The 144,179-nt window shown below is 39.2% G+C and overlaps 3 protein-coding genes and 2 non-coding genes across 8 annotated transcripts in view; 3 read left to right on the plus strand and 2 right to left on the minus strand.

Moving 5' to 3' along the window:
* Nucleotides 1–3,133: 3,133 nt before the first annotated feature.
* On the plus strand, nucleotides 3,134–25,783 carry limd1a (LIM domains containing 1a). The gene is made up of 8 exons (XM_023278394.3): nucleotides 3,134–5,019; nucleotides 11,177–11,278; nucleotides 16,428–16,495; nucleotides 20,154–20,216; nucleotides 20,568–20,698; nucleotides 21,714–21,765; nucleotides 24,258–24,326; nucleotides 24,904–25,783. Exons 1-8 carry the CDS (start codon nucleotides 3,816–3,818, stop codon nucleotides 25,042–25,044), a joined length of 1,830 nt encoding a protein of 609 aa, XP_023134162.2. The 5' UTR covers nucleotides 3,134–3,815; the 3' UTR covers nucleotides 25,045–25,783.
* A 2,315-nt stretch (nucleotides 25,784–28,098) lies between these two features.
* trnar-acg (transfer RNA arginine (anticodon ACG)) lies at nucleotides 28,099–28,171 on the minus strand. Its single transcript has one exon. It is a non-coding gene; the product is annotated as a tRNA-Arg (tRNA).
* Nucleotides 28,172–28,519: 348 nt separating this feature from the next.
* trnar-acg (transfer RNA arginine (anticodon ACG)) lies at nucleotides 28,520–28,592 on the minus strand. The gene has a single exon. It is a non-coding gene; the product is annotated as a tRNA-Arg (tRNA).
* Nucleotides 28,593–31,804: 3,212 nt separating this feature from the next.
* Nucleotides 31,805–101,836, plus strand: LOC111574009 (DEP domain-containing mTOR-interacting protein). Of its 3 annotated transcripts, none has more exons than XR_008602723.1 (13): nucleotides 31,805–32,181; nucleotides 32,387–32,476; nucleotides 40,707–40,885; nucleotides 42,408–42,531; nucleotides 55,936–56,114; nucleotides 65,835–66,017; nucleotides 67,243–67,380; nucleotides 70,564–70,634; nucleotides 70,940–71,044; nucleotides 78,529–78,645; nucleotides 94,643–94,801; nucleotides 95,767–96,018; nucleotides 100,574–101,836. XR_008602723.1 is itself a non-coding variant. In XM_023278385.3 (11 exons), exons 1-11 carry the CDS (start codon nucleotides 32,168–32,170, stop codon nucleotides 100,667–100,669), a joined length of 1,299 nt encoding a protein of 432 aa, XP_023134153.2. In that variant the 5' UTR covers nucleotides 31,806–32,167; the 3' UTR covers nucleotides 100,670–101,831. The 3 variants fall into 3 exon arrangements, 1 of the variants encoding a protein (XP_023134153.2); XR_008602722.1 differs by having other exon boundaries at nucleotides 32,384–32,476; nucleotides 100,574–101,835; XM_023278385.3 differs by lacking the exons at nucleotides 94,643–94,801; nucleotides 95,767–96,018 and having other exon boundaries at nucleotides 31,806–32,181; nucleotides 32,384–32,476; nucleotides 100,574–101,831.
* A 7,226-nt stretch (nucleotides 101,837–109,062) lies between these two features.
* The window catches only part of LOC111565709 (collagen alpha-1(XIV) chain-like), a 196,114-nt gene continuing 160,997 nt past the window's right edge, over nucleotides 109,063–144,179 (plus strand). Inside the window, exons 1-5 of one of the 2 annotated variants that reach the window (XM_055013738.1) lie at nucleotides 109,063–109,306; nucleotides 110,798–110,910; nucleotides 125,003–125,119; nucleotides 131,892–132,035; nucleotides 133,750–133,845. In XM_055013738.1, the coding sequence (XP_054869713.1) occupies nucleotides 110,820–110,910; nucleotides 125,003–125,119; nucleotides 131,892–132,035; nucleotides 133,750–133,845 (448 nt within the window). In that variant the 5' untranslated portion in view covers nucleotides 109,063–109,306; nucleotides 110,798–110,819. Of the gene's footprint in view, nucleotides 109,307–110,022; nucleotides 110,333–110,797; nucleotides 110,911–125,002; nucleotides 125,120–131,891; nucleotides 132,036–133,749; nucleotides 133,846–144,179 lie in introns of those variants that run through there. The other variant, XM_055013739.1, reaches the window with a different exon arrangement.

Consider the following 144,179-nt stretch of genomic DNA (forward strand, 5'->3'; position numbering starts at 1 on the left):
AATGTCTGAGTAATTTGAGAATCATGAGAGAAAGAAAAATGTCTAATTAGTATTCTACTTTTTCCTCATTTAACGAGGTACTAATGACACAATTAACATAACTGGTGAAGCCAAATGAGCTCAGGCTTTCCAGAGTTGTTGTTGCCACATGTTTGAATTATCCTCACTTTAGGAGATATTTCACAAAATACAAGCAAATTACACAAATGGTAACGCTGACGATGACACTAAACAATTTCTCAGATGTGTATGTCAGGAACACTGTCCCTATTTTGTCACTCTTGTGGGTATTTGCATCTTGCCACATGCATCATGAATGGCTTGTATGCTTCAGTAAATGTTGGTATATCACAACACTGTAGCTCCTCCACCGTTCACTCAAACACCGACTTGCGTATTTGATAACCTTCTGTGTGAATAGCATCTGTTTACATGTCATCAACTTCTCTGAGGCTTTAGCTCCAAAATAACGCCAGCTTCTTATAGTGAATGTGTTTCAGAAAAGCCTGCTAATCCTACAGCTTAAAGGGAACGCTTGCGTTATAGTGACTGTTTCCTCAGACATGCAAATGGTCGAGCCCTATAAACCGTCTGTTTTAATTACACCATCACCACCAGCAGCAGGAGCCCAGAGGCCCCCCTCAACATCCTGGCTGACTCCATATTTTTTCACAACAACCAGGGCTGTCAGACAATATCTGCACACTCGGGCTCCACTGGACAAATGTGTTCCTATACGTCTGCTGGGAGACTCAATGCACATTATAACTTTGTCCTACTGTACTCTAACTCTGACTGGAATATTCCAGCTGGGGTCAGGATGCAGTGCAGATGGGTCACACTGTGTGTACATGCATGTATGTGAGTGTGTTTTTCATGGGAAGGAATGTGTGATGTCATTCAACCAAAAGCAGAGGGGCCAAGTCACTGCAAACACCCCCCCAAACCACATGGAAACACACCCATAGGGTAGTTACAGAACAGTTTCATGGATTTATTCACTGCATAGCCAGTTTATGGCATATAGGGCAACTTTAAACTGTTGTGTCACCGTGCAACCATTACATTTTATTCAAAAAGCTTCTCTCATCATAAAACTAAATGATTTCAGGCTTTTACCCTCCAATCCAATCTAAAATAATTACCTATCCTGCATTTACTTAATTATCCCTCCTCATTTGTGTAACTAAGCTGTGATAGAAGAATTATTTAGAGCCTGCACCCTGCTTGAGTGAAGGTAGCAACAGTGAAATAGACATTAAAAGACAAGTTATGTGTAAGCTGGTCTATTGTTGGAGAAGTAGTAAACAATGTGAGCATAGGTGTGGTTTTCAGTATAGAAAAAAGTGATATGTCCCATACAAAATTTAAAACACATGCAATTTCATTACATCATGAAAGAAGTAGAAACTAAACAATGCCACCGATAGGGAGCAAGTGTTTTGTCTGACATTTTTTGACTGTGCAGAAAGTTTAGAACATGAAAGTCTTGCTGAAACCCACAGAGCTCACTCAGTTTTGGGCCTGTATGTATCTACATGTATACATCATGGCTCCACATATAAAAGAGTTGCCACGGGACATGAAAAATCCAACTGTGGGTCTTTGAAAAGATGGAAAAGGGCACAGGCAGATCAGCAACCAATTAAAAATCAGTGGAAACACATTCGCAGCAGTAATTAGGAGGTACAGAGTGATCCATGGTGTCACTAATCAGAGCTGCAGTGGTCATCCTCCTAAAATAACCCCACAGAGAGTGTATGACTTGTACAGTCCAGCTTTAAAAAACAGACAGAGAAGTGCCTCAGACTTGGCACAGTGGTTATCAGAGGAAATCAAAGTTTTTGAGACAGCTCAGACAGCGAGACGGACATTGCATAACATCATCCTCTATGGATGGTTTCCAAAAAAGAAAAAACAGAAAACTTTGCTTGGTCTTGGCACAAAAAATGCAAATTTAAAGTTTGGACATGGACAGAAGCCTTATGAATATTGGGAGCACATTCTTCGACCAGATAAGATAAAGTTATTCAGCTCAGATGGGGTCCTGCATGTTAGACCACCACAGTGAACGCACATTCCTGACAGTAAAACACAGAGGTGGCATTGTGATGATATGGAGCTACATGACTGCATATGTGGATGACATTTATAGACGGCACTATGATTGCCGGCGGATTTACTAAAATACTTGCTGAGAAGATGACTCCAAGTTTGCAGAATCTCTGCAGAAGAAAGAAATTCCACTATACCTATCCAAAACATGCTGCCAAAACCACACAGGAGTTTCTGAAGTAGGAAAAAATGAAACGATGACCTGGCTTAGTATTTCACCTGACTTTAATCCAATAGAACAACTTAGAAACGTATTTTAATCAGAAAGGTAGAGCAAAATAACCTCTTAAGCAAGGGACAGCTGGAAAAATAGTCTAGAAAAGTGTGCAAACCTGGTATCCTGATTGCCAAAGAGGATTGAATCTGTCATCAAAGATAAAGTTGGACAGATAAAGTATTAAGAAGTAAAAGATTTTAATCTCAGCAATGAAAGACGTACTGATGTTTGTTACACTGAGAGCCTTGTATTTTCATATAGTATAAACAATTAATACTGCAATACCTTTCTGTTCAGTTTAGAAGTGATACAATTAGTGGAAGGTGGGACAGTTTTAAATGATTTGACATGTAACTGACATTGCCGTTGTTTGCTGTAAATTTTAGAAGTTGATATATTGTATTGAATATTTGAAAATTACACAGAATTTCTGGGAGATTTCCTGCAGTTATATTCCAGTATATTGTTTAACTGTCACCTGGTGCTTGAAGCCATATTTCACCATATACTGATGCAAAACAGGAATAAATTAGCGCATGAAAATGACCAGAATCATAAATGAATGTGTACCCCTAAAGTTAAACCCATGCCCATGCCTGTTAAAGTACTGGAAAAGTCAAAGTAAAAGTAATTGGAGGTGGGACTTTAACTTTAAATATCAGTTCATTTATGGAAAAAAATAGAAATGCAGTTTTCAGAGTCAAACTGAAGTCACTGAGTCAACTAGCTGTTATTTTTATAGATGACACAGGCGGTTGAGCAGCCTCGGAATAGAATGAGCGGATGAATATGTGCCCACAGGTTCGGCTATTTTTACACAGGAGGTTTTTCAGCTAACTTCTGTGTAACGTAGTGCTCAATGAAAGCAGCGCTGATCTGAATTGTACTTGACTCGAGTACTGCGCCTTTAAAAACAAACTGTTCCCTGTTTTCGGTCCCAACCGGCGGACACGTACGGCACCGACGGTTCTCCCACGGTCTGCTCCGCGGGCACTACTTTTTAAAAATCTGTTAACCGTTGCGACATTAACGACAAACTTAGCAATTTTTAGCTACTTTAAAGTACTTTCGCTCCTCGTTCGGACGCGTGGAGGACAAAGTTTTGAATGAAGGTTTCCCGCTGGGACTGTACAGCAGGAGGAGGGGGCAGTTTGTGGGGTCGTCCGGGGGTATCAGCTCTGGGAATCTGCTCACATTTATAACCAGGCAGACGGCGGCTTCTTCGGGGCAGAGCGGAGCTGGACTGACGGACGGAGTTAGCCGGTGGAGGACGCGGAGTTTGAAACTTTTTGTTTTTCGCCGCAGAGGATTAAAAGGAGAAAAAAACGAGTAAGAAAAGTTGAATTCTGCTTCTTCTGGACCACCGTGTTCTGCTGCTGGACTGTAACGTTAAGTTAATTCACTCTGGAAGTGTTTTTACAGACAGTGTTTTAGCTAGCTCCCACATAACTACTCGTAACTTAACTGAAGCTAAACCCGCAAAATGGATAAATACGAGGATTTAGGACTTGAAGCGAGTAAGTTTATCGAGGATTTAAATATGTATGAAGCATCCAGAGATGGTTTATTTCGAACGAGGAGGGATGCGGGAAATAACCCGGACTTTGAGGAGACTAGAAGAGTTTTTGCGTCCAAAATGACTAAAATACACATGCAGAAACAGCAAGAGGAGATGGCAAAAAATAACCAGGCCATTAAAATGAATGGGGGTCACAACAGCACACATTACACTAAAGACAGACCGCCTATCAATAGTTACAGGCAGGCGGGTGAAGCGGCGGCGAAGCCCCCGATACTCTCTGGCCCAGTGCCGAGCATCGCGGCCGGGAGCCAGTACGCACAGTTTGACGGGCAGAAGCACCACACGGGTCTCCAGCCTGAACTCCCAGCTAGCAGGGCATACGGCTACGGAAACAATTACGATAATAAGGAGCGCTCCGAGCCACAGTCATACCAGCACAACACCCCTTCTCCGCCCAGCCCTGCGTCTCATTGCGCGCCCACACATGCTCGTCACCCGGTGAGCCAGCCGGCTGCTTGGGCCCCATCCAGCCAGAGTTCCCCATCTGGGTCAGGGAGCAGCGGTGCACCTCAGCAGCAGCCCCAGCGCCCACAACCACCCTCCACCGTCAACAGTCTTCCATCCCAGCAGAAACAGGCTGCCCCTTCTCCTGTTAACCTGAGTCCAGCCTCCTCTGCAGGGCCAGCCAGAGGATGGACAGCAGAACCCTCTGGCTCACCAAAACCGGACCTGATCCCGGCTTTGCCTCTGAGTGCCTTCACAGGAGGAGCCGACTTCCATGTGCAGCAGCCCTCCACCCTGCCTGCAGCCCATTACGTGGCACCTCCGCCTTCCAAACCCTCTGCCAGCCTTAATGGTCCTGTGGCATCTTCCTCTGTCCCACCTGCATCTTCAGAAACACCTCAGCCCAAAGCCCAGATGGCATCCATTGCCTTGAGCCCTGCCAGTGTCTCCAAAAGCATCAGCCAGGGTCAAGGTCAGAGCCAAATACCTGCCAGTGGTGAAGCTGAAGTGCCATCCTCCCCTAAGCCTGTCCAACTACCCTCTCAGTCTCTTCTCACGCAGCCCCCTGAACAGAGGCCTTCAGCAGCTGAAATAAAATTAGAAGCCCTCACTAAGCGGCTGGAAAAAGAGATGGATGCCCAACCAAAGGCTGACTACTTTGGTAAGAATTCCGATCAGTTAGACAACTGCTTTGAAGCCAGCTGAACGACAGAACCACCCACTGACAGTTCAGAACATAACTCCTCTTGGTTTTGATTTCATATTTACACATGCACCCACGGCCACCCTTTGTCATCTTTCTTCTGGGTTTCCCTCACACACAGACACACGTGTTTTGTGTGTTTCCTTTTGTGTGGCTTAAACAAGAGTGCATCACAGCTGTGGTAGATCTTTGATGGCATCCGTAGTCTTAACATAGTTGAACTTATTAAGCAGACACTGTAAGAGGCCTCTCTTATTTGCCTTTGCGGAATGCAGACAGAATATATTTCTAATTTGTTGTCTATTTTTAATCATTCATTGTCTTCCCACAACAAACCCTGTGGTGGTGAAAGGTGGCCACAGGCAAAAAAGTAGAATGTTGCCCTCTTATCGCCCCTTAGAGATTTAAAGGATTATGTGACTCTAATCCAACTGACTTTCTGTCAAATTCATCTCCTCACTGTCTGTTAGGTCTCCGTTCTGTTTGTGCTGAAAGAAAAAGTCTGGTGTTCACATACAGTCATGGCTCATAAATGGGAGACAAGCAAAGTTGTGTAGACTGACAACACAACACTATGCATGTTCATGGTTGTGCAAGGGACAGGGGAGTAAGAAGAATGGTAAACCTAACACATGAATTAATTGTGCCAGCTGGCTTAATATCAACAAGCTTCCTCCAGAATCAGAAACTCAACCTAGAATTGATTGAGGCAACATTTGTAACTCCGTTTATTAGTCAGAGCTGCATCACTTCCGTCAGTTCTGTGTGACATTAAGTTTGTGATTGTGTAAATGTGCCTCCCTATGTTGACTTTGTTTGACTGACTCTCACTATTTCCACATGATGTCATTACCACAGACCTGTGCTTGCACATTTCCCTTCACTCTTTTTGTGAGCATGTATGCTTGTGCATGTGATGAACACAGGCACTCACTGAAAGTGATAATAACACCACCTGTAGCTGCCAGTGTTGGAGTTTGGAAACATAGCAAACAACTGTGTCATATGTGCCAGAGGAGGTGGGCAGCGATGGAGAAGAATGTCCACCATCAGCACAATATTGTGGTTTCTATTCCTCATATCTGTGCTTGTAGAACTAGCTGCTCTATCTGGACTGTAGGAGCGCTATCAGGAAATTAGCGCAGCTCTGAAAACCAGATGTTTGGCTTTGAGATCAGCTGGCAGGCTGTTGTCACAGATGCATACACATGCTGTAAGCTATAGTGTTTGCTACAGAGAAAGCTGGTGCTCACGTGTTTCCCAGGTCTTCGAAGTCAAGGCCATTCATGAAGACAGAATGTCCCGCTTCAAGAAGGGAAGTAGCGTGAGATGAGTGATATCTTATTGCAAGCCACAAAGCACCCCAGTAGACTCACACATTAGCCCACCCTTGCCTCCTCACTGGAGGAATTTCCTGCTGGAATGTCATAGTTGCTATTCACAGCTTCTCTCAGCCCCCTGGTGCGCTTGTACTGGTGTGTAAGGGAAGATGCTGTGGCATACGTCACTGTCACGATGAAACTCATAAATAGCCTTGCAACACGGATGTTATGGATGTGTGGGAGAGCACAGTGTGCAGTCAGCAGAGGTGCAGATTTTAAAGTCGTACAGTATAAGTCTTCTATTCATACACACACATTCCCATTAGCCCACACATAGTTCCTATAAGGACTTTCCCACCAGACCGTGGCTCATCATCTGAGTCATGCCAGAAAGAAAAACTTGTGTAGGCTAGTTTCCTCCACTTTAGTGTCTTCATAAAAGTCCTTCATGAAAGACATAAAGAAAGATACACGTGATTTTCCAGACTTTTGAACAGTTTTACTGTGTTGTCATGTTTGTAGATGTCGTCTTTGCATATTCTGACATTTTTGAAAGATACATCTTTGTGTACAATAAGCCTGTTCTACCGCCAATGATAAAGTGGTATTTACCAGTGTTTATACGCAGGGCTGGGTTCGTCAAATTTCCTATTTTTACATTGTGCTGATTGGCATAACTGCATCTGTAGGTTCTGGGAAAACGAGTTCAATGCCAAATGGCTGCACCAGGGGAACACTGGGGAATGTCTGAAGGACGAGAGCGAGGAATTTTAGAAATGAGGTCTTAAGATACAAAGGGGAGGGGTGTCTAAGACGAGTTCAGGGGTACCCGCGGTGCAGCTAAATGGATGAGTAGACAAATGGAGAGATTTAGGGACAAGTTTGTGGATGTTTCTTTGTCCTTGGCTGCAAGAGCCTGAGAGGATGCGAGATTTATGGACAAGTTCATTCAAGAGGGGAGAAGTGGTGGGACATCCCAGAGCTCTGCCTGCTCTCTTGCTCTGACTTTCTCACACACACACGCACACGCACACGCACACACACACACACACACACACACACACACACACACACACACACATGCACACACACAATCAGTGGAGCGTTTAGTGTTGTGTTAAGATGGAGGATTAATTTATCCCATCTGGCCGTTGAGTGGAAAGCTCCGTCTTAACTCTTCCCAGGGCTTCTTGGCTCCTGCTCTGGCGGGTTTTTGGAGGCCGATTTCTTTATTTATTTATTTTTATGTGAATTTTATGTGAATGCCATATCCTCTCATGCTCACGTCTCCGTCTTTTTGTCTATAAATATATGGCCTGCGGGCATTGACACATTTTAATATGCTGTGTAAATCCTGGGTGTGGCGTCTGTCTGTGTTTGCTGGCATAAGTTGAAAAATATGCCACAAGTGACACAGCCTGCAGTATGTTTCCCTGAAGGAGAATGCAAGGCGTACATATTTTTGCTGCTTTTCAAGGTACATCATGTGGTGGATGTGTTCTCTTTGATTGCGTAGCGCTTTGAAATGATCCTTTGAAAAATGTGAATACCTTGGTCTAATTGGCAAAGTTGTAACACTGCAAGCACTACTGTCAGACGCTTCAAGCTATAATTGGCAGACTGTACAGCACACACCTCAACCTGAGTCACCTTGCACATCCCAAAGCCATGTCCCATAGAGATTACATAAAAAATAGTTAACAAATGAGCAAATCAATATAATTAGCTAAATGGAATGGATACACATGTGAATTTACTGTCCTAAAGTAACAAAAACTGTGGTAATACTTCCCTAAAATTAAATGATAAGCAGGTGAAATAAAGAAAATAAGTAAAACTTTGTTTCTACAGCACCTTGCAAAACTGGAGTTACAAGGTGCTTTATATAAAAGAGCAACAATAAAAGTTTGAAACAAGACAATAAAAGTTTAGTAAAGACAATAAAACAAACCGAAAGACATTATGAAGTGTAATACAAACGGCAATTTTTTACACTGATTTACTGACAGCTGTTCTGGCAATATAGGAGCTTGTACCAGGATGTTGGGACGAAAACATTAACGACATGATGCCCACTTTGTTTTAAGTCCGGACACTGGAACTTTTTATGCATATTGACTCTGATCTGAGGAAACTGAATTATGTAGCAATTGGGGAACAAGTGCAATTCAGCCATTTCTTCAGTAATGAGTTCCTTTGTTGAGTATTTGTAAACAGTCTTTGCTGTTGTGTTCTGAAACTGTAAACGGACAATTGCTGAATCATTGAAGTTGTAGCCCAGATGGGGGAAAATACGGATACAGATGAGCTGTTCTGCTATGTTTTTCTGCAGGATTGGTTTGACTTAAGAATTCTTTCTGATTTGTAGATAACAAGATTGGAGAAAAAAAAATCCTAAAGTGCTTTTAGAAGTTGAGATGTCGAACAAAAACAACTCCCAAGTTTCGAGCTTTGTGTTGATTATTAGTGATCTACGGTGGGGAGTGACACTGTTAGAAATATGATCAGGACCAACAACCAGGATGTCTTATCTGCTTCAGGAAATTAGAAGCCATCCAGTACTAATGAAAGCACTTTTATCCAGATTGTCTTAATTTTACTGCTAAACAAGACGTACTACTGGGAATCACTGGTGTAACAGCAGTAGGACATGGATAATTGGTCAACATATATCAAAAAGTGCTTGGTAAACAGTTGAGGTTGTGTGATAAATGGCTAGAATGGTTAGAAATTACTGTGAGTAGTTGATACAGTTCACATCAGTTAAATGATACCTACATTAGAGGATGATCTACGTATTTGTGCTACTTGCAAAGTGCAGGTTCTATCATCTGGTAGATGTTTGTAGAAGCGATAACACAAGCTGCTACAGTGTGAGACAAAAGTTTAGCTGTCTGTCGGTGGCATGCTGGCCAGCAAGCAGCCTTCTACTGAGAGTTTTGACAGCTGGGAAAGGTGAGAGAGGGGGATAGGAGGGGTGAGGTTGTTTTGCTTTACCCTCCCCCCCACACTCCAAGCCAGTCAGTCCCCCTGAATAATTACACTGTTTTGGAATATGGGACTGTAGCCAAAAGCAAATTTGTAGTGGCCCACCCGGCGAGGAGGCTACTACGGAAATATGGCATTTTTTTGGTCCTAAACAGGAAAAATAAAAGTGAGAATGGACCTTTATTGCATTTTTTCTTGTGCTGGATGAAAATCAAAGTTGGGAAAAAAGGAAAAGCAAAAAGTCCTTGGCTCATTGTCAGAAAGTCCTACAAAAGTTTAAAGCACTATACAGTTTGTGTACTAATTGTTCTCTGACCCAATTTGTTTGGAAAAAACATTGAGAAACGGTGATTTGAAGGACCCTCACTGATCCATTTCAGTAGTTTGAGGGCATGATTACTTTATTGTGTTTTCATGTAAACAAAATAGCTTACATAACAGCAACATTCTTTTGCTTTCTAATAATATCCCTCTATTATCTCTAAATCTTCTTTCCAGCCGTTGGGGCCCCTGATGATGTATCTTCTGTGGTGGCATTAGGCTTAGTTTAATTATATATAGCCCAATTGTATATTATATTACTGCAAGTCTGTGAGGAGAAACATTTGAAGGAGGTTATTAAATGTAACTGTGTGTTTTTGGAGGAGGCAGCCATGTGATGTGTGTTGGATACAGTGGAAACAGGAGTTTCTTTGTCAAAGGAGAAGCAGGGCTGGCCAGGGCTGGGCTGGGCTGGCCAGGGCTGGGCTGGGCCGGGCCGCTCTCTTCTGCTGAGCTGTATTTTTCAGTCTCCAGAGGGTTCTTTTGCTATAAAAATCTACACACACAAATAACCTCATGCCCATGCACATACATGGGCATGACACTGAAAGAGAAACTCGAGGTCTCGCTTTCATCCTCCATCAGTGGCGTCACCCTTTCTGTTTTCATGATTGTTTGGTCATATCATACCGTATCTGATTGATTTAGCAGCTAGCTGACTACCCATTAGGGTCAGCAGTGATGGGCAGTCCATATATCAGTTGTCATATCACTTCCTGTCATGCAGCACACAGGGAGAAATGGAGAATGGCAGGGGAGTAGGATGATAAAAGCTACTATTTTCATATCAGGTCTGGAAATTATTGCACCCTGAGCAGCTTCAGATAGAAAATAGTTATGTATTGATCACACAGAAACCTTGTGTTGCTCCAGAGCTGTTCAAAGTCAAAGGACAGATTATATAATTATCCTGGTATGCTGTCATGTGATAAGCTTTTTGCAGCGTCTTCTTCACCCAACCCACAGGAGAGAGAAACTGTTGCTTTCATGTGTTTTTTTTTCCAGTTTTTATTTTCTTTATTTTTTTTCTGCGCATTTGTTCAGATCTAGTTTGGCTTGGACGAGTGGGTGGATTAATATTAAGAACACTCCAGTGTCCTCATATCAAGCCACACTAACTGTGTGAGTTGTGAGAGCAGGAACACTTAGATTTTTATCAACTTCTATATTAACAGAACTCCCAGTCTCCGAGCCAAGTCAAATAAGCAAATAGGGATATATTTCCCCTTTCACTGACACAGCTTGCTAAACCAGCTTCCTGAACTTTTGTGAGGTTATTTATTTCCCTGCCTCCAACAGTGTAACCGGGTGTGTGGGTATTAAATTGAACTTGTTGTATTTGTATTTAAAATTAACTTCATGTGTGTCGATGTGGTGTGTTTCCATGTATTGTATTAAACTGTTTTCTAAGAGCGATGGATTACTTGCATGTGTGTTTTCATGTGAACTTTTGTGATTTGCTGACATGCTGTGTTACGTTCCAGGATCCTGTGTCAAGTGTAATAAGGCAGTGTATGGAGCCAGCCAGGCCTGCCAGGCTATGGGAAGCCTCTACCATGACAGCTGCTTCACCTGTAGTGCTTGTAGTAAGTGCACACACACACATGCACATATACACATGCAGACAGTGGGCCTTCATTATAAGACTTTTTCTCCCGTTTTTACATTTTCTCTCCTCCAGCGTAAAGCTTATGTCACCTACGGACTAATAGGCTGCCAACAACCCCTGTACTCTTGAATGAAAGTGGTACCTTCTTCAGTCATTCACTGCCCCAAGCAAAAACACACAATTATTTAGGGATTACTGTCCTGTACTGCTGGTGTTTGGTTTCTGGGTGTGCCAGTCACTCCTCTAGCCCACACAAAGACACACACAGCGGCACTTCATGCCTTCCTTTTTCACCCATCTGTCAATACAGTAAGTTTTAGGTCATTATTTAGAGTGGATCTGAGTTTTGTGCAGAACTTGAGACTGAAAATCACTGAATAATGATACCTCAAACACGCTTATGTAAGATGTTTATTTTGTTAGACTTGTAAGGAAGCAAGAGTGGCTTGTATCACTTTAAACTGTTTGGCTACAGGGCTCATTTATTTAAAAATACTTCTACATCCACTTCAAAGACAGTATTTATTATTCTTTCTGTTTTAATTACCTGAGGCAGATACAGTTTTAACTTTTATAACAGAATGAGTTTAAAGCTAGAGTGTGGGAGTTACATAAAAAATGAACATTTGTTACATCCAAACCCTTGCCAGATGAGTTCACAGAATGCTGATTAAACCTATTAGTGGCAGGTAAATCTCTCTGCATTTCACAATGTACTGGAGGTTTGATGTACTTTCTGTGGCAAAATTCCCACTTGTAGTGATGCCTTGAATGTTAAGTAGCAATAATATTGTTTGCCAGAGCTAAGCAGAGGAGCAACTGTAGTGATAGAATGGGAGTAGACTGATTAAATGATACATATTATTAAAAGCTTTATTTTGACAGATTATTGATGCTTATTGATATTATACATTGATCAAAATAGTCATTCAAAATCTGTGTAGAAAATCTGCGTAAAATTACAAAACCTATGCTTTTTCTGTTGTCACTAATTGTATATATTTTTTGGAATGTATTCATAGTATTAAATTTGAACTTAACAGTTTCAACAATTAAAAAAATGTAATATTTGTCATATTATTACTGTTATTATTATGATTGTTATTATTGATGCTTATTTATATTATACATTGATCAAAACAGTCAAAACGCGTGCTTTTTCTGGTAATTGTCACTAATTGTATATAGTTTTAGGAATATATTCATAGTATAAATTTGAATTTAACAGTTTCAACTATTAAAAAATTGAATATTTGTCATAGTATGATAAAGTTGCAAATGTATTTTTACAGTTTTAACAGATTTTTAATGTTATTTTACATTAGACGGGTACATTTACAGTCTTCTTTTAAAGTTTTATTAATATTTTTGTTTAGTTCAAAAATGCAGACAAAAATCTGTAAAATTAAAAAGAAGAATTCTGTAAAATTACACATTTTTTAGGTGTAGTGGTAAGACGGAGCCTGTGGCAGAAAACCCTAGGAAGCGTCCGAGAAATGTTTTTGATGCTGCAGATGAAAGATAAACTTGTGTTTAGAGGGAAGCTTACAGTCTAAATAAGAAAGAAATCAACAATGAGACATACATGATATGCATGTGTTGATGTTATTTTTGTAATTACTGTCAATGCCAGAAGGGAGAGACAAAAGTTCCACGCTGCAGCTTTAAATACGTGTGTTTAAACAGCTAACTTTTGCATGTCTAATATTAAAATTTTGTGCTTGAAAAATATAGGTCAAATTTCATCAAGGTTTAACTGTCTAAAAACTAACTTTCTGATTTATGGATCTGTCTTACGACTGTGATCTGCATAGCGTGTTTCAGTGGCACAGTCATTCAAGACTGCACTGATCAAGTTGTAGGGTTTACTTGGTCAGTTTATACAGTTTACCCGACCAATTAAGTGACGCCAGACATCAGTTGAGGTTCATGACCCGGCCCTGAACTGTCCGATGTATGACTGACCTGTAGCTTCATGCCTGGGCGGCTGTACACTTCCCTGCCTCTCTGCTCCAACCAATTAAATTCTCTGTCCCAATTATCAGATCGTGGGTATGTGGAGTATTTGTGGCACGGTGCTGACCCCTGCTAAGGCTCATTATTCTGCACCACCTTTGACCTTGCTGGTTGCATGCTCAAACATGTGATTAACATCTTTGTTTTCCTTTACCCTCCATCCTGTGCATGCCCAAGAGAGAAACATATTGTGGTTCAGAATGAAGCTGATGTCTGAAGTGGAGGGAGAGAGTTTACTCACCACATACCTCTCATAGCTTGCTCCATGTGAGGGCATTCGGGTTGTGTTCGCTTTGAGTGGCCCCAGGGAAAAGCATCTCATCTGGGGAGGAATGCAGGCACAGGGGGGCCCCCAGTAGGTTGGGGCTCCAGGAGGACAGTAGGTGCTGTTATGTCAGCTGGGCGCAAAGAGACGGGAGCGCAGTGTGGGACAGGGAGACCATTCAATGTGAGAACGCCACCCACCACATGCAGCCGGCATGCAGGGGCACACTGATCCAAGCGTCATACATATGCATGTATCCACACAGTATACTGCACAAGTGCTTTACAGTAAACACTGCTTCTCATTTGCCTGCAAAATCTGTGTCACGGCAACTGTTGCACTTGTTGAGTTACATAACAAGTCTTTATGACCACAAACTTCCTCTGTGGACCTCCAGTCCACCGCTCCCCCCAAGGTGACTGAGAGGCAGGAGAACATTCCTAATGGCTGGGAGAGCTCAGGCTTCATGTCTGGCATTCGGCTCTAGGTTAATCAGTTACTGTTTACTGACATTTAAAGGTACAACTCAGGTCTAGTTGGAGATTAGGCCTGATTGAGATAACTGAGATCATCTGTGAGAGCATAAAATGAAAGCAGTTCCCTTTATTGAAATATGAAATGTTCTCATATTTTTCATCTATATTTAGATGGTAAATGAAATGCAAGTAGGAATGACTTATTACCATGTGTCATGCGGTTGAGTGCATTGGTTTTTTGTTGGTTGCCGTGGGTTTTTAGTGTAAATTTATTCCACTAAGATAGCCACACAGCAGCAGTGCAAGCAGGAACATTGATGCACAGATTCTGCTTTCCTGATACGAGCCCCTCATCCCAGTCAGTCCGCAGGCTTTGGAGAGTACAAGAAGCGATCTGATTGGTGTTGAATCCGCTGGTATGTTAACATCTGGTGGGTAGATTTTCAAGGCCTTGACCAAATATCCCAGGTGCTGTTCATAGTCAGACAAATGCATTCAGACTACCAGGAAGAATTTCTGAAAATGCAGGAGACCTTTTCGTTGTCGGTTAAACACGTTGGAAATTACTTTAGATTAGACAGAATATCAGAGTAAACAATCTACAAATTTGAATTTGGTATAAAAAAGGTCTTTTGCTGAGATGTCTCACTTGAGTAATTTACTCACAGGAAAGAACATAGGCTCGATTAGGCAGTCACGGCAGGGTCATTGTGAGTTGCTTATTTTCTGAATGGGATTACATGAGGGAATTCATAGAATGGTTTAATTAGAAAATGGACTTGTGTTTGGTTCTGTCCCTTAGGTATTTTACATTTTTATGAGAGTGCAATAGTCATAGTTCTTTCTGGTGCTTTTCAACCCGTCAGTCCTGACTCCTGACTTTAATTAAGCTCTTATCTTTCCACAAAGCTCGCAGCCTTCCCTCTCTAACTTACTGGAAAAAAAACAAGAATGTGAAGTAGAGGAATAGCCCACTTTCATCCCCTTCATCCGTCCCCCTCTTCCTTCAGGGACGTGAGACTGGCTATCAGTAATTACCCAAGGCCAGTTCCACACCTTGGCCTGATCAGAATGATTTGTCTCTTAAGGTGGCTCTGTGTGAACCTTAGCCAGACCTTGGTTGCTGCATGACTGTTATTATTTTATTAAAGTGAGATAATGCAGTTGTAAATAACTGGTTCTGACAGTTTTATGTGCATTTGATTGAAAAAGTGGAATCACAGGGTTTTCTTATCTTTTGCTCTTCTTCTACATATAATTCATGCTCGCTGCTGTAAAACAGCTGAGTTTCTTGCTTTCTTTGACCCTGCAATTATGACTTCCAATTAACTAGTGATTTACATATAGAGACTTTTAGTAGAGAAAAGACAGTACTGCCTGTCATGCTAAGCGCTTCTTTTGCCTTAACAGACTAAATCAGGCAATTTCCTCACTTTGCAGGTTGATTGCATTGATCTATGGGTAGAGTAATCTCTATGTAGGGGATGTTATATATGATCTCTGTCTTGCTCTGTAACACTATAAGAAGTGATCTGGATACAAATAATCAAGTAAACAGAGCATGAGATAGCGCCTGGGAGATAAAGAGGGCGGCTGTTCACTAAGGTTGACCCCTCCTCTCCCCTGCTGTCCCCTCCCTCACCTCCCCACTTAGAAAATGTGAGGAATGTTCCCTCTTCCTGTGGGACCTGGGCAAGAATAGTTATGAGAAGTGAGTAAAAAAGGTTTGGTGTGTGTGTTGCTATAAGAGGCCAGATCCAGACAGAGAGGAAGCAAACCCAGCATGAGGACAGACACTAGGAAAGAGCAAAGAAGAAGAATAGCAGGTCGCTGTAGGCCTTGGCCTGTTGTTGCTATGAAATCCAATAGAGATGGGCGTTTAATCTGTTGCACCTGTCTAGCAATTGGGTTTAATCAGCATTTCCCCCACGTGTTTGATCCAGATGTGTTCGCTGTCCTATTGCAGGCTGCTCTGTGTCCCAGGAATATTATATTAAGTCACCAGCGCACCATAGATCTGCTCATTTGATTTATCTGCTTGGGATTCAGCAGGATATAATGAATATTGCAAGAGGGCCCATTACCTTCGAATGGCTGTAATTAATCACTACAGTCTTCATGCATTAGTGCTGGAACTATTTTCTGAGATCAAGCTCATGGCTCATGCAAGATTTTCCACTCTGACGTTTCAACATTCTGTCACTGACTTACCTTTTCGAGTCTGCTTTAATCTGCTATCTCTCATATTTAATCATATTTCAGTAATACAAAAAGTCTTGTTTTTTTCTCTCTGACAAAGAGGTTTTGAGACCCTCAGGTGTGAAAAGTGAAATGATAAAAATAGACTTTTCTGTGTGTCTGTTGTGCAGGTCGAAGGCTGAGAGGGAAGGCTTTCTACTATGTCGGAGGGAAGGTTTTCTGTGAAGAGGATTTCCTGGTGAGTGGTCAATATTCAATCAATATTAAGTATGCCACAACTGAGGTATGTGGCCCTGTCACCTCTGTCGGGAAAATGCATTAGGTTGAGTATACACATACAGTTAGGTCGAGATATATATTTGGACACTGACACAAGTTTTGTTTTTTTTACCTGCTTAATGAAAAATATTCCAATTATACTTATATAATGGACTTGGACATAAAGTGCAGACTCTCAGCTTTCATTTGAGAGGATCCACATTTAAATTGGATGAAGTTTAGGAGTTTCAGCTCCCAAACATGTGCCACCCTGTTTTAAAAGGGACCAAAAGTAACTGGACAGTTGACTCAAAGGCCATTTCATGGGCAGGTGTGGGCAATTCCTTTGTTATGTCAGTACCAATTAAACAAATAAAAGGCCTGGAGTTGATCTGAGGTGTGGTGCTTGTATTTGGAAGATTTTGCTGTGAAGACAACATGCAGTCAAAGGAGCTCTCCTTGCAGGTGAAACAAGCCATCCTTAAGCCGTGAAAACAGAAAAAAGTGATCCGCAAAATTGCTCCAATATTAGGAGTGGCAAAATCTACAGTTTGGTACATCCTGAGAAAGAAAGAAAGCACTGGTGAACTCGGCAACGCAAAAAGACCTGGACGTCCACGGAAGACAACAGTGGTGGATGATGACAGAATTATTTCCATGGTGAAGAGAAACCCCTTCACAACAGCCAGCCAAGGTACAAACACTCTCCAGGAGGTTGGCGTGTCATTGTCCAAGTCTACCATAAAGAGAAGACTGCATTAGAGTAAATACAGAGGGTTCACTGCACGGTGCAAGCCACTCATAGGCCTCAAGAATAGAAAGGCTAGATTGGACTTGCTAAAAACATCTTTTAAAAAAAGCCATCACAGTTCTGGAAGAACATTCTTTGGACAGATGAAACCAAGATCAACCTCTACCAGAATGATGGCAAGAAAAAAGTATGGAGAAAGCCTGGAACAGCTCATGATCCAAAGCATACCACAACATCTGTAAAACATGGCGGAGGCAGTGTGATGGTTCAGGCATGCATGGCTGCCAGTGGCACTGCGTTACTGGTGTTTATTGATGATGTGACACAGGACAGAACCAGCTGGATGAATTCTGAAGTGTTCAGAGACATACTGTTGGCTCAAATCCAGCCAAATTGATTGGGCGACATTTCATAATACAGATGGACAATGACCCAAAACATATAGCCAAAGCAACCCAGGACTTTATTAAAGCAAAGAAGTGGAATATTCTTGAATGGCCAAGTCAGTCACCTTATCTCAACCCAGTTGAGCATGCATTTCAACCGTTAAAGACTAAACTTCAGAAAAACAGGCCCACAAACAAACAGCAACTGAAAACTGCTGTAGTAAAGGCCTGACAGAGCATTAAGAAGAAGAAACCCAGCTTCTGGTGACGTCCATGAGTTCAGTACTTCAGGCAGTTATTGCCAGCAAAGAGTTTTCAACTGAGTATTAGAAATGAGCATTTTATTTTCAGTTGTTTAATTTGTCTAATTACTTTTGAGCCCCTGAAATAAAGGGATTGTGTTCCTCACATTTTTATGCAATCTGTCTGTTCAACTCACTGAATTATAGCTGAAAGTCTGCAATTCAACCGCATCTGAATTGTTTAATTTAAAATTCATTGTGGTACTGTACAGAACCAAAATTAGAAAAACTTTGTCTCTGTCCAAATATTTATGGACCTAACTGTACCTAACAGCAGCTTTTTTTGTACTTGTTACATTCATCCAGCCAATGTCTGAAATCAGACTTCTCTGTATTTGAGATTAACAAGGGGTTAACACTTTTCCTTAAAACTGCCATTGGTGGGATATTACTTACACCAGCCTATAAGCAGGATATAGGCTGTCAACCTTCAACTTAAATACAAAGACTTTGACCTTGTGACCCAGTTTCTCATATCTAATTCAGTCAATTCATGTCGGTTTCCTCCTTTTGGTGGGGCTAGAATGAGATCAGGAACTGGAGAAACTGCTTTGCTCTGGTTTATAGGGTGTAGGGCAAAAATGGAAAGCTTTCAGTATCCATAATCATGCAAGGATTTATATTAAACGCAATTGAAACCCTCAGGTAAAATATGAAATTAATTTCCAGCTTTCATTTTACAGCCAGTGTTCATGTTGTGTTGTCAGTGGAAAAGTAGTTCCTCCAGCTCATTCTTGCATTCACACTTTCTCAGTAGCTCTGTGCTTGTTTACCCCAGGAGCCCAGTCTGTATAAAACCTCATCTAATTGCCCTTCCACCAAAAGCTCTTAGCTGCTCAATTAAAATCAAAATTTATACTGAATTAAATTTGCTCTGGCTCTGCTCCCTGCATGTACTGTTAATTATGTGAGCTCCTCTGCCAGGCCTGGTGGTGTGGCCTCTCCTCGCTGACATTGCTCATACATAACAACAAATAATATGGATTCATATACTGTATCAGGCAGCTTCCCATTGTTAAGCCTTGTCCTAGACTAAAAGGAAAAACTCAATGACAATCTCCATTGAAAAAACTTTTTAGTATGGGACTAGGCTTAATCCATGTCTGAGAAGCTGAATGTATATTTAACCCTGTGAACCCCAAGAAGTCTATGGGCTTTTATTTACTCCTGTCACATTTTCACTCAGTGTAGACTCATTTTTCACTGTATTAAAAAAGTCCTTCACCTCTATAGAAGCAACACAGCCATGGCTAGAAGTAGTAAGAACTAACTTTTTTGCAGAGTCATAATGCCATCATAAGCAAAAAGAAAAAGCGACAGATTAAGTTCTTAGATTTTTTTAATTATGCAAAATTATTTTAAAAATCAAATGAACTTGTACAACATTTTTCCAAGTTCCCAGAAGTGTTATCACTATTGGGAAAATTTGGCTCTAAATACTGTAGGTAATTTGCTTCTTAAGTTTTTAATTTGTCACCTATCTGCTCTGCGTAAACACAGCCTGCAGTTCAGCTGAGAAGTCCCTGAATTTTGGTCATGTGAATGCTGATCACAGTTCAGTCCAGAAATTTTAGTTCTTTACAAAATCTGGTGCAAACGGTTTGGCACATTGTTAAATAAGACGTGCAGAATAAAGGGTCATAACAGAAAGATTTTAATGAAACATTGGAATTTTCAGCTTAGAGTTCATTATGTTTTCTGACAGAATAGCACATCATAAATGAGTAGTTCAAGGACTGCCACAAAGTTGAAAATCTTATGATTCTCTCTGGTGTTACAGTTTCTGGTTCCAATAAATGGTGTAACTTTGGTGGATGTTTTAAAGATAGCATGCCTTTCAAAACCGCCCTTGGGTTTTGGGATTTATGTAGTTAAACCCGAGTTTCAGGAACCACACCATATGGTCTTGAAATAACTCTAAAAAATGTGTTTACTGTCTTTTATGGCAAATGACACACCTAAAGAACAAACTGTTGTTGTTACCGTCAGTAGAGATGCTATCCTTAGAAAGGGGACTGTGAAGTGTTTTTGAGCAGTTTCAGTTCAGCTGCATATGCTCAACCGCACATTAAATGTTGAATTGTGTATTAGAGACTTTGTGGAGTTGCCGAGTGCTCAAATAATGAAAGTCAGAGATTTCAGTCATCCATTAAAGAACCAGATTCCAATGACATCATTGTCATCTTGTCTCTGTTGTAGTATTCTGGTTTCCAGCAGTCTGCTGACAAGTGCAACGCATGTGGACATCTGATTATGGACATGGTAAGTGTCTCCTGTTTGCTCTTCCATCATTTGCTGTGTTTGCATGTGTGAGTCGGAGCCAGGTGATCTCAGCAGAAACTTAGTTACTTCACCCTAAATGAGCTTTCTGTGTGCACATCTGGATAAAGACTCAGGAGGAAGTGTTGGCTCCACGTCGTGCTCTCTCCCACACACACAAAAACAGACTCGTGGGTAAAAACAAAAAAAAGGCAGACGCACATGATGTCACTGCAAGTCAGGAAGCGAAGGATTTCTCTTCTCATGAGTCTACATATGTTCTCCATCCCGCAGACAAATTGAAAGCGATGTCTCGGTTTTTTATTGTGCCTCCTCATATCCTCACCTCTATAGATCCTGCAGGCCCTGGGGAAGTCGTACCACCCCGGCTGCTTCCGCTGTGTCATCTGTAACGAGAGCCTTGATGGAGTACCCTTCACTGTGGACACTGAAAATAAGATCTATTGTGTCAAGGACTACCACAGGTGAGCGTCACTTGTTACACAGTCATTTAAAGGAACACAAATGCATGACCTGGATTTATCTTTGGTCAATTAGTTACGTGTGACATTGGAAAGAATCGTCTGGGCTTCATATTCCAAGTTAAAGCACAGCACAGCCTCTTAACTTTCCCCTGCTACTGCTGGATCAGGTTGAGAAGGCCTGCAGGGGTGGACTGAGTTTCTCTCTGCCACGTGTGGCAGACACATGAGAAGTTTAGTCTGGCATGAAAGGAAACGAAGGGGGAGGGAGCAAAGATCACGGTCCAGTCAGAGGTGTGAAGACTGGCATGCAGCCATGATTCCTGCTGTCCAAATTTGACAGTAACACTGTGTTAAGATAACTAAAGGTTCTCTGTCATCTCTGTTAAAAATCAAGGTTTTGCGAGGAAAATTGATTTTGTGCCTGTAAATAATTAGAACTGTCAACAGTAGCACCTGTAGAACCTCAGCAGCAGCTCTGCAGCCGTTCTTCACTCTGCTGGGACAACATGTACAGCACAGCAGAGCACGTGGATCATCTGTGGCTGGCAGCCCCCACATGTTCTCTACGCTGATTAAATCAGACAAACCTTATTGTGTATACAGTATGTGTTTGACTTTAAGCCACAGTCATGCCCATCCACACTGAGAGGAGCCTTTGTTTTTCCTCAGACATCCAGGTGCCAGCCATGTGTGTGGAAATAATGAATTCACTTTGCTTTGTATTTTTCTGCTCGTTTCTGGATTTGGGGAACCACTTGTGTGAGGGAAAGCCAGCACATCTGCAAACCTGGCACCTCCTGAGCTGAATCAGGATCCAAGAATCTAGTCAGAGAGAAATATGAGAGGCTCATAGCTTAAAAGAGGGAAGCCTCATGTGAACTGTAACCTCTACAGTCTTTGGATAAAGTGAATTTGAATTCAGCTAATTTCTGAACTGCATTCAGTGTGGTTAACTTAATTCAATGAAGTTCAAACAAGCCTATGAAAATGTTTTTCTTTCATTCCACTTTTCCAGGGTCTTGGCACCTAAATGTGCAGCCTGTAACCAACCCATCCTGCCTTCAGAGGTAAGATAGTATCAGCCTGCATTTCAACCTCTATATTTGGGAAATAATGAAATATTATTCTAGACAAGATCCTCATATCAGTGGTCTGTGGTTTATAGTTTGTATGTCTGAATGAATTTAGATGATTTGATCTTTATTTTCAGAAAATATTTGCACTGTTGTTATTTAATGTTGAGGCATAGTGTTTTATTCAAAGAAAACAAGTAAGTTTTAGCATGTTTAATATTTCCTTTCGCTCTCAGCCTCCAATGCTGGCTTTAAGTTGGGAAGCCAAATTTGCAAGATGGTGCCTGTTATTAGCCCAAAGGCCTGACTTTCAATGGCAACAGTCAATTTAATTTAATATTACGTTAACAGTTACAGGAATGTCAGATTAAATTACCGTTTTGTGTTGTAAACAGCCCACAGTCATCAGGCACCAGGATACTAGTATTCATTGTGTATACGGCGAAATGAACGCCCAGGTTTCTCTGTGTTCCATGTAAATGCCGTGTCAGTTTTCAGTTTGACACGGTTTATAGCAAATCCAACCTCTAATATTTTGTTTTTTCAGCTGACAAATGACTGTGATCATTTGAAATATTAGGTGACCTACGAGTATAAACCTAAAGTAACTCAGTGGCTACTGTGACTAAGGCATAGATTGTGTTGTAGTCAAGCAAAAGCCAAGTTTCCTAATTTTCTAACAGATGTACACTACTGCTCAAAAGTTTGGGGTCACTTAGAAAAGCATTTTTTTTTCAATGAAGATAGCACTAAATGAATCAGAAATCCTGTCTAGACATTGTTAATGTGGTAAATGACTATTGTAGCTGGAAACAGCTGATTTTTAATGGAATATCTACATAGGAGTACAGAGGAACATTTCCAGCAACCATCACTCCTGTGTTCTAATGCTACATTGTGTTAGCTGATGGTGTTGAAAGGCTAACTGATGATTAGAAAACTCTTGTGCAGTTATGTTAGCACATGAATAAAAGTGTGTTTTCATGGAAAACATGGAATTGCCTGGGTGACCCTAAACTTTTGAATGGTAGTATATGTAATATGTAACTGATATTTTTACCCAGATTCAAGAACCATACTTAGTGTTGAGGACATAAGGGCTCAGATATAGAATAGCTTTAGACAGTGTACCACGTATGTAATTTCAAGCAATCTATAGGGCAGGTTGTTATGAGGTCAAAATAGATCATATTTGCAGGAAAAAATCACATAATTCCATCAAAAAGCTATTGCTGAGGCTACTAACGAGTGGACGGTATGAAAACACTCATCGATGCGCATCACATCTACAGCTGACACACCGTGTCAATCAAACAATATCACATGAAGCACCAGTGATGACAATATCCAACATCACTGCCCTTAAATATGACAAAATAGAAACACATGAAGGCGTAACAGTTACAACATTAGCTAAGCTACAGATCAGAAAGCAACCATACTTTTAGATGCTAAGTTAAACTGACATGATGTTTTGACACTGCATACGTTTTTAGCTTTAGAGAAGCTGAGTTCGCAAGAGTTCACAAGTCAAGTGCAGCCAGTAGTGACTCATTCTAAGCATAAGGTTTAAATATCAGTATGTTAGAACATTGTTTACTTTTCCAGCGTTTTGGCCCCAAACCATAGCTGAGAGCTGGTTTCCTTCACATGCTGGTCCAGCTGAGTCTTTTGTTCCATCCATAGTTCAGGAGTTCTACTGTGTGGACAATGAGCATTTGCTTCCTCTATATTTATACTGCATTGCATGTTTTATTTTGTTTGTTGTGTAAAAAATAATAATTAAAAAATCATCATCACATCAACATCATTTAGTTTGTTCCTGTCACATTGCCTAAAATGTGTAACCAAGTTAGAGTAGATGAACAGAAATAAATTATTTTTAAATAAAGTTATTGAAATCATCTGATGAAAATTCCTGTATTTTTATATCAGAATGTACATAACCAAAATATTGCAATGTCATTTTTTTCCACTATCATGCAGCCCTATTCCACATTCACCACATATAACCTTAACTGCTCATGTTAACTCACTTATGACCGAAACAGAATTTAACTGCTCAAATAGCAGATAGTTCGTATAGCCATATTTCCCCCGAGACAGCAGGTCAAAACAATGTCAGGCCTAATATCTCTGAGCTGTTGTTTGAGGTGGGGAACAGTAGTGAGAAATATGATTCACACACAGGCAGCACATGCTGTCCAAGATTACAGTTGACTATGAGCTCTGTTCTTTCAACAGCAAATTCAGAAAACATAACGCTACACTGATAGTTTAGCAACAGGGGTTTACAGTCAAAGAGATGAGGAGAGGTTGTTAGCAGAGGAGTCATGTAAAGCACAGACAATTCAGCTCTTCACTTCAACCACCGTCCTCACGCTTTTTATCGATCTTTTGTCAGACTGTGAGGTTGAGCAGAATACGACCAGCCAAGTGTCTTGTGGTGAGATTGGCTTCATTTGTCTGTGTGAATTTTCTTCCAGGGGTCTGATGAAACCATTCGAGTTGTATCGATGGACAAAGATTACCATGTGGAATGCTATCACTGCGAGGTGGGTAAAAACAAAGTCCTTACAGGCTTATAAACATGCGTCTGTTAAAACGTGTTTAGTGGCTCTGAGCCAGGGAACCTCTGAATAACTCATTAGGAAAAAATTCTAATGAGAAGATCCCCGATCTTAATTACAGTCTTGGTAATTATGCAGTGCTGAGTGGAGCAGGTACGCGACACCTCATCATCATTATCTCATCATATTGCACAAGTGCCTCTTCTCTTCCTTTTTTTTTTTTTTTGGCAAAGTCTGATTGACAGCTGCTTGTTCTTTCACTTCATCTGAATAAAATCAGTGAGCTGTGAGAAACGGTGCCGTGTCCTCTTTTAGGGTTTTTTGTTCGCTTTTCAAGTTGTTCAAAGAGGAGCATCTCCACCTTAGAGTTCTGTCTTCGTAAAAGCATTGATTTCAAGAAACTGCAGGCCACGCAGCACATAAAGGAGTCCTTTATCGACTACAGCAATTATTCCCGTCACATTTTCCAGGGGTCAGAAATGAGGTCAATGCAGAGCCAGACCAATTATCCTCCGTTCAGCGGCTGCGTGTGTCATCTTTGTTCCTGCTTTGTGTTGTTCAGGACTGTAAGATGGAGCTGAACGACGAGGAGGGTCACCGCTGCTACCCTCTGAACGGACACCTCCTCTGCCACTCCTGCCACCTGAAGCACATCCAGCCCAGCTGCTCCGCTTCTGTCACTGCTGCTACCGCCTCCTACTAACAGGTGGATGGAGACACCTGGTGGATGTGAGGGGGAACTGTAGGAGTGGATGTTAACAATTCTTGTTGTAGAGGATTGATCGACTGAATGCATCACATCCTGATGTGTGTATTCTAACAGGGGTGTTAATGAAGTCTCCTTTATGCAGAACATAACAGGGGTTTGACCCAGTAATGAAGTATTGCAATACACCAAAGCCCTACTTTGAATGCAATGAAGCGTCACATTTGCAGAAGTGACGCCATGTTGTTGTTATTTTTCTGTAAATACCAGTTGCGTCAGCTGTGTAGATATCTTTCTGTCAGCTCGTTTCAGATACTGTGTGCCTTCAGTGAACCTACAAGTTAGGTTCTAATCAGGATAATTTACACAAATGATGTGAAAGCAAGTGTGGAATGTGACATAAATCACAGGTACCTAATGTTGCAGACAGAGAGGAAGGATAATCACAAAGGACTGGAAGGAACACAACAGCTTCTACAGTAATACCAGCTGATGTGTGTTTATATTTAACAGAGATACTAAGTGTTTTTATTACTTTTAAAAAGTCACAGAATAACAACTCCTTCTACTTTTTCTCATTTTAATCAGTTGCCGCTGTGTAGGAGTAGTTTTATTCTCAAACAGGTTACCAGACATACCTATATCTGGAGCTGCACACAGAGCCAGCGTCGTCATGTTCTATATGCAAACAGTACGCAATTAATCCCATCAAATAATAAACTCTGAACACCTCAAATCAATGTCAAACAGTGTTGTTATTATCAAGGTTGCTGAGTCTCTGTGTGTTTACCAGTTCACAGTCATATCAAACACTTTTATTACTTTCCCCTTTGTTTAGTTTGAGCAGGAATGCTGCTTTTGGCTGCACTGTTCTCTGGTAAACAAAAAGTCGGTATTTGTCACATGCAGTCTGTTCTAAGCACTTACAGGTAGATGTGCGAGTTTTCTATGCACCAATGAAGACTTTGCTATTAGGCATGTAGATCTATGTATGTTCTTACCTTTGCATTGTATATTTTAAAAGAATATATATATATATATATATATATATATATATATATATATATATATATATATATATATATATATATATATATATATATATATATATATATATATATATATATATATATATATGTAGGCCTTTATTCATTTCCATTTGTTTCATTTTAACTTTGGTGCAAACCCCCTGAGAAGATTTGCAGTGTGAAGAGGGTTTTTGGCCGCCTGCCTTTGCCATCCAGATGTTTTTTTTGCCTTGTTTTGAGTTTACTAACTTAACGCTTAAGTTGCTCATCATTGAGGTCCTTATTTCATAGAAAACTGTAGGTTAAGATGAAGAGCAAACATATACGTATGTATGTGCTGTGTGATTGTTGCAAAGAAAATACTTAATAAATGCATCGCAGTAGGCCAACTTCTGACTCAAATTTGGGTCTTTATTTAAAAATCCAGGATTTAATTGCAGAACCATTATATTCTATTATATATATTATAATGCATTACACACAGCCAAAAAATTGTTTATACATTGGCTAAATTCTGTATTTTATGTGATTTTTTAACCAGTGTTCCTACATTCTCTTTTTTTATTGTATGTAAGAGATGTCATTGATGAATATAACTTTTGACATTTTTATTTAGACTGTAGTAAAAGTACAAACAAAAACAGAAATGGTTACAAAGCATCTGTACCATTTTACAGTATATTTTGTGACTTGTTTATGTGATTTCCAGTCAAAAGAAACATTTTGTTACAGAGATTTTTTTAAACAAAAAAAAAAAATCCAAAGTTTGGCATAGATATAAGCAATTTTTGTCTATCTACATAATGTATAATAATATATATAATATGCTAGAGTATAAATCAGATGCATATCAATATATGTCAAAAGTTGTTATATGCATATTAGGCTTAGGCTTAACTGTATATACATTATGCTTTATTATATTACATTATTATTTTAGTGGCTGATTTTCATATTTCCTACTTACTCATGGACGACCAGCAGGCTCATAGGGTAATTTATGCACCATTACTGAAGGGGGCGCAGCAGGCACAGAGCCGCTTCATCTACCTGCCGGATTTAACTGTCCCAAGAACTCAACTTGTAGTAAACTGACTACTGGCGTACACTTTTTTGCGACTTTTCCAAGTTTACCTGCACAAACTGAGGAGAATATCGCGAGTTTTGTTTGTTTGGAGCTTAATTACTTTCCTCCAGGAATGGCTGCTGATTTGCTGTTTGGAGGCAGAGCTACGTTCGTCCAATTGAGGTAAAGCAACTTTTCATGAAAACTTTCAAACTAACGGCTAGTCAAACGTGGATTCTTTCAGATTTGTTACATATTGTGTGTACGTTCATGAATTTATTTCACAATATCTGCTATTAAAAACCAAGTTATGATGGCTCCACGGTGGGGCCGCACCCACTGGGGATCGAACGTACAATCTTCTGATTCGCAGTTAAACGCGTTAGGTACTGTCATTATCCACTTTAATTGAAGTTTCTGAAAATGAACGATAAATAGATTATGTTGGCAATTTATGGCCATTTCTTGACCATGCGTTTTATATCAGTAAGTAACATCAATGTTATAACCAAATAGCCATACTGGTATTAACTGTACAATATGTTCTATGTCAGAAAATCAGCTCCACTTCAAAAATATTATTAACACCCATATACTGTGGTTCTTATCATCTAGCTGGTTATGATTGAATTATCCCTGTTTTTGGTTGATTATTGCTGACATTCTCCGTACTTAATAAACTTTAATATTAACAATATAGCCTAATTCTTGGTGGTTATACCGACAACGATTGGTCGGATCTTGGCAGGTGCACTGAGGGGGGATTGGTTGTATGGGGATCCTGGTGGGGGTGCTGCTTCTTCTTGGTTTCTGGTGGGATTCATGGTGCTGATTGGCAAACCACAGGTGACACTGGCAACGCTCTTTTTGAGCGAAAGCCAAAGATTAGATGAAGGTAAGATAGTTACATACAGTCTATGGCTAGTTAGGAGTCTATTTTTAGAGCGCAAAAGGAACCGAGCCAGCCAGGAGTCGAACCTAGAATCTTCTGATCCGTAGTCAGACGCGTTATCCATTGCGCCACTGGCCCGATGAAGATCCAGTTTAGTCACATATTCCTGAACTATTTGCAAATGAAAAAGCGCTCTGTGTATAAGCGGTAACGGGCGTGAATTAAAAGTTTGGAGGACTGTTTTCTTGGTCGGACAAGGAAGTTTTAATGACTGGGGCCTACAGTGATTTGCTCCGTATTCCGATACGGAGCTGTTAGCATAAGAAGGCTGCTTGTGATCATAAACAGTTGAGAATCGTGGTTTACATAATATGTGAAACAAACGAGAAAGCAAAAACACGATGGCATATGTAAATCTCTTCCTCGGCTAAACCAAGGATTAGCCGAAAATAGTTTAATTTGCACATTCTGAACGCGAAAAAGCGACGAGCCAGCCAGGAGTCGAACCTAGAATCTTCTGATCCGTAGTCAGACGCGTTATCCATTGCGCCACTGGCCCACGTGACTGAAACAGGGACAAAAGCGTTTTTGTAATTTCGCAACACAAGAAATATTGATCAGTTATACTGTTCTTTGTGGAAGCTTTATGTCAAATTGTGTTGTATTTTAAATCGTGGCTAATGAACTAAAAAATAACATTAACATTAATGACAAGACGTATGGCAATAATGACCTTGTCTCGTTGCCCGCAATGCCCCCATTTAACCAACAGGTGGCGCAGTTGGACCATAAACTGTAATCTTTCCTCAGAGACAGACATTGCCTCTGGTGTCATAAATTGATCTTAACTATATGCCCATTTTCTCACTGGCCATTCTTGACAGATTCATTTAAGCAAGGAGTAGTTAGGGGATCAACATTAATAAAACTTAGTCATTATTACTGTAAGAAAGGCAAAGTGATAAAAATTTGCAGGATTTTTGAATCACCACAGTCAGCGAAAAATCCCAGGTGTTTTGTGTTTTCAGTTCTATCACTGCCTGGGGTGTAGTATTGCAACACGTTTTCATGTTTGAACTCACACAGTGAAATCAAGCAACAGTACTGTCTGTCCTGTTGTGGCACCACATCTGTATTAATGTGGTGTTTTAACTGCCTGTGTGGGAGATAAGACATGAACCAGAACACAAGGGGATCACTAAAGTATCTTTTCCACTTTCACTTACAGATTTACAAAGCAACTTGTGCTTTGGATAAATCAATATTTTGCTGCGCTTTATTTAGTGTGGCTTTTTTTGATTTGCACACTTCTTCTCAAGGCCAATGCATACAGTAGATATTTAGGTCACCCGTGCAAACTGTAAAATATTCACTGAAAACATTCACAAAAAAGACCATTACTCTGCAGAATGCACACATAGGCACACTTTTCAATGTAGCCAATGAAAAAGCAGATGACTTCATCCTTCATGGTGGAGGCGCTGGTTTTATGTTCACTTCACGGATGCAGAATTACATGGAAGTAGGTTTCATTTGAATATTGGTTGGACACATGAAATGGGAGATTTGAGTGTCAAGCACGGTTCTGCACTCAGGTTCATTTAAGGCACCAATTTGTACCTACTGTGCATCAGTTTACAGTAAAAATGTCTATTTATGTGCAGGAAAACACAAAGACAATTCAAAATGTAATGTGACATATATGGATCTAATTGTGTTTTCAAATTAGATTTTGTGGTTGTGTGGGCTCATAATTGATATTTTTAGAATAAAAAAAGACCCACCCTCATCTGTTGTGTCTATAATATACAGCATATTTGACACATTAAGTTCAGGTTAAATTTCAATCTTGTATTGGGTGTGTTTTTACCTGGATCGACCTAAACGATGTAACACATTTACTTTTACCAGTTTACATAATCAGGAATTAGTACCTTTCTAAAACCATTATGTTCGCTGAAGAAAATGGTTTCTGCTTTGTCTGGATGATATCTTTGACATTTGCTTGTCTTCACTACTCTTTACTATTTGTAGCAACAGTGAGATAAGGCTCATTTCCATGCACTGGACACGTCCCAACTTGTTCTTGGTAACCTGAGCGACACATGCTGGCATCCTGCTTGTACAAACAGGATATTTAAGTAACCTATTATTGGATTTTCATTAACTTTGTTCAACAGCTCTGGGGGCTATTTGATTTCTGTGATCACCAAGATATGAGGCTTATACGATAAGACAGTGAGAACCTTTTAAATGAAAACTACAAGGAAACGAACAGTTGTGATAAAAATGCATCTTTGGTTGCACAATATGTCGCCACCATTGCTTTGTTGTTGCATACTTTTAGTTAGTATTGTTATTTTTGTATACTTTATATTGTATTTCTGAGATTGTTTTTCGGGCATCATTAAATTTAGAAACAGAACTGGATATAACATTTGCACAGTAAGAAGGACAAAACATTCATGTAAGTGAACTTCCACCGATCACTAAGAATTATGCTGATGCTGACTCACTGCAGTTCCTCTCAGCAGTCACATGTTCAGACATCGGATTTCTGTTGCATGTGGTGTACGTAGCAGCTACTCAGAATCATCCTGTTCACATTTTCAGCACAGACACAACCACAGAACCACTGAGCAAAGATGTGCTCTCATACATACCCCTAAAAGCTTCCATAGAAAACGACTAGACCTCACTTTTTTAATTCTTGAAGATGTTTGACCTCTCATCCAAGAGGCTTTTTTTAGTTAAAACTGATGGGGAGTCCCAAATAAATAATATGACATGGCAAATCACATGGCTAATGTACCATTGGTCACCCAAGACTCATATGTATGGACTTTCTAGGGAGGGATCTCAAGACTGCATTATAGGTACCTGATAAGTGGTAGATAGATAGATAGATAGATAGATAGATAGACAGACAGACAGACAGACAGATAGACAGATAGATAGATAGATAGATAGATAGATAGATAGATAGATAGATACATAGATACATAGATAGATAGATAGATATCTAGATAGATAGATAGATGTCTGGGGAAATCCGGGGTATCCAGTAGCTCATACATGTCAGATTTAAGAAAAATAATGAAACCAATGTACAAAAACAAAACACAATAAACATTCAAATTGTGCTGCTTGAAGAAATAAGGCGAAACAATTGCTGATATTTACAATAAAGGTGCAAATTTGCTGCCATTTATATTAAGAAACAGTCTAAATACAATGTAAAAATAGCACAAATAATATGCATAAATGGTGTCATAGACATGGCTGCTTCAGATTCATAGACTCCTCTTTTAAATGATCTGCCTTTTCGGTCCAGAATGTGAACTTTTCCGCCTTCAAAGTAAAACCTTTTTGTTTTATTTTATGAACTGCTGAGTCTTCTCCTGGGGAACTGGCTGTCTTATATGAACTCAAACATTTGATTTGTGGAAGTTAAGGCGAACAATCATGACTCTTCACACAAATTGTGCTTTTTATTTAATCTTATCATTGTGCTTCCTATTGAAAACTCCTTTTCATTCATGCGTAAACAGATGTTTGCAGTTACAATTACAATTTAACCCGCACTCTCTTAGTTTTACACATTTAAAACGCATGCACAGCAAAAATGTGCGCACAACTTGTGGCTAAAATCACATCCGACCCGTCCCACCGGTGCATAAATCGAGCGCACCCACGGCTCCCTGTAACCCCGCCCCTCCGGTTAACTCCCCCATGACGTCAGCAGAGTCCTCCCAATGCGGGGGCTCTGTGGATGGGCTCTGGCTGCACCGTGGAGAAAACGTGCATTGAGTCCGTGTGTGGTGTCAGCGACAAATAAACCCGAGCAGCGCGCACCGAGCCGCGGTGAGAGGCGGTGGAAGCTGCTGCATCCAGGCGGCAGCTCCGGATAAACACAGGGATTCACGGGTGTATGCATTAATGAGTGTGTGCGGATACCTGGCGCTGCTGGACGGTTTTCGAGGATTTAAAAGCGGACTGATGGAGCTGCGGGCACACTGAGGATCTGCCCCCCAGACCGACTCCCCGCGTCCCTGCATGTGTTTCCTGGCATGGAATCGTTTTCTCTGCTAATTCATCAAAGGGTTAATTGATAAAGTCCTGTTTTGGGACCTCATGGTGCTTGAAGGGTAAGCAGAATCCGGAGTGTCGGTGTTTTGTTTATCAAATCAGCACCTCGTGGATCCCTGCGTGTCTTTTGTTTTGCAGTCCAGCCCCTGTATGCCTGTCAACAAAAATGCAAAGCTGGTGCATTTCACCCAGAGTGTTGTCTTTGTGTGCGTGGCTGTTTGCAAACAAAAACACACCCCTGGTCTGTGTCTCTTGTGTTAGCAGGGACATGGACGGGATCGGGAACACCATGCAGAAGAAGGCTGCAGAGCTGGAGCGGCTCGCCGAGGTGCTCGTCACCGGGGAACAGCTCAGGTCGGTCGGTCACTCCTGGTGCAAACCCTCGCTGACCTCCACGGTCGGTTGCAGCTTCTTTCAGGGGGAAGTTCTGGCATATTTGTGAAATAATGCATTTGCAGTGTGACATAGCTAATAAGTGTTTACTTTATGTGTGTGCAGCCGTGCATGCTGTGGTCAGGACTCTAAATGAGAGCAGTGGGTGTTGTCACTGGTTGATGATCATGCATGGAGCTATTCTCTCTCTCTCTCCTTACCGGCCCTACAAGCAAGTTTCAGCGCCTCTGCAGTGTTCACAGCCAGACAAAGACATCCACACATGCCTCATCTATGTAACATGACAGCCAGAGGCGTTGTAATGTCTGGATTCTGAAGGATGTTTCTTTTCCTTGTGTTCAGGCCTGAACGCACCGTTAATTTTCGGTTGCTCCACCAGCACAGTGCCCTTTGAGCTGCACAGAGGAAGATGAACCTACTAACCCTGTGTCATTATCATGCCCTGCCCATTCATCCTATCAGGGATTTGAATCCAGCCGGTGTTGCTGACATGTTGTACCCTTTGACCTGCAGCACTGTACGCAGAGATCAGCTTCATAACCGTGGTGGCGTTCGCTGCCTCATAACCCCAGCAGTGAATAGAGGCTCAGGCGGTCAAGCATGGCACCAATGCCTGGAATTTCAGCCCCCGATTGAACCACGAGGAAAACACGGAGTTGTTTTCTCCAGCTGGCTCTGAGAAATTGAATTTTGCTGCTTCTGAAGAGCTGTAGCAAGTAACACTGAAGTCATCCCCTCGAGAGATTAATAGCTGATCTGAGCACGTACTCCTCAGTGTACTCTCACTCAGCCCCAGAGTGTTTATCATCGCATGCTTTGTGTGTGTCAGTGTCCCTGGCACAGCTGTGAACACTGAGGCTGCCAGCTGGCAGCGTGACTGGTGTCGCTGAGCAGAGGGCTGCTTGGGCTTTCTGTCTCCAGAGTCCTCTGAGACGCTGCTGCTGTTCTGGGCAAAAGGACTTGAGGTTGTTGAGGTTGTGACATAGAAGACTCGTGTCTCTTCAGCCTCTGTATATGTTTCCTTTCTGCCTCCTCTGCAGATGTTGTTTCGTCAGTCGATCCATCACAACCGTTTGATGGATTGCTATTAAATTTGGCTCACATATCCACATCCCCCCACAGGATGAAGCCTGTTGACTTTGGTGACATTTTGACTTCTACTCTGGACTCGGTGAAGTTCACATCTGTCACTGTTGGCTGGATTACCATGAACTTTGATATAAACATTCATAAATCACTTATGTTTATACATTTCAGTAACCTTTGCCTTTAAATTTCATTCAGTATCACCATGTTACTGATAATGCTAATTAGCACATGCTATCATGCTGCCATCTATAGCTAAGGTGAAACTGTGAACACAGTAAACATCATACCTGCTTACTGTTGCATGTTGCATTGTCATTGTGGTCATGTTAGAATGCTGATGTTAGCATTTAGCTCAAAGCACTTCTGTGTCTGAGTACAGTCTCACTCAGCTGCCTGTCTATGAGGAGCTGCTTTCACATTTAATAGCAACGCTGGATATGTATTTCAGATATCAGCAATGAAATTATGACAAATAATGTCACTTTTGCCATTCATGTGTATGAGGTTTCTCATTAAAGATGTCTATAGATCACCTGTAGATATCTGCAAAGTAAATAGTGAATATCTGCAGTTGTAATTCCAGTTTCATATGTCTAAAATGTATTTTTTTTCCATTATGAATTCTAGTTTAAGATATCTTTAATTCCTCTTAATTAAAGTTGTCTATACTGTCTCTTATAGATTTCTTAATTTAAGTTTAAAGTAGTTGGAATAATCTATCTCAAGCTGGAATTCTGCCAAGTCAAAATCTAATTACAGATATCACGAACTAGATTTTTGACGAGACTAATCAGCTTAGCAAACATCTCTAGTTACATTAGAAGCTACGGCAAGCAGGAGGTGGAGACATTCTATGGCACTGCAGGCGTGACCGCATATGACGTGCTGTTTTACCACCGTGTCAGAGCAGCCTGAGGCCCACGTTCTGGTAAATTTCGACCACAAGACTCCCAGTAACTGAAGCTCCCATTCTCCAGAAATTCCTCACTGATGAGCTCTTCCTATTTTACGGCATTCTCTCACGATTTTGTCCACCACAGCAGCTGCCATTGCTTCTACTGACACGGTGTCCAATGGGAAGGCCGTGCACAAAAATATGGACTATTTACAATCGAGATATGTGCAGGTGTTGTTTTGGCTAATTGAAAATGAATCATGGATAACTTTATCTGTTGCTCTGACCAGTCAAAATCAATCAGTCAGACTTTATTTATAGAGCACTTTTTGTACAAATGAAATAAAATAATATAAAAATGCAAGAAAACAATACAAACAACCCTTAACGCCATGTTATAAATAAAAGACTTAAAAACACCGAGGAAACGCTATCCTGTATAACACATGCAATGAGATAAACTGAAATAAAATAAACATCCATCATTAAAATATAGGTAGATATGTGAATGGCAGAATAGAGGTCAGAATTAGGAAAAACAGAATAAAAAGGAAGTAATAAACGATACATGAAATGGACTACAATATGTAAATAAGTGATTAAATACAGAAATTAATAAATCAAATTTGTTCTAGGAAGAGTAATTAATAAATATAATCCATGAAATCCATCATCAACACTTCAGAAGGACATTGCTGGTATTTGTTATGTTGATTCTGCTTGTCAAACTCAGCTATTTAAAGTTAGAAACAGCTTGTGGACTCTCATTTTTCTTACATTTAACAGTATAAAGCCACACTTTCCCCAAGTGTTTCCTTCACTGTTCACCTCAACTCCCTGATTAAGCTTCGTCTGGAACAAACCGAAGGACGATATGAAAAGCAGAGAAAGTCACAGCCAGTTTCATTCCGCCAGCAGCAGCATTCATGATTACAAAATTCCACCTGATATGAACAGCAGCAGGTATAAAAGCGAGGAGTGTCCACACCTTTTGTTTATTCATTTTATCACGAGTCCAGTTCAGGGAACATGACACAGTTCCTGATACTGATAACAGAACACTGGCTGGTTTTTTTTCTTCTTTTTTTTTTTTACATCTTTGTGTCCCATCGTGTCGTATCTCAGGACAGATCTGTATTTTATGCTGAAAAACAGACCGACATCACGGCACAGAGTCCCAGGCAGCTGCTGTAGTGAGTCTTGTGACCAGTTCGTAGTTGTAAATGGGGAGTTTGTTGCACCGTGGCAGGCAGAATGTGGATTTATGAATGCTTTCATCCGGAGTCATTCAGAAATCCTCCTGCCTGCTATTGTTTCTCGGCGCGAGTGTGAGATTTTGCTTCCAGCTTCTTTGTTTTTATGTGAGGATTAGACTGAAGCTGGGCACAGAGAGAGGATGATGATGATGTCTGAATGTTAAGTCTGTAAGTCCTTCAGCTGAGCTTGTTTGCCTGTCTCGAGTCCTGGCAGAATAGTTGGACCGAAGCGAAGCTGTCGGTGCTAATCTGGAGCGATGCTGGCCAGCTGCACACGGACTCAGCATGCAGTGGAACTAGCCAGCTGCAGGAGGCTTGGCTGAGACTTGGCTTTTGGCTCTTTCTCAACATTCAGGTTCAGGTGGAGGTCAGTGTGGTGATGTGAAACCCACGTCAAGGCCGTCCACGAGAGCTTTATCATGTTATCACGCGACATTGTAAGACATATAGTATATAATATAATAATTTAATGACATTATACATTCCTGCAGATGATGTTTAAATGGCATAAATTCACCTCCAACCTCCAGGACTGGTTTGCCCTGTCAGCTTTTTTAAACAAACACTTGACCTCGTGTGTTCAGGTTGTTCTTGAGTCTCTAAATCATTTTTTGTGCTCTTTGAAGATTGTTTATCTAAGATGCTCAAATATGAAACGCACGTCACATAGATAAGTACAAAAGAAAACGTAGGCTGTTCTGTTTAAACTTCTGAACTCCAAGTGAGTTTTTCTCTCCGGTCACAGTTTTACTTACTCAGGGCTCATTTTTCTCTCTAATATAAAGTCCTGTACCTGTATGGAAACAACACAATCATTGCTAGAAGGAGACAGAATTCAGAACTATCTTATGTGTACTATAATAGTCAGAATACCAGAAATGATAAAGAGCAAAAGCTGATTTGATGATTTATTTTACAGAAGAAATCTAAAAAACTGAAATTACCATCTACACTTTCCAAGTTCCCACTTGTGTTACCAATGCTGGAAAAGAAATAGTGGCCCTACATGCTACAGACATGTAACTTCTACAACTTCTACAAACAGGCGCTTTCACACATCTGCACATCAGCAGTAGAAAGATGTTTCGCCATGCTGAATGTATCTTCTGGCAACTCGCTAATCTATATAATCATTTTGAGCCATGCTGCATTTATTTTATTGATCAACTATGTTTGAGTTTACTCTCAGTATCTCTAATTAATTTTTGTGCTTTTCTCCTCTTTGTGTAAACACAGCCTGCAGTCCAGCCGAAAAGTACCTGAATTTTTGTCACCTTACACGAGTCTCTTATAGCATCTTGGCTGTGCTAAAGAGTGCAAAAATTTTTTTTAACAGGATCTGGTGAAACCATTTATTTTTGATGGATTTTTGAATTAGACATGTAGAATAAAATGACAAATTAAGACTTATCACAACTTTTGCTGTACATTTAGTTATTTTTCCTGATGGAACCACATATCAAAAGTAGTTCTTTTAGGATGGAGGGGATGTTGAAAATCAGATGATGATTTCAGTTTTCATTTGATAAATAGTGTAAAAAAGTACAACATGCCTGTCAAACCCACTAACATATTTTGGAGTTCAGAGGGTTAAAATGAGAAATAAGCATGTATTATATAAGCACTCATCAGCCAGAAGATTAAAACCACTCACAAGTGATATAAATAACATTGATCATCCTGTTAAATTCAAATTTTCCCATTTAGATTATTGTAACTCCTTTCTCTCTGGTCTCCCCCTCAAGTCCCTCCATAAACTAGTTCAGAATGCTGCACCAGGATACCTTCTCTCCACCACATCCCCCCTGTTCTCCTACAGCTTCACTGCCTCACAATCACATTCCGCATTATCTATAAAGCCATGCTCCTGGCCTGCAAGGCCCTCCATAACCTCGCCTCCCATACCTCACTGAACTCCTCCACATAAACACACCCAGCCGGACTCTCAGATCGTCTTCCTCCTTCTTCCTTAAGGCATCTACACACTGTGAGATTTGAACAATCTTATAAGTTCACAGCTTGCTACACTGCTACAGCATGGATCTAATAATCTTTGGGCACGACGTGAAGTTTGCTCTGTGCAGATTGCACGATGAAAATGCAGCTGAATCGCAGCCTACGATGTACGTGAATCGACATGAATGCAGAAAAATACAACGTTATAAGCGTGCGCCGTCCATCAATGAAAAATAAATAACCGAAGCATAAACGGAGCGCCTACGATCACAGGGAGATGAACGGAGTCCTCGCCCTTGTGACATTTATGTGTTGGGAGAGAAATCCCAAAAAAGGAAATATGCTTCCATACTTTGTCCTTTTTTGTCCGGTTGTGGTACGAGCTGGAGGACACTTCAATAAGGCTTCTGCTGCCACAACTCTACTAGGATGTCTTCTTTGTTTAAATCCCACACACTTGTTGTGATGCGTTTTGCAATTGAAGCCGCAAATCATCTATTTGGGTTTAGCACCAGTGTCGCGCTGATCAGTGTGTCATTTCATACTGCATTTCTATTGGTTAGTTAGTTGCAGTCACACTGAAATGATCTCCCCAAATTTCTGACAGTCAGAATTTTATCGCAGCGTGTTTTCGATCGCAAGACAACGGTTGTCCTTGAACCTGTCTCACAGTGCGATGTAGGACCACTGATTTAGAACCAAGACCAAAGATATCGCCACGATTCTCTCACGATTGTTATCTTTCATCTGGGACGGCTGAAAATTGCACAGTGTGTGGTGGCCTTCACTCTCCCTTCTGCCCGTATGACCACCATGGGGTCCAGAGCCTTCAGCCACTCGGCCCCCGACTCTGGAACTCCCTCCCACCTGACATTCGTAACATTGACACGCTGGACACTTTCAAATCCCGTCTCAAAACCCACCTGTTCAAACAATCCTACTCACTCTGACTTTCATCTCACTGCTACGTTTTGCTTCTGTTTTTAAAATAGTTACATTTCCTTCTTTAAAACTTTTTACCACTTTAAGTTTTAAATTGTTGATGTGTTTTAACTTTGCTTGCTTTGTACGGTGTCCTTGGGTGTTTTGAAAGGCGCCAATGAATAAAATCTATTATTATAATTTTCTGCTGGGAAACCCTGGGTCCTGCCATTTACACGGGTGCTGCTTGAACCCATATCACTTAATTTAACATATTCCAGACCAAACAAACCCCTGTGTCCCAACAGCACTCCCTGAGCAGGACAGTGTGGCTCCTGACTCTGCAAAGACTGCTCAGGAATGAGTCTAAGAATGACAAAGAGCTCAGGGCGTCGACCAGCATCTTAACTCCCTCGATCCCAATTCAGTCGAGCATCTATGAAATATGTCGCAACAAGCCAGCTCCACAGAGGCCACAAACCACAACCCACAGCACGCAAAGGATCCACTTACAATGTTCTGGTGTCGGACACCACAGGACGCCATCAGAGGTCCTCGTCCTGAAGGGCCACAAATGGAAACCAACACAACTTTCGGCAGGCGCTTTTAACGTTGTTGCTGATTGATGTGTCTCATATCTCTGCACCACAGAGCTGCGTTGCTGTCTAAGAATTATTCCAAACACACTGAGCCACACGGCTGCTCTGAGTGACGGCTTCCTTCACTATCATGAACACCACAGTTTACTTTGAGTCAGTCCCACAAATCATCATCCTGCTGCCATAAATTCTCACCGGAGCAACAAATTGCAAACTAATCCACTGCTGAGAATAATCCCCCAAGAAGTTGGAAATAATCCTCCTGTTTGTGTAACCTTTGCTAAAGACGACAGCGTCCAGCTGTTTTGGGAAATTATGGAGATTTTTTTTCATGAATGAAACCATGTATTTGTATTATTTGATTTTATTTGTTTTAAAGATAATGCATCTTTAGTAGCAGCATGTGGGCATAGAGCTGAATGTCACTGACAGGTCATCTGCCTCACTCCAGTCTTCCTGTTATCACAAGTGTCCAACAAAACAAAGTATAGGTTCTCATTCATTTTTAAAAATTTTTTTTTTACAAATTGTGTTGAAGAATCCTTAAGAAGGGTCTTTTCTTTTGCAATTTATTTGTTTGATTCCAGGCTGGTGACTGATTCATGGCCTTCGGTTGAACCAGAGAGTTTTTTAGTTATTCATGGAATTTGGTTGCTGCACACGACTTATTTTTGACAATTTTTTAAAAATATACCTGTGAAATAAAGTGATTCTGATTAAAATATCAGAATTTTAAATACAAATTTGGTTAATTTCTCACACAATTAGTTGTAGGACTGTCAGAAAGTTGAAAATCAGACAGCTCTTACTGTTTATACGGTTTAATTTCTGGATTATATGTATAATTTCTGGATTTTGTTTAGATGATAGACCTTTAAAGCCTGTTGGTAGGTTTTGGATTTCAGAAGGTGAAGCAGTAATGCCAGTTTTGTTTTTGAAATATCAAGATACAGATCGTAATTGTTGTTAGTTGGTAGTTTTTTTTGAGGAATCATGAAGAATCCTCGTGAAAATGGTTTCCAGCTGCATAGTCACTCACGGTTTATGGTTTATGACTGCGCCAAGGAGTTCAGATGTTTTTTGTTTTACACAGTATCTGGTTACTGCACACTGCTTACTTTTGACAAGTTTTTAAATTCTACCTGTAAAATGAAGTGATTCTGATTAAATATTATGATCTCAAGCCAAAATCTGGTTACTTCCACAAACAGATGAGGAAGTTGAAAATCAAACAGTTTTTCCTGTTACTTTATGGTTTCTGGCTCTGATAATGCAGAATTTGGGGATTTTTTTTTTCCAAGATAACAGATATTCCACGCCTGTTGCTAGGTTTTGGACTTCAAAAGGGGAAGCTGTAATGTCAGTTAGGTTTTTAAAATATCAACACAGAGTTGGTAATTGTTAATTTCTTTGAGGAGTCATGCTGAAAAATACTGAAGAAAATGTCTATTGTCCTGCTGCTTCTTTGTTTCCAGGCTGCGGCTGCATGAGGGGAAGGTGATCAAGGACCGGAGGCACCACCTTCGAACTTACCCAAACTGCTTCGTTGCCAAGGAGCTCATCGATTGGCTGATCGAACACAAGGAGGCCTCCGATCGAGACACGGCCATCAAGATCATGCAGAAACTTCTGGACCAGAGCATCATCCACCACGGTGAGGCTGAGAGTGTGTGTGTGTGTGTGTTAGTCTTGTGCGTGCTTCAGTTGTGTTTTCCGTTTTCTATAACAGCGAGGGTCTCTCTCCATGTCTTCCTCTCTTCCTCTCTTTCTTTCCTGACATTTTCTGGGAACAAGCAGTGCCTTTTAATAGATGACTCTCGCTGTTTTCTGGCCAATTTGGCTCCAGCACAGCGTCTCGCTACCTGCTGCACATTTGACCAGACTCTGGAGACAAAGAGAGGACTGCCTTTGTTTTTAATTGATGCTTAGACACAGCCAACTTCATATTAAATCGACCGAACTGTAGGTTAATGAATTTAAGATGTTTATATGTGAGTAGTTGCTTTATACAAAGACAATCAACATTCCGATGAGGCCCTAATGGGACATTTCATGCTGTATTCTGTCATCGTAAATTAGCTCCAGCAGATGCAGATGGTCGTAACGTAAAAGTGCCTCTGCAGCTCGCAGTTAGATGCCATTGAAGCAAATGGATTTAGCTGTAAAGTAAATGTGGAGTTTGTTGGCTTGTTAGTCAAAGGTGTTAATAATGTTAAACAGGTTTTGATGTTTATTTGGGTCTCTTAAGTTAACTGTCAAGCAGCGTCTGGATGGATTTTGCTCCTGTCACGTTTTTACTCACCGTAGGTTCATTTTTCACTGCAATGTAAAGTAATTCACTGCTATAGAAACAACACAACCATGACTAGAAGGAGAGTGAACTCTAGCATGTTTTTATTCAATATATCAGTTAAAGTGCCATAGATCAGAAAAAACTAACAAATGTTTAATCTTTTTGATGATTTATTTTGCAACAATCTGAAAAGCCTGGAATGGAAATCTAAAACATTTTTCCAAGTGCTTGCTGGTGTTACCGTTTCTGTGAAGAAATTATGGCTCTACAAACTATGCATTTTTAGCTACTTGCATTTTTAGATTGTTGTTGTCTGCCTTGTTTTTGTCCAAACAGCCTGCAGTTCAGCCGACAAGTACCAGAATTTTTGTCAAGTAGACTGTTGGCTGGAGTGGCGTTAGTTGTTGCTTCTAGGTTGTACCGTATTTTTTGTTTTTTTACGCAATCTGGTTATTGTACGAGGCATATTTTTGACACATTTTTATAATGAGACATGTAGGATACAGTGATTCTGATGAAATATTACTATTTTCTGCTTGAATTATGTTAGTTTTCCACACAGAAAATCAAAAATGAGTTGAGTCTTACTTATTTTTCCGTTTCTGGCTGCGATAAATAAAAGTAATGTGTGCATTTGACAATTTAGGGTTTAGTAGCTGAAGTTATTATTTGTGGTATTAAAATACCTAGATAGAGAATTCAAGGAAACACCAAGGCAGCTCTGTCAGTGTCCATCTATGTCTATATATAGTGTATCTCTGCACAAAAGGCTCTACTTCCTCACAGTCTGTTAGTAACAAACTCTACCTGTTGTGGTTCTTTGTCTCCAGTAATCCGTGTGTTTCTCTTACTAAAGTATATTTCCTGCATGCTGTGTTTGTAGTGTGTGACGAGCACCGGGAGTTCAAAGACATGAAGTTGTTTTACCGCTTCAGAAAGGACGACGGCACGTTTCCGCTGGACAGTGAAGCCAAGGTCTTCATGAGGGGGCAGAGGATCTATGAAAAGTATGCACACACAAACACAAACCCAAGCAGCAGTCATGCAGACATACACAACCATCCATGCTGTTTATGGTGTTGCAGTGAGAAGGGTTGAAAGAAATGGATGCATTTTTGACTGATTATCTCACTTTCAGCATGTAGCTTTAAGGAAATGGTGCAGCATTTGGGAAAACATGGTCATTTTTGTGTATTGTACAAGATTAGATGGGAAAATTGATGAATGGTGCTGGTATTTTTAACTGGAAACAGCTAGAATGTCTATATATTCAGGTTACGAAATCTGCCCTAAATAAGGCTTATAACAGTGTAAGAAACAGCAATTTGCCATTAATGGTGCTCGACTTTTTTCAGCTGGGATTATTAGACAAACACCAGATCAGATAATCAGTGAGCTATAGAGTCATTCAGAGGCTGATTTTCTAGAATTTGGATCGATGCCAAAATGTCTCCTCCCTTCTAGTCTTAATGCTAAACTAATGGGCTGCTGGTACCAGTTATGTATTTACAATACAGGCATGTGTGGTATGTTGATCTTTTAATCTGAGGTTTGACTAGAAGGAAAAAGGCCTAAAATGCTGAACTTTTCCTTTAAAGCAATGCAGATGTTCGTCTGTTGTGGTATAAAGTAGCAACTAATGTAAAGATTGTGTGTCTCAAATTAGTTGTTGGATCAACACAAATCAAAAGGCTGGGTGATTTATGTGGAAAATCTAAGTCAAGGTTCGGAGTGGATGACTTGGACTAGGTGTGACCCTGATCCGGCGTCCGTCAGGGCTCACCCCAACGTCAAGTCCATCAGCCTTACAGCAGGCCTCTGGGAGTGCATCGCTTAGGTGGAGGTGGTGGGTAACACAGGGTCAAAATGTTTTAAGACCATAAATTCTGTCTTGTACAGTGAATAGTTTGCCACAGCTTCGACTACAGGCTATGAGAAGTCCAGGTGACTGCAGACTAGCGCACCTTGGGAGACCTGCACAGAAGTGACAGGATAAAACAACGAAGGGTGAAGCGGCTTCATTTACAAATAGGCTGCTTCTGAGCCAGGGAGGGAAAACGTATGGAATTTGTTCATGCTGCCAAACTTTGTGTTTTTGCTGCTTGTTTTTGTAGTGGCTTGCATCTAATTTGAAATGAAAGTGTCCTTTGCTGCTACATTTGGTTGTGTCATTGCCCAGCCCTTATGATATCTTATCATAACAACAAAGAAGAAGAACAACCAAACTTAAAATTGCTGTCATGCCGGAGCACGCAGGCTGATAAGGGAGTTACTTTCTCATAAAATGTTTCATGTATTTTATTTATGTAGTACTCCCTATTCCTGCAGGCATATCCTCCTGCATTCCCTCTGTTTTAGTTTTACTGTGATGCACTGATATGAATGATTGGATGCATGATATTTAACTTGTCTCCATAAAGGCTGTGCTTGTGAAGAATACTGATGTGATGAATAGTGAGCTATGACTTCCGTATTTGATGCTGTTTCATGTTTTGGAGCTTCATAGCCCTCTTGGCAAACTATGACACATGCCATCCATGTACTTCCTGCTTTCCTCTCTGCATCTGTTTGTAAGAGTCGCTGCCGTTCTCCACAGCATGCTGATTGAGTACATCAGAAACTCTGCCACCCTTCACTTTTAGAAAATTTGTTTTGCTGGTAAATTTGATCCTATTAGATGAGAGTGCATATCTCGGTGCTGGCCTGCTTTTCGAGAGTAATAAAAGCCTGCAGGATTAGAAAAATCAGAGCATATTGGAGGCTTCTTAACAAGAGATGAGTCACAGCATTTGTTCAGAGATGAGCAGAGCAAATGGAACTGTTTTTGTTTGTCATCAGCTTTGTACCCATGTAGTATTTCCAGTGATGGTCTGACTAATAGTTTCTACCAAAACACCACAAGCGTGTATCTCCACCTGTCTGTCTGTGTGTTGGTTGTGTATCAGTGGCATCATCGCAGTTTTGGATTCGCACACTTTTTGTCTCTGTGAAGAAACACTCGAGCAAACAGTGCTTCTCTTAACACGTACGCAGTGACACACTTTATAAACAGAGACCTATTTTTTATGTGTGTTTCTGAGTCAACACACACACACACACACACACACACACACACACACACACACACACACACACACACACACACACACACACACAGAGTTGTTACATAAGAAAGAAATAGTCCAAGGGGAGACATCTGTCGTCTCTACTCTCTAAGCTATGTGTTTATGTAATCACCATGGTGCAGCCCAGCATTCACACACCCTCCAGCTCTACTCTGGTGGTTTCTTGCTTGTGAACTGCTTCACGGCTACACTTAGGGCACAAATAACAGTCCTGCAGCATAAACAAACAACCATCTTTCTTGTGCCTGAGTGCAAAGTGCAAACATGTCCCGTTGAGGGAAGATCGCTGTTCCTGCTTCCTGTTTTCATACACGTGAAACAATGTATGATTTAGTTCTGCGGTGAGCAGTTTTCTTACCTAAGCACTACACGGGTTAAAAAGGTGACTTTTTTTTTTTTAATCTAGGGTTTCGGATCAACAACATTAAAGTCACAGAAGTGGGAACCAGATCGTCATGAATGCGTAGGTTGTTGGCCTCAAACGGGAATTTGGCCTCATTACATGTCTGCCATGGCACGCTCATACAACGGAGAAGAAACGTAGGTTGATGTATATTCCCATTGGGGGGCTTTGTTTATTACGTAAATACCTATTTCTTGGGTTATCCCTGAAATCCACCGAAAATGATTCACCTGTATAGCCTCAATACATCAGTGATGAAAACCTGATTCTTGGCGTTTCCATGTTGGTGTGTTTATCAGTTGTTTATTAATCCTTTGAGGTATCTTCAAAACCCCCTCCAGTGAAAATCAATTTATTTACCTTGTTAACACATCCATATGGTGTTTTCTATACGCTGGAAGACGTGTCATGAGCGGACTAAGCAGTCATGGCTGAGTCTTCAGTCAGCTGCAATTGACTTGCAGGGTTGGGCTTTTCGCATCGCTATTCTTCTTCAACATTGGTCTCTAGTCGGAACATGTGTGACTGAATTACTCCAATAATATAACTTGCCATTGTGAGTAGAGCAGTTTTCCAGTGTTTGAAGAGAGTTGTAGGTGAGCTGGTGTGCATGGGGTGCAGCGAGCAGGAAGCAGTAGATGTAGAGAGAGTCGGGGTTTTGAAGGGTTTAATCAGTGACCGAGAGCAACTTTAATATCTAGTAGATGTACGGCATTTTGTTCAGACATTCATGATTGAATCCTTATAACTTTGGAAAACCTCAAGCGTTGCAATGAGGTTCAGATTTTTGAATTTTTAATGTTTGAGTGAAATGAATTCCTGTAAATGTAAATAGCGTTCCCATTAGCTTCAGCTATATTTTGCTTTTAGTGCTAAGTAACCCACAAACCATGAGGAAGAACACCAGTAACGTTCTTTCTCTCATCATGATTCCAAAACTGTTCACACTGAAACACACTTTGATCATGTTCATAACATGGAATCTTAAATTTTATATGGAAGGTAAACATAGTGAGCATGACAACACTAATTTGTCTGTAGACTGATGTTTGGAAGCCTTGAGTTTAAAATTAAGCATCATGCAACATGTGACACAAGTTACCAACTTTGATTGGCTATTCACCATCTTGGCGCCCTCAAATTAAAATTTGAAACTGAAATTTGACATCACATCCAAAAAGGATGGATCCTAAATTTGGGCATTGGGATGTTGTGCTTGTGCAGTGTGAGCAGTAGTTTCTAGTTTGTCCATTACACAAACAGTTTTATTACCCCTGAAATGGAGACTTTTGGTAACGACCCTGCTAGCCCTGGTTTAGTTTAAATACTGAATACAGTATCCTTGAGTGTTTTAAAATGCAGCAGAAACTAAAATGTATTCTCATAATTGTGAGTCTTACTCTGGGATTGAATTGCAGAGACTTTTGGAAAAGATGATTCAGACTCCCGTGCCTGTTTTCTGATTGGGTCTGAACCACTATGGTTCATTCTTGTGATCTCCTGTTGTACCACATCAGCCTTGGCCACCAGTTGTTTTCTGCATGAATTACAGACGCTGTTGACCTTGTTGTTTTATTCTAGCAGCCGTTCTGCAGCTAAGGGAATCAGTGACCTTCCTTTTCACCATTGCTGTCCGTCGTCTAGTATTTTCTAGGCAACCCTTCATGTCCAGCTTTATGTTGACACTGACATCTGCATGCCCCATGTACAGGAATGGTCATGTGATTTCAAGCATTGCTTGTATGGAGATGATTTCTAAAATGGAGCGAAAAGATCCTTTTCATTTTAAAATGCTGTTTTAATAGTGGGTGTAACCTAAATGTCCCAATAGCCGATGACTGCGTGACCATTTTCATCATGATCAAATACCAGAATGCTACAACTGAAGCAGCCACCATTGATTGTATTATTCACACTAGTCTGCCCTTATTGCATAAATCTGTATACATGTGTAAACTCATACAGCATCAGTCTACATGACTAAACAACGTGTTACATAAAACGTCATCCCCTTCAACCAGTTCACGTCTAGTTTTTCCACTGGAAAAATACACAGCCCTCCAAACACATGCACTGATCTCGGATGCTGTCGATTGTCAAAACTGCCTAAACAGAGTCCAGTAAACAAACCTCACAGAGATGTTGTTTTGACAGCAGTTCCTAAGCGACAGAGAGGAACATTTAAAGCATTGTTCGCTGTGTGGGCTGTTTACAAGAGTGTGGTCTAGATCAGGTCTGAAATTCATAAACGCGATTTTGTCATGCTCATATTGAAATGTCAAATCTTCTGAATAGATTAATCCTCGTGGCTCAGGTAGCAGAGCAGGATGCCCACTAACTGCAGGATTGGTGTTTTAATCCGAAGCTCCTCCTGTCCACATGCCAAACCCTTATGAATAATGCAGGTATCGGCTTAATTTAATCTTAGATTCACACGGCAAGAATGTGCACCTCTGTCCACATACACCTTCACACGGGATCCAGGATTTTATTTTAGCCTTATTACATTAGCTGTGCATTTTGTGCTTTGCTAAGGGATATGTCAGCAGTAGGAAGGCCCAGCTTTGCTATTCCACCTCCACACCCAGATTTAACCTGTCAGTGCAGGCATGAAACCAGCAACCTTGTGGTTCAAAGCTCACTTTGCTAGTTTACTTCAGCTGAATTTGAAATTGAATGGGATTTATTGTTGCAATATCAGTTCAAATTCAAAGTTTGCAGTTGATACTTGAAGGAACTGCATGCACAGAATTTTCATCACTCTCTCCTTAGCAAGCATTCAAGCTTTTCTGTCACAATTTCACAAGACTTGAGATACAATCTGTGTGTGTTTTGCTATTGTCCTAACCTGTGTGCACACATGCCTTTATTGTTATTTTGTTAGCGCACCAACGCTAGCTTTAGCATGTGAGAGAAATGCAGTTGGTCGATTCCATGGGACTTTTCAAGGCTAGAATACATCTCAGTTGAAAATACCAAAGACTGTGTTTAATTCGCAGGCCGACCTTTATTCTGAGCCTTTGTCAGCTTCGTAGAACCACAAAGAATTGTGCTGGTGGTTTTTGCATGTTTTCAGCTGCAACTGCAAATTGTATGTATTTTACAGTTCTTGTGGCCCTTTTTTTGTTTTTTGTTTGCTTGCATTCCAGACATCCATCACACTTAAAGTCTATTCAGTGTTTCTTTCTGTCAGTTATAGACATGCAGTATACATACAATACCACTGACAAACAACAACACAAACCTTTCATTTCTGAACATACCAGTACTTATTTAGAAATGATAATGACTGTGCTTCATTTATAACAGCTGATGGAACATTTCCACATGACCAACCAGTAACAGTAGGAAGTCATAGTAATACTGACAATTAAGGTTATTTCTAAACCATCTAAACCTCAAAGATCACCAGCTGGTTTGAAAAACATCTCATCTTTAAGAATAATGACAAGAATAACAGCATTTAATGGAGAGAGAAAATGTAAGAACAGAAAACTAATTTTCAGCTTTCCAATGGTCCTTGAGCTAACCATCAGGTTCAAGCAGGAAAATTAATCAAATATGAGCTTTGTTTGCACAACTGAAAAGCAATGTTTGATTCACAAGCAACCGACAGTCAAGTGACAGAAATTCAGGGACTATTTGGCTGTACTCGACTCAACTGCAGGCAGTGTGAGAAGACAAGTACAGAAAGAAATGAATGAAATGGAGAATGAAATAAATAAAATAAATGCAAGGTGGTTCAGAACTCGTATACAGAGTCTTGAGCAAGTTGTGGGAAGACTCATTCAGCTTGGTGAAATACCTTTCTAGGTCTGATTTGCAGTGGTGTGAAAATGGTTAGTCTGTGGTGGTTCTGAAATTGTGTGTTGTAAATTATCAGAAGTATGTAGTGCTAGTTTTTTCCAGCATTTGTAACACCTGTCGGCACTTGGAAAGATATTTTTTCATTTAAAAAAAGGAATAAATAACGAAAGTAATTCAACTTTCTTTTTTTCTTTTTTATGCTTTTTGGCATTGAAAGTGTCATACTGCGCAAAAGGTAATTTAATAAAAGAGGTTGTTCTGTTTCTATCAATATGCGGGACTTCCTATTTCAGACAGTGAGTTAAAATGCAACAGGAGAAAGTGTAGATTATTCTAGATTAGTCTGAGGTACACTAATGCTAAAGTGAAGCTGTCATTTATTCAGTTAGGGCCCTTTAGAAACGACTGAGTTAAAAGACTTGAAATATCGCAAATTTGGTATGAGAAAGTTAAATATTGTCATTTACAATATGTATGCGCTGGAGAGTCTGCATAATGGAAATATAGACACTTGCTGGAGAGAAAAGTAGAAACAACTCAGCTGAAAGGAAATATAAAAATGTGTTTGCATGTATGGCTGATGTGAGACACTTGTCATGTAGGAAAGAATAATAACTTTATTTACTGCTCTGTAAATAAGGTTCTGAATTAGGTGCAGTATTGGTTTTCTTACAGCTTAAACAGACACAGACTTTAACCACTGCTGAGACCAAACCCACAGGCAAACCAACCAAAACAAGTAGAAAAAAAAACCCGCAATATAATCACTTACTGTAAAATGGACAACTTAGCGTCTCCTCAAATTAGGCCTGTCACAATAAAAGGCTTCCAGTCATCTCTCAGATTACATCACTGCGGCCAAAAGAATTGATGATAACGATATTATCATGACATCGTAAGAAAATTTGCAGTCAGTTTCATCTTTAATCTAGTTTGTTGTGAATATTGTCTCTTTTTGTGGCCAAAAATGACTCTCAAAATACAAATACAGGTGGCAAAGAGCAGCTGCAATCATGTATGTTGTTCTTACCTGAGAACCAGATAATTACTGGTGCTGCATTATTTATGAAATTATTATTATTTGTGTATTATTAACATGTTTTCAATATTGCACTTTTTAAAATATTAGTCATCATTAGTGCTGGAATAATGCGACATGCCTACCTCAAATCATTCTCTATGTATTTGGAAAAATCGATCTCACTAATATTGACATTATTTTCTGAAACTGTGTTGCCTGTAGTGATTTTTTCTAGATCAGCACATGTAATGTATGTATGCATTGTTGACATGTAAATTTTGTCTTTTAATTTGAAATTTTAGTCACTCAATCTGGTAATTTAGAGGATGAACATTGGAAAGTGGTTTACTTCAATCCAGCTCTACTTAGAAATTAATTATATTTAGAAATTCCTTCGATTCTGTGTTAAACAAAGGCAAAATCTAAGAAAAACTCCACACTCCTTGAGCTCCCTGAACCTTTACATAAAGTCCGATGTGTTGGAAATCATTTGGCATTTGCTTGTTTTTGTAAGTTATGTATCATTTTAGAATTCAACCCATTCATATAATTTGTATCTCCATTCATCCATTCATTATTTAAATGTGGTTCATCCTCACTCAATTAGGTAATTTAGAGCAGGGACATTGGAACGTGATTTACTTCATTCCAGCTCTGCTTAGAAATGAGTTATATTTAGAAATCGCTTCGATTCTGTGTTAAATAATTAAAGGCGAAATCTAAGAAAAACTCCACACTCAGCTTGTTCCATCATATAAGGTCTGATGTTTTGGTAATCATTTAGCATTTGGTTGTTTTTGCAAGTTATATATCATTTTATAATTCGACCCATTCATAAAATGTGTAATTCCATTCATGCATCCATTATTTATATGTGGTTTATCCTATAGAGAGTCGTGGGTCACTTGAGTTTTTCCCAATTGGAAAAGTCACCTCTTAATTTCTAATTTCTTTTCCAATAACTTTTTCTTGCTTCCTGATGCTAAGGCTTGCTTACTGTACATCCATCTTATGTGGCCCTTGAATGAGCTTTAAAGTGGCAGTGTCTGTTTTTAAAGTTGTATGAGAGTAGAGTCATCAGTCCTCCACCTTCACGCAGGACCAGATCTGGGAACAGTGAAAAGCGAGGCCATCCTGCCACCATCTCAGTGGACACCACTCAGCTTGAGTTATATATGCTGACTGAACAGCTTCTCTGAGTGCATATCCAGGTCAGGCCAGTTCAAATCGTCCCACTTGAAGCTATCATGATCCATTTATATACTGTATCTGGAGTCTCAGGTAGTGAATAATGCACTGTGTTGCTCAAGCTGCTATTGTTTGAGGTGCAGAGTACAGTACTTTGTGTCAGTCCCTTTGAGCTGGCGTACCATGATCTGTTGACTTAACATGTTTAAATGGATTAAAAGCCATTGTGTACACAGTCAGGTCTCATGGAACATTATGTGCAGCTCTTTCAACATTTGTATTATGATGCTGGCCTCTAATGTGGGTCATAGCAGTTGTTTTTCTACGACTCCTAATCCATCAAAATTTGACATCTAAGCAAGTCATGTGTTGACTTTACATGACAGAGAGACTTTGGCAGCCCTTTGTGTGCACCTCAGACCATTTTCTTGTTCTATTTTTGTGCTCAACTTGAAGGTTGAGGAGTACAGCGTGACACTGGGACCAAGTTTAATGACTGTACAGTTGTTCTCAGCCCGCAGCTTTCTCCGGATCTTCAATCACAGTTTAATGAACCACACTGGGAGGACGGTTCGGGCCAAAAGGGCTCGTAAAAACAAGTTGAGGCTTTTTGCAGAGAGGAAGGTTTTTACATTCTGCCCATGTTTTAGGTTTCATTTAATGTAATTTCATTTTTTAAGAACTCCATTTAGCTTAATCAGCTCAGAAGCCCTTCTTCCCTGAGCACTAATGGTTTTGCCACTAATGTTCTTCCCGCCAATAAGATATTAATTTGTCTTCTTTTGATGGTTTTAAAAGGCCTGTGGCAAATATCGATTAGAACTATACATTGTTTGGATTGCTTATGTACACTTGGCCAGCTTTTTTTGCTCTTAAAGAAATAGTTTAACATTGTGGTAAATGCACATTTGATTTCTTACTAAGATTGATGCCACTCTTCATTATTAATGCTAGAGCAATCAAATAGTAGCGTAGCTTGGCATAAAGGCAGGGAACAAGGGAAAACATGCATAAAGTAGTTTTAGGATGCTTTTTCACTCACTGTGGGCTCATTTTTCTCTGTAGTATAAAGTCCTGCATGTCTGTGGAGACAGAACAACCATGAAGGAAAAAGAACTCAAATATCTCTTCTGTGCAGCTTGACACAGTTAAAATGCCATGAATTATATATATTAAAAAAACAATTAACTTCTTTGATTATTTGTTGTGCAAAAGCTGAAAAAAATTGAAATAGGCACTATAGATATTTTACTATTTAAATTTTTACAACCTCTGTAAACTAAGCATTTTTCACACTATCCTGAACATCAAATCTGCACAGATACCTCACCATGCTGAGTGTATTATCCAGCAACTTGCTGCTCTGTATACCATTTCTGAGCCATGTTAAATTTATTTCATCGCCCAAGTATGTTTTATCTTCCTCTCAGTCTTTCTTGTCGTCTCCTCTCTGCTCTGTGGAAACACTGCCTGCAGTTCAGCCGAAAAGTTCTTGAATTTTTATCATGTGACCATGGAGCACCGAATTCTGTTTTATTTTTTTATCTGGTGCGAACAGATTATTTTTAGCAAATGTAGAATAAAGTAATTTTGATGAAAAATTGCAGTTTCAGGCTCTTTTTCCTGACAAAACCATATGTCACACACAATACATTTAATGAGTGTCAAAAGCTTTCACATCCGCCAATATTTGAAGTTTTTGCAATTTCTGACTGACAAATGTTGCAATTTTGGACATTTTCTAAAGAAAACCTTTCAGATTTGCAAGTGGTTTTTTTGGGTTCAGAGAGTTGACAAACATGCTACACCTTGTTTATTTAATCCAAACTAATCCTAAATGTAAAACTTTGCTATTTTGTTGTGGCTTCTATGTCACATTTCTTGGCTTGTTTTACTTATTAGGCAACAAATTTGGACTATAGGATTGTGCTGTTCTCTCACGCTTCCTTTCACTATCTGTGCGTCGCCGTTTTCAAAATCCCGTTTGCTACACGAAACAACAACCTCCAACTTAGCGACCTGCGTGCTGAAAATGGAAAGTTTTGCCAAAGATTCGATTTGTACAATATGGCATCCCTGTTTGGTTCTTTCAGTGTGTTGGGCTTCTTTATGAATATTCTCACCTCCCTCTGAGTAAATGTTCCACTAAAACAATTCCCCCTGTGACTATCTTGCAGGGGCACCATCACTGTAACCTGGGCTTAGTACCACACAAGACAGTCATTATTGGTTTAAAGAAACACAGACACGCTGAAGAGTTTCTTTCCTTTATATCAGAAGGATAATAAGATGCAGTCAGATCATTCTCCAATGCTGACCCACTGCTGTGGAAAAAGGTCTGACTATGTGAGACTATAAAGGTACTGGTAGATCTGGAGATAGCCAGGCTAGGTGGTTGCTCCTTTTTCCTCATCTTATGCTAAGCTTAAGCTAACCAGCGTAATGTTTTTGTGCAGAAGTGACATCATTTAGGTGTATTTCCTAAAATGCGTAACTCTTTCTTTAGTCTATTGTTCATTGACCTTTTCAGAGTCGTACTGAATCTCTTGACTGACTCACTGATAGACTCATGGAAACAGTCTCCTCCCTGGTTGCAGTAATACAGTTTTAACGATTATCTGTTCACTGTCAGATGGAGACGCAGCTCTGGTTCTTCTATCCTGTTCGGACCGGTCTAATGAGGTCGATGGTTGTTAAGGTTTCTGAGCCTGGAGCTGAATTCCCTCAGCTCTGAATGTCTGGTGTTTTCCTCTGACATCTTTTTGTTTGCTGCTCGTTAAATTTTCTTACCATTCCTATAAATCTCAGAGTTACTGTCACACTTGTACATGATATCTGTTTGTCTGCATTACACTGTACGGTTCAGTGAATGATTGATGCCCATTACAGCAGAATGTGGGAATAGGATTTGTGCCAGCAACATGAAGTCTTTTTGATGCTACAGTTCTTTGCTGGTGCATGTTTTGGCATGTCCAGGTGCACCACAGAACACTTATTGTTTCTCACAGGGCTCTTATTATAGTGTTTGAATGCGTAGGTGACAGCGTTTGGGTGTGAGTGATGGGTGTGAATGTGTTTTTAGGAGAGTGACATAGTCAGAGAGTCAGCAGTTCTGCTCTTTACAAGCTTGTACATGTGTCTTTGTTTGTCCGTCACCTGGTGCCATCCAGAGCAGACCACAGCACTTAATGCAACCTTCTGATATGCATCAATAAAGAAAAGCCCCCAAAGTCAAACCACCAGTTAATATCAGCAAAGCAGATCTGGGAGGTTTTTCTTGATGTAATTACCTTCTAATCGTGCAAATCTAATATATAGTTTCAGTACATGAGGTTCTAGGAATAACATGAATAGCTTTAAGAGACATTCTCGGTCTTCCACTTATGTGGCTGAAGTGCTAATCTGGAGACGGTTACAGCACAGTGCTCGTGCATTTAGACTGTGCAGATTACAGAGTGGGGAAATGGGCAGAGCTGCTGGGTTGGAAGCTTTTCTCTGTTGGAAATTCCCTCTGAAGAAAGTTCACTTTTTCACAATAAGCCAAGTATACACTCTTGAATAGTAAAACAATACTATGGCTGTATATTACAGCTATCAATTAGAAACACTGGAGCCTTCTATAACTCACTTTGTGTCTGGTATGTGGTATATATAAAGCTGTTGAAGTGAATGAGCCCCTGCAGTAATTACTGTGGAAGCGTTAGCCAGAGGATGTTGCAAATTTAGTGCTGGGGCATATTCAAATGGCTTCTTTAATAGAGTTAATGCTGCACGTTAGATGCTAAATTGATTCAGAACCAAAATGCCTCCAATTACGGAATTTTTTCACAGTTCATTTGAGGGGGTTTATTAAGGGTTTGAAAGGCTTGAACTTCTAATCAGTGACGTGCCTGTTCCATTGGAAATTTAAGTAAATCTAAGCTTGAAATTGAGATATTTAATCAAAATCACTTTATTCAACGTGTCTCATTTTATAACTTGATTTAACCCTCAGAGCCCAGAGCAGTTGCTGAGCATTTTATTTGCTCCCGTCACATTTTTCCTCACTGTCGGTTCATTAGTCGCTGCAATATAAAGTCCTGCACCTCTATAGAAACAGCACAACCATGGGTAGAAGTAGAACTCAAAAATGTCATTTGTACAGCATACCACAGTAATATTACCATAAATCATTTTAAAAAGGTAAAAAAGAAAAACAACACAAAAAAAAACAAGCTGAATTTCTTACTTTGGAGAAATTAAGAATATCTGGAATCAACATAGACAACATTTTTCTACGTTCCCACAGATGTTACTAATAATGGACAAATGTTTAACCTGCGTGCTATAGATGTTTTAAAATTTAAATTTCTGATTTGTTTGAATACTTGCCTCCTTTTTCTGTGTAAATACAGCCTGCAGTTCAGCCCATAAGTCCCTCATTTTTTGTCACATGCTTATTGGTCCCAACTGAGTCAGTCATGGCTTTATGATAGCATTAAGGAGTGCAGAATTTAATTATTTTTTTTACAGAATCTGGTTAGAGCAAACAATTTATTTTTGGTGAACTTTTAAATGACACACATAGGATAAAATATGATGACAAATTATGAAATATGACAATTTAGGTGTAGATTTGGTGAAGTTTTCTGATGGAAGTTAAACACCTGTTGATTCTATGTGGTTTTACTGATTCTGGTTCTGCTAAAAAAAAAAAAACAAAACAAAAAAAAAAAAACAACCAAAAAACATGTTTTTTAAAGTCACTGGCGGGTTTAAGACAGCAATTGAGCTGCCTTTTAAATTCAACAGTCTGTGGCTTCTTCCTTTCCTCAGTCTCCGTTTCCTAACCAGTAAGTAGCTAAATGATGCTCTTTCTTCTCCACAGACTAATGAACACAGAGAACAACCTATTACAGAGCAGGGAGGAGGAGGGCGTCTCGTTTGAGAGGACGCTGGTGGCCTCGGAGTTCATCGACTGGCTGCTGCAGGAGGGCGAGATGGCGACCAGGGAGGAGACGGAGCAGCTGGGGAGGAGGCTCCTTGAACATGGCATCATCCAGCATGGTGAGGAGGGAGTCTACTGATCACACTGTTACATTAGTTGGACTGGAATGGGACATGTGAAGATGTAATCAGTATTTTGATTTGAGTGATTGTCTGTGAATGTGGTCAACATACAGAGAATTTGTTAAGTTCTTCTCTCAAGCAGATTTTTCCAGTGAAAGCTCAGTAACTAAACATCACAGCTTTGGTTTTCTACACATGCTGGAAGCAACATGTTTGGGGCTGTGGATAATTTGTGTTTTAGCTCATTGTTTCGACTTTTTAGCTGCTGCAAGCTGGTGTTTTTCGATTAAAAAACACTGCTAAAACCCATTGCAACTACCAGCCATGCTCCAAACAGCAGCCGATTTTCGCTTCTATTTAATGAGCATAAGCCTTGCTTCTGTGTGGTTATCATTTTATCATGTCATCTTAAGGCAAACTTTTAAAATGTGGCTAAACAAACAGAATTATGCATGTTTCCATTAAATAAACTGTGCTGCGATTTGTCATCAAAAGATGCTGTTACATGCATTTATCTACTTTAAAGCAACATATTTCCCACAAGCGCTGGTGGACACCAGATCAGAGGTAAAAGTAGAATTAGTATAAACAGTTGGCTAGAAACATCACTCAGAATGAACGATTTTGGATGTTTTTTATTAGGGATGCACCGATCTACATTTTTTCACTTCCGATCCGATCTTGATACCTGAATTTGGATATCTGACGATACCGATACTATTCCGATACCAGAACTCTGTTTGCTTGAATATTATCATTATTGCTGATTTTATATGAGGCTGTAATAAACTCCTCGCTACATTCAAGTATGATATTGATTTGTTGATGCTACAAGAGCCAGTGTACTTAATCTGTGCTGATCAGATGAAGCAGCCCTTTGTATTTTATTTGGAGAGGGGTAGTGTTAGAGAAGTTTACCTTTTGTGTGTGTCTGTCTTGGATTTAATAAATATTGACAGTCAGTTTGAAACCCTTAAGCTACTAGATGCATTTTTCTCACATGTAAATGCACAGCATCTAAAAATCGCTCGTATGGTGGACGGTCACTAGCGGGCCACTAAGTGTTCACATGACAGCTTTCAGCTTGACAGTCTGGCAGATGCGTCGAAACACACAAACCAGCAAGCCATGCATTTCTAGCTGCGATCCGGTGCGGCATGCATTCGTACATCCCATATTTCCACACAGCGGACATGTGATGAAAAGTTGGTTAGCCACAGTGCTGCTCAATGCTCACCTGCTGGCTGGCTGCAAAATGTGGAATGGGTTTCCCGAACAGCAGGGAATCACTTTCAGAGTCATTTCAGCACACAACATTAAAACACAGATGTGGTTCATGGACCAGAAATCTCCACAGGTTGGAGCAGAAATTTCCGATCCGTGAATTACGTTGGTATCAGAACCCGATACCGATACTGGATGGGATCGGCCCCATCCCTATTTTCTATCAAACGTAGGAGGGAACTGGGGCTGAGATGGGAGAGCTGGTTGTCCACTAATTGCAATGTTGGCGATTCATGCCAAGACACTGAACCCGAGGTTGCTCCCAGTGGAATCCAAACACCTGGCATGGCAGCTCTTTTGTCATTGGTGTCTGAATGTGTGAATGCGAGCACCTCGAGTACCACTAACACTGTTTAGCTTCAATCAGGTAGTGTGGCCTTAATATTGTTATTAAATGCTGAAGATCAGGTAATAATTCACACAAGAACAAGCAACAGTTTTATTATTTTGTGCTGCTTCAGCTCCAACCGAGTGGCACAACATCTCACTAGAAGCTGCTGACAGATTGAGGGTCCGTGGATGATTCCTGGTGACAGTGAAGCCGGTTGTTCCTGCTGTCAGATTCCAGCTCATGTCTACGTGATCCTGTTAGAAGTTCTCTGGTACAAACAGCTCCTCCTTAACCTGAGGACTTTGGCATCATGTGGTTCTATGATACATGTGTCTTAGCTTTGATCTTTGGGGTTTTACAATCTGATAACTGCTGTGGGTGTTTAATTACAGCCCTGTCACACGCATGCAGTTAACTTGACGCCGAATCCATGTCGAAGTCTAAAAAGAAGAACCCGTTTTTCACTTTTAGCCTCACTGATATGTCTAGATGGATGCCTTTTCATAAAAATACACATAAAAAGTTCTCCGCCTTTAAAAAACATAGGTTAATATGGTCTCTGATGAGTGACTATAAACTTTAAAAATCATGTATCTGCTCTTTTTGGGCTCCCAGCTGTTCAAACTGACCCACATTATATCTGACACTGACCGAGATTGAATTTCTCACCTCACAAGGTTAATTCTGTCGCCTGACCTCGACCTGACCTGTCCCAAGGTTCAAGAGTGAGTAGACTTACAGAATGTTACTGAGTAATAAACCTGAGGAAAGTACAACCTCGGTGTCATGTGACTCCACAAGTCTGCACGTTGGTTTGACTTTACGGCCTGAAGTCGTGCCCATCATGCTATCTGTGAATAAATGCAGTATATACAATGGTTCTATATGTTTGGTTTAGATTATAGTCTTAGCAATGGACGAGGTATTTAAAACTTTTACTTAAAACATCACCAGCTGCACACAAAATGTTATTTTAATAGCAGTACAGACGTCTTATCAACAAAAGTAGTCAAATTTAATAAACTTGTTCGACGAAAATCCTATCAATAATGTGTTATACACCATCTGTGCCATACTGTTGCAGATTGATGAACATTAATCCGTTCTATCGTCTAAAAGAACATTCAATAACAGCTCTTGAGTAATGTGCTTAGGTTCGGTATAAAACTATAAAGGACTGTTTTGTTACTGGAGAACAGCAAGCGAAGTTAATCTGTAACTCTTTAATTTTGAAAGTTAATTTCGATCCTGCAAAGCGTAAACAGAAAGATCTATCAGAAGCATCAGTTCTGATTAAAAAGATCAGTATTTTATTATATAACAGAACGCGCACACGGGGCTCAATCTCATAACAACAAAAGCTGCTCCTTTATAGATACGAGTAAGTACAGAGCATCATGTGGTTAGAACAGTCACATAGTGGATACTGCAACACAGTTCAGATCAGTTTTGGATGAGAATGTGCCTACGAAGCACATTCAGCAGCAACAGACAAGGTCAGAAGGAAAAGATCAGTGTCTCCACAACATTCAGCAAGTTTTTTCCATCACATGTGATCAGGTGGAGTCAGGTCCACTTTGTTGAAAGGATTTTTCTGCATTCATGCATTTGGAAATAGAAATAGAAAGCCTTTATTGTCATTATACAAACTTAAATGAAATTTAAAGAGCCGGTCTCTAAGTGCACCAACAGTATATGCTATCAAACATTCTATAACTCTGTAAAACTCTGTAAAACACTATAAAAACACAACTGTAGTATAAGCAATAATATATATATATATATATATATATATATATATATATATATATATATATATATATATATATATATATATATATATATATATATATAGTGAGTGGTAGTTGAGTATTGCACAGAAGTGAGTCGGTTATTATTGCACCTGTATGAGGTAGTTATATTCACAGAAAGTGACAACAGTAAAGGCTTTTGAGGTCTAGTTTACATGTAAATGGGTATTTTTTAAACTAAAAACAATTATATGTAAATATATGTGAATCTCCGTCAGCAAAAACAATTCAAGTGCTGTCAAGAGCCAAACCAGCAGACAGTGATATAACCCAAACCCTAAAGCAGACTCTGGCCAATCAGAAGCTTTAGAAAGGTGATTTGCTGTTTCTGATGTGGCAAAGAAAGGGGCGACTAATGTGTGAGGGCTCATTCTGATGCGTCTTTTCCTCAATATAGAAGAAGATGAACTGTTCATTTTTGTGTAAACATGTGGAAAGTCCTCTTAGCAAGGTTAGCGTTGACATTATTTAGGCCATGTCTGCTATTGCACAAAATCACCTCGTGTAAACACAGCAGGTAACAGCACACGGTCCATTTCACTGACCTAAAAGTGCATTTGGACAGAAGGTTTGAATCACATAGATAAAGCAAACTTGAACATTACCCGCGTACATGTGGATGAGGCCTCAGTATGTTCGTCCTCACTAGTAGTTTATTTAGGATTTTGAGGGGAACTGACAACCAAAGCGTTTGTCTCAGTCATTTTAATGGAGCCTAGTTGTTTCTTCTTTGTATGCAGTTTATTCAAACATAGCGTCTCCAGCTGTGAATCTGTGTTTCTTCTTTAAATCAGGCCAATTAAAACACAATTAACAGCAGCTGTTAGAAGCTTTGTTTGGCTGCGGCAGTGAAGTGTGCAATTGTCTTCTGGCAGGGTGAGGTTTTAAAGCTATTTTTTAAAAAACACTTTGACTCGCTAGTTGTGTTTGCCTGTAGATTGAGTCCTACAGTCGTCGTAATTCTGCTTTGTGCGGTTCTTTCATGTTGACATTTTAGTCTGACAATGAACTGACTGAGATTTTGATGAGTCACCGCATGACATAAAATTTGATTTGATGCTGGTGTCTGTGGTTTACACCCATATCTGATTAGATTAGACAGCATGTTAATGTAGAAGAGCCACACTGTAAAAAATACAGCTGTTTTATTCAACAGTTTTTGTTATTCATCAGATTTATCCGTTTGTTCAATTACAGATAACTAGTAAAATCACAGAAAAAAGTCTGAGTTTACGTGTTAACAGTTAGAAAAAGGCAAAAAATGTAATTAATGCGCATCAAAAATCTGTATTTTTAATGGTATTCCATTGTTTTACACGGTGTGACCAAAAAAATTCAATATTTTTTTCTATTAATGTCAGCAAAAATATTTTTATTTTAGAGATATTTGCCAGTAATTGAAAGATTTTTTTAGACTAAATAAATATGTAAATGAACCAATATTCTAGAATTTTTTCCTGTTTTGTTAAATCACAGATAATAATTAGTAAAATCTCTTAAAAATGTCTGATTTGACACATTAAGAAATATAAAATGGTAAAAAATAAATAATATGCATCAGAAATCTGTATTTTTATCAGTGGTATTTCTTTCTTTTACACTGTGTGACCATAAAATTGCTTTTTTCCTATTCTATTGAAGTGAGCAAAAAATGCTATTTTACAGATATTTGCCATTATATTATAGATTGAAAAATGGTAAATAGGTACATTTTTAGGTCGTTATTTTACAGATTTTCCCTGTTTTGTTAAATTACAGATAATAACTTGTAAGACCACAGAGAAAAAAAAATCATATTTTACCTTTACTATGAAAAAAGGCTAGATTGTGCATAATATCCACATTAAAAATCAGAAAATTCTGTCAATTCAATTCAATCTGTGGCCATAGAATTGCCATATTTCTGTTCTATTACAGTCAGATTAGAAGATGGTAAATATCTCTGTCTTGTGAGATTACAGATAATGTTAGTAAAGTTATCCAAAAAGTAGTAATTTACATGTTGACTTTAAAAAAAGACAAGAAAAAATTGCAAGCAAAAAAAAATTGTGCATAATTTCCACATCAAATATCTCTATTTTAACACAGTCATTTCATCATTACAGTATATGACTGTAAAATTACACAAATTTAGTCTTTAAATCAACTTAAAAATGTTATTGCTTTGCAGATTTTTTTTAACATAGTTTAAGTTTTTAATTGTTATAACATTCCATCTTTTTTTTTTTTTTTTACATTTTTTTGTCACCATTTGTCTACTTTTTTTATTTTTTACAGTGCTCTTAGTGCTGCTGGAGGTTTCCATGTTCATTCATACACATTATACATTTGGTCCGTCCTTTAATTTCATGTAGCTCTATTTTTAAGTAGTTACAGGATAGTAAATCATAATCCAATGCAGTCTTTAACATAGCTGGCGTTTGTCATGTCAATGTACTTTGCAGCAGATTACAGACCGTCTGCAGCCATTAGTAGGGAAATATCATAAAAATGCAGCTGCTGTATATTACTACTGTCATCTAAATAAGTTAAAAAAAAAAGAGGGAAAAAGATTCCTGACAGGAGAAGAGGGAATATATATAGAAACAATGGAGGGATGTAGATCATGTGATGAAGTTATTTCTGCCCTCTCTCCCCTTTTGCTGCTCTTCTTCTGCCTGAATGCTTCTCATCACACACTACGTCCATCTGCTCTCTTTCTCCTTCTCCTACTTCCGTCCGATCTCCCGTCTCTCTGGAGCTGTAGTCGAGCCGAGCATCTCCAGGGTCGAGGAATGTGGTGCTGCAAAACGCACAAAGCACACACACACACACACACACTCACACACTACACTGCACTTAGTTAATGTAATGCGGAGCTGATCTGCTTCCTGCTGGCCTCACACACACTTCATAGTGTCATCTTCCCTGTGGAAATCACTGCTCTAGTGTTACATGGACGTGGACTTTACTCTGTGTGTGTTGCTTTACGCTCGTGGTACAGAGAGGAGGATCATTTAGAATAATCTATTTTTATAGGTTATGTTTGTGCAGCTCTCACCTCCTATTAGAAAAACATTATGAAGAGCGTAGAGCAGGAGGTGTCCAGCATATGGCCCGCAGGCAAAAAAAACAGCCGGCCAGAGTGTCCAATCCAGCCTACGGGATGACTTTGCAAATGGTAAAAAATAATTATCGAGGAGACATTAACCGCAAATTTGTAAAACTGTAAATTTCAAATAATTTCTGTATCTTGACAAGTTGTTTTGATGTTGAAATTGCACATACTGTTCTTGAGAAATTTCAAGTTGTTCATAATGATTGTTAAAAAGATATTTCATTAAGTGTGACCAGTTTCAGAACGTACTTTGTTGCACTGAAACAAAAGGGAAATTATGGAATTGTGGTTATTTATAGGTTATTATGTCATGATTTTACTAGTCCGGCCCACTTGAGATCAAATTGGACTGTATGTGGCCCCTGAACTAAAATGAGTTTGACACCCCTGGCATAGAGGATGGTTTCAAACAGCTAGTTGTAGTTCCTGCTTTCTGCTCTGTAGGCCAGAGGTCACACATTCATACATATGATGAATGGAGGGTCTGGATGGATCCACTCTGTGCTTAATGTGGGACGCTGTGGAAGTCGTTTTTCTATACTGTCCATTTAAATCAGGCACAAACAGGCAGCATTAAAGCCGCTCTAAAGGTTACTTACAGTCTGCAATAAGGGAAAGTTGTCTTTAACGTACAAATGAAGCAGTCAGAGTGGAGTCAATGGAGCAGCAGGAGGCTCTGATCATACTGGGGAAAACTTTGTACAATAAAGAGAGAGAAAGCAGCTTTTCACTTCAGTTTATGAATGTGAAGAGGAGTTTAAAACATGCTAAAGGCTGATTCACACAAGTAAATTCACCACAAGCATAATGTGTGGTACAATAATGCACAGAAATGAAATGATAACATAATAACAACAGAGTAGAAATGCAGGTAATGAACGTACTGATGTAATGTAAAATGATACAGGTTGACCGCTGCCTTTAGCCTTCTTAAGTTAAAGTATTTTCTTTGACCCTCTTGCCTTTTTCCTCACTGTGGGCTCATTTTTCACTGCAATATAAAGTCCTGTGTGCCATACTATTGCAGGTTGATGAACATTAATCAGTTGTATCATTTTAAATAATACTTAATTGCAGTTCTTGAGTAATGTAATTCAATAGAAAACTAGAAAAATCCTGCTTATTGAGATTGATTATGGGAGAGAAGTAAGGGAAGTTAGTTTGGAACTCTTTTATTTTGAAAATCAATCGCAAACCTGCAAAGAGTAAAGAGAAAAATCTTTCAGAAGCATAATAACAACGGAATTGAAATGCAGTTAATGAATGTACCGATGTAATGTAAAATGGTACAGGTTGACTGCTGCCTTTAACCTTCTTAATTTTAATGATTTTCTTTGCCCCTCCTACGTTTCTCCTCGTTGTGGGCTCATTTTCACTGCAGTATAACGTCCTGGACCTCTGTGGAAACAGCACAACCAGGACTAGAAATAGACAGAACTCTAAAAATGTCTTGAAAAAAATAAAAATAAGCTGGAATCATCCTATACAAGTTTTCCAAGTGTCTACACATGATACCAATAATGGAAAAAATTTTGGCTCTATATACTAGAAATATTTGCACATAAAGTGTATAAAAATATTTCACCTTGCATAATGTATCCTCCAGTAACTTGCTGATGACTTGCTTCTCTGTATGCTATTTTTAAGCCATGCTACATTTGTTATTGGTTAAATATGTTTTATCAAACCCTTGATCTCTTGAATTTGTTCACATGCTTGTCTCCTCTGCCATGTAAACACTGCCTGCAGTTCAGCTGAATAGTTATTTGCAGCTGTGTCACTCATAGCTTTTCTTTTGCACTAAAGAGAGCAGATTTTTTAAGAATCTGGTGTAAACAGTTCATTTTCAGCCTTTTTTTAAAAAAGATTTTGATCAGAGATTTCATTAGTTTTGCTGATTAACTTGCATGTCACACATGAGTAGTTCAAGCATTGCCTGAAGATTGACAATTCAATGATTCTTTTCATTTGTACAGCTTCTGGCTCTGATAAGTGGTGTCATTTTGGTGATTTTAAAAAAAGAAAATATGCATTTTAAACCCACCAATGGGTTTTGGGAGTTCAGAGGTTAATCTCTGCACGTTTAGACTTTATTGTAACATAATCTTGTTTTGTATTTTCAGATTGTTTCTATTTTTGTGAATAACAGTGTTTCAAATCACCTCATGTGGTATATGTCATGTAGTACTTGAAATGGTAAATATCTCAAACGTTCAGTAACCTCAGTATGAAAGTGTTAAAATATCTGCCTCTATATTGTGTGGCCGTTACTTACAAGGAAGTTACAATTTCCACATCTGTGTAAAGGATTTTGTGAAATCAGTTAAATTAAATAATCTGTAGTTTGACAAAACTCGTAATGGACTGAAGAGAAGCGAGAGCTTTAAGAAATTGCCAGGAAAAGATGTTTTTAATGAATAAAATGTCTGGATTTACATGATATAACCACAACAGCAGTTAGAAATGATGGTGATTTTTTTTTTTTAAATTCTCATTTCATCTGAACTTTAGGATCAGAGTCAGGACTGTAGCTGGTTTCTGGATCGATAGATTCTGTCAAAGGAGGACTGACATGAATACTGTTATGATATGTGGGTCAAGAAACGGGAATGAGCCTTACACTAGGTGGCTAGTTTTATTTCAGGGATGAGTGTGTTCATTTAATGAATTTTGGAGCTTTAACATTTCATCTTCCCATTAATATATTGATGGCTGTGATTTACTTTCACCTTGACCAGTTTAATACTTTAAATATATTTGTACTCGTCTTATCAGCTCGGCTCTGATATTTGAGGCCGATGCTCTTTGTGGCCAGTTTGTGTTTGTTTAGCTCGAGAGATGGTTTGTTTAGTGGAAAAGACTGATTACTAAATCCACCTCATTTCCAAAATAATTGTGACTTGAGTGTGAGGCTTTAGATGCTGACTCATATGAGGTATAAAAATAAATTTCACAGTCCTGAGAGAACATTGCTAACGAAGTTCATGTTTGTGGATTAACTGTGAAAATGCTGCAATCATTGAATCCACAGAAACTATATTAAAGTCTTGGAGGTTCAGGAGCACAGCTGAGAATTTACTCCTCAGATTAGACATCCATAAATGTTTAACAGTATATTGTAAAATTACAGAAATTCTCTTTTGTCCATCATTCTTTCTCTCTGTAACTTATGTGCTCTCTGCATTTGTTCCTAGTCACCAACAAGCATCACTTCATCGACGGGCCGCTCCTCTTCCAGTTCAGGATGAACTTTCGGCGACGGCGGCGGCTGATTGAACTTCTTCACGAACGCGGACGCAGCATCCCAGAGAGCCACGACAGCCCCTTCTGTCTCCGAAAGCAGAACTCTGACGGAGGAAACACCAGCTTCCTCTCAGGTAGACGGTCAACCGAACACACAAAGTAACTCTGTATGTAAACAAATGCTGTACTCGCCTGTCATTCAGTTCAAATCTGACAGAAAACTTTGCAGCTGAAACAAAGAATCAATTCATTTATAAAAACTTTTAATCTTGACTCTTAAATCTTGATGCCATGAGTGACCAGGCAGCCCCGTCTCCAGAAAACTACATTCCTGTACAACTAAACTACATTCTAAATCACATTTTGAGTGTTTTCCACCGTATTATGTTTGTTTGTGACTGATCAAGGATGGGTTTCAAAGCAACATATTTTTCTGTTTTATTGCATCTTTACTGCCACTTCTTTTCAGCCAACCAACCATATATTAAATGGGGCTGGACTGATCACCCTGGTAACCCAGAAATGCAGGAGAAGCTTCAAGCATGCAGTGAAAAGGTCGTATTTTAACCCAAGCCCAAGTAGTTTCAGGACCTAAATGCAACTGAGCTTCTGGCATGTCGGGTTTTGCTGTGAAAGTGTCCCCCAGAGCGTGATCTTGGTTTTGAACTAACCAAGTAGTTTTACCACCTAAGCTGATTCAAACAGCAGGTGAGAAGTGAAAGTCATCAAATGAAAATTAAATGGAAGTCTTACTGGGACTTACTGGCTTTTTGGTTAGAAATCCTTTCAGTTGTATAAAAATGTAGTTTTTGCGTGACATTTGGGGAGATTCTCCGCTATAATCTAAAAGTAAAGACAAAGAATCTACCTTTAGCCAACTTTTGTTGTAGTTGAACCTTATTTAGAGCTGTTCTTTTGTACTGAAGCATCTTTTTTTGCTTATACTAATACAGGAGTTCTCACAGAAGTGCCATTAAACACTAACTACCAAGCAACCCCCTAACCCTAACCCAACAACAAGAGAAAGAGACAAACTTTTCTCAAAGAGGAAATGCACATTTTTTTTATGTGTTGTTGAAGAAAAGAAGGTTCAGTTCATTCTTTTCAAGTAAATTACCTACATTATTCTTACAGAGAGAGTTACACAAGGTGTTTCCATTAGACTGAGCTCTTACTGTTAATATTAATGAAGTCAAAGACTATGTGGTGCTGTTTTGTACATTCACCTGGAGGTAGACAGGTTAAATTAACTGCAAACATTAATTCTACTCTATATACTGCTTTTATCCCCTCCAGCTTGTTCTTTTTCTTCTGTCTGTGTCTCAGTCTAACCTCTTAGTTTGTGTCTGTCTGACTCAGTGAGCCCGACCAAAGAGATAAAGGTGGCGGTGGGAGTTCGTCGCAGCAGCATGAGCAGCAGCTGTGGCAGCAGCGGTTATTACAGCAGCAGCCCGACGCTCAGCAGCAGCCCTCCAGTCCTCTGCAACCCCAAATCTGGTAGGATGACATGGACTCAGAGAGGGTTTTATATAGGGCAGCTCCTAATTTAACACGAGAGGTGGACAAAAATATTTTTCTTTTCAGTGTTTTCCAGTTTTTTTTTTCAGTGTTATATGAAATTTGCAGTAGAAAATAGCAACCAGTGCCTTCAAGTTAGATCCTGTCATCACTAAACGGGAGTAAATGGGCATGAGGCAAAACTGGGATTTGAATTTAGTGGACCTGAAGTGAAGAAATGCTGACGAGAAAGCCAAATGAGTTCATGTTTGCTACAGAGGAAGACAGATGTGTGCTGCCTGGACCAAGTGAGAAGATGAAATGAGATAAAACTTTATTAATTCTGAAGAAAATTCTTGTGCCAGATGCTGCTCAGAAAAATAAGTTAATGCACTGTCTATAATGCTGGTAATTATACTGAAGTAATAATTAAAATTGCACATGATAATGACATATTGCACTTGAAAATGAGATGAAAATTAAATATATTGCACATTACATTGACAATGTTGAATGTGAGAGTGGATTTTTGCTCATTTAATTAAAATGTTGCTCATGGAAGTTGAATTTTACATATGAAACAGAAATATTGCGCATTACATATTACACATGACATGAAATGCTACACATGATACGGAAACGGACATCGTACAAACTATTAAGAAAAGTAATGTTGCAAACGATCTCAGTGTCCGATGTTTCATCTGTCATTAAGCATAATTACACGTCATTTGGAGATGAACTGCTTTAACTTGTGAGTGCAGATTGGAAGGACACGTTTAAGCCATGTGTGTGTGTCTCTTCACTACTGCCAAGTTTCCTTTGATGTGTCAAATCCAAACAGAGTCCTCGACCAGAGTCTCTTTGTACCAGCAGAAGCTCTTCAACATGAGCACTCTCACACACACAATGAACAGGAAAAGGAAGGCACACACACACACACACACACACACACTCACACACACACACACACACACACACACACACACACACACACAAACTCACACCAGGGTATTTCCCCGCTGCTTCACATTAACCTCAGTAATTGTGCATGACGGGAGGAGAAGGAAACTAAAAATATAAAACATTCATAGCAGATGATACGAATATAAGTGTAGAAAGTAATTTCTGTCATGCGTTTATGAATTCAAAAAAAGATTCTAGTATCTGATATGAGGCAGAAACGACAGAAAATGAAGCATTAAATAGAAGTTGCCTTCCATATCTGATCAGATCAGATAGACTCTAAAAATGTCCAGATCAAAAGGATAAAACTTTTGTCTCACTTCACTTCCTTGTCCTTACCGGATTAGAGTAAAGCGCTACACCAAGAATAATTTTCAGTACACACAGTTTAGAGTCCACAGAGCCTTTATATAGAGTCCAACTAACGCTGGATGTTTTGAGCCAATAGTGATCTTGGGAAGGAAAAAAATACAGAAATTTATTAGCTAATATTCTTTATATATATGTAGTATAGAGTTAAATCACTTCAGCACATTTAAAAATTAATTATATTTCCAGCAATGCGTTTTACCACTTGACTCCCCATCACTGTTGGCTCAGCTACATGTACTGCAGACAGAGCTGAGAGTATTGAAAATAGTGGAGTCTGCAGGCAGCTATATTAAAACCACATTTCTAAATTAGCACAAGCATCTTTTTATGCATTATGTTTAACTAAAAAACACCCACAGTGTTTTCTTATTGTCATGTAGCAGATAATGTATATGCTAGTCCTGATATTTTTGTGACATGCTTCTACTTTATGATGAATTCTCTCATGTTTGAAATTGGATTTCCGCATTTTAAGCCATTGTCTGTGTTTTGTTTAACATTCTCTCTGGATTTAAAGACGTTGTTTTCTGTCCACATCGCATATTTTAGTATAAATACTAAACAACTGTTGAATTATTTACCTCTGTGTGCACACAAGCGTCGCAATATACATATTCACTTTATGTTTCATGTTTTTGAATCATTTAATATGCTTGGTTCTGGGTTAGTTAACAAAAGTGCCTCATTTTAAAGGTTTGTTCATGAACTGAACATAAATGTGTAATTAAAACAAAAAAAACCTTGAAACTCCCCAGTCCCCCTTCACATTCTCGTTGGGTCCGTGAGGTGCTTTAGAACGTGAAGCTTGAAAGACTCGGGTTTGCACTGAGAGGCTCGGTGAAATCATTTCATGTTACTTGGGATCCTTTTCTGAACTATATACATTCCCTAGATTTTTCCTCTGAGCTGGTAGATTGATACGTGTAATTATTTACTTATTTTTTTGGTATTTATTTTATATAATATCATTTGTCTTATCCCCCTTCTTTGTTTTCTTTATTTAACTTTTCTTTATTTACCTTATTTATTTTTAAATCTATTTATTTACTTATTTTCTAGTATAGAATTGTTCTTTTTCATCAATTTTTATTTTTTTTTTTTATTTATTTATTATTTGTGTGTGTGTGTGTTCTGAGTGTTTGGCCTGGCAGTGGGTGGGTGGGCAGGGTGCTGACATTCAGATGTTTTTTCTATAGTTTTATACCTTGTGTCTGTGTAAAATGTTCAAAATGTTCTATAAATAACATTGGAAAAACAAAAGAATTGGACTCAAAATCCAAAGCTGCATTCAAATGTCTTCATTTCCATGTTATATAATCACACTCGCTCTAGAAAACTGCATTCTTTGCTCTGAAGCCTGGAAGATGTTCAGACATTCTCAGCGCATGTTTTTCTTTAGGTTGTTGCTGTAGGCTTGGTATGTTTTAGGGGTGTATTCAAGCATTCATGGTACATGTCACCCTTTGTTGTCTAGATTGGCAGTTTTTCAATTATGTGCATGAAAGGAATGTTTCTGAAATAATTTTTGAGGCACAAAACTCCAGTTGTTCCCTGTGCAGAGTCATGTTAAAGTGAGTAATGTTAGGGGAAGTTGGAGGAGGGGAAGGAAAGCTATACTGTTTCAGGAAGCAGCGAGCCTCCAGGCACTGTTAGCAATTTCTACACACACATGCACTTCTTTTTCATCAAATATAGGAAAAAAAAACTCTATAACCCAAAATGTTCCATCTTTATTTCAGTGTATATGCTCATGCCTGATTGCAAACGTGTAGTGTAAATAGTTTTGTCTCACTGTCACGGTAGCAGAAATCATTTTGTGTTGTGTTGTTGTGTGTTTCTCAACAGTTCTCAAGAGACAAGTGAGTCCAGAGGAGCTGCAGACACCAGGAGGACCTTTTATAAAGAAGACATTCACAGTAGGACGCACAAACACACACACACAGAGCACAGATACAATCACACATCTGTCTCTCACACACAAACATGTGGATTCATGAGAAAAGCCCCTCGAGTCATGTGCGTTGGCATGTGGCACAGACACACACATACTCACATGCCACATCACTTTGCACATGACAGAAATAAAAATTAAAATGTGCATGCGGTCATTTACAGACAAGCCACATGGAATCCTGTCACTTTGGGAACAGTTTATAGCATAAAACGTGATTAAAAGCAGTCAGATATGGTGTTAATATTGTGTGTTGCTGTTGTTGCTCAGATCGTTGGTGATGCTGTAGGTTGGGGCTTCGTGGTGCGAGGCAGCAAACCCTGTCACATCCAGGCCGTGGACCCTGGTGGACCTGCAGCTGCTGCTGGCATGAAGGTAAGACCAGGAGAGATGTACGGAGTCCTGAAAGCCTCCATCTGTTCCTCCCTGGAGTAAAGAGATGAACAACAAAAAGAGGGTAGATGTCAGCACTTGTAGCAAACATGCTCTGATACAGCGTGAAGGTTGGATGAAGGGAGGCGTGGAGGTCAGGACAGAGAGGAACAGTGGTTACATAAAGCACAGCAGACACCATGGACATGTAGTTTTTTGTATTATACTCCTAGTTTTTCCTGCAGAGAATACATTTTGGTTCACTGAACCATGATCTGTGTGAGGTAAAGAATACCATTGCACTAAATATTGATTGAAATGGTTCATAATGGAGTTCATAATAAGATATAAACAATGTTTTTTGGGGTTTTTTGGTTTCATTTTATATAATTAAACATACTCAAATTGAAACAGGAACATCAGTGGTGTTCCTGAGAAACAAACCAAACAGGAGGGTTCATTTTTTGTTTAGCCAATGGTCAGAACTAATCAGAAAATGCTTTGTAAAGTAGATTTCTGTCAAAAAGTTAGTTAACGCAAACTCATTGTCTTCACTGTATATCACCAACCTTTTTTGCATCACGGACTGGTTTCAAGCAAGACAATACACACACATATATATATATATATATATATATATATATACTTTCTCTTCTGTCTCAGCATTGAGTCGTTTGTTTTTTTTAATTAATTTTAATTTTGGCATGAAAACTGACAGCCAAGTCTGGGTTAACAAGCACAGACGGAAGTGATGGGAACATGGTTTAATCATTTTTCAAAGTAAAACACCCTGCAGACTCTGCTGGAAATAAAATAAAAACTTAAGTAATACAATAAAAACATTTTTATTCTTTCTGCCCGGTGATGGGAGACTGCTGTTGTATATGGACCAGTCATGCGTAGTCAAGTATAGTCACCCCTCAAAGAGCTATTGTGAGCCGGGGGAAACCCTGATACTACTTGCTATCCTGCTTGGAGTCATATTGGAGGATGTGTTCCATTTATGTTAATGGAAAGTTGGCATCCTTGTAGTATGGTAGCCATGTGGGCAGTTCAGAAATGGAAGGCCATGGAATGATGAAATCTACGTCACTCAGATGCTTATGGACTCTGATGGATATGGAAAGTATAACTCTAACCTTACAGAAGTGTGGACGCAGAGGAGATCACAGCATCCAAAAGCAAAGATTCTGATTGAGAAGTGTGTATAAAATGCATTATATGAAAGGAAATTAACAAAGAGGTGAAACAGAGTTTCAGAATCCAGTCTGGAATGATGTCGTGATCTTCCTTTGTCATTTTCATTTCAGTACAAAAATCGTTTTATGTTATAACTATGTTTGCTACATACGTATTTGTTCAAAGTTCTCTAGTTGTCAGCTTCATTACAGAATCCTCTGCTTCTAAGCAATGAAAATTCTTAAAAATAGTGACTACATGTGATCTGTTGAATGCTACAACTGGAGAAATTTGCATGTAACTTAATTACTCTCTGTAACTGTTGACCTGGGAAGCAGGGAAGGGAGGTCTTATTTAATTCTGAGGGACTGAGACTCTGCTCATCAGTCATTTTAACAGTGTGTTTCTATTTAAAAGGAATTTTTATTTAAGTATATGGTCTGTGAGTGATGCGTTAGACAACACTAGCAGAGAGGAATTGGAAAATAACAGAGAGAAGAGTTCAGGGAGGCTTGTTTTAGCTTCAGCCTGCAGCAGGAGGAAGGTCAAGAGCAGCAAAAGTGTTGTCAAAGTGAAAAAAAATCAAGGAGGAGGAAAGTGGGGTAGCGGTGGCTGCAGCCACAGCTGGCATGAAGGTATGTCAACAGAGTGGCAGCAAGGAATCCTGGGAATGCAGAGCAAAGGGACTTTAACCACAACATGAAGAGCAGAGGAGGGAGAGGAGAGAGCACTGACTGAATGGAAAACAAACAGTAGGAGACAGAAAAATGAGAATAACTGGAAGGAAAGAAAAAAAAAGCAAGGACATAATTTGAAGTCTTGGTTGGAAGTCATGTTATGAAAATGTCAACTTTTGAAGAATGAATGAAAACTCATTACTTCTGCGGGGACAGCCACAAATGATACAGTAATTGTAGGAATATTTCCTCAGGCGCTGAGAAAGCTGGCTCAGTGTATTATTTATGAATTGTCCGTCTCAGTATTTTAGGTTTTTTTCTCCCAAGAACTGAAGTTACTGCAATTTTATGTAACTGCAGTGATCAAAGTGACCATGTAATGTTCAATTTGAGGCAGAAAATTGTTGTTTTCCTCACAGTGGCAGCAAAACTGAGTCATGTAAAACTAAGAAAATGGGATGTTGGAGAGAAGACAAATGAGCTGAAGAGTGAGGAGTGTGGAAGATGAGGAAAGAGACGTAAAGGAGCTCGAGTATAAGTCCTGAAAGAGGAAATGGCCTGTGGAAATATCACTTCTGCTTTGGTTACTGTTTATTACCATGGAAACACATATCATAGTCAAAGTCAGTCGTAAAGGCCTCCACGCTCATAAAGTGTGTGTTTTATGTCTTTGTGTGTGTTGGACTGATTGACTGACTGACGGATTGATATTTAGTTTTATTGTTTGTTGTTTCGATGAAGATTTAACTCAATTGTTTTGTATGCAGAACAAAGTTTAGAACCACTAATCCTATAAAAACTGAGCCCGGAGCAGAATATTAAGTTAGATATATCCGATTTTCTTGGTTTTATCGCAGTAGATTAAATTCCTAGTGTGCAGCAGCGTGTGCAACGGCTTCACCACTTTATTTGTGAGGAGTTAATTGCATTTCCTGGAAGGTTGCTGTAGTTCCACCTCACCTGAGTGGTTTTATTGATGTCTAATGAGACACAATATAGGAGAGGGATTGCAGTGCTGTGAGGTGTTGGCACTGCAGTCCAGGTAAAAGGCCGAAGGAGAAAAAAAAACACCCACTGAACTGAGATTGCAGGCAGGCTCTTCTCATGTCTCGTCATATACACATGCATCTCTGTCTTTCTGAGTCTTTTTCCATCACACACATCAGCATTGTCCTAATGGATCTGAGCACTTATATAACTGTCCAGTGCATCACTCTTAGAGCCACTTCTAATGGACTTTAAACGCAGCAGGTAGAGCATCGTGTCTGTTTGTCTCACTTTGTGTCCATTTGTGCCTCCTGTGCTGTGCTGCATGTTTCCACACCATTATGTGTGTGTACAGAACAATGAGTTGTATTGTAGTATTTGTACCCCTTGAATAAGGGGTTTGTTTACCTCAAATGAAAGCATTTATATCCAGATTTTAACGTTTTAAGACAGATATGATAAATGTCAGGGACATGGGTGTCCAGTAATTGTAGCAGATTGTAACCTTCAAAAAATCCTACAAGACATCTAATCTGTGATATATGAAACATGTATTACATTTAAGCAGCTGTTACTGTCTTAATTATGCTCACCAGTTCAGAAAAGCGAAAATCCATGCATCCATTATCTATACACCGCTTAATCCTCATTAGGGTCACAGGGGGGCTGGAGTCTATCCCAGCTGACTGAGGGTGAAGGCAGGGGACACCCTGGACAGGTCACCAGTCTGTCACAGGGCTACATATAGAGATGAACAATCACACTCATATTCACACCCACTAACAATTTAGAATTACCAATTAACCTCAGCATGTTTTTGGACTGGGAGGCAGCCGGAATACCCGGAGAAAACCCACGCATGCACAGGGAGAACATGTAAACTCCATGCAGGAAGATCCCAGGTTGGGATGTGAACAGGGGATCTTCCAGCTGCAAGGTAGCGGGGCTAACCACCAAGCCACTGTGCAGCACAAAAGCGAAAATGTTCTTATCTTACAGTATAGACACTCTCTTAAAGGATTAGTTTGACATTTTTCCTCTTATGCACTGGTTCAGAGTCTCCTGCAGTTTTGATGCCATTGTGATGTTGCCAGGCAACCAGTGAACTCCTGGAAGTCACTGCTGCTGACCAGGAGATATATTTACATTTCATTTTATATAATGAATTAAACAAAGAAGATAAATGTTAGTCAGTGAGCAGATACAGTGATCATGACACCTGATTGTAGTCATTGACATTGGATGATCATTTGGATTTTGCACGCTTGATGTCTAGTCTTAACTTCAGTGTGCATTGAGTTGTTTTTGGGCATTTTTGCTTTTATTTTTGACAATAACAGTGGAAAGAAGGACGAGAAATGCAAGAGAGTCCAGGGAATGTAAAGCAACAAATAGTCCCTGGCAAGGATTCGCACCAGAGATCTGCTGCTCAGGAAACATGTGCCCACATAGTAACCATTTGGCTATCGGGTTGCCACGTATGAGCATATTTTAATGTTAATGGAGTAGTTATTTGCATTTTGTGGAGACTCTAATCTTGACTGACTGTGCTGTTATATAAAACTAAATTTTACTGGAGAAACGGCTGAGCATAAAGTCTGCATTTTTCCAACAATCAATGGTACAGGTGTTTTTTCTTACTTTGAATGAAGACTAGAATTGCAGAATTTTTGTCATCGCTTTTAAAGATGCAATCATTGTGATTGACGAAACTTGACTAGAACTTCCATGTTTTGGTTTGCTGAGTAGTCGAATGAGAGCACAGGAGTCATACGTTGAATAAAAATGTAGTCAGGTTAGGAGATGCTGGCAGATTTTAAATTTTTTGCTCATTTCATGCTTAATTATTACTCAGTATTCAACAAACACTGATTTACTCTCTATATATCATCTATCTGCACTGTACGTTATTGATTCTTTGAGTTTTTTCGACCCTCAGCGGACATAAATCCAAACATGGCCTCAGGTTGTCCGTCGCCTGACTAGATTTTGTAAAGAACCTCTACACTGCACACAGCTGCACGTTGAATGTCTCAGTACGGCCTCTTTACATGTGCTGTATATTCTCCCCGTACCTCGTCTCTTTATGCCTGTTGCTGTTTCTTTCCCTTTTTCTCTGCGTGAAACTGATTTTAACCCCATCAGTGCAAGGAGCCATTCAGTCGAGCTGGGCCTCAGCCAAGACCAACAACCCCACAGCCTGAAAGAAGAGAAGGCAGAGAAAGAGGGGGAGGTGTTGGTGGAGAGTTAAAGAGGTTGAAAGGAAAAGATGAACGGAACCAATAGAAATGGAAAAAAAGACTATGTGCATAAGTACATTAACCAGAGGAGTTGACTTTGCAAGCAGAGGCTGCAGGAGTTTATGTATTTGAGTCTGAAATTCCTCTGCAGCACAGGATTAACAGTCTGTGCTTTTTTCCTCCTTCCCTCTATCACTCTTAATCTCTCTTTCCCCTTATTTCCTCGGCCTACTTTGAGCTTGGCTTTGCTTAAACATTTTTGGAGCACCGGAAAAACATTTAGCAGCAATTGCTGTAAACATAATCCAAAATAGCAGCTTCTGTCTCCACTTTTCTGTGTGACGCTGCTCCCTGTCAGATGACCCTGTATGTTTCCTGAGCGTTGGTTCCCTGAAACATCTGCAAAAGCTTTTCCTCCATCGTCGTTCACCTGTCTACGTCTGCTCTTTGTTCAGTTACAGGCTGCATAAATATCAGAACAATTAGGTGCTTTTGTTCCTCGTTTTTCTGGTGTCCTGCAGAGCTTTTGGAAAACGTGTTTCCGAGCCAGTCAATGGAGCCGTGCAAAGCTCGCAAAAAAACCACAGCAGAAGCATCGTGTTGCAAGAACAGCAGCTCAAAGGTAGCTTGGACAAGAAGTCTTATTTGTATCTGCAACAGTTGGAGCAGCGATTAAGTGACGATAAGGGAGCAGCGTTGAGGCGTGGCGGGGGAGTGATTGGAACGTGGATGTCAGCTCGTACCCGGTGTTAGTCGGGTCAGATTCCATTTTATGTCAGTTAGCGCTATCCCTGTTTACTGCTATGACTGTGCGGGTCTGTTTTTAAAGAGGAACGCAAAATGAAAAGCTGACAAAGTGCTCCTTTGTGGAAGATCGGTACTGTTGTCAGGTTTTGCTGTGACTTACCAGAGCTGTTGTGCCGTTTTTTTGGTTACCTCTGATGCAATTTTTAAGCTGTGTGGCAAGTTTTCATACATTAGACAATTATAAATGATGGCACAATCAAATGTCAGACTGACTTTATGAATAATCCATAAAGTATTCATATCTTTCGTCATTTATTAACAGGTTAGTACTCCAATCTTGAGGATTATGTTCATTTTTTTATTATGTGGCAAATATTAAGCCAATATTTAAGCATATTGTAAATGAATGACTTCAGCATTGATGGATTAACAGTGATGAATGAGGTAATTGAGCATAAATATAGGCTTAAAAAAAGATAGAAGGGATTTTATTTCATTATTGTTGCCTTATTTCTTTGCAAAAATAATTATATTTTGCTACTATTTCATCTTTACTGGGAAAAAACAACTGAATTCACAGGTACCAGCAACCTTTAAGGTGGAATGCTTTCTTACATGTTGCTCTGTGCTTAAGTTCACATCATAAATCATTTAATGCACCTTAAATGTCATCCAGACAACTTTGACTGTTTATATTTATTGACCTTCTTGTTTATCGGTGATGACTGGATCCTCTAGTGCTTCTAAAAACAGATATAGATTTCAGATTTTGCTAATTTTGAGACAGAAAAGTTTGACAGAAGACATCCGTCAAAAAAAAATTGTCAGCTATCAAGCAACAAAGTATGATAATCAGATTATCCAGTGGATTGCATTCTAGCTCATTAGTTCAACAGTTATTTTCTTGATTTATAATTTCTATGTAAATGGTCAGAAAATAATGAAAAATGGCTGAGAAATTTTCTGCTGGCCAGGTTTATCTATTAAGATAATTAGTTTAATGTAATGTCAGAACTTTCATTTCATATTAAACTTGAATCAGAAAAAATTTCTGAATGCATTTTTTTCCTGAGAAATGACAGTTATTTAATTACCAAAACTGTCCAACTGTTGCATCTCTAGACTTTGAACTGTAGTTAAAGTTTTAAATGATGTGAGGTAGTTTAGAACTTATTGGATCAATTTCACAAAATTCTTATTCCCACTTTACAATGAGGAAATCCATCCAGCATTTTGACACTGAGATCGACAATAAATTTAGTTTCTGTGTGATAAAGTGTTGCACGCTGTAATTACTAATGGCAGCATGAAAGCACAGAATGTCTCAAGGACAGTCAATAAAAATGACTCAATAGTAGATTTTTCAAGGAGTACTGCAATAGTTATCTATTTATACTAACCTTTTGTGGGCTTGAATGGTGGCTCTGAAGGGGCAAGCTGGTTTTTGCAGCAGTAAACCAGAATTTACATTTATAATACAGCTTTAAAACAAGGCAAGAATTGACTTGTGAACCATATGCTGCATTTAAAAGTATGTTTCTTTATCTCCCTCTTCTTCAGGTCACTGTATGCTTTTAGGATCTACTCCCACCTCTTTTTTAGTCCATTATAACCACTATATTCCAATCATATCTGCTCTCTGTCCGTCTTTCCCCAGGTTTGTCAGTTCGTGGTGTCGGTGAATGGACTGAACGTTCTCTGTCAGGACTACCGGACCGTCAGCAGCCTGATCCTGAACGGACCGAGGACAATCGTCATGGAAGTGATGGAGGAGGTATAAGTTTAGTAAGAGCTGCTGGAGAAAAAGCTCCTAAAAACAGTAGTGTAGTAATAACGTGGGGACTAGAAGGTTTCATACTTAACCTTTAAACCACATCAGCAGATGGATGGCTTGAACTCACTCTCTGTTTGGAGATGGTGGATGAATAAAACACGTTAGAGAATGAGTGTATTCAAGGCGAGTAAATGATTCAACGCTCGGAGGGAACATCCAGGTTGTTCGAGATTTTGTTTTTCTTTGAATTTAAAGGCACAAATGTGGGAAAGTGCAAGAGCCAGCACTTCCACAGACAGATCCTGCAAAGACTCGCAGTCTAAATGAGAGCGTCCCAGACTTCATGAATGGGGAAGAAAAACTGCAGTTTGTGTTTGAACTGAATCATGAGAGTGTTGAAAGGATGTCGGAGGATGTGAAGCTAAATTTTCGTCATTAGAAACCTGGAGATTGACAAGTGAAACTGTGCGAATTGGGAGGAGTATTTCATGGACACATCTAGCCACGTTTGATCCTGGTGGTTCCACGCTGCCCTCTTCTGGGAAGAACAGGAAGACACAGGGAGACTCGCTTTGCTTCATAGATTCTTTGGTTTCGAGGTATTTCGGTGTTTGTTTCCCTGTTTGAAGATCCTCCGTATTAAATGGAAAACAGAATTCTACCCCTTGCCTGTTAAAAAAAAAAACAAAAAACAAAAAAAAACCAAAAACGAACTAAATTGAAGCTGAGGTAGATTTTTGTTCAGCTTCCAGGAGAGTTTACAATGAAAAAACTGTACGTATAGAAGACAAACTTTTACATATGACACGGTAAAGAAGCCCTGCTTTAGAAAATGTTGTTTAATGGGTGAATTCTCATTAGAAGATCTTGTGAACAACTTAAGTCTATTAAAAAATCTTGTTTTTTCTAAGAGGAAATCTGATATACAGAGTAAGAACTCATTATTTGTAAGAGTTTAACAGAATAACTCAGACAGTAAAATATTCCTTTAGTTGCTCTTATCGGAAAGTCTTTCTTAGAAATGCTGCATTCCTTGCTTGAAAAAAAAAACAAAACAACACAAAAATGCAATATAATATGTGTTCTTTGGTTTCAGGGTATTTCAGTGTTGAGGAACCAACACAAAAATTCTACTCCTTTGCCTGTAAAAACCCCAAATAGAAACTAAACTGAAGCTGAGGTAGATTTATGCTTAGCTGCTAGAAGGGTATCAGCAATGAAAATAAAGTGAAAAACTATATTATTAGGCACAATGTATATAGTAAAAACTTACATACAGGCAAAATGAAGAAGCCCTACTTTTAAAAAATGGTGTTTGATGGGTGAAGTCTCATTAGAAGATCTTGTAAACAACTTAAATCTTTAAAAAGTCTTGTTTTTTCTAAGAGGTAACCTGACATAGAGACCAGAAACCTCAAAAATGACACAAGATGTTGCTATTTGTAAGAGGTTTAAAATTATAACTCTGATAGTAAATTTTGCGTGTTAAACTTTCTCTTTGGATGCTTTTATTAGAACTTCTTAGAAATGCTGCATTTCTTGCTTTAAAAAAAAACAAAAAAAAAAAAAAAAACACAAAAATACACTCAATGTGTTCCATACCAGCGGCAAAGTCCTGCAATATAGTTAAAGTTGTGTTTTACCAAACAGCCTTATTGAAAAACTTTAAGCAGCAAAAAGCTGATTTTGTTGACCTTTTACTATTGATTTAGGCTTGAGATGAATATTAAAGATTAAAATGACTGCATAAGCACTTAATTGACAAAAGCACTTGAGTGACAAAAGTTTTCCTTTCTGGAATTAAAGCAGATTTAATATGTAGAATGTAGATGTACATACATATACTGTATATATAACTTGTGAATTACAATCCGACTTCCCTAATTTGAGACTAATGAAGAAGAACCTTCTGCTTGCCTCCCAACCTCCCTTTATTCTTCATTATCTATGTGAGATAGTGTGTTAGAGAATCGCATGTGTTATTACACATTCAGTATATTTACAGAAAGAGGAAAATTGTGCAGCAAAGTCAAAACTCTATGGAAGTAAAGACTTTCCAGATGGACAAAATCATTTTGAGGAGATTAAAAATGTCAAAATGTGTACCTGTGTTTCTTCTTTTTTATTTATAATGGCAGCAAATAACAGCTGCAGGGTTAGGGTTAGTGTGCAGTCATTAAATCAGTTTAATTAGAGAGATCAGTTCGTTAAAAATCACAACAAAAACATACTTGCTCACTTACCTCTACTGGTGTCCAGAAATAGTTTTTACCTTTATTTGTCCAGGATTTCACAGTCTCAGTGTCCATCTTATTATAAAGTAGATGGAAAACAAGATTATTTTGGTTATCATAGAAAAAAAAGAAAATCAGTTTAAAATGTTTAAAATTTCTATGGAGAAATACCTCCTGCTGCAGCCTTTGTTCATGTTATAACCCTGTAAATGCTGTGAGCACCTCAAACTAAATTTAACTGTGTGATTTTCTGGATTCAAGTAAAGGTAAATGAGAAATATTTTTAATTTAAAATGCTTCACAGTTTTAATGAAATTACTCTTTAAAGGAAGTTGCTGCTTAGATTAACTCGAAGTTAACCAGATTAGAGCAGGCTTAAAGTTATGTTTTTAGACTCTGTCATCATGTGCTTAGACATACTAGCATGAACAGATTATATTTGAAACTGCATTTTATTAAAAAGAGGAGCATGGATAAAGGATTCTCATATTATTCATCCAGTATGTGTTTGTAATCCTGAGTAACACTTGTTTACTTGTTCGTTTAAGCCAAAACTCCACTGCCTGTTTAACTGGATATACAGTTAGTTTAGTCCTGAAGTGAAATTATTACTGAAACTTTAAACATAGATGCAGTAAACTGAGCGTTTCTACTCAAACTGAAAATACCGTAAATACACCAAGTCTTTATTGCCAACAGTAGAATTGATTTGTCACAGTAAACTGCCTCCTAATGTGTCCTAAGTGAGTTTATTGGTGGACATTTTCTAGTTTTTCCTCAGTATGTGTAGATTTTGTGGGCAGATAAATGCATGGGTGCTGTAAATATGTGCTTATGTAGCTTTATCTTCTAATCCAAAGCACTTGTTCAGTGTGTTGATTAGTTGAACTGAGTTATCTGACAAATCATTTCAGACGTAAAGTAGATTTGGGCGATTTAAACATTTCCACATGCGTTCTGCACGTTACCTGAGGGGTGTACTAGGAAGCAAGGTTCAATATAGCCGGGCTTTCTTTGCGTTAGCTGGATCAACTAAACCTAAAACCGAGAGATAATGGAAATCAAGACGATGGTTGTCAACTTTCTTTGTTCGTCCAGGTTTAATTAACAAGTGTGCACTCCAAGAAGGAGGCATCATTTAACTCTTCTTTCGCACTAAATAAACACTTGTAATAGAGAGCTATAAAGAATATAAAAGCTTTATTACAACAAAAAGCAACACTGTTACTTTTATCAAGTCAAGAAAGAAATGCAAATTGTTAATTATGTAAGTTGACATGAACCTAATTATTTTACCTCTCAGTGCTTGCTGCTTATTTCTAATGACAGCAGCAATTAGAGCACTTAAACATTAAAATAATGCATTTAAACATGATCCACAAGTGTCCTACACAGAAGGAAATGGTTAAACCACCTTAGTTTTTGGCCAAATCAAATTGAAATTATTGGTGATTTAATATTTCCATAATTAGTACCGCAAGACTCATCAAATTTCTAATCTATTAGCTGTAGTAGCAGCAATGTAAAATGGACTTTGCAGCCAATCAGAACCAAGCATTAAAACTTTTTTGCACATTTTCTGCATTACTGAGTAATCGAGCAACACAGATCTTGAGCTGCATTTAAGCACTGAACCACTTTATGATTAGTTATCTTCAGAAGTTCTTACTAAATAATAGCAGAAAATTGACTTTTTTTAAAAAAATAAGTTGCATTTTCTGCATCAGCGACTGAATCCCTCTCTGTTCCCATGGCGACACAACTACAGAACTGCATAGCTTTGTCAAGTGGTGTTACTAACATGCAGCTCAACAGGTTTGCATGTATAATGTATTTTATCTATGTCACATACAGAATATTGTCTGAAAAACAAAGGATTGTGCTTCTTACAGCTGATTTATATCCAAAATTCTGAAAATAATCATCTGAAAGAAGTTAAGCTGTGCAGCATCAGTTACCATGGCGATATAGCAGGTTCAAGGAAGCCACCTGATTTTAAAATTTTAGATTTTTGTCGCTAACTCTTTAATTCCTAGTACACCTCCCAGGAGAAAGGTAACAGAACACAACTTCCTCGAGTGTATAAATCAAGGTTGTGAAACTGTTCTAGAATATTTTCTAATATCCTCTGGTTGACTCTGATAAGCTTTTGTTTCAAGTTTCTGATCTCAAGAGTCCGCTCATGTTGTTACATGGATGATGCCATACAATATACTGTTAATACTGTGTTGAAAGATTTATCATGTATGAAGAAAAGATACAGATTTGTAATTGCGCTGCAATACTTTACTCATACGTTTTGTTAAATTTCTCCATGCAGGCATTCAGCATATTTCAACAGAAGTTAGAACACACATAGAACACACATTTTTTTCATAAATAGAGATGTCATTAAGCTTTAACATGTTTTTTCTTTAATTAAAACTCATCTGTTAGCAGTTTTCAGCTCAGTATTTGTGCCAGGTTAAAGGCTTATGGTTCTGATAAAGGGGATGTCGTGTGTTTGTCTGATGGCAGTTTGTAAAGTCGGGGGAAGAGTTCAGGATGTTCCCATTCGGGTTTAGGGAAACAGAAATATGCAGTGTGTATATTAAACCCTTGAAGGGGTTCCTTGTGCTGGGTTGGCTGGAAACGGGTTCACTGACTGTTAAAGTGAAAGTTTTTGCCTTAACACCTTGTTTTTGCTGCTAATCACAGTTGGTGGTCACTCGATCGCCCGTTCTGTTCTCACCTCATGCTGACCGTGCTTCAGTTCTATTGACAATCAGTGTTTTTACCACCTTCAAACAGCACAGCAGTGGTTTGAAAAGCAATGATCCGACAGAATGTATTTCACCGCCGTCTTCTACTACTGTTCTCGGTTTTGTACTCGGACTTTAATGACTCATGTATGACTAAAGGGATTCTGTGGCTTCGTGTTCACCTCACGAGGCGTTCTCAGCAGGTACAGCCGTTTATTTTTCTCCGCTTTCTGAGATTGAATGTTGGGTTTCAAGACGATATAAGCTCGAACTACCGGTCTGTTTTTGACAGAAGCAGCTAAAGCCCATTACAATGTTCTAATGTATTAAAAAAGTTGATTAAGTGTTTAATAAACAAACTGATTCGACTGTGCTTGTGGTTTCATCTTCAGAACTGCTAGAAGTCTTTGTATACTCTGACAGTAAGACCAAAATCTGACTTTTTAGCATCTTATCATATAAATATAATGCTATTACGTGCATCTTTTTTGTATGTTAAAACAATTTGAATAACACAACATCTACAAAAAATCCCTAAAAGATAGGCCTAGCTGAGCTACATTTACCACATTGTTCCTGTTTCCTGTAAATTTACTTTAACCTTCTGGACTCCAAGCAGTTTCTGAACTTCTCAATCCATGTTTTTCCTCACTGTGTGCTCATTTTTCACTGTAATATAAAGTCCTCTATGGAAACAGCACAACAATGACTACAAGTAGAGAGAGCTCAGAAATGTATTTTTAGCAGTATAATGCCATAAATCCTGCAAGTACAATAGACAATAGAGGTTAATTTCTTCATTTACATTGTCACAAAAATTGAAAAAAACCTGGAAGCAACATGTTCAACATTTTCCCCCCAAAATAGTAGCTCTTCGTGCTATAGATATTTCACTACTTGCATTTTTTAGCCTCTATAAACTTTTCATTTTCTGCACATAAACTCCACAATGATATTTCACCATGCTGAATGTATCTTTCAACACCTTGCTCCTCCGCATGCAGTTTTTGAGCCATTATTTTTTTAAAAATTTATTATAGTTTCTGCTCAAATCTATTTAATTTTCCGTTTAATCTTAGTAATTTGTCTCCATACTCTCATCCTGTTTGCACTAAGAAGGGCTGATTTTTGAGTTTTTTAACAGGATCTGGTGCAAGCGATTTATTTTTGACAAATTTTTTTCATGAGACAAGTAGAATAAAGTGACTTTGATGAAATGTTTTAAAATTGAAATGTGGTTCAGATGAAACCAAACATCACATGCCTCTGATAAGTGCAGTTAATGTCATTTAATTAAGTGTTTGTTTATTTTAAGACACGTTTCAAGCCTGCGTATGGTTTTTGTAGTTCAGAGTGTGAATGATCCAACATCTTAGGTACTGAGATTTTTTTACAGCACACAAAAAAGGTAGAATCGAGATCGAATCACAGTGGAGAGAAAAATAAAACACACAAAATAGACTCGCGATAAGCTAAGAAGCCCATTTACCAAAGTAGAACCTTGATTAAGCCACGTGATTTTAAAATATATGTAATAGAATTCTACAGGGCTATTAATTAAAGTGATAATGTAAACTTGATTAAACTTGTGTAAACTGAATTACACAATAATATAATTCTCCACATATGTATGTATTGAGTGAAAATGAAAGAATCCAATTTGCATTTTCATTTTCACATGTGCATATGGGCGTTCTGACTACTTTAAAATGAAAAACGAAAAGCTGTTTGACATTTAATTTCAGCCTCAGAACGGTGGCGGTTGGCCTGGTCCTGAATCCTCCTTGATGAACGGAGCAGGGCGGCACGTGTCTGGCAAATATTTAAATAATAATGACCAGACAGAAAATGTGTGAAATTTCACATCAAAACTTTCTGATTGGACCTCTGATGCACTACTAGTCTGCTACCACCAGGGGGTAGTGTTATACTGTACTCTGCAGTCTGTATGTGTTACACTTTTTCTCCTTGGCTCAGCTTTTTTAAACAGTTTTATGGATTTCCAATGAAGAAATGTACAAAATATAGATTTAAAAAAGCTGTTTGTGCAGCTTTGTCAGGTATGAAGTGAAAATACAGTTAACTAAGATGAATATTTGCACTATATGTGTGTGTGTGTGTGTGTGTGTGTGTGTGTGTGTGTGTGTGTGTGTGTGTGTGTGTGTGCGCGCATTCTTCTAGCATAGATTGCGATTTTCTGAAGTCTGTTGCAAATTTTCTCACATACACACCTGACCTGTTATGTTGTGTTATACATGATTATAGAGGTATATGTAGTAAATTTGAGGGTGTGAAGTTGCAGCAAAATGTGATAAATTTCAATGTAACAGCTGAAATATTCATTAGATCTGATATAGCAGATAAATCCTGTAATCATGTGAGTGGCAAAAAAAATGTATCAGTTTTTACCGATACAGGAGGTTTGCGATTATGTTTGCTCTCTATTTCTGATCTGACAGACAGATCTAATTATTATAATAATCCATATGAAATACAACCACCTCAAACTCACACTGACTGGACATTCATTTATCTGTCCTTTTCTTCACACGTCCATTGATTCACTTAGCCACCAACCTTTACTTCACCACTATCCATCCATTTGTCTGTCCATCCAATCTGCTGTGTTTGTGTTTGTGGTCAGTATACAGAGCAATACATACACAGGAAATTAAAAAACCACGGCACAGAAAGCTGAGAGCTGCTGAACTTGTCTGAATGATAAGATTAAAAGAAAGAGATCAGGGTATAACATTTAAGTATAACGTCGTTCCAGCAAATATAAAATGTGTTTATTTAACATTGTCAGTGAAAAGCAGGAGACTTGTGCAGTTTGCAGCGATTGTTTCTGTTTTAAATTCAGTTTCTGCGTTGGAGCAAATGTGCAGAAAACAGTAATGATGTTTTTGGAGGGGTGATGAGCATTTTTATTAGCAAATTTTGTTCTGTTCATGAGCCTTTGGAGAGAACTGTGTTGATACAACGTGATGTAGTTTCGTCGCATACAGAATCAGAGTCAGATTGCCAGAGTTAGGGGTCCAACTGGGGCCAACGCACTGAAAATGTAGGCGCTCCAAGAAGCTGGGGATGAAAGCATTCACCAAGTAGCATATATTACTGTATAAGATCATATTAAATCTTGAAAAGCCCAGTTGGTCCAATTAAAGTAACACCAATACAGGCGGCATGAGCCAAGATCAAGTAATTAATTCGCATAAAAAATCTCTCTTGTGACAGTGACAGCAGCCAAAATGTGAGAGTTAAGTAGAAATGTAAGAGACACTGAAAGCAGTTGGTTTGGGCTTTGGGTTCAAAGACGGAGAAAACACAATTTCTATCCTGCCTCGACTCTTCATATCCTGGATAAAAGTGATGAAAATTCTCTCAGAGCTGAACTGGACTTTATAAAGTGAATCATATCAAACATACAGACCTTGAAGTCTGCCTTTGAGTTTGACAAAAGTCTAGAAGAAATGTGTTTTTTTTATTGCCTCTGCTGGGATTATTTGTTGCAAAGCTCAAGAGGACCCTGTTCGGTTTGTTCTAGGATGCATTCTGACATAGATGTGACATGAACATCCTGTTTGTTGCTGTTTTACAGGTGTGAAGAGCACTTTATGGACCTGTTGTCCTTTAATTTCCCCTCCGCAGTCCTCTACTGGTACAGAATACCTTGAGGTTATTACTTACGCAATCTTCTAAAGATCAAAAAATCTGCCGAGCTTATCTTAACATACATCAAGTACTTTATCTTAATAAAAAGATATGGTTTCAGGCCGTTCTTCTACTTTTCATTTTGTCATTTGTTACATTATGACAGCCAATAATGTAATATCAGGGAAATTCACCAGAACAGTTTAATTAGCTTTTTGACTCAGAGTGCCAATAAGTGTGACTACTGCCTTGATTAAATAAAGGTTATCAGTGTTATCACGTGTGGGAAATAAGAATGAGTCTTTTGAATATTATTACCCAGAAAAAAGAAAAAGAGTTTAATGCAGTCGAAGAAAAAGAAACGTTTCCGTGCTCCATCAGGTTGATGGGCTGAATGCCTTTGAGGCATGATTACAGTGTTTTTAACTGAATTGTCTCCCGTCCTTCACTCCCCACGGGCAGAGAGCTCAGGACAAGTCACAGCAAGCAGAAATGTTAGCCAAATGCCAAATGCTTCTTGGGCTGTGGCTGCGAGCTCTGAGAATCTGGCCAGTTGCTCTGGCGAGAAGTCACCTTTTGCTCAAGCAGAAACTTATTTTAATAAGTAAATGGTGGAGCATGAAAACATGAATACTTTTGACACTGTAGGATGCAGACCATGAGTGGGAGAAATGTTAATTAAAGATTGTTTTTTTTTGGAAGCATTTCAGGGAAGATGCTGTTGATAATGCGTAAATTTTTCCACAGTAGGTTGCTTCATTAGTGCGTGCAAAGATTTTACCTGTATTTTGTTGCTATTCATAATATTACCCTTGGGACAATGGTTAGACTTGTGGACTTGGACCCAACTTATTTAGAACTTTTAACTTTCTGAACCTGATGAAATGCATGATTTTTTAAAAAACATTGCCCAAATTTCTCTATTTACTAGGGTCAGAAACTGTAAAAACCGAATGCATAGATAGATTTTCAACTCTCCAACAGCTCTTCAACAAAAATCAATCAAATCTAAACTTAAAATTTAGATTTCAAATCACTTTATTCTGATTGCCTCATTTAAAATTTCTCCAAAATTAAAGCTTTTGCACCAAATCACGTGTAAAAGCAACTGTGTCAGATGTGACAAAAGTTCTACAATTTTTCAGATGAACTGCAGGCAGTGTTTCCACAGAGCAGATATGAGACAACAAGGGAGACTGAGAGGAAAGTTAAACAGACTGGATCAAAAAAATAAACGCAGCATGGCTCAAAAACAGTACTATACAGAGGAGTAAGTTGTTGGAAGATACATTCAGCATGGTGAAACATCTGAAACATCTTATGGAGCACAACTGTGGGTACTTGGAAAAATGCTGAACATATTGATTCCAACTTTTTTTTTTCAAGTTCTGTAAAAGAAATAACCATGTTTTCTTTCAATTTTTTATGATTTGTAGCATTATACCTGCGTCATACTGCACAGAAAACATTTCTGAGTTCTATTTCTATTTATTTCCACTTCTACTCAGTGTTGTACAGTTTCCATAGAGTTGCAGGGCTTTTTATTGCAGTGAAAAATGAACCTACTATGAGTAAAAACGATCACAGGAACAAAGAAAAGCCCCATAACTGCTTGTAGTTAAGACGGTTGAACATGGCAGTAATTTAGAAGGTGTAGTTTCTACCATGTGTATCATCTTAGTCTGATGTGTTACCATGGCAACATTTATGCATTAGCACTAAACCCCAACTTCTTGCTAGTGTGGCTAAGAATGGCGACTGAAACAAGTTCACCATGGAGACGTCTTTATCAAACGCACCGCACATCTAACAAACAGCTTTGCACTTATCCAGCTGCCAGTTAAAACAAACAACAGCATTTTCTTGAATAAATCGCCTCCGTTCATGTGTTCCAGCGTGAAAAGCTGCATAATGCATCCCGACCTTAAGAGCTGTCATGTTAGCAGCGCTGTGAGCAGGGCAGGTCCTGGTACCAGATGACACCCTGGCTAATAACTGAGGCTAGTTGGACTAATCAGTAGGCTGCGGTCACTTCAGTCTGCTGCTGCCCTCATATTAACCTGCTGCTTGTTATTAACACCGAGCTCAAGAGCTGTCCAGCAGAGAACAGGTTGAAATTTACATCACGAGGTTTTTTTCCTTCGGCGTGTGTGAGTTCACGACTTCCTAAGTGTCAACTCTATTTGAACTTGTCTTCTGCTGGGGCTTATTAGTCAAGCAAACTGAGTTACTTGTGCTGGTTTAAATGCAGCTTATTGTGTGCGCCCTTGTGAGTGACACGGTGATCTGGGTTGTCTGTCATTGTGGAGGAGTGTTAAGCCTCCAGGCCTCAGGTTATCTCCTAAAAATGTGGGGCAGGGGGCTCCAGGTGGAAAGAGCGAAAAGTGAGGGAAGTCTGTAATATGAAGCGTGTTTGCTCTTTATACACTTTTGTCACCAGGTGTGAGAGAAAGTGGGAGCAAAGAATAAATTTTTTAATGTAAAAATCACATTATTGCATGCTGCAGCTTTTGAATTTGCGAGAATGTACACTTTTTAATTTGGTTAAATTTTTGAAGATGTGCAGCTTCTTCACAGTAATAATAACAGCATGAAATAAGCTGCTGCTGCTTTCTCGCTCGCTGCTGATTGAGTCCATCCGATTTGTCTTTCACCCGCTCGAAGCTTAAACACGCCGTCTTATAATCACAAATGAAGGGGCTTCCTGCTTCCTGGGAGAAATCCTCAGCCGTGCAGCAGATGATGCTTTCTCTGTTTGTCCAAGCAACAATGGCGGCTTGTTCCTAACAATTACAGCAAGGCAGAGGAAATACAAGAGACAGTGCTGCAGTGTGATCAGTTTTATTATTACATATGTTGGCTCAGTGCAAACAAGGAGTGTTAAACAGCAGGAGAATAAGTGTATATCTGCAAAAGACAGCAACAAAGTTGAGATTTATGTGGATTATCTGTGCAAAGGCTTCCAACAAATCATAGAGGCTTTTTAAAACTGTTTCATTTTCTAAAGAAACTGTGACAGACTGAGTGTAATTGACTATATAGATAAAAAGTTTCCATCCATAACTGTCGCTGCAAAGTTCTTCCAGTGCTGTACATCCAGGTTTTACGAAGGTGAAATTTGTCACATATCACCTTTATGCACACACAGCGAGACAGCTGAACAGATTTCTCTAATTCCTGAGGTCTATTAGTACAGTTATCGAAGGTTAAGACTCCCAAAATTCTAACTTTTGTGTGCTGGCAGAGTTCTGTGTGGACAGTATTTGCTTTAATGTTGAACACAGTGACAGTAACATCTCCTACACTCCACCTGATTCAGGCATCTGCAGTTATTTTTGCAGATATTTGTTGCGGTGACTTTAAACTCTTTATGAAGCATCACAGCGCGACCATATGGCGCAGAGCTAAATGACCCGAGGATCAACTCGACCACACGACTGATGCATTTATTCAACAGAGCCACAGCTGGGATGGACAGCGATGGCAGACAGAAGGAGGATGAACAGATTAGGAGTGAAGAGAAACAGAGGAAAAGAGGGAAGAAATAAAATAAAGGGGCGACAGATAACGAGGTGAACAAAGAGGAGGCCAGCGGTGTGGTTCATCTGCCGGGCAGGTCTTCAGGTCTGATGGCCTGTGAGTCCACGGAGAGCAGCTGTCACTCAAACACCCACCAGGGACTGCAGGGAATACCAAGTTACATCAAAAATTATTATCGTTCACCAAATCCACAGTTTCAAGCACATTTTAGCTGCTCAGTCTGGTAACCGAAAGTGATTCTCTTCACAAAAAGCTGCCTGGATAACACAGTTACTGTCAGTCATTTGCTATTGTTCGACCACAGCAGCAGCACGGTTGTTGGCACAGTTGTTATTTTCTAAAGAAATCTCCTGCATCTCTTTCCCAAACTCCTGCTTTCACACACAAACCTGCTAATGTGTTATTGTCTTTAAGCATCGAATAACCTCCAACCTTACATTTGTCTTGATCTGTACGGTCTTTATTGTACGTAAGTTTAAGTTCAGTGGTAGTGAAACCATTTGTTACAAAAAGAAAATATATTTAGGAGAAATTTCTGTCTGATTTAATATTTAAGACATTTTAATGAATTATATGTTTATGCTAATTATATGTATCTGACTACTACTTCAGCTGCTACTGCTTTAAATAGTACTGTTGCATTCTTTTTTTGCATGTTGCTGTAGATTTATACGTCATATTCGGTTACTTGACTTTTGAATTACATTGGTAGCATTAGTTTAGTTTTACATTTATTTTTGCACGGACAGCACATAATTCAAAGTAATTGCACCAGAATTAGTTAGCAGCTAATTTGCATCTGATGTCCCTGGACATATTGGATAGATAATGATAATAATGTATTATTGTATGTGCTATCACCATTTGTTGACAAGAACAAAACCTAGAACAACAAATACAACAACAACAACTAGAACAACAATTAGAACAAGTACAACTACAAAAAGAACTAGAACAATAACAAAAACAACAAGACCAAGAACAACAACTAGACCAAGAACAACTAGATCAAGAACAACTAGATCAAGAACAACTAGACCAAGAACAACTCAAACAAGAACAATTAGACCAAGAACAACTAGAACACAAGAACAACTAGACCAAGAACAACTAGACCAAGAACAATTCAAACAAGAACAATTAGACCAAGAACAACTAGAACAACAGCAACTCAGACAAGAACAAGTAGAACAAGAACAACTAGAATTAGAACAACAACTTGACCAAGAACAACTTGAACGAGAACAACAACTTGACAAAGAACAACTGGAACGAGAACAACAACCTGACCAAGAACAACTAGAACAAGAACAACTTGACCTAGAACAAGAACAATTCAAACAAGAGCAAGAACAGCTTCAACAAAAACAACTACAAAAAGAACAACTAGAACAAAAACAAGAACAACTACAATCAGAACAACAAGAACAAGTAGAAAAAGAAGTAGAACAATTAAAACAAGAACAACCAGACCAAGAACAGCTTGAACAAGAACAACTACAAAAACAAAAACTAGAACAATAACAAAAAGAACAACTCAAACAAGAACAACTAGAGCAAGAACAACTACAACAACAACTAGAACAAGAATAGCTAAAACAAGAACAATTAGAACAAGATGAACAAGAACAACAAGAAGGTCAAAATGGTTCCCCAAACTCCTCTCTGAAACGTGCTGGTTTGAACTCAAAATTCCTCGACAGTGGCAATAGTGAGGAGCTCCAAAAGGTTTCTCAAGGCTCTTCAACTTCTAAAAATGTATACATTACAACAAATCACAACCTCTATATGATGTTTTGCATGAACAGTGTTCATCATGCTCACAATCTTTAGCTTAGCACGTTAGCATGCCAGCACTACTGTTAGTGCTATCAAATGCAGTAATAGTAGTTGCGCTAGTTGCACAACTGAGGCTAATCAGATGGCCATTGATGCTGGGCATGGATATTTTGTAAATATTTCATTATGAAAAATTCAAAGAAATCCACAAAGTTATTACAACTGATCAGTCAACAATGAGTCAACAAAATGTAGAGTCATGTGAAAAAGTAAATTCAACCTATGAAAACTGTTTTGTTTTTTTGTTTTTTTGGACACATGCACACATTTAATCCTCTTTGTAACAGATAAAGGTTGTATACTTGAACAAAAACACATAGAAAATGGCTTTTAAGTCATTTGTTTTCAAAAAAAAATCACTACACAAGTTATTCTTCGACACCCTTGACCTCAGAAGCTAATACTGCCCCTCTTTAGCAGAAATAACTCCTTGTAGGCAATTTGCAAAACTGTCCACCACCCTTTGACATCAGGATGCTGAAATGTTTGACAACTTAAATACAAAATTCTTCCAGTTGCAAGATGTCTGAAGGTTTTCTTGCAAGTACTCCTTAACATGTCAGTGGGATTCAATATTTCCATAACTCTCTGTTTCTTATTTTTGAGACAGTCCTTTGCCAATGTGCTGAGGATCATTGTCCTCCATTTCTGAATTTCATCTTCTGCACAGATGCCTAAAATTATCTTCAAGCAGTGTTTGATACAATCCAGAATTCGTAGTTGAATCAGTGACTCAAAGCTCCCTGTAACTGAAGCAGTGAAACAACCACAAACCACAACATTTCAGTTGGTTTGGTCACAGTAACAGTAGATGTGTTCACTGTAGACCAAAGACATCTTTTCAGTAGAAGCACTGTTCCCTCTAAGCTGCGCGTGTGCGCAATTGCGCACTGCTGACATGCTCTCCGTGCACAGAAAATCTGCGCTGTGCACACACACACAAAAATTCCAACCTAAATTGTAAATAAAATAAACACGTAACAATTCATTCTGTGCTATTTTTCAATGTGAGTCAGTGAGTGACCGGTGACTGGCTGCTGCAGCCAATGATGCGATTCACATACGCATTTACCATAGACTGTATATAATGGTATTTACGCAGCTAATCAACGTCATTGACAGGCGTCCTCATGTGCAGCTACGTTGTTCTCATAGATATGAATCAGTAGACAGGACACGTCCCTTTGAGCTGCGTGCTACGGCGAGGCTAAGCTAGTGGGGGCAAAGTTTCAGTGCATTCCGTTGATGTAGACGGCGTAAAAACGGAAACAGCAACTATGCCGGCTCACTGTGCTGCATACAATTACACACTACGTCGTACGATTGAGACAAGGAAACTTGGAATTACTTTTCATAGGTAAGAATAGTTTTTGGCTCTTTTTTCATTATGAAATCTTGTTGAGAGCTTCCAGTCTATGAGAGCTAACTAGTTAGCCACTAGCAAAACGCTAAGGCGAGCTAGCAGCTTGACAACCAAATACCAGATGATTAATAGTAGCTGTAGTATAGCTGTACAAGCAGTAGTAGTAATACTAAAAGTACAAGCAGTAGTAGTATAAAATAGCTGTTAGAGTCATACAAGGAGTATCAGTATTTGTAATAATATTACAATTTGTAGTAGCAGTGCCAGTATCAGCAGCAGTAGTTAGTGTACTACTACCACTACTACTAGTAGTAGTCACATTGCTATTACTACCACCAATACTACCAATAGTAGTTATAATGCCTAACTCATATATATCCAGATTACCATCTATGTTCTTCCTCCAAACCCATTTTATGATTGGGATTACAGGCAATTCTTTAGGATTGCTCTCAAATAATTGAAATGTTACTAAACAAGGTTATACTTATCAAATTAAATAGCTCTGGTCTCCAGTATATTGGCGAATTCGGTTATTTGTACTTAATTTATTAGCATGATTTCTTTTTTAATATGTTGTGTACAGACTTAATTACTTCTCTGTCTACTTTTCTTACTCCATGTAGGTTTCCCAGAGACTATGGGTTGAGGAGGAATTGGAAGTTTGTCGGCTTAGACCTGGTGTCATTCCATCAGTGTTAAACTTCCCGGCTCATCTTTGAAGAGTATGTGCCAGAAAGACCACGACCAAGCAGCCTTGAGATCTTAGACAGCGTCTCCCTGAGGTGGGTGTCGATGGTGTTCACAGGTCTGTGGTAATCCCGTCAAAAAACAAAACAGAAAAAAATCTAGATTATAAATCAACATGTAACCAAAGCACTCTGTGTATAACGCCATAGTATAGGATGTAGTTCAGAAAATGTCAAAGTATAGTATACTTTAGTCAAGAATAACATAGTATGGCCTGTAGTTCATAGTACAGCATGTCGGCAAAAAAAAATCCATAGATTATTATGTGGTTCAAAAAGTGCAAAATGGTAGGATGCTGCCTAAAATTGTCATGTATGATATGTGGTTCAAAAAATGTCATAGTGCAATATATTGTTAAAATAGTATGTAATTCAAGAAAACATCAGAGTATAATACGTCATCTAAAAAATGCCATAGAATAATAATTTCATTGCACAAGTAAAAGTATAGTAAGTTTTAAAACTGTTCAAATTCTTATAATATGTTGCTAAAAAACAACAAAAAAAACTAAAACAAAAAAGGCCAGTAATATGTCAATTAAAAAAGCCTATAGTATAGTGTGCCGCCCAACAAACATCATAGTATAGCATGTCGCTCTAAAAACGTCACAGTATAGCCTTTAGTCCACAGCTGTCAGTAGGTGAGGAGCAACACAAAAACAGTCCAAACGCTGGTTTCCAGAGGGTTAGACGAGAATTTATTTGAAAGAGTAAGTTTACAACAACACAACATGTGAGGGGGTTAAAAACAAATGGGTGTTAGTAAAATAAAAATAAATAAACAGAACTAAAAGTGAACTTCATGTTGACATTGATGGGCATTCCAACCAGGAACAAAGTAAAAGATAGTAAATACGAAAAAAAAAAACTCTTCCTGTTCGCCTCTTAAAACCCAAAAACACACCGCAGTAGCACCCTAAACTAAAACTACCAATGGGTTCCCTGTTTTCCCTTTCCTATCTCCCCACACATCCATCAACCACTGGAACACATCTCCAAAGTTCTGCTGGACCAGCTCAGCTTCCCCTCAGAAGAAGTGCTGCCACCTGCCAGATGAAGGAGCCTTTTGAGAGGCAGCTGGCATCGTGATTGGACTGTACTTTGGTCTGTTCCAATCCAGCTTCAGCTCCAGAGACGGCAGGCGGGACGAGTCAACAGAGGCCTGGTGGACGAAGGCATGCAGCTGAGTACAATCCAGAAAACAACAGAGGAGGAGTGCAGCAGCCCAGAGCCAGAACAACCAGAGTAGCATGGTATGTCTCTTAGAAAACATCATAGTATAGCCTTTGGTATGAAAAAACGCCATCATATACATCGTATATTGTAGAAATAACAAGTCAAAGGAAAGAGACATCAACTGTAGAATTGTAGTAATTGTGGGCTGACTGATTTACTGATTATCAGTATTTTATTTTTTACTGATTTACGGTAATAAATACATTTAAAAATGGTGCTACTTTGGCTCTGAACCTTTATCTACCTGTGGTCGCTCTGTCTTCTGGAGTGATTTGATTGGTTATACGTCACGAATAAAACTCCTTTAACATCTGTAAACAAAACAAAAATGTATCAACAAAGTTTTCTGTTAGTTTGTGTTCTTCTAAGTTTAACTCCAAGATTTTAAATATTTTCATTTACTGCAAATGAATATCTACTCCAAATGTCTCAATAATAATCATTATCAGCCTTAAAAACCCACAAAACACCCCTCTATACTCGACCACACTTAGTACAGTCCGGTTCCCCCTTCTATAAATCTGCTTGGAATCTTCCACTTCCTGTTTGTCAAAGTGGCCTTCTACCTGGACAGGTTTTGTTGGAGCTCATGCAACAAACATTTTGGGTAACTGCACTTTAATATGGATGGATGACACTGAATTAGAGTCTGTTTTAATGAGACTGAGTTAAGATGTGTAGCTCTGTCATTAAATAGTAAATTATTTCTCAGAATTCACAGAGAAAAGTCTGAAATGTTTGCTAGGTTAGCGTCCCACATGTTCTTTGGCTCAGCTAAAGCTAACTCTCTCCAACTTCTGGATCTCTTGAGTTACTTGTTAAAATATCTTGCTGTAGGTGCTGAAGCTCAGAAAGTCTGAGATGTTTGTTCAGAATAAGCTCATTCTCAAGTCTTACCTAAACTGTCCTCTTTTGTTTGAACTTTCCCTAAACTTAGGAGTTAATGACAGAGCAGCACATCCAGACTCAGTCTCATTTATGTAGAGATTAAACTTCAGTGTTATTCATTGATGTTAAAGTGCAGTTTTTCAAATGTTTGTTGCACATGCTCCCGACCAAACCAGTCCAGGTGGAAGACGATGTGAAGAGAAAGCTCCAGAGGATGAATATCACACATTTACGTTGGAAATAAATGTCCTTTAATTAGACATTGTCATGCAAAAGTTGGATTTCCCTTCAATGATGTTCAAATCTTTGTTGAGTGTTTTGTTGATGTTGGTTTCTAAATGTTTTTTGACACTCGACCCCAAAGATTAAAACCTTCTACGGCTCACAAGCTGCAACAATTCACACATTATCAACTATCTTTCTGACTAAGATAAAAAGTGAAAAACTGTCTGATTCTTGCATCATGAATGTAAATCTTTTTGGTTTTTATGACAGTAAACTGAATATATTTGGGCTTGACATTTTATAAACCAAAACAAGAAATGAATTACTGGAGAAAACAGATTAATGGACAAAGAAAATGTGTTTTCTAACATATATGGCTGAATTACTCCAACATTACAAGATACATACAATTTTAATTCAATTTTATTTATATAACGTCAATTACAGGTCAAATTGTCTCAAGATGCTTTATTTCTATATTTTTTTGTCATATTTAAAATATGACAAAGTAAGGAATTTAAACCTCTTGATTAATCCAATTTATTATTTAGTTTTTAAGAGACTAATTGAAAATTCAAACTTTCTCCACTAAAACTAATAAACATGAGGTCAAATAGAAGGAACAGTTTTAAATACTGCAGTCTCACGATGACAAGAATAAAGTTTGTCAACAAAAACAAAATCTGCTGGTGGATTCCATTAAAATCCTAATAAACGATAAAAAAGTGTGATACTAAAGGTTTGTGGTGCTAAAAATGTCAAAGTAAAGATATCAAGTTGAACATCTGGATGGAGGTTGATAAAAGTTGACCTCCCTTCATTTCTCTGGAGCGACTCCATGTATTTTATGGATGGTGGTTAAAGACGTGCTCTTCTAGTCATCTTCCTTCTAGTCGCTGTAAAAAGTCAGTCCATCCTGGCCGACTTCAACACCTCTTCATGACAACTTGTTCTGCCTCCGACCTGGTGGAAACTCCAGAAACTCGGGAAAACCCGTGGAGACTCGAAGAACTCGTGGAGACTCGAAAAACTCGTCGGGCGGGGGAAGGTGTGGTGGGCGGTGGGGGGAGGTGGGGGAGTAGAGGGGGGAGGCCGCCACCTACCTCCCCGCCTACTCTCCGCCCCGACTCCACCCAGACTCCGCCTTGGCTCCGCCCATGTGGTCACTGCAGGAATTACAATGTCAAAGGGACGACGAATTTATTTCTTTTCATCTGATCTGTAGCTCAGTGAGTTAAGGATTTGCCTATGGAGCTGCAGGTCGCTGGTTCAAGACCAGACACTTCTTAAATTTTCTCAAAATCCTGACAAAGACAAAGAAAGAAAAGGCCCAGTGGCGGGTCTTGAACCTGCGACCCTCCGCTCTGTAGTCTCTCCTCTTATCCCCCTGAGCTACTCACTCAGATACAAATTCTTCTGGTTTTTGCGCATTTATCATCTATTTTTTGTCGTTTTCGACTTTTTTTTTAACTCGAGTCTTGACTCGACCGTTTTTCTCAGGAGGTTGGACTTCAGCCTTTGTGCTGGAGGGTGGAACCCTCAGTTCCAAGACTTTCCAAAGCCTCCAGACCTCCCGAGTCCTCAGGACCTGAGCTTTCACACAGTCTGAGGGCTGAAATTTTCTAAGTCCCACAGTAGTTCTCTGTTAGTCTGAACCTTCAGACAGTCCAAGGACTGATATCTTCTAAGTTCCTGAGTAGTTCTCTGTTAGTTTGAACCTTCAGACAGTCCAAGAACTGAAATCCTCTAAGTTCCTGAGTAGTTCTCTGTTAGTTTGAACCTTCAGACAGTCCAAGGACTGAAATCCTCTAAGTTCCTGAGTAGTTCTCTGTTAGTTTGAACCTTTAGACAGTCCAAGGACTGAAATCTTAAAAGTTTCTCAGTACTTCTCTGTTAGTTTGAACCTTCAGACAGTCTGAGGACTGAAGTTTTAAAAGTTTCTCAGTGCTTCTCTGTTAGTTTGAACTTTCTGGTTAACAGAAGCCTTAAAACTTGTGACCATGAGTCTTAATTTCACATTTAGACCATCCATCTGAGTTCTTCTCAGACCTTCACCTGTGTTTTTTTTAGAAATCCTCAACAAACTTTGATTCTTTTCACTGAACAGTAAATTTTGTGGAGATCAGAAGGTAACATTAGTTTGATCGATGCCTTCAACCTCTAGTAGACTTTATCTGGAAATCAGTTTCTGAAATGAGTTCTTAGTAAATCTGTCCACAATCAAACCAAGAACATAGAAAGAGGAAATGTTTGAAGAAACAACTTGTTTTCATTTCAGACTAGAAAACACTTTAAGGCTTTTATCTGTTTTTGCTCTTTTGATCATTTTATTGTTTTTTCTGTTTAATTTGATCTTCTAAAGTTTAACTGGTGCCCTTTCAAAGGTTTTATCTTTAGTTTGATTCTTCTTAAATGTTTAGTTTTGCTCTTTTCTCACCTTTTATTCTGTTCTAATGTCTGATCTGATTTTGAAATGTTTTGTCTTTTTAATGTTTGTTTTTTAAATGTTTTATCAGCTTGTTTGAAAAATTTCCTTTTCTTTCCCAATGTTTAATTTTTTGATTAAATCTTTAAGGTTTTTCTTTTTAAATGTTTTACCACCTTTTAATGTCTAATTTTCTTTTTTAATGCTTCATTGTATTTTCTGTTTAATTCCTATTTAAAGTTTTATTGTCTTTAAGATTTAATTTTCTAATTAAACATTTAATTTATTAATTAAATGTTTTGACTTTTAAACGTTTAATAATCTAATGTTTTATATTTTTCTAAATGTGCAATATTCTTGTTTAATTGTATTTTTTAAATGTTTAATTATCTAAAATATTACATCTTTAATGTTTAATATTTTTGTTTAAAAATTTTTGCTTAATTTCATAATTACATGCTTTGTATCTTGTTTAATTATCTATATATACATACATATAAATATTTTGTCTAATATAATTGTATTTAATGTTTAATTTTCTTTTTAAAAGTTTTATTATATTAAATGTTTTTTTCCTTTGATTTAATTGCTTTTTTACTGTAGTTTATTTCTTTAATCTTTTTTTCTGTCAAGATTTTAACCCCAACCTTAAAAATGAAACAATCCCTTAAATCACAATGAAAATACTTCTGTTGTCACAATCATGAGTTAGTCAATTATTCAGTTTATCAATTCAGCTTTATTTGTTTAGCACCTTTCACACAGATTACAAAACTAAACAAGCAAAGAGAAAAACCTACGCTAAAACTATGATTAATACTAAAAAATAAATAAAATAAAATAAAAATTTAACATGGTAATAAAATATGTGTCCAGGGGAGGGAGGGAGTTTATTGAAGTCTTCTTGGGCTCACATGGGAAATCATTTAAAATATAAACTTGATATTCAGTGTAAGGAAACTGCAGAGCGACAGAAGAACCAACAATATCTCCTGTTTTCTCCTTTAATGAGTCGCCTTTTCTTGTGCTTTCAGACCAAAGAACTACAGACTCTTCACAACCTGCTCAAACTCTTGGTACAGGACCTCACCACACGGATCAAGAAGGTTTCCATCTCATTTCTACTCTGAAGATCACCTTCTCCTGCTCAAACTGCTGACAAATGTTTCTGCTGCTCTAAAGTCTGGTCTCCAGAACTTCCTAAAAACTCTCAAAGTCTCTTCTGCTGCAGGTTGCTTTGTAGAGCTGTTCCAGAAAACCTCACTAAACCACATGGAGGGGCCTCAAGATAGTCGTCCAAATGAAACCATACAAAAACCAAACTAGCACAACCCAAATGCTAAAGTCTCCTGCAGCCTACCAGAGAACCTCTGAGAACAGAGAATCAGGACAGGAACTCTTACCTTCTGGACAACCAACGCTGGTTCTCAAACAAGAATACAGAATGTGTCTGACTAAAAACCTCTGAAGACTCACTACAGCCAAGCTAAAGACACAACTCAGCTGTACCAAATCCACTAATCACTGCACACATTTGCACCATGTGCTAACTGTGGCTAAAGAACCACCTTTACCAAGACAACTATCCAGTACAAAGCCCTAAAACACACCAAGAAACACATTAAAGTCTATTTTACTGCTGGAAGCTGCAAGCCAACGCCTAAAGAACAAATTAAAGCAACGGAGCCAAACCCAGTTCTGTGGTGAAGAGAAACAGAGGAAATGTTTGTGTGCAGCTAAATAAAGCAGGGAGACACTGAGCTGCTCAGGTGTTCCTGATAACACCAAGCAGCCACCTGGACAGCCAATAGGAACACAGCTTACTGGAAGTCCAGAGGGCTGGGTTAGTGAAGGAAATTTAGTTTAAAGTTGAAGCAGAAAGTTAACAAAGAAAGTTGAAAACCACCTTCTGATCCCTGAAATCTCTGAGTTTTCACACAAAGAACGCCTGAACATGTCAAACTGGTTCCATAGTAGAACCATCATTGTAAAAACGTCATAGTATGGTGTGTTGCTCAAAAAACATTAGGACCTGGCTGTCAGGGGACAAACATGTAAGAAACATGAGAACAGAGAGAATCCAACCAGCAGGTCACAGTTTATCATCCCCCAGTCATCTCCTGAAGTCCATATGGTGAGAGACATCAGTATCTGGTTGTTAATTTACCAGAGGATGCTTATAATCATGCTGATGTGGTCTGTACTCTACAGTATTTTAGTGACTCAATAAATGCCTAAGTTGTTTTTTTAAATGCTTTTTAGTTTTTAATAAACATTTAACAGCCTATATGTAATCAATAAATGGCCTTTGCCTATCTTAACCCTCGTGTCGTCCTGCGGGTCAAATTGACCCATTTTAAAGTTTGAAAATGTGAAAAAAAATATTTTCACAGTGAATCTTCTGATGTCCACATTTTCAACATTTCTGGGAAATTTTTTGAACATTTTTTGGTGGAGAAAAAGAAATGTTAAAAATGTTACTTAAGAACATTCACAAAAAAATCTACCAAAATCCAGTGAATATTAGAAGTTTTACTGATATATATGTAATCATTTTAGATATTTTTAGGATTTTTTTGGAAAATTTTTACTCATTTTTTGAAAATATTTACAAGAATTTTCTTGCCAAATGTGGGGGATTTTTTAAATAAAACTTTTAAGGAATTATTGTAATTTTCATCCTGAAGGTTTTGCAAATTTTCTGAAATTTGGGGAAACTTTTTTGTTGAAGTTTTGGATTTTTTTCAGACAAGGAAACTATATATTTTTGGCGCCTGTAAATGAAGACAACAGGAGGGTTAAGAAAAATTCACTCAGAACTCTGATATGTTAACAGTACTAAATAAATCAATAAAATACATGCATACACACATAAATAAGTTAATACATTAACTGTGTTAAGATAAGATTTAGATTTTTTAAAAAAAGTTTATGTTTTTGCAGAATCCAGTATTGCTCACTGGTTGGTCATTACATTTTATTAGTTTGATTTCACTGTTTAAAATGATGCCACCTCTTTTCAGACAGAACCTGTGATAATAAAACAATACAAAATTTTTAGTTCCGTGTTAATAAAGCACTTAAAGCTTTAAGTATGGCTAAATGCTTTTTTCAAAATTAAATATATCACTCCTTAGGTGGTAGTGGCCCCAAGTTCAGTAAAGTTGGAAAGATATTCACAGATTCAGACTTCCAGCATCAATAACTCATTAGATATAGGTTGTCAAAACATAAATGGTGCCTCTTTCCCATTGTTGCAAGGTAGACAATGTGCTACAAGCCCAGTTTTATCAAAAGTAACTGTCTTTCAAGCTACAGGAATAACATTGGTGTCTATGGAGTGAACAGGGTCCGTCTGCAATTTGCAAAACCGCTGCAACAGTAAAGAGACAAATATTCAATAACTTCACTCTTATACATTGTAGTGTCACTAAAATCACTGCAGCCTTCAACTGGCTCCTGTTGACAAAGTGTTTTAACAGAAATGTAAATGCTGTAATGTGATTCTTTTAATGAACCATGTAACTTGAATGGATGTGATGCTGGTGTGACCACAGTGCACACGTCTGATGTTGCTCACAGTGGTCCAAGGGACGCTCAGGGAGTTTGTGTGTTTGCTCCGACTCGTGAAAAATTACAGGGAACATTGAGTAGAAGAACATCAAACTTGATCTTTGATTTGTCTGTGTGAAGAACATTATCTCCAAAGACTTGCTCTTTACCAATATATTCATTGGGAAATTGTAGTTTTGTTCTTCTTGGACAGTAAAGACTTTTTCATGACTCACCTTCCATACAGATCAAATTTGTGCAATCTTTTACTAATGGTAGTTGTAGCACTGCGATACCAACATTTGCAGGAGTTACCTGAAGATCTCTTGCTAAATTTTGGGGTTCTAAGACACTTTATGCATCAAACACTGAGCTCTTTAGCTGAATTTGCTGGACCGGGGAATCCAGGACAGCCATGTGAAATGTGCACCTCTTGTAGAGAATATTTCTTACAGTGGGATGATTTATTTCTAATAATTTAGAGATCAATTTAAATCCCTTGACATACTCATCCACAAGCTTTTTTCTAAAGATTTTATGAGCTCTTTAGTTCTTGGCATGCTGGCACCACACACTTTAATAGCAAAGAGAACAGCAGACTCTGAATATAAAGAGGTTTAAATAAGACAGGGCCCACTACTTTTATTGGTCTGAAGGTGCAATAAATCTGATTGAGCTGTTTTTTTTAATACAAAATGTCAATTTTATGTCATTGGTTTCAGTACGCCACCTTTACTAATGGGCATTGCTTCAAAGGAGATCAAATGTTTTCTTGTGCAAATATATTCACAAATTCAATTATTTCTAAGATTTTTACAAGACTGTGTTTAAATCCGTTGCATAATTGGTGAGAAGTGTCACTTAATGCCACATATGTCAAATTCACGATGGAAAGAGTAAAAGTTTCTGGATTGAGCCATTCGATCATTTGGAAACGGAAAATTTCATTGCAGTCCATGAGGTGCTGCAATAAAAATCATGAACCAGCCAACATATACTGCCATGACAGAGCTCGGGAAGATAAACATGATATTTATTTGTACATAAAGCTCCACAATAACATATTTTGAGTCTCTTATTGATCAAATTGTTTATTATCCCATCATGGTTCCTAAATATCTGCCTTTAAACTGTCAGGGCTGTGCAGGTATTGATTACAAACCAGGACATGAAGAACAAGATCAGAGAGGAAATACATAAATGACTGTTTAAAAAAATCTAATTATATTGTTCCATTTACTGTTACAGAGCTTATGACTGATCTGGATATAGATTTTAGGTTGTAACTTCCAGCCCTAATTGTGTACACTGGCTGTGCAGCAGTGTGCTGTGTTTGTTGTGGTGTGTGTGGTCTGACTCAGATGGGCAACAGATGAAGGCAAAGAGGACGACAGAAGGACAGGAAGGGAGGAAGAGGCTGGAGGAAGAAAGAGGTGGGAGGAGGACACTGAATCCTTATCCATCTGATTATAGTGCTCGTGGCATCTGGACAGTTGTTTGGCTAAGGTGTGTGTTTGTGTGTGTGTCTTTGTGTGAGCCTCAGGGACACACCTGGAGTGAAGCTATTCAGCGTTTCAACTCCACCAGCCACTGGCACATTTCACTGTTTCCCATGACTGCTGTTCTCTTCCCCCTCAGGGCAAAGTTTCTTCAATAGCAGACGAGCTGAGAGTATAAACAGGATTACAAAGTGCACTAGAGTCTGAAAGAAGTCGCTGGTGCTTACCGACTCACTGGAATGCTCAGTTTGGTATAAAGGAATAGTTCCATATTTTCTTTAATTCTGCTCAGTTGTTCAGACATCATGGGAGAGTGATGCCACCTCCATGCATGTGGAGCAAACAGGCCTTTAAGGCTGCAGCCAGGAGCTGGTTAGCTTAGCATAAAGCCTGAATCACAACCCACCATAAAACTATAAAGCTCCATTTACAGTTCCACAGGCCCTGCTACCATACCAACTTACGGTGGGGAATCCGCGCCGAGAAAAACAAGTTCACTGGTCAGAGCGTCTGAAAGCGTCCAGTCTCTTTTTAAAACCCTGTCTCGGAGCCTCTGGATGCTGCTCTGCTCCTCTCGGTGACCGGGTTTTGTGCCACATCAGATTTCCCACTGTTAGGGGCTTTCGACCGGGGTGGAACCCCTTCGGAGTCGGAGCCAGTGCCCGACTTGGCGCCGGTTTTTTGGCACCACCGGAGCTGCGGCTCCGGGCTCCAAAAACTGGGGCTTTTTCGGGCACCAACTCGTTGCTGGGCCAGACTTGGCCAGAGTTGAGAGCCGAGCACGTCACGGGCAGGGGGCGGGGTGACATCTAAAAAGATAAGCATAGATATGATCATCAACTTATTGCGCGTGTTTAACCGCTAAGTAATCAATGCAAGCGTAGTCGAAGCTAAGTAGCTAAGCTAACGCTAGCACATTTACTGTTAAGTATCCAAACGTCTTTGATAATTACCTTTCTTCTCCAACGTGATCGCCGGGCATTGGAACAGCGACGCCGATGGGTAACCCCTAACAGAAGGTTTTGCTGTTCAGCGACGGCGAGACACACTAGCAAAGCCATGTACACCACTCCAATGAAGTCCTCCATTGTTGTTGTGTGGGTTTCCGTACAGCGCGAACGCTGTTGGACGGCTACATACGCAGTGACGTACACACGTTTTGTGGTGGCGCAATGACGCAGCTCCAACTTTGCTCCTTCCGAATGGAAACTCAAACCCGTTCTGGGGCGGGACGAGATTTGAACCAAAAAAGCACTGGCTCTCAACTTTGAACCAACCTAGCACCTGGTGCTCTTTGGTCGAAAGCCCTTATCTGTCGACCCAGCTCGTCGGTGGTTTAAATATCGTCACGGACAAACCTCTCGTCACCATGTCCTTCGTGGCCTCCTCTGCAGAGTTGTACAGGCATGTCTCTCCCTCATAAAACACCCTCATTCTGGCTGGAAAAGGAATCTGGAACCGTATATGATTCTCCCGCAGCACCTTCTTCGCCTCCGCGTACTCCCGGCGCTTCCTGAGGGTCTCCGGTGCATAATCGTGGTCCACAAAAACTCTTCTCTCCTGATACAGAAACCCCCTTTTCCGCCACACCAGTTTCAGGATTTCTTCTTTAGTTTTGCTGCTGGAGAACTTAACAACTATGGATCTCGGGGGAGAGTCGGCTGGGGTTTCGGTCCCAATGCGCGATATGCACGTTCAATGTTGAGGTCCTCGGTGGGAGGCAGCTCTAGTTTATCCCTCAGCAAATTTTCCACGAATGTTATCATCGATGTGGAGTTGCTCTCCGACCCCTCCTCTATACCGTGAATTCGTATATTGTCCCGTCTCGCTCTTCCCTCTTGTTCCGTTAGCTTATCTATCAACTTAGCTTGTAGCTTTAGCAGCTCCCTCGTAGCCTCCTCCAGCCCCTGCACTCTTTCCTCTGACTCAGAAATTCGCAATTCGGCTTCGTCAACTCTGCTGTTAGTTGCCTTAATGTCCTCTCGTATCTCTCGAAGAGTGTCTGCATTTTCACGCCGAAACTCTCAGCTCTTACAATATCACCTGCAGGCTAGCCATGTCCGCGTCCACCTGTAGCTCTTCTTTGTCAAGATGGCTAGCTGTGTCGTCCTCGACCGATTCTTCCTCGGTTGCTCTTTCCGTCGACAGTGAGACGTTTTTTTGTTTAGGTTTAGGCATACTGTAAACGCCTCTCAAACTTCTTCTGTTCATATGAAACAATTTTTTCTAGAAATACGGCGTTTGTCTTAAAAATCGAGGAGCTCTGGTAATATGCTGCCTACCTCATGGCTGCTAGAGCGGAAGTCCCCATTTATTTTTTTTAAATTGTCGCAAATACACCACCGCCACATGTCTCGAACTTCACAGCAGAGTCCTGCACTGTCGGGTACTCGCGAGTACCAAGGTAAACTACAGATAACTATCTTGCTCAGTATCTACTCTTTGATACACGGGTTAATACGACGTTGATTACTCGCGAGAGCGCAGCCTTGAAAGTGATGTTACGTCATTCACCCAGGCACCAGGTCAGAGTCAGGAGAGTGTCGTCTTGGAAAATAGGGCAGCAATTTACCGGAGAAAAGTTATTAGCTTAAGATAACTCATAATATGTTTTACAAGTTCAACAGACATTCGCAAAATATTGATGACCAGCTAGCGTTACGTAGCATATCGGTAGCTTCAGTTAACTGGGCCCGGTGCCAACTCAGTGTTGCTAGCGTGAGTAAACTATTGATAGCATTAAGCTAATATCTACACACCATGTATGTATAACTGCTGACTCCATTTTCAGGTGAGCTTGTTCAAATTTTTTTTTTTTAATTTTAACATTCACTCTTTAAAAAGCCATTTTCAACTGGCAATTCAGTAAATAGGTAGTACAAGGAAAATCTGCAGTCAAGTGTCATTTGTTGACACGTCATGGCTCCCAGGGAGCCTGCCTCTGCTGCTAAAAAAAATCCTAGAGGAAACACTGAAACACTGTGTGTGTGTGTGTGTGTGTGTGTGTGTGTGTGTGTGTGTGTGTGTGTGTGTGTGTGTGTGTGTGTGTGTATATAAAAACAGATATTTGCCATTGTCTGTAAGAAACAATATGCATATTAAGGATTGAAAAATGGCAAATAATTTTTACGTTATTTTACAGATTTTCACAGTTCTGTTAGATTACAGATAATATCAAGTAAAACCAGACTGCTGACTTAAAACCAAAACATCTGAAGTAAAAAACATGCTGTACACTGTACATTATGTCCACAATAAAATTCTGTATTTTTTTACAATTAGTAATTTGTACTTTTTGAATGTGTCCAAAAAGACAGTGTTTTTACTGTATTTAAATGAGCTAATAATATCATTGTTTTAATTATTTTTCATAAATTTACCATTAGTATAATTACAGTTTTCTAACATTACATTATTCCAGTGTATTTTAGAGTATTTTTACAGGCACCTTTGATTGTTACTCTTTTTATTTATTTATTTATTTTTTACAATGTAGATCAGTGTAAATTGTCAGGTGATTTACTCCCCTTGTTTCATTTAGAGCCTAAAAGTTTTGGAAATACAACAGATTTCAGACCCAGTCTCAGATTGAAAAGAATGAAGACACTTAAATCACATTTTCCAGGATGTCAGCTTTAGAAACAGTTAATTTAAACACGTTTGGTAGTCTGATACAACTTTCAGGGGTAGATCCAACAAAATATTCTCACTCATCTGATGCAGAAATTCTCTTGAATCAGGAATAAATGGTCAGCTGGTGAAATTTTGTCTTTCAGCGTCATTCCATTAAAACATCTCTGAGCAGGAATCCTGCTGGATCTCTCTCTGAAGTGGAAACAAGTGAAGCTGACAGCTGATTTCATGGAAAGAAGCTGTTTCGTGGACATTTTCTCTGTTTGCACAGAGAGTGAAATTGTGAACTGGAAATGTTCCGTGTGGCTTTAGTGTGATTGTTTCTTTTGAGAGTCCAACTTTGAGCTCTAAAACCTGTGACATTGTGCCTTTAACTTCAAAGCTGGCGGAGCAGCGGGACGCATTCAGGCACCTGCTCCGAGCGCGCAGAGCCATTTTCGGACGGACTTTTAAAAAATTTTTTATTTCTTCAACTCCAACACAGACACAAAAACCGAGTTTGAGTAATGATGAGTAATGATGGATCGTTTGAAGGCACAGATTACGGAGATGTCCTCCACAGGAAGGGCCCCGAGGGGCTGAAGCCGATCTGAGACCTGCAGGTTGGCAACGGAGGATTTTTTGCGCAGCGGCACCGGTTCGTGTATTTCTCTCTCTCTCTCTCTCTCTCTCTCTCTCTCTCTCTCTCTCTCTCTCTCTCTCTCTCTGTCTCTCTCTGTCTCTCTCTCTCTCTCTCTCTCTCTCTCTCTCTCTCTCTCTCTCTCTCTCTCTCTCTCTCTCTCTCTCTCTCTCTCTCTCTCTTTGCCTCTATCTGTCTCTCTGTGAGATGAACCCGGGCGAAGGAGAGGGCTGGGACAGGGAGGAATAGCTGGAGGGAGGGAAGGCTGAATAACGAGGAGAGAAACACCCACTTCGGACTGACCGAATTGTATCCGGAGCTAAGGAGTGAGAGAAAAAGAAAGAAGAAAGAAAGAAACGCTTTGGGAGGCAGCAGCGGCGGCGGCAGTGGCAGCAGCAGTCTTTGGTATTCAGAGGATTTCCTCTGAGGATAAAAAAGGACGCGTTGAATCGATAACTGGAGAGGTATGAAAAGGCGATTTCATTCATTCGTTGTGCGTGTGGCGGAGTCGGTCTCAGGTGTGCGGCGCAACGCAATCAGTTAATTTGAATAAATCTCAAGAGTTTTGGCCCCAGGTCAGGCGGAGAAACTTCGATTAAATCAGGCAGCTGCACTTTGAAACGATCAGCAAGTTGCAGGCTCACAGGCAGGTGGAAAACGAATTTAGAAAGCGTGGATTTTCTCAGACTGGAGGCAGTTTTCCCACAACAAAACAAGTAGCCTGCGCGTTTTCCACGAATTTGTTTGCACTTTTATATGAATTAATGCGCGTGTGTAGGATTGTCTGCGGTCCTTCATTGTATTTTGCAGTTAAAATGTGTCCACAGCTTCTTTTTTTAATTTTAAAAAGTGAATAGAGTGCGTAATTTTCAGAAAGGATGATGCCTGAACTCTGGTTTTCATTAAGGAATTAAACGGCTGCAAAGTTGCTCTTTGGACTGGAAGAAAGTGGACATTAAGGGGAGAAACTTTTGCCTGTTGTAGCCTTTTACTTTTTACCTGCTCTGTCTAACCTCAATTTGGTTAATTAACTGTCATTTTTGTTGGTGTATGTACATGTTCTTGCATCATGTGTGACTTATTTGATCTTAATCCCTCTTATTTCCTTCTTCTTGTCTCCAGGATGATCTATACAGAAAAAAAATAATCTTATTTCCTGGAGTGTTTTACACTTATTAATATGCATTATCATTTTTCTGCTCTTTTGACACTGTCTGAATCGAAGGAGCTGCTTCTTCTCTCAGGGTTACCCCCCTCCACCAGAGAGGGGCTCGCTGTTGAAACAACTTTTTTTTTCTTTTGCTCCACTTGCTGTTTTATTCATGCTTTTAGCCAGCGAGGTGTGTGTTTCCAAGACAGAAATTATGTGTGTGTGTTAGTGTGTGTGTCCACCCCTCAGCTCCTAATAATGAGTGGCAGACTGGAGAGGTGGTGAAGATCAAGAGAGAGGGGGGAAGGAAATGTGGAGGAGAGGCTGCACAGAACAAAAGGTGAAGGAGATGAGACAGGGGAAGATGGGAGAGGAGCTGTTTGTGTCTGATCTGCTGCTTGGACAATGACACTTGTGAAATTTTCCCTCCCTGCACTGTCAATCAAACTGCTCTCTGGCCGTCTGTCACTCTGGCTGTTGTCCATCGTTTTCCTGTCAGCCCTCTTCTTCTTCCTTCTCTCTCTGGAACAAAGTCCTCCTCTGTTTGGCCCTGTGTAGGCGGCAGGCCTTGGCTGCTGCTCTGTGGTCAGTCTAGATTGTCGAGCACTTCTGCTCTGTAATTGTTCAAAAAGTGGATATTAGACACAAATAACTGGCTCCAGATCAGTGAATCGGAGCTGTGCGTGGGTAAGGTGGGTCCTTGGCTAATGGCATTCATGCTCACTGAAATCCCCCTTTTTCCATCTGCTGCCTACGTCTGCCTTTACTGTGGTTTTTCCCAACAGTGTGTCTTCTCTGTTGGCAGGTTTAGGCTGCTGGTTGTGAGGATGCTGTTGAAGGGTCAGATCAGGTGTTTGTGGGCTCCGCTGGTGCTACTGGCTCTCGTTTCGTATTACCCCAGTAAAGCACAGGGTCAAGGTAAGTACTTTTTATTGCCAATCATCTCCCGTCTCTCTCTGCTTCTCACCCTCCCATCCCAACTCCTCCTTCCTCCCTTTTCCTGCTTTTATTGCAAACTCCAGCCCCCTTATCCACTCCGTCCAAATTTCCTCTGCCTTAAACTTCCATCGATTTCTGGCCGTCCAGCCTCTCCCATCTCATTCCGCTCACTCCTCTCTCCTTTCTGCCCTCCAGCCTCCCCTCACCTCTCTGACCTGCGCTATCTCCACATCCCTCACCCGACCTCCTCCTTCGCCATCCCTCTTTTTAATGTGCATGTCTCGGTCCAATCAGATTGTATCGCCTTCACGTCGTCGTGCCGTTTCAACCCTGGAAGCGGCGCTTTTGCAACCCCGCTGCCGATGCTGCCACTCTTGAAGCGGGGTTTTTAATAAATGTGTTGTACCTGTGCGCTCCACGCTGAGATGATTTGCTGCGTGACGTGCCGCACAATATATAACACTCCAGTGTGCTTTGCAATTAACCTCACCTCAGCGAACCCGATTTAATCAAACCGAGTCTCATCACCAAGTGGGGCTGTTGTCTGGTTTTGCATTCTTATTAAGGAAAGCACATTTAGCTTCCAGTCGAACGTGTGTTATTATGTCATTATGTGGCCATATTGGCGTGTTGTGTCAAAAAGGAACAGATGTGGTGCGTTTTTCTGAATGAGACTCAGATGTTGTGACACGCTCTTCGTGCTGCTCCTCTCTAAAATCGGGTAATACCCAGTAGTCCTTTTTAATCATATGATTAGGAGCAAGGGGGGTCAGGTGACTGGGTGGCAGATGTTACAGCTGTCGGATGCTCTAACTGAGAAAATTCAGCTTATTCCAGCAAATAAATCCAAGAGTTCTGTGCTGAATGTGCGGTGCATATATATATGTGTGTCTGTGTTACTATAAGTGTAAGTTGTGTATGAGCTCATGGGAGTGTGTGTTTGCATTTGGCAGCTGCTATAGTGTCAGACCTACTTTGGTTGTCTGGATAGAGATCATATGAAAATGACCCAGAGGGACACTTAAACATTTAGCTGACCCTGTTCTGTGTGTGTGTGTGTGTGTGTGTGTGTGTGTGTGTGTGTGTGTGTGTGTGTGTGTGTGTGTGTGTGTGTGTGTGTGTGTGTGTGTGTGTGTGTGTGTGTGTGTGTGTGTGTGTGTGCATGCATGCATGTGTATTTGTGTATTTTCTCAGTGTGCATGCATGCATGCGTGTGTGTGTGTGTGTGTAGCTCACATTCCTTCCAGGATGTGGAGTCAGAGGAGCAGGGAAGCAGCAGGTCCTGATTAAAGGATCACTGCACTGAATCTCTCAAGCAGTGAAAAATTCATAAACCGCATGTGGCACAATCCCTTTTATTGATCCCTTTTTACTGTTGAATTAAAAGATGAATTCCATCCTAAAACTACTTCATTCATCAAATAGTCTTACAGAGGTTATGTAGTATTTGTTTCGGGCCAATTTTTGTTTTAACTTTTTGAACTCCAAAGCAGTTTCTTGACATTTTTCTTTTTGTTCTTGGCACATTTTTACTCACTGTGGGTCATTTTTTACTGCAATATAAAGTCCTGCACCTCTATGAAAACCCTCGCTAGATTCAGAGAGGACTCAAAAAAGTTTTTTTTTCTTTTTTTGCATTGTGGCACAGTTATATTTGCAATAAATACTAAAAAATGGAAAATGAAAATTTAATTTCTTTGATTTTTTAAAAAATTTTATAAGGATTTTCACCCAACTCAGCACATCAACTCGAGAGATCTTTCACCATGCTAAATGTATCTTCCAGCAACTTTTTTTGTGCCAGATTTCATGCATTTTATTGTTCGTGTGTTTTTCATTGTGCTCTTAATCTCTCTAATATATTTCCATACTTGTATCCTGTCTGCTCTGTTTAAACACATCCTGCAGTTCAGCCAAGAAATATCTCAGTTTTTGTCATGTGACTGTTTTTTGCAACTTAGTCATGCTTTGCTTTTTTTTAGCGCTGAGAAGCAACACATTTTTAAATATTTTTTATTTTTTACAAAAATTTGTTAGTGGAAATAATTAAATTTTGCAGATTTTTCAATTTGATTTTAAAGCGACATTTAGAATAAACGGTTAATTTTAATTACTAAACTGCACGTCAGACATGATAAGCTCAAAGACTATCTGAAACTTGAAAATTAAATTAAAAAAAAAAAAAATCTGTTTATGCAGTCTCTGGCTTTGATAAATGGTGTAATTTGGTGGGTTTGTTTTTTTTGGTTTGTTTTTTTTGGAAGATGACATCTTTCAAACCCGCCAGTGGGATTTAGGGTTTTGTACGGTTAAATCCTGAATGAATCAGTGCAGAGCTGCTTTGTGGTTCTTGTCCTTATTAAACAGTGATAGCTTTGAAAGTGTGACTTTTCTATCTTCTTCTGCTCTAATGGAGTCCTCACTCTTTGTTCTTTCTTTCTTCTATACTCTCTCTCTACCATCCTTCTTGCTCTGTTTATCTTCACTTATTTTTTTCATCTCTGCCCCCACCACCGCCTTCTTTTTGTCTGAGGACTTTTTCTCCAGTTTTGATCAGCACTTTGAAAGGTCAGGCTTTTTTCATAGCAAGCAGACCAAAATGAGAGGTGAGATAGAAGTGTGACAGTAAATTAGGCTGGGATTTGATCCCGATGAATCGCAGCCGAACATGTACGACCTTCCAGACATGATGGGAGTGTGCCCTGTTCAATCCCTTCATTAGGAAGCATGTGATAGCCATTAATTTTTGCCAGCTGTGTTTCTGTAAGCTGCAACATCTGGTCAGCAGGGATTTCAGCTTTAGGATTAGTGTGTGTTCTGCCCATGCAGGGTGTTTGTATATACAACACACATGTCTGGATATCATCAGGAACTCCCACCAAACAGTGGGTCAGTCCAGGAAGGTTTTACTGCGAGAGATAAAACAAATGATGTGGAATTCAGGTCTAACAAGTAACATTTCAAACCCAAAATGCATGATTTTATTCCTTTCAAAGAATTGCTAATTCTCTTGTCACGCATGGTTTGTTTCATGAGGCTCTATATGCTATTGAACAAGTTACATTCAGTTGATATTTGGTGAAACTTGCAAAAAAAAAAGCCTGCAGCCGTCACCTACCAACTGAATACTTATCTAATGCAAATTTGTTTTGCTAAATATGTTGAGAAAGAAACAGCATTTTTTTTGCACAAAAGCAATATTTTTCTCTTTCCTTAGACATAAATATTTATGCAACGCTTTACAAATACATTTGGCATAAAAAAAGTCGCTCTCCCACCTCCAACTTGTTCAGAATTCAGCAGCTATAAGGGTTTTACTGCTTTTAGCAGAAAACATCACATCACCTCAATCCTGGCTTCTCTCCATCGGCTCCCTGTTTGTTTCAGAATTGATTTTAAGATTTTTCTGATCACTTTAAAGCGTGTCTACGTTTTGCCCCAAGCTACATATCAGAAAAGTTGATGCCATATGAGTCGGCTTTAGATCCTCAGGTGGGGCCCTTCAGGCTGTTTCAGAGTTGAAGCTTAATATAAAGGTGACCGTGCTTTTGCCATCGGGCCCTTTCGGCTTTGAAACCACCTGCCTGAGGAGATAACTCTCGTAGAATTAGTGACTTCTTCTAAATCACTTGTAAAAACCCATATGTATAGGTCTGCCTTAATGTGAAGTCGTCTTTTTATATGCCTATATATATTATTTGTATCTTGCATTTTTGCGTCTTCTGTCTTGTTTTAACTTCCTAGCAAAAACTAGATTTATTCGGCCTGATTGTTGTTATTTTGCATTCTGGTTAACCTACTTGCTGTTTGTCTGTCAAAGCACTTTGTAAATCCTTATTTTTACAATTATTATCATAGGTACATTCAATTAAGCATAGTATCAACTCCATGATACCATTTTTAAACTGCAGATGCAAATGTGACGTGTGTCTACTCAGCACGTTTGACCTACATTGGATCCATCCAGCTGCTTCCCACCATCAGCAGAGACTCTGTAGTGTCCTCACTGATAAAACCAGAAGTTGCACTAAATTGCATACAGTAACCACCCAACAAAAGTTAAGATTGTGATTTTTCAAATTCCAGTTTGAAAGACCCACAAAGTCTGCATAAGAAGGCAGGAAGGGAGACTGGAGGCATTAGTCAGCAACAGGACTCTCATCCACAAGTTTAAACTCATTGTTTACTTTCATTTTCCACTCTGCTTGGTCAGGTTTAGGAAAATATCACCCTTTGGTTGACATTTTCACAAGGATAACTACTTGTTAGAGGCTTAGTTAAGTTTAGGCAGCAAAACTACGTGGTTCAGTTTAGGACAATATCATAGCTTGGGTTGAAATACAACCCTTTCATTGCATATTTGAAACCTCTCCCTCAGTTACCAAGGTGACAATACAAACAAAACAATAAAATGCATTGCAAAGATATTCTCATTTCAAATGTTTTTGTGGTATATCCTAAACAAATGTAATGTGGCAGAAAATGCTCTCAAAATTGACTTGCAGTTCAGTTGTAATTTTTGGAAGACACTGATGTCAGATTATGTTCAGGTACAGCAGCACTTTGAGGATGGTAATATCAGCATATAGCATGCTGGCAATAAAAATGCTAATAAGCAAATGTCTAACAGGTAATACTGGCCTGGATAACCACCATAGTTTAGCATCTAAGACTGAGGGGAATGTCAGGTATTTGTTCAAGAGCAAATGGTATTCAATAAATGGAATCTTTGATCTGATGGAAGGAAAGTCTGAGGTTCAACACAGCAAGTAGAATATTTGTATTTATCAAGAAATTTCACTTGAACCCAAAAATTTTAAGAGAGAAACAGTCTGGAGCTTCCTGAGAACATTAGGGTTCATCCTCTGTGGGCCATGATGGTCTTGGTCAGCATTTCATGGCAATCCATCCAACCGTTTTTGAGATATTTCACTTTATGTGCACACTTGGCCCTGCTGGAGGTACTAAATAAGTCAGAGAATCCTAAAATTAAGTAGGATTAATCTTGTCAAGAAGAAGAATGTCTTCCGAAAATTCCACAGCGAAACAGCCAGTTGTTTTTAAGTGGACGACAGACAGAAGACATCGCCTTCCAGTGTCTGGCTATAAAAGGTCCTCTTGGCTGCTTTGTACTTCCTATCAATCATATTTTCTGTGTGGTGTCCTGAATATGAATCATTTTTCAGGAGACAGGGTTTGGTCACAATATACAGTCTGTGCTGCACATGAAGCTCCAGCTGCACGAGATCTTTGCTCCCCTCAGTCTAACCTCTGGGAACAGCTCTGATGCTGCTCATACTGCAGAAATGGAGCGCTGTGCAATCAAGTGGATTATTGTTGTTTTTCTCTCTCGGGCTGCTTCTTTGGCCTTGAAGCGTGTTGAAAAGGAAAATGTAAATTTAGTTCTCTGTTCCAGCTCAGACGAAGTGACCTGACACTTGGGGTTGCTGTTTCCAGTGCAGCAGCAGCATTAACAAAAGCGGGATAGATGGAGAAAAGACGCCTCATGGTGCTGTTGGTGGATGTCTGGCACCGATACATCTGAACTCTGACTTCGTTTTCAGTCACAAAGTAGAGTTATCGCTCATCAAGCACTTATTCATTATGTGAATGAGTCAGTTATTGTAAAGAAATGTGTGAGTGCACCGTGTACATAGTTAATTATTGTGATTGATTTTGTTGATTGGCTGACAGTCTGGGTCAATACCGTGCTTCAGGAAGCATCACAACAGATTATGCGCTTGAAAGCACATTTGCAAAGATATTGCACTTTCTGTCTTTGTGTGTGATGTGTGTGGTTAGAGGGCGGCCTGGTGAATTAGTATGAGTGAAAGTGTTGGCCAATAATTTCGGTTATAATGAGCAGGGAGAGAAGCCAATGATGAGAAATCATTTATTCATAAACAAAAGAGAGGACGAGATGGAACAACCTGTTTTGAATTTAAAAACTGCTAAATTATCCAAACCTTGACTGCTGTCACCTCGCCACTCTGTCTACACTGTTGATGGTGATCTGGCTTGTCATAATCATCAGCCACTTTACTCTAAATGGAGCATTGAATTGTTGGAGAGGTGATGTGCAGGAGCTGCTCTAATTTTGCCCTGTTGTTATTGCCAGAGCATGTAGATAATGTTCTATGATTGTAAATACGCAAATTACTGGAACATGAGCTGATGAGGTTTTTTGGGGGGGATACGAAGGCTTGGCAGGGATTGGGGCTGGAACAAAAGAACAGTACAAACTGTTAGTGCACATTATCCTCCTACATGCCCAGTTCACTCTATATCCAATATGCATGCATATGCTAAATTACACAGCATGGACACCACAGTGTAGGTGCGCATAGAGAGTTTCAGGTGAAGCAGCTGCAGTCTGAGAACCATGAAATGGACTACAGACATTTTGGACCACAGACATCTTTTAGACGTGCCATAGAGTGAGTCTGAGGTGGCTGAAGGTTGAGCAGATATTGTAGTAGTAAATGAGTGTGTGCATCAGCTGCTTGAGGAAAACTTAGTGCAATTATAGCGTTTATATTCAACATTTTAAGACTTTTCATAAGTGAAGCACTTTCAATGTCTTTTTAAAGTGGTCTATTGTCGGCTTGCTACACCATTAGCCGGTACCAGGACTGTCATAGCTAACGTATGGTGCTTCGCTGCAGAGCTCATTTGCATAAAGTGGTTTCATTTATGTAAATGCTGTGCGGGGAGTGGAGGTCCGATGCATCGTGAAACTTTCGTTAAACGTTTAAACTAGCCGTCGTTGAACTAAAATGAGGACAGATTCAGCAGCTTATTTCTCGCCTCAAATGCCTTCAGAAATACTATTTGCTGAACAGTTTTCATAATAAAAGAGAAAGTTTGCGAAGGAGCCACCATGTTGGTCTGACGTTTCTGTGCATCTTTTTCACGGTTGGCAAATAGACTTTATGTGCATTACTGCCACCTACTGGGCTGGAGTGTTTATCAGTGTTACTAGTGTGCCAGAAATTACGAAACTGAGAAAGGTGCGATGAAATGTGTTAATTTTTTTTTGCACGTTATTTTTTCTGTAATTAATTAATCGTAGTTAACGCGTTTAAGTCCCTGCCCTAATATATATATGTTCCCCTAGGTCAGACTATCTCTGACTTTTCTCAGGATGTTACAATAGAGCTAGACCTTGAAAGTCTGACTTAGGGGAACAAATTCATAGTACACAACTTAGTGAATACTGAACAAACATGCCCTCAGCCACACTTCTGACCTGATTTGTCCTCTTCATCTTGCAGGCTCTTTCACTTAAGACTCCTGTCTGGTTTCTGAGTCACAGCTGTACACATAACAGTCATCACCAGTAATGATCCTTGATATGAAAATGGGGTCAATTTGACTCAGAATTTTAAGTTTCTGTGGTGAAACTGCAAATGTGGACTTCCAAGTGCAGGAGCTCAGGGAGCAGAGTATCCCTGCACAAGAGGCTACTTTGAAGGGAATATTGGCCAGATATAAATCAAGACTTTATACAAAAAAATCTTTCAGGTCAATCTGAAATCAAATGTGTACAAAATAGTGTCAAATAACTACAAATATAAAATAAATGACTGCATAAGTATTCACTCATTTGAAGTCAGTATTTAGGAGATGCACCTTTGGCTGCAGTTACAACACTGAGCCTGTGTGGATAGGTCTTAATCAGCCTTGCACATCTGGATGTTGCAGTTTTGCCCTATTCTTCTTTGCAAAATTGTTTAAGCTCTTTAAGATGACATGGGGATCATGAGTGAACAGCTCTTTTCAAGTCCAGCCGCAAATTCTCAGTTGGATTGAAGTCTGAGCTCTGACTCGACAGCTGTAGAACATTTACCTTGTTGTCTTTAAACTGTTTCTATGTAACTTTAACTGTATGCTTCGTGTAACTTATGGCACTTATCCAGCTTGTTTTCTTCTGACTAGATCCTTGTTTGCGTTGTATCTACTGTCAGATGTATGTTGCTTTGGATAAAAGGGTCTGCTAAATCAAATTGTAGAATTGCAACTGTCATGTTGGAAAACAAATCTTCTCCCAAGTCACAGATCTCTTGCAGACTGAATCAGATTGTCCTCTGGGATTTCTCTTTACTTTTTACCCTCTGTCTTTACAAGTCTTCCGAGGCCTGCTACATCCCCACATCATGATGCGGCCGCCACCATGCTTCACAGGGGGGATGGTGCATTCGTGATGATGTGCCGTGTTTGCTGTTCAACCAAATGTGGTGTCTAGACAGAAAGCTCAGTTTTGTTCTCATCACATCGAAGAATCTTCTTCCAGATGAACTTAGAGTTCCCGAATGCCTTTTGGCAAAATCTAGTGATGTTTGCTGGAAATGTGTTACTGTCAAATAGCAGATTCTCAAATTTAACATCCCGTTCCAGTTTAATGTCCATCATCTCCTGCAGAGTTAACCCAGCTGAGTATTTTATGGTGTTTCACTGGTGGTTGGCAGATATGCAGAATATTATAGCCTCTTTCACAACACTGCACATGGGGACGGATTCATGCAACAGACTCTTACATTCAACACGCACAAACACACACACACACACACACACACACACACACACACGCACACACACTGCAGCAGAGAGATGAGTGTTGAGGGAAAAAGGCATCACTTACCCAGGTAAGCAAAAAAAAAAAAAAAAAAGGGAGGACAAAAGGTGCTAAGTCACTAAAGCACAAGAGTGGAGGGCAGAAGAGGAGACGATAATAAAATAAAATGATGAAGGAGCGGAAGAGAAGGGAAGATGAGAGGTAGAAGAGAGTTTAAACCCAAGGATAAGAGGAGAAGATGTGATAAAAGCGAGGAGTGTTCCATGAGAGCAGCGGAGGAGATAAAAAGAGCGGAGAGGTGGGAAGAGAAAGCCAGAGTGGATTTGGGTTAAGTGCTATCTCAGTGAACGGAGTAGTTCTTGTACAAACGAGATGCCGACCACATTGAACGACGTGTGCTCCAGAGTGCTGAACTGGCATTAAACACGTGCGCACACATACATGCACTGTTCCCCCATCTCCCTCATGTATACTACAGTAGCTATCTTGTGGGGGCAGAGCAAGCCAACAGTTGTCGTCCATAAATCCTGAGTATTAGTGAAGCTACTGTAGCCTGAATACTAACAGTGAAGTCAGTACAAGGCTTATCTGGAGGAAGGAGGATGAGAAAACATGGACTTAAAGAAAAGAAGGAGGAAAAAATGAAGGGAAAGTAGATAGAGGAAGAATAAAAGTGTTGTTGACAAAGGGGAAAAGTGGGAAAACGAAGATGGGATGAGAAGAAGTTGGGGGATCAGACAGAAACAAGGGGATAGAGAGGTGAGGAAAGAGGCAACTGGCAATGAGAAGAGATATTGAGGAAAGCCAGAAAGCTCAGAGAAGACAAAGAAAAGACATTAAGCAGACAAAAGGGAGTTGATGAAGAGATTGTTGAGCAAGGAAGAAAGAAGGGAAAATGAGATGGAGAAGACAAGGGGAAGCTCGGAGGGAAAGAGTTGAAATGGAGATGAGGGCCGAGGGGAGGATGGAGAGAGGAGATGAAGTGAAGCAAAGGATCGGACTGAGAGCGTTGACTCATCTACCAGGAATCCCTGCTAGCTTTCACTGCTCCTAATCCTGGGAAGACTAGTCCCTTCTCATACTGAGGCATCAAGCTGTGCTTGCATCGCTGTAACCTAGATAATTCCAGTTCATACTGGGGCTCCAGTTAAAAATCTCCTCTAGCTCACACTCCCTACAGAGCGAGGAGATTACTCAAGTTCAGACTTGAAATTAGACCCTTGGAATTAAGGTTCAGCTGAACGAGGAGAGAACATGTTAAATATCGTTTTTGAAAGGATTTCTGTAATTTTCACATTGGGGGTTAGTCTTTTTTTTCACTGAGGGCCTCAGTGACTCAGACTATTTACTGGAGCAAAATTTCGTTGCTATGCAGTAGTCGCAAAAGTTCTGCCAGATCTTTGAAATTGCATTTACTGCCTGGCAGGAAGCTCATGCAAGTAGCTGTTGGGGGCTCGCTGATTCTAATGGTGTACCTCTTTCAGATAAATTGCCTTAATCTTCATATTTCACTGTACTTCTATTTGTGGGTTTTCACTCAGAGCAGGTCTAACCTCCCAGCGAGGGGATGTGAAGTGTGTCCACAAAGTATTTATTGTAAGACACAGAGAGGTGATGTTCAATGTGTTTCACTAAAGCATGTTGGCGCTGTGATTCAGAGAGCGACTGTGAAATGCGGATCTCTTGAATGATATTTATGGCTGTACCGTGGTAAACAAGAACAGACATGTCGGTTTGTGAAGGGTAATTTATATCAGAGACCCTCATGTTCCGTCAGCATCTGCAGCTATTAAGTCCATATTCATTAATCATAGTTGCTGTCTCTGGAATTGCCTTCAACTTACGGAACTTGACATTCATTCAGTGCATAACAGAGGGTTATAGTTGGCTCGCTCAGTTTTTGCATACGTTTTTTTATGATTCTGTGTGTGTGTGTGTGTGTGTGTGTGTGTGTGTGTGTGTGTGTGTGTGTGTGTGTGTGTGTGTGTGTGTGTGTGTGTGTGTGTGTGTGTGTGTGTGTGTGTGTGTGTGTGTGTGTGTGTGTGTGTGTGTGTGTGTGTGTGTGTGTGTGTTCATTGACATGCAAAGCAAAGATCAAGGTATTCAAGGCAATTTTCACCCGGTTATTAGTACCCCTGTCTGCCAACTCAATTCACCTACTATCAAGCACACTAAATGATACCAAAGTAATAATCTAGCCAGCTCTGTCACACACTTAAATTATTCATAGATTCTTATTGTGTGGTGTAATTATACCGTTTCATCCCCATGCGTTCTGAGTATTAGGTAGGTGGCACATTGTGATTACTTAAGGAAAGCAGTGAGCAAAACGTAGTGCTGCAAGTGTGACTCTGCAAATCGATCAAACAGCATTAGGGGATCTGGTGATGAAAAGTCCAAGAAGTTGTTCTCATTTGTCAGCTTGAGACTGGATTCTGTGTTGTTATTGTTTTTTTTTTCTTTTTTTTGTTGGCTTTTTTAAGAGTTGGAACTTTAACCTATGAGGTAATACCATGACTAAAATTTTACGGGTGTTTGGAAAATGTGAACTTTCTAGCCTCTACTTAGGTTGATAATTGATTTTTGACTATAAAAGGTATGAAATCTGTATAATTTAGTTCTGTCTATGAGATTCTCAACATGCCACCATATTTATTATACTAAAATCAGACCAAATCAACAACTTAATTTTTTTTTGACTTGAATACACTTAGATCAGCCTTTTTGGGGAGAAATAAACTAAAAGATCACAATGATTGATTTGAAGGTCATTTTGAAATGTGGGAATTAACTACACTGTGCCCCAAATCTCTAACTTTCCACTCATTAAAATAAAATTAGAGGACGCAGTGTCTCCAGGTTATGGCCTTATTTGGGATTTGGGACATCTGTTCTCATCTCCAAGTGAAAATCCTGACACAGTTATAAAATCTGCATAATTCAGTCACATCTACAAGATTATAAACATGCTACCATATTTATTATGCTGAAACTAGACCAAATCAACAGATTATTGCACTTTTTTGACTTGAACACACTTACATCGGTCTTTTTGGGGAGTACTTAACTGAGAAATCACAATGAGTGAGTTGAAGATCGATTAAATTGTGGTAATTAACAAATCTTATCCGCTTTCTTTATATGATAATACATTCAGAAAATCCAGTGTCTTTTGGTTATGGCCTTTTAAAAAATTTTCCAATGGGAAAGACGGATGTCTGTTCTCATCTACGAGTTAAAATCCTGACATATTTATAAAATCTGCATAATTCAGTTCCATCTATAAGATTATAAACATGCTACCATATTTATTATACAAGCATTAGACCAAATCAACAGTTTATTACTTTATCTTTTCCTTAAACACACTTACATCAGCAGTTTCTGGGGGGTAATTTACCAAAAGAATCACAATGAGTGATTCAAAGGTCATTTAAAATGTGGTAATTAACAAAAGTGGTCCCCAATATCTAACTTTCTTCATATAATAATAAATTCAGAGTATGCAGTGTCTGCTGGTTATGGCCTTATTTGGGATTTTCCATTGAAAAAGATGGATGTCTGTTCTCATCTGAGTGAAAATCCTAAAAAACTTATAAAATCTGCATAATTCAGTTCCATCTACAAGATAATAAACATTCTACCATATTTATTGTACTAATATTAGCCTAAGTCAACAACTTATTACAGTTTTTTTGACTTGATCACACGTAAATCGGCTTTTTTGAGGGGTAATTAACCAAGCTGAGCCCCAAATTTCTAACTTTCCTCATATAACAATATGTTCAGAGAAGGCAGTATCTTCTGGTTTTTGGATTTTCCATTGAGAAAGATGGATGTCTGTTCTCATCTGCGAGTGAAAATCCTGAACAGTGCACCTCAGGTTTGTTCATCATATCACCTACTGTATATTTGTCTGTCCTTCTCCTTCATGCCTAATGCACGGTCTTTATATGTCAGCACTCACTGCTGTAACTGACAGATTAGCATCTGTAGACTGAAGGATTATTTGCAGTTGAACTGTGAGCTCCTTGAGATGTTATTACTACTTAAAGGGATTTTTTGACGTTTAACGAGTTCTTTCTCTGATGGAATGCTGCTTCCAATGGGGGGAAATTAGTCAAAACATGTCAGACTTTCTCAACATTTTCCTGCCTCAAAACCTCCTTACAGGTGCCAAAATTCTCGTGACCCCATCAGTTACAGATTTGTCACATTTTTATGTGGATTCGAGTCAAATATTCTATTTTTAAGAGCGCGGATTGAGCTCCAGTTGATTGCAGCAAACTGTGATTCACTCAGTTTGCTCTTTATTAAAAAGAAAAATCAATACAGTCTTTTATGTGAACTTTTACTCAAAGTTAGTTTACTGTATCGGTAATCTGATCAATTATACAGTAAAAGAATCAGTTTGAGTGCTGACAGGTGAAGTTGCTCTGCATTAGTGGTGTCATCAGATTTATGGAGGATGGTTATAGAAACTAATTAAAAAAAAGTGCTGACTTTTCTATATACAAACTAACAGAAGAACTTAGCAAAACGATGAAATGGTGATATGTGTTGCAGACATACAGGTTATGTCAGCAACTGTAGTTTTCATCTGAGGTGAATTAGTAGTATTCCATAATACTACATTGTGGTTTTCTCTGTTCTTGCTTCTCCACGTTTCTGCTCTCCAGTCTTCTCTTTAGCTGTCTGTGTGTAGATTAAAAACAGTCAAATTCTCTCCTGCGTTTGCGCCACACTTTGATTTTACAAAATGAGCTGTCTGTGTTTGTAAGAAACCACAGTCTGCACAAACACAGACTCATTCATAGGACAGCGGCTGTCACCGTATTTTAACAGGCTGCTGCAGATCTGTTTTCATTGACAGAGGCCTGTAAAGTACAGTGAGCTGCTGAGGATGGTAGTGTACACCGATCATTCCTGTGTTACATACACTGTACATCCAACATGTACACACAGATGCGCCTACACACTGGCACAGGCACAAACATTAACTTTTTTATATATATATCTCCACTGGTTTGTAGCATAAATGTGTTATTTTTACTTCCTAGGACTTTATCCTGTAAAGAGAATTTGACTGTACTAGTTTCCTCTGAATCGGTGCCTTTCAAAAACCTGTTTCATGCTGTTTTGAGCTGGAGCAAACCGAAGCTGCGCTCCACACCATGCTGACCTGCTTTATGTGTGGCTCTCACGGTTGCGGGAACTTCAAAATTGAAATTCACTCAAGCCTCTCTCCGTCCTTCTGTCTAACCAGTCATTCATTTCCACTTTGATTCTGCAAGTGTTTTTTTTGGCTCATTTTGCAGTTTCATTCTGTTTAACGTGACTTTTTGTCTCACTAACACATGTTGGTTGATGGCTGGAGACTTTTTAATTAGCATCACTGTTTTTTTTTTGTTTTTTTTTTTTTATACATCAACATATTATTAATTTGCAGTCATTCTCAAGGACCTTTAATAATTTACCTGTGAAATTATTCTTCAGTTCCAGCTCCGAGGAGGCTCCGTTTCAAAGTGCTGAGCTCAAGCAAACTCCTTGTTTCGTGGAAGGAGCCCAAAGGAGACTTTGACAGCTATCTGTTTCTCTACAACAGTATACCAGGTAGGATGTTTCTGCTGTTTGCACACACACACTCATGTAGAGAGAAGTGAAACTTAACTTTGAAATTTGGGAGGAAGGATCCCATTATGAGTTTGCTTTTTCTGTCTGTCGGGAAGGATTATGTAATTTACTTCTTATCAACGCTCCTTTGAAGGGATTACACTCCTGAGAGATGTGGAGGACTCAGAGTTTGTCCTGCACCTCTGCCAAGTTTGAGACAAGGGAATGTTTTTGCTGAGGAGCCCGTCAGCAGATTTTTGAAGCGATAGATACACAGGACAGTAGGACTAAGTCATGATGGAGTTCAGTCCAGGACAGCTGAATGACAGCGGTGGCCATTGTAGCGATTCATTAAGCATTAAACTGCATTATCACTGAATGGAGTTATGGCCATGATGGACATCTGATGTCCTCCATGATCCTCCGTCTGTCACAAGTCCATAAGTGTTTAGACACAGAGCAGGACCTTGCCCCCTTCGAACATGCTCAACATTAGCTATAATCACCTTAATTACCGCTGACATCTCCTCCATCATGTCATCACGCTACATTCAGACCCTTCACATAAATTCCTCCACCGCAGCCTGTGTTTGTTGTTGTTAATGCCGTGCTGAATGCTGCAGACGATTCTTTCACAGCCGACGTAAAAATGAATAAGTAGCACTGAACAAGCACTTTGCAGCATAAAACTTGTTTCTTGCAAGCAAACACTTTGTGGGAGACGCCTCATCTGACAATTTCTCGCTGCCTCGGACAGCTAAAAAGGAGCAGGAAAACTCAAATTTATGGCCACTTTGTTCTCAGGGAGGAGGGCAGCAGTAGCTCACTGGCATTCAGCAAAATGCAGTAAAAACTTTTAACGGTGGCCTAGCTGCATCTATGCAATATGTGGTTAATATGATAGGATACAAAATGGATGATACAAGAACCTGATATCCAGTTTCTTCTATACCTTTACTGAGTCAGATAAGGTGAAGAATAGGCAGAGTAAAGCCTGTTAATACCGGCTGAAGTCCTTTTTTGTGAGAGTAAAACACCTTTTTAGATCACAAAGGGGACTGTCAGCGTGGCAGCTAACCTTTTGGCTCAGCGTAATGTCCTTTTTCTCTTCAGAGTTTTCCCTAAAAGGAGCAAATAGTGCAACAGGATGAGGATTCAGGTTTTAGGTTGAAACAGATGACTCACTTTTGCCAACAAAAATGACTGCTGGGGTTTTTACTTAATGTGTATTTTCTTTAAAAGAATGCAACTTGTCAGTTTTCCCCATTATCAGCTTGTATGCTTGCAGATGATGTAACCTACGTCTTAATGCATCAAAAAATGTTTTAACTTTAGTCTGTCTCTCTGTCTGGTGACTTTATTCTCTGTTCTGTGACAGCGCATAAATTGAACTAAAATAAGCACTTACAGGATGTCTGTCCACTGGCCTGCCTATAATTTTAAAATTAAAATGGTGTGTGTCGTGTCTGTGTGTCCATAATAATCATGTGTTGGTTATTAGTGCCATATGTCTATATTTATTCTTTGAAATCTCAATGGGGATAAAGCCAAACCCAACTGAAATAAGTTGTTTTTACTGTATGCAGCTGAACATATAGAGGAATAATCCAGCATCAGTTGTGATCTCTACGCTTCAAAATAATTTGTGTTGTAGTATTTACAGCAGCAGTACAGAAGAGTGTGTATATTTACTGCAGCACTTAACACAGTATAGTTAAAGTACAGGCAGCGATCAGTAAATTCAGAGACGGCGCCTATAAAAAGCAAAAACTGAACCTGATTTAACTTGAGCCGTCATTCCCTTGAAAGTAGTATCCTTCTGCGGTGCTCGGATCCCTGTGCTGCCTCCATGATTCTCTGCAAGTCCTGGAAGCGCATCAAAAAACATCTGCAACGAACACTGTATCTCCTTCACTGTGTCACAATGCAAAATCTTCAAGTTGAATTACATTTTGGGGAGGAGGAAGAAGTCCCAAGGAGTCAAATCTGCAAGTAGTGTAGGTAGAGAGTGACAGTTGTGTTGGTATGACTAAAATACTTGTGAGCAGACAGATGAGACATTGCAGGTCATTCGTGCTGGATGTCCTCCTGTAGACACTGTAGGACATTAGAGTAGAACTTGGCAGTGACATTCTGCTCCTGAGGGATGAATTCATGGTACTCAGCCTTGTGAATGTTGAACAAAATGCTCTCATGCACCTGACCTGATGGGTCTTTAGTCTTCTGTCTCTCACTGTAGAACTTGGGTCAGCTCTGGGTCAGAGATGTAGCGACAGAATTTAATTTTAGGCAAGTGGAAAGAGTTGCAGGGAGCCAAACCTGGAGAACAGGAATGTGTTTTGGTGCGGCTGAAAAACTCCAATAGTTTCATAATGGAACACTAGATTGCCACTGGATGTTCTCCATCAGACGTCATCAGAATGTTGCAGTAGACCTTGACGTAGACAGTCCAAGTCTGCGAGACAAACTCACTGTGCAGAATTCCATTGATGCCGAAGAAATCAACAAACGTGTTCTTGACCAGACATGCCTTCTTTATACTTCATTTGTCTTCTTAGTTCTTGGAGACTATGGGCTCTTCCTATGTGAACACTGCTGTTTGATCTTTGGGTTGTAGAATCCTTCAATCCTAGGAGTTACTACTTGGATCTCATGACTTTCCTGTGCTACATTTGTAGGCAACAGGAACAGAATCTGAACTTTTTAATTTTTCCTTGTACACAGCAAGAATAATAATGCTAAAACACTTGTTTTTCTTAGGTCAACTTTATTGCTATGTTGATTTAAACAAGTTTTAATCTGCTATATCAGCTATAACGTAAAATATAGATGGCCAGTCAGGATGCGGTGTTGCCATGATGATGCTGGGGGATTTGCTACTTCAGTGCTCGCTAGTTTCTTTACTTGTTTAACTGTTAATTATAGATGAATCCAGAAAACTCTGACATCTGCTTTTGGTCCATTGGAGAAAAAAAAATATATCTGGATTACATCAGCAACACTGGGTCTTTAGATAACAAAGTACTTGAAGAAGATTCCCTGGACAGGTTTGTCTCATCTGTGTGGCCTCATGCAGTAAATAAAGCTCAGGGATGCAGCTGTGCTCTTTGACAGACAGTAAACTAGACACATTTCCAAAACCAAACAGTTAATGTAATTCATAAAGGCTGTCTGCATGTTTTTTTGTTAAATTATTTTCAATATACTGTTTAAAAGCTGGGGCTGCACAGTAGTGTAGTGGTTAGCACTTTCGCCTTGCAGTGAGAAGATCCCTGGTTCGCGTCCCGGCTTTCCCGGGATCTTTCTGCATGGAGTTTGCATGTTCTCCCTGTGCATGCGTGGGTTTTCTCCGGGTACTCCGGCTTCCTCCCACAGTCCAAAAATATGCTGAGGTTAATTGATCATTCTAAATTGCCCGTAGGTGTGAATGTGAGAGTGCTTGTTTGTCTTTGTATGTAGCCCTGCGACAGACTGGTGACCTGTCTAGGGTGTCCCCTGCCTTCACCTGAGTCAGCTGGGATAGACTCCAGCACCCCCCGCGACCCTAGTGAGGATTAAGCGGTGTATAGATAATGGATGGATGGATGGATGTTTAAAAGCTCCTTTTTGGAAAAGATAAATATGTCAAAGTTTTCTAGTGTGATGTAACCCACAGATACAGTAGTGCAACAATGAGCTTGTTCCACATGAAAATAAACTTCACATTCTGACGTGATTCATAAAAGCTGATGACATGTAGTTAAAGTTTGACTTTAAAGCAAAAAGCAGGCAAAGACTGAGGAGTGAGACATCAAACATGATATTTGGTAGAGTTCTGAGATAATTTCAGAAAGACAGCAGTGGATTCTGGGTAGTGTTATGAGGCTGATGTGTGGAGGAGTTTTAAAAAATCATTTTTCTTTCTTTTGCTCTGTATGGTTGTATTTGTTGTATAATTGATCAGAATAGTGAAACCACAACGTGTTCATGTGTGAGTTACAAATTATGGGCTTTGTCTGCTTTTGAATTGTCTTTTTTATGAAGTGTTTGTTCTGTTGCCTTAAAGGCATTTTGTTGGCCACGATAAAGAAGAAGAACATGGCAGTGTGTGTTTTCTGATGATTGAACCAGGCCTGTTTTGCATTTGTGATAAGACGCTCATGCTTAGCAGAATGTCATGAAATTTCAGCCAACATTTTTACATTTATTCTCTGTTAAAATGACAAGAAATTAAAGGATCAGCTGTTTGACGTACTCTCCAAAAATCTCCTGAATTATACTGAATGTGGAGCAATGATGATGTTTCTAAGGCATCTTCTACAAGCGATGCTCTTTGCTGCTTCATGCCAGCTGTTGGATTTCATGGAAACAAATCACATTTATGTAGTTTGAACTGCAGTTTTTGTAAGGCAAATTTACAAGGCTTTCAACTAATTTAAGGGATTCATTCAACATTTTGGAGAAATGCACTTATTCACTTTGCTGTGTTGAGTTAAATGAGAAGATCAATACCACTTGTGCACCAGAGCAAGGGCCTGGAGTTGCATAAAGAACTACAAGCAGGGAGAAGCTGCTTGCCTCACTCTGCACAGCATTCACCTCTAAGGCTCACTAATTAACATGATGTATCTATTTTGTTTAATCTGTGTACAAACACAAAAATGGTAATTCATGGTTTTATGGGGAGATGTAGCTATAAGTGCAGGCAGTTGATCAGCCACAACATTAAAACCACCTGCTTAATATTATATAGATCCTCCTTATGCCATGGAAACAGCTCAGACCGGCTGAGTCGTGGACAGACGACTTCTGGAGGTTTTCTGTGGTGACTGTGGATCCTTTGGTGTCCTGTAGAATGTGAGGTCTGTGGATTAGGCTCTTTCCAACACATCAGGTAGATGCTTGATTGGATCGTTACCTGGACAGTTTGGAAACCCTTTTTCCTTGAGTTGTTCCTGAGCAGTTTTTGTGGTTTGATTAGGTCCATTGTCCTACTGAGGGGGGCTGCTTCCATCAGGGAGTTCTGTTGCTTTAGATGGTATGTATTAAAGTTACATCCACATGAATGTCAGGGGGCCATGTTGCAGAGCATTGTACTGTAACAAGGTCATTAATGCTTTTCACTTCAGCTCTCAGTGATTTGAATGTTGTTCATGATATATGTGAAGGTTACATAGCAGAAATTTTGTTTGCTAAGATATCGCTGCAACATGTGATGCCTCCCAGGATGAGAAATAGTCATTTAACAGCTACAACGCAAATACAATGCAGCATGGGAATTACTTTTTGCTTGCTTTTCATGAAGATGGTTTATGTATTTCTGTTTTTTGTAGGAAGTCAGATTAGCTACACGTTCATGCTAAGTTAAACTAATTACTGCCAAATGTAAATTAATTTTTAGCATGCAAAACAAGACATTAGGTGATGTTCAACGTTTTCAGTTCAAAATGCAAATTTGAGAGTTGATTTTTGCACCAAGAGTGGTACAGAACGAAGGCCAGTTCTTCCCATTAAAAGTAAGGGTGGGTGATTATCAGCCAGGCTTCACATGTATATTTATTATGATATTATTATTGGATCTAATGTTGAGCATTTTCCTGATTAGAGTTGTCGTTCATTTGTTTTACCAATTTACAATAAAAAGTAACTGTTTCAAATGCACCGCTGTGATGCAGTTGGTTATATTTCACAAGCAATCAAAGCTGAGGTTGAAGTGTTCACAAGCTCTCTTTCAAGCTCTCTTTCAATTAAACTTATGTAAAATATGAACACGTAAAAATTTCAGCTTAGTTGTGTGTTGGAGTTTGGAAACCTGGATTTTCATTTTTACCTCAAATGTATATCAGTTCCAGATATTAGATACTGGTCTGCTTGATAATTAATAATCAAAATCCACCCTGAAAAAACAGAAATTGGTTGATCCCTCAATAAAATTTTGCTGTTGTTATCTGATAAATCCATTTCACTTTCAAATGAGATCTACTGTATGTAAGTATGGGGGAAAACCCTGAGAAACTGAGACGTGAACTCTGTGTGCCTGTAACAGTTGTCATACGGTGACTGAGTGTCGGCCTCCACTTCAACTCGATGTTTGGCTGATTGATAGCGGTTCGGTTCACTGTACAGCTTGTGGAGTTGATCAATGCTGTTACCTCACCTGATCTGCAGTCCCCTTCAGCAGGATTCATCTGCCTCCTCCCACAGGTGTCATTAGTCATCACCCTGCAAGGACAGAGGAGCTGCGCACAAACACACATCTTATCGATAGTCAGATTGATTGCAGGGTCGTGATTAAAAAGGGGTGATAATGCGACCTATTAGCCTGATGGCGATTAACGGCTCAGCAGAGAACACAAGTGCACAGACACAAAGTTTATTTTAAGGGCAACTGAAAATGTCCAAAACTAACTTTAACCTTTAATTCTTTGCCCAAGAGTCATCTGCAAGCAATAACAACTAAACCGACTTCACTTAGGAGCGACACATCTTGCATTTGCTTATTTGCATGGAAATATATGCTCCTCACAAACACAGAAGTACAAAAGTATCACACACAAACAAATCCACTACAAAATACTTCAACCTTGAACGTAACATTTGCCTGCCTTCAGAATGGAGACTATTAATCAGCGCTTCTGCTGAATTAACTTTGTATTGGATCGGCCGTGAGAATACTAATATTTGGTTTCCAAGCAACAGGATGCAGCAACGAGAAATGAACAGCATGGAACAAAATATCCACCAGTTTAACCTTTAACCCTCTGCCTCTTCTTCTTCTTTTTCTCTGTGTCAGGTGGTCAGCAGAGGGAGATCATAATATCCAAGTCTGACACCAAGGTGTTGATAACAGACTACAGTCCTTCTAAAGAATATACTTTTAGTGTCATCGCTGTCAGCGGCAGGGAGCAGAGCCGTCCACTACAGGGCAGATATAAAGGTTGGTTCATGCATTTTATTTTTGGCTTCTGTTCTGCTGTACTCTATTGTGCTCTTCTACTCTGTTGAACAGCATTATGCTTTCTCTCAAATGTTTCTCATCTTGTTTGCTCTCCTATCTGCTAAACTCTTCTGTCATGTTTCCTCCACATTTCTTCTTTCGCTTCTCCTTTTATTTTCTTCTCCTCTCTTCTACTTTTCTCTAGATTCCATTCTTCTTGTCTCCTCTCCTCTCTGAACTTTACAGCCCGTTTCCTCTCATTTCATCTCCTTCCCTCTCTTCTTTTTGCCTCCCCTCCTTCCTCTCATGTTTGTTTTATGTTTACCTCTCATCTCCACAGCAATATTGTAGTCAACTTCGCTCTGGTGTATTGCTCTGTCCAACATGTTAAACCCCAAATTATTCATACCTATGCCAGCTTTTTATTTATATTGATTTTTTATTGGAAAAAGTAAGTATCTCCTGGCTGGAAAAGACATAAACGAGTGATAAGACAGTACAACAGTGCAGCTTCTATACCATTTCAGTTGGTTTTGGTAGTTTCTACCATGCTCCACAACATTCTAATACACTAGAAACTTATAACAGCTGGTGTGGTAGTTCTCTAGTCAGTTACCAGTCAATTGGAAGTCATAGACAAAACCTAAAAGCTCAGTGAGCTGCTATTAAGGTCCATCACTAAGAGAGAGCCGCACATTGTGGCTGCTCCCAAGATGAGTAAATTCTATAAAGTCATATTCAAGTGTTTTCAAGTGGTCACAGTGCAAAACATCATCAAAAAGTACAAGGAGTTCCAAACTGTGAAAAATCTCAAACTATGTGGTAGGAAAGTGAAGCCAGGAAGAAGTCCTAAGATCATCTTGATGACTCTTGTACGTACATTTCAAAGCAGACGTCGTATAAGGCTGGTTTCCGTAGAAGCTCAATTCTGTGGTCATAAAAGGTGAAAATAGAGTTGTTTGGGCACAGAGACATTATTCGTATTTGGCAAAATAAAGGCGAGACATTCAGTCCCAAGAACACCATCCTAATGGTCAAGCATGGTGGTGGCATTATAATACTTTGGGGATGTTTTTTGGCCTATGTTTCAGTTAACTTGTCAAATTAAACAGCATCATGAAGAATAACAGGAAGATACTAAAATTCTGGAGGTAAACTATGCAGAAAAACAGCATTGGACCTTACAATAAGACAGTGATGTGAAACCTACAACAGAATGAGTCAAGAAATGGTGAACAGAAAACAATGACAAGATTCTAGAGTGATGAGACCTGGGTCCATTGAGAATCTGTGAAAGAAATGAAGACCAGTATGATGGAGAGGAAGCCTTCAACCTGGAACCAAAACCCAAAGAAAGACTATTAGTGATTATAAGAACTGCTTGATGTGGAGGCAAATAAAGGCTTTGTAACTGAGTACTAATAAAAAAAAAAAATGGTATGAATACTTTTGGACATGACCTTTTAGTTACAAAAAAACAAACAAAACAATGTTTTCTTGTCTTTTTTTATGTCATTTCCTGCCAGAAGAAACATGTAAATCAAAATGCTGGCATAAGTATGAAAACTTCTTGGCTTAACTCTCTATACAGGATTTATTGCTATATGCACACCCAGATAGAAAGGCACTCTCTAAAATATATGTATTTATTTTATTATATTTTATTTTATTAGGATTCTGCCAGCTTGTGATTAATTTGTTCCATCTCCTGCAGGTGACAGAGGTGAGATTGACGGCGGAGACAAGACGGAGCCCCAGAGGCTGACTGATTCAGTCGTACCTCCTGAGGATGCCAACGAGATTTCTGGAGGTAGGACAGACGCACACAAACAGCGTTTCCAGGAGAGGGGGACGTGCACAAAACTCACGCTCTCATGAACGTATAAATAAAATGAATAGCGCTGATGAATAGGACTCTGCTTAAGGAGTCCTCCAGCCTGTTGCCATAGTGATGTTTGGAGGTAGACAAAAACAGCCGCCGGTGCTGCCTTCAACACCAGCTCCGTAGATCAGAGAGCCAAAAATACGAACCGGGTGTCTGTAAGTGTCCAGTTGGATCTGACTTTGAAGTGTTTCCCCCATGCAGAGTTTTGTGTGCAACCGGTTACAGTAAGCATCAGCCCGGTGGGCTACTTAACATGTGAGAGCAGAGATGCCAAAACCACCTCACTGGCGAATCACTCACAGTTGTGAGTGGAAACTTTCTAGCTCCTGATATTAGGCGGCTGACCCACACTGTTTGCTTGTGTCTGTGTGGTTGCCTCTTAATTTGAGCTCCCTCCTCCCATGCGGGACATCTGCCTTTCTCTATGTTTGTTATTGAAACCAAGATGTTCCTTCAGTTGGCAGCATTAACGTCCACGTATTTGAATGCCGTCCTTTCTATACAACATGAGAGAAGGAAGGAATGCATTCATTTTCTTTATTGGGAGTGTACTCGCAAAACAACTGTCCTCTTTCTGTTGATTTCTTTCCCATAAAAGAGAGTTCAGTGGGGAATCCTTGGCTTTAGAATAAATGATTGTGGTAATTTGGTTTTGTGTATGTATGTGTGTGAGGTAAAAGATGCAGCTGGTAATGTGCAGACTCAGACATGAATTGTGGCATAATTTGAGACGCTGCAACTGCTGCCGATGTGTGAATGCGATTATTTTTGCAAGATTTAAGCGTCACTTTCTGTGACATTTTTACCACAGCTTTTCTAGCCTAAAGTGAACACAAAGACAGAATCTCATTACTTGGTGGAAGGATGCTTATTATTTAAGTACACTTGCTTTCGGCTGGCTTATTATTTGGTTTTGCGTGGGTGATCATTTATCACAGGGTACTAAAGGAATGCGGCGGTTCAGAAGTCTTCACAAATTTGTGATTATATTATATAGTTTAGAGGTCCAGCCTCCATTTAACTGCACACCGTGTGTCATCATTTTTATGGACTATAACCCTTATATATTATTTGCACAGTATAATTTTACTCTGTAATGCTATATGTGCACTTCATAGTTGCTGATGGAGGCAGGAGAGCGATGCACACACTCACAGAGAGGATCAGTGAGCAGTTCATATCCATGAATACATCATAAATTTGCTCTTCAGTGGAAAACACATTGATAATAAATCCTAAATTTCATATTGACTGCAGCCCTTATTACAGATTATTAACCTGCATACCAAGCAATGGAAAAGGATTGGATTTTAGGACTGCATGACACTGGCAAAAAGTCACATTGCGATATGAAAAAAAATCCTGGAATTTTCCATAGAACATAAAGAGATGCTAATATGTTGGAGCTTTTCTCATGCAGTGTAATGCTGACAAAGACTTCTAAAATGTTCTCAAGCTTCCAAATCTGGCTGTGCACTCGTCATACAGAGCTTTGTACTGCTGATTTAAGTGGTCAAGCTAGATGGCTATGCTAAGTTGTGTAGCATGTAACTACTGCAAGACGCTACCGAGTGTCTGTTTTTGGTCAACATCATCCTTTCTGTAGCTGAAATATTTCCCTACGACTGAGTAAGTCTGCTCAATTGTGGCCAAAATAGTAATCGTGATTATTTTGATTAATATTGAGTTTTTAATTATTCTTAGAGACAAAATGGCATTGCATTTTGAAATTCATTTACACAGAACACTATTTTTACTTCTATTTAGTGTGACATTCCTGCTAATATCCAAATTTTTGCATCAAAATAAAATACATTTCTTCTTCACCTGTATTCAGTGCATCTCCTAGAGGCACAATATGTACTAAAATATACTCAAAAAGGCCTAACCTGCTGAACATCTGCTTCTCGATAGACATTTCAGTTTAGGGATATTTCTTAAAGCCTCACATGCAGGCTAAAATAGAAGACAGCCAGATGCATGTGCACAGAGAAGCCTCTAGTCTCCATTCAGTTTCTGCAGTGGAGCAGCTCTGACAGGTATGTGACCAAATATTGCTTTGAATAGAGAAAACAGGTTAAAACCATGTGATTTTTCTACATGGATTGTTTTCTATGAGCATTGTAAATACTGACAGCACAGTGGCTCACGTTCACTTGACTGTGGCAAGCCAAAATCATGATTATTATTCAATTTATTGTACAGCGCTACAGCCAATGTTACGTTTCTTTTGGCAACAAAATCTTCCTTTTCAGTGCTTCTGTCCTGTTCCTTGCTGAATTTACTATTTACATGTAGAACCTGCATGTGAGCCAACTCTGTTTCTTATGAATAAATGGGGAAAAAAAACGTCTGTGTAGCCAACAAGCCTTAAATCCAAGCCAATTGGGTTTTAAAGTCTCTTGTTGATTAGTAATGTAAAATAAGACCCACGTGGGTTTTCTTTTTGTATCAAGCAGCAAGAGAAGTTGTAGCATGATTTGCTAATTTGCCTAGTTTCACATTGAACATGTGAACCTTGCAAGTCAATGCTGCAACAATACTGTACATTAGATTCACAATAAATAATGTGTGATTGTCATATCTACAGTATATTGTGTTTCTGAAGAAGATATATATTGAGATTCTTCCATCATACATCTCTTGAAAAACTATGACTAAGAGTATTAGAACAAGAACTGAATACACTAAATTAAATAAGCTGTACTGGTTTCAAAATTACCAAAAGCTCTTTTATGTGAATTTGTGCAGTAAACCTGCCTGCAGTGCACCTATTTACAAAATTAAACTTCATTTAACACAGAATCAAAGTGTATTTATAGAAATAAAACCAATGTAAATCATTGCACTACATTTCTCTCTCACACACATGGAGGTTTATTTCTTTGATGCTCTATTCTTCTTTGTTTCTCTCGCTGTCCTCCTCCTCTCCTTCCTGTCAGTAGGCAGATTATAAAGCTGGATTTCCTTCAGTCTGCTGTTATCAGAGCCACTCACCATTCTCTGCAGCGGAGGTGACCTTGATTGGGTGTTCTGCCTCCTACCTGTTGGGGATTATAATAATATCCTGCTGCGCTTCTGTCGAATTTGTGAATGTACTCTGTGTGTGTGTCTGTGTGTGCAGCTTTGTGTACCGGAGTGATGATGATAATGTGTCACTGTGGATCAATAGAGGACGCTCTTTTATGCTGTAACGCGTGACTGCTTCTTTCTTCCCCTTTCTATCACACTGTGAGTGTGTATTTATGTTCTGCAGTGATAATACTAACGTCCCGCCGAGCTCCGAGATGGCGTTTCATGATGCATTCTGAAGTCTTCCTGTGTATCTTTGTGTGTGTGTGTGTGTGTATGTGTTAGTGTGTGTGTTAGTGTGTGTGTGTTAGTGTGTGTGGTGTGTGTGGTGTGTGCGTGTGTGTGTCTGTCTGTCTTAGCCATGCCAACCCAGTCCATCAGCACTTTGTTGCAGAGTAGTAATCAGCTGGCTTTCATGTCGCGGTGGTTTGTTTACAAAACCTTTCATTAACAGCTGGCTCACACTCACATCTCGTCTCTAAAGTGTGTGTGTGTGTGTGTGTGTGTGTGTGTGTGTGTGTGTGTGTGTGTGTGTGTGTGTGTGTGTGTGTGTGTGTGTGTGTGTGTGTGTGTGTGTGTGTGTGTGTGTCTGTGTGTGTGTGTGTGTCTGTGTGTCTGTGTGTGTGTGTGTGTCTGTGTGTGTGTGTGTCTGTGTGTGTGTCTGTGTGTGTGTCTGTGTGTGTCTGTGTGTTCCAGACATCACACAAGTCACTTATCTTTTTGCAATGTAGACAAGAGTGGTATAATGGCGGGCAAAATTTGCATTTTGGCATGTGTTTTGGTTTTGGAGTCATGGTTCAGTATGTTTTCAGTACAGTAGAGAAAATGCCCCCAAAAGATTGACTTTTTAAACATAATTGTTTATTTTTTAAATTGGCCATAATTCTCATAATCATTATGATGTTATCTTACTATCTGATTATTTATCAATTAAAGCTTTCAAATTCTGCATACTGTCAGTACGAAAAAATTCTGTGCTGTTTCCTCTCAAGTAAAATTAATGAAAAATTCAAGAAAAGCACTCAGAGCGTAGTACTCTGGCAAGGCTGCTCAGTCGTATCATTTCCGACGGATGAAATCTTTAATAAAAAAAGTACCTTACGGTAGCACAGGCATATGTTATGCTTGTGTACGTTGTATATGGATACTAAACTGCGTGACCTAAATATGTAGCAGATGGTGGGAATTGATGGGACTCGGAAACACCCCCACAATTTAATCAATTGTTCCTTGTATGATTTCCAATGGACAAGTCATGACAAGTCCGCATTGGTGGATTTGTAGTAGGATTGCAATCATGTGATTGTCAGCTGATGTAGTGTTCACTTGTCATAGTTACAGTGACACTGTGCCGCTATCTCACAATACAGAAATCTTTAACAATTCCGTGGATCCAGACTATAAGCTGCATCACTGCCAAAATATGAGGTAGTCCTTGTGTCAATAGTGATCTTCCCTGAAAATTTCATCCAAATCCATTGTTGCGTCTTTGAGTAATGTTGCTAACAGACAGACAGACAGACAGACAGACAGACAAACAAACATATGCTGATCGTCACATAACTCCGCCGCCTTCCTTAGTGGAGTAATAATTAATACGACCTAATTTCACAGCATATCAACTCTGCCACTAGGGGTCTCTCAATTAAAACAGTAACTAAACACAAAGTTGCACAAAGCATTAGTCTAGTCATTTTTAAACATCAGAATACAGAAATATTATGCTTTTCAATTAATATTTAAAATCACCAGTGCACTTTCAGCTTTTAAAATTGCAAAGTAGCACAGTGTTTCTCTGTGCCAACACAGAGGATGCAGCCATCTTGTTTGAAACAGCTTTATTGAATTCTCAGTGGACAAACGTGAGCTTGGTTTTTGTGTCTAGTGTGAGTTTAATTCTTGCCATTCAGGAAGGCTGATTAACACTAAAACTCAATGTGTAATGTGAGTTCATGCATGTTTAAAAAAAACAGGCACAGTTACAAGGGCAGCGCTGGTATCATACTACAGCTGATGGACAACAGATGGTACACTGCCTAAATGGTCCAGGTAGAACTCGTGCTTTAAAATTTTTGTTGCAAGATTTTAGATTTGTGGCTACACTGAACACACAAAGTGTGTGGACTGTTCATGGAGCAGATGAGCCACAGAATTAATCTTTTCCTGGGCTACATCTGCTGTGCACATACAGTTTAGGGTTGTGGCAAAATGACAATTCTTTCATTTTTGTGCTATTCCGCCTCAAATTCTTCAGTGAGTTTGTGTAGTGTGAGTAAGTTCACATCTAAGACTACAGTAGACTGTAAGGATAAAGCTATTTATAAAAAACTCCAGCTGTTACAGGAAAATTAATGGCTTTTTAATTTAGAAAAATTACAACACTTTATGACCCATATCTGTGTCAAAGATGTAGACATATACAGACTTCTGACAGTAATGATTCACAGAGCGTACTGAGCTGAATAAATTTTATACCGACGTACTGCATCATGTACTGACTGGTGCATTCCAAGTGTGACCTTACCAGGAAAACGACGATACCGATTAAAACAGTGGATAATTAGGTAGAGGACCTGGTGTGGTTATGTAAATAAGTGCATGTAAAATCTCTTTTTCTCTCTCTCTCTTTTTTTGAGAAATGTGGCGCTGTTGTCACTCCTTTTAAAACGGGTTGGGACCTGTCACCAAGGTAACCAACAAAATCAAAACCGCTTGTTGTGAATATGATAGAGTCTATTTTAGCTTAAAACATGGCATTTCCCTAAATCTGAGGGGATTTTTGGCCCTAAACCAAACTGTGATAGAGAGCAAAAATAATATTTAAAAAATTGAATAAGTTCAACTATGTTTAAAAATAGTGGTCACACACTGGACTCAAACCCCTCTCTCCTTAATGAAACATATGATGGTGCCACCGCCATGCCCGCCTCCTCTGAATGTGGAATCTATTGCTCTTTAAACCACCCTATATTCAAACAGTTTTATATGTTATATGGCTGCGTTTACGCTACCTTTTATTTCCTTGTCAGCTATTCTTACTATTACCTTCACATATGTGGAAAGAAATTGCAGTGCTTTTGAACTGAGGAGCAGTAAAATGACAGAATTACCCTGGAATACCTTGAACACTGTTTAACATCTTGTTATGTCAAGGTCATAAAATGAAGATGCTTTTGTGAAGGTGGACTGAAGGTGGATGGATGTGTTTTAAAGTAGAGGGCTATTAGCTAAGTGTCACGAAACTTCCTCCGCTCTCAGTAAAAGACTTCTACCTTCGCCACCCACTTGTGTTCTAAAGATACTTACAAATTACTTAACCACATCTTGCAGGGCATAAGCACAGGCTGCTCTCAGCTAAACACAGACTGTCCATGCAGGAGCTTTGAATGAAACTAATTTTCTGTCTGCTCTTGGGGTGTCATTGACTCCCTCCAAGGAAACAGGAAAGACCTTTAAAGGATATTTTACTTTGGTTTGTAGAAATCACCTACGTGCACGCCGGTCCTTTTGAAGGTCTGCTCCCTAAAAGCTGCTGATTCCAATCATCGGTCTGAGACTCACAAGTCAAATCTCAGTTTGGAGAGAGGCATTTTTTTCTACAGCCCCTAAATCAGCTCACCGGATTCAGCTGCTGAATGCTGGAAGATGTGTAGAGAATTCCTTCTCTCTTTGAATATCCATTTCTCACCTCAAATGCCAGATTTTTTTTCTTTCTGTAAATACCTTGGCTTGATACAAAGATTTAAAAGCCTAGACTATTGTGCAGAATTCGAATTACGCTCACATTATACAGGGAAAAAAAGGGCATTTTCATCTAAAAATATTTACTTTGATGCAACATGTACGTCCCTGCAGCTTGCACATTTACTGCTGAATCAGATAGACGGAGCTTCAGTTATTTGCTGCTGTTAAATGAAGTGTTATATCATTTTGTGAAATCAGTGGAGTTGTTCCTCACACGCTCTTAATGAGTAACATCAGAGAAACATAATTTCTGTGAGGCGTAATTGCCTTATCTCTATCCCCATCCCTCCGTGTTTGCTATAAATACACAGAACACCTACTACGCTTCCTTTTAGAAGCGATAATTGGGAGATTAAGTGCAGCTACATGTGTGGAACTTTAATTATTAGAATGTTTAAAAGGAAGATTATTTTCGCAGTGAATCTGAAGACAAGACGAGAAGGAGGAGACGGGTGAATCATGGAGCGACAGACAGCGAGAAAGTCTACATTTTTCAGTGTAAAAAAAAATGTGTGTGTGTGAATCATACATATTTCTATAAGGATATCTCAGCAGGTTAGCGACAGAAAAAGAACTTTGAGTGATCTCTGTTTGTGCATGGATTAACTAAAAACCTAAAAACTCATCTCTCTGTATCAAAGTTATGTATTTAAAAGTTTTTCCATGAAAATAATGACCTGAAATGGGTTCGATGTAACTATATGGAGTTGCTTTCTCAAGACACCTCACTTTTCCCCCACCTCTCTTCGTCCAAAATAACAACTGGCAGGTTTTAGTTTGAGTGATTCAGCCGAACATGCTTGAGCTGAGGGCTGCACAGTAGCTCGGTGGTTAGTACAGTCGTCTTGTAGCTAGAAGATCACCGGTTCGCATCACTGGCATCTTTCTGCATGGAGTTTGCATGTTCTCCTTGTGCATGCGTGGGTTTTCTATGGGTTCTCTGACTTCCTCCCACAGTCTAAAAACATGCTGAGGTTAATTTGTGATTCTAAATTGTCCATAGGTGTGAATGTGAGTGTGACTGCTTGTCTCTCTATGTAGCCCTGTGATAGAGTGGTGACCTGTCCAGGGTGTCCCCTGCCTTCACCGTAAGTCAGCTGGGATAGACTCCAGCCCCCTGCAATCCTAATGACGATTAAGCAGTGTGGATGATGGATGGATGGATGTTTGAGCTGATTCTGAAGAAGAATAATAACACAGAATGTTCCTCTCTGCAAGTTGACAGAATCCATTCCTTCAGTTTGTTACGGATGAAACCCTAGATGTCTGAATCTGTGTTTGCGACTTTCTGCTGCACACTTTTGAAAAAGAAAAAGAGAAAAAAAACCCATAATTTTTAAAAAAAATCCATTTACTGGCACTTTACAGATAATAACTAATAAAGTCACGGCAAACAAGTTTTAAGTCAACCAACTGTAAAAAAAAAAACAAACATTAAAAATCTGTGTTTGTACAAATATTGATTAAGCATTATACCAAAAATAAACAATATATTAACACTATCAATAATGAATAAATAAACAAAATTTTACTGTATTAAAATGAACATTTGTTTTACATATTTGTCTTTTATTTAACAATATTTAAAAATATGTATAATGAGGACTAAAAATGGTAAATAATTTTTAACATTTTTTACCACTTATCTAGCAAAATCACCGAAATAAGGTTTTAATTTTCGAGTTGACTGTAAAACAAACAAACAAAAGGGGCAAAACCAAATAATTTTCACATTCAGAATCTGTATTTTTTGCAAGTAGTAATTCTTTCTTTTACAATTTGTGACAGTAAAATTACAAGTTTACTGTATTTAAATTGGCTAAAAACATCGTTTTTAAAATTACGGTATTCAGCAATAGTAGGTATAAAAGTATTTCATTGCATATTTACATGGTTTTTCTTTCTGCTTATTTTGTTCATGATATGTCTTTCACCAAATGAAAAAAAGCATTTTGACATGTTGACAAGAGTAAAAACACTAAAATTTTCGTGAGAGGGGTCTTTAATGAGGAGGTGAAGAGGTGACATAGGAGGGCAGTGAGTTGGAGTTCCCAAATAAATGTCCAGTTCTGCCTTATGAAGTGATTTATTTAACCTTTATTTTACCAGGTAAGTTAGTTGAGAACTAGTTCTCTCAACGACCTGGTCAAGACGTCTAAGATTTCTAATAACATTGTGAGTAGTTAGTTTTAGACTTATTGTAGTTAATCAGATGATGTTTAGTTGTGGTAGAAGGAAGGGACTTCACTGAGTCTCGGTTTCTTCAGCAAACGTGGAGAAAAATGTGTGGAACAAAACACTGGAACAGTCTTTCACCTCACATTAGATATGTTTTGTTACCTTGTTTAAAGTGAGAATAAATCAGCCACAACACAAGTATTTTTATGTAATTCTGAAAATTTTGGCTGTAGAACGGCCATTTCATCTGATCCATCTGGTCTCATTTTTCTTCCCAACAGCTCAGCAGCAATACATTTAAAAAATAAATAAATTTAAAAAGTCTAACTTTTGATTCTCATTTATCTGGGAAACATTCACTTCTGTAAGAAGAAGTTAATTTCTGAACAGTAAATCTGTTTGTGATAAAGTTATGACAAATCTGTTCTGAACTGCATGAGATAGGGCAGATCACGTACAACCAAAACAGCACCTCATAACTGTAAAATCATGGAAAAGTAATGATAATGAATGAAAAAAAAACATGTTCAGCTCCTTGTCAGCTGCAAAGCCAAGTAAAGTGTGTCATACGTTCGCTTTCCACTTATTTTTGACAGTTTCATCTTTGCCAACAAAAGACTGGCTGCATGGAGAAATGTCTCTGTGCTTGACATTCACACTTTATTCCCACTGTCCAAAGTGTCAAAACATAAAGATCTACTCTTTCCACTTTGTACCGGGACAAAGACGCAGAGCAAATACTGTGTAATGCTGCTGCACGTGGACCAAATGACATCACTTCATGAGGCTGCCATCTTTGTTCGCTTCAGTCAGTGGATCCAGAGAAAACTGTCCCAGAATGCTTTCAGCAGCTTCTTTCCCAGAGGAAACATCAATTTCATCAGGGTTTTTTTCTCTCTAAATGATAAAAATAATTTAACTATGAATGCTTTGTTATTTCCACTCTGTTCATTCGTTATTTACAGAATATATCCTTGCAACAGAAAGCAGGTTGTAGATATTGTTGTATCTGTTATTCCTCACCATAAACTCTCCAATAAAAGTGACATTTGACAAGTTACAAACCACAGATTTTGCCTCCATTACCAACCGTATTGTAGTAAGCGGTTGCTGCCGTCGGTTTTATCCCTGTTTCATCCAAAATAAAGTCAGGAAGGAATGTTTGCAGCCAATAACAATAAATATCTGTGTTTTGCATAACGAAGCAAGAACAAATCCATTACTGGTCCCTTGTGCAACACAGTAATGTATTTTATTTGGAAATT

Source organism: Amphiprion ocellaris, chromosome 9, assembly GCF_022539595.1.
Source record: "Amphiprion ocellaris isolate individual 3 ecotype Okinawa chromosome 9, ASM2253959v1, whole genome shotgun sequence".
Classification (NCBI taxonomy): Eukaryota; Metazoa; Chordata; class Actinopteri; family Pomacentridae; genus Amphiprion; species Amphiprion ocellaris.

Coding starts and splice junctions, on each gene's coding strand:
- limd1a (XM_023278394.3), top strand. CDS start 3,816: ATGGATAAATACGAGGATTTAGGACTTGAAGCGAGTAAGTTTATCGAG. Junction 5,020..11,176: donor ACCAAAGGCTGACTACTTTG/GTAAGAATTCCG, acceptor GTTACGTTCCAG/GATCCTGTGTCAAGTGTAAT. Junction 20,699..21,713: donor TGTGTCAAGGACTACCACAG/GTGAGCGTCACT, acceptor CCACTTTTCCAG/GGTCTTGGCACCTAAATGTG.
- LOC111574009 (XM_023278385.3), top strand. Junction 42,532..55,935: donor GGGCAGAGGATCTATGAAAA/GTATGCACACAC, acceptor TCTTCTCCACAG/ACTAATGAACACAGAGAACA. Junction 71,045..78,528: donor CAGCTGCTGCTGGCATGAAG/GTAAGACCAGGA, acceptor GTCTTTCCCCAG/GTTTGTCAGTTCGTGGTGTC.